Source organism: Vulpes vulpes, chromosome 5 (assembly GCF_048418805.1).
Source record: "Vulpes vulpes isolate BD-2025 chromosome 5, VulVul3, whole genome shotgun sequence".
Lineage (NCBI taxonomy): Eukaryota > Metazoa > Chordata > Mammalia > Carnivora > Canidae > Vulpes > Vulpes vulpes.
This window is the reverse complement of record NC_132784.1, coordinates 40,579,863-40,724,041: the sequence shown is the minus strand read 5'-3', so window position 1 is coordinate 40,724,041 and position 144,179 is coordinate 40,579,863. Positions and strand designations below refer to the sequence as shown.

The window sequence follows — 144,179 nt, the reverse complement described above, 5'->3', positions numbered from 1 at the left end:
TTTTTTAGAGAAGTAAGACTTTAAGAGTCGTGAAAAACAGGAGGCCCTCCTGCTCAACAGCCTAACTATATGGATAGAATTTCTCGTCAATTAAAAAAGGGTCTGACCTTTGCCCGGGGGCATGTGTGCCAGGGATTAGGCACCGCCGAAGGACACTGTGTGTAGGACGGGAGGTGACAGCTGTTCTACAGAACGTGACAAGTCCTCATCTTTCCTAACGGCTGCCTGCTTTGCTGACTTTGAGACTGCTTCTGAGGATGGTTCTGGTGGCCAAGGAGAAGGCTCTTAGCCTTTGGTGGCTCGCACTCATTTTTCCAGCTTAGCAGCGGGCAAACCTTCAGAAAAGAAAATGCTTGATTTTCAAAAAGTGGCGTGGTATTGACCAGTGTGCACGTGCGTGCCTGTGTGTGTGCGCGTGTGTGCGCGTATGGAGGCAGTGAGGGGGGGAGGACAGGAAAACAATTTATAAATCACATCTTGCAAATCCATCCACTCTGAACCGGTTGTAAACTCATTTCTTTGCTATTCTCAAGCTTTGATTTATGCGTTGGGATCACGGGGTTTGTGTCCCTTCTTCCAACTATCAGTTTGAATTTAGCAGGGTGCTCCATAAAAATGTTGGGTGATTTGCATGCTCTGGGCTGATTGAGTTGCATTCTTTATATGACCATTTTTAGATGGATTGTCTCTCTGGGCCTCTGTGCTTTTGTTTTCTGGGGTTCAGAGGTTACATCAAAAACCTCCCTGCCTGCTGCCTGATATGACCTTTGAACTCCAAAGGGCACAGGATCATGAGGCCATAAAATCAAGCGCAAACACTAAAGGTGTCATTCTGATTGTCCTCCGAGGACAGGAGTTTAGGGCTTGATCACATGACTTGGGGTAGAGGAAATACTGAGAGAGCAAAAAGCAGGGAACACGGACATCTGAACGTCAATCCATAGCCCAGAAGGATGTGAAAAAGCCTTCGGGGGGGGGGGGAGATAGACATTGTGCAAATTGCTAAAAGTGTCCACTGCGTGTTTCTCCAGGCCATTTCTGGTAGGACAGCTCCGAGAACGTCGAGCATACCACATCTGCAGACTGTTGGGATAAGATGTCATTTTCCAACTGTGTCACCATAATCTGGGTCGCTTTTCGGTCTGCCGTCCGCCCTGGCCAGCAACGAGGGCAGCAGGGAGTCACCGGGAGGGGGTCTGTGCGCCTTCAGACTCTCAGGAAGGACAGGCTGAAATCTGAGAGCCTCGGCCGGCCCGCGTGGCTTGGAAGGAAGAGCTCTAGATTAGCTGTTGGTTTTTTTTAAAAGGGGAAGAAGCACTGGCTCAGTGTCAAACCTCCAAAGAGTATGTCATTAGAAAGGGGAAAAATCTATTTGGAATAATGATAAAGGTCTCCTTGTGGCTGGCTAGCATTTCAGGGCAAACCAAAACAAACATGCAAGGGAAATGCAGCGGAGCCCTGCAGGGCGCGGGGTGAAGAGTGGAGGCTCGGGCTCGGGTTCCTTGACACCAAATAAATTATCCAGAATATTCTAAAACCATAAATGAACTTCTACTGATTTATGCAGAGGTTTCCGAGGTCTTTCAAAAATGCATGTGAGGAGCATTTTCGCTCCCCAGTGGCATGGGAAATGTTCTGCAGCAGCAGAAAGGAGCAGAGCTGAGCGCGGCTGAAAGCCTAGAGCTGCAAATAAGCTGCCATCGTGGAAAAAAGCCCATAAACAGGATCAGGAGCAGGGGGAGGGGTCGTCCTTGGAGAGAGGTCAGGGTCCGCCCTGGGTTGCACGGAGTGGGAAACCGAGCCCCATGACAAAGGTGGTCCAGAGATATCTGTCCCCAGATGTTATTCTCATGCCCAAACTGAGCAGAGGGGAGGAGGTTTTTTTAAGGGTGTGTAGAAATCTGAGCTCCCCCCCACCAAGGGCAAGGAAAGGGGACACCCCCCAATCTGAAACTCAGACGGAGGCTGTGGAGTCCTTAGAAACCCGGGCACATATTTGAGAGTTTGGGGCTAAATTATTGAGAATGGGCTGCTGCCAGGGGGGGAGGGGTCCAGGCAGGGGTGAGGCGAGGGAGGACGGAGGGCAGGGGTGCAGCGGGAGGGAAATGAGAGCCCGGGAGGGAAGATGGCTCTCACCAGGGCGGCTGGTTCTCAGGCTGCAGAGGCCTCTGCAAAGTGCCTGTGGGATGGAGTCATTTTCTTTGGCAACGCCTCGGTGTTCTACTCACTCCAGGCCCCAGCACTTGGGATTAGTTCCTGGGAAGAGCCGAGCCACTGGAATAAAAGGTCTGTCTGTTTCTGCGTCTCCCAGGAGCTAATCTGAAGGTGGGGACTCCGAGTGTCAAGTGTTTGATGCACCTGTGGTTTTGAAAGGTGGCATCTGTCCAGGGGTGAGCCCTCACTCGGTCTCCTCTCTCCTGGGGTCACCTGCCCCGTCCCGCTACACCTGCTCTCCCAGAGGTCAGGGGGCCGCACTTGGGTCCTTGGGCTTTCTTGGATCTGGGCTGGTGGCAGTTTAAATGCTGGAGGTTTTCTGGTCGGTTTGATGGGAAAGGGGAAATTCTGAGGCTGCAAGAGCTTAATGATCACCGGACAATCTGTTTGAGCCAGTTGGGGAGAAGCCAAAGAGCACTTTCTGGCAGGTCCTGCTTTCTTTCTTTCTTTCTTCCTTTTCTTTTTTTTTTTTTTTTTTTTTTTAGGATTTTATTTATTTATTCATGAGAGACACAGAGAGAGAGAGGCAGAGAACTCAAAAGCCCAGGTTAAATGCCCCCTCCTCGGGGAAGTCTTCCTGGACCAGCCGGGTCAGGGCGATCTTCCTTTGCTGATTGTGCGGAGCGTCCTCAGTGTGTATGATGCTCTGAGTCCTGCTCACACCCAGCAGGCTGTGCACGCCCTGCGTGTGCATCGACTCGGTCCCAGCCTCTCGGCAGCTCAGTCGGCGACTCCTCCAGAGCAGGGGCTTCATCTCTCCTCCCGTTCATCCCCTTCTCTAAAGACTTTTCTCGGTTAATTGCCGTATTTACTTCTTGGGTGCACCACGCACCTTCCTCCGATGGACGTTCGTTTTATTAGATGCCGTAGTGGGAGAACAGTGATGGCACAGCCGCCCGGCTTCCCGACGGCAGTGTCCCGTGAGTCCTCAGATATCCACGCAAATGTCCGCGCAGTCCTTTGTCACCCCTACCCCGAGGTGCTCTCGGAGGGCCGAGGGTGCAGCGAGTTCAGTTTTGAGGAGTGTGTGCAAGAGTCAGCCTGGGAACAGGGGCCCCGACCCTTGGGCTCACCTGCACGGATTCTGATGAGCCTGATGGGGGACTCGATCCCAGGACCCCAGGATCATGACCTGAGCCAAAGGCAGATGCTCAACCGCTGAGCCACCCAGGGGACCCAGTCAATTCCAAATTAGTGGGAGAGGACCCCGGATTGGCTAAACGTGGGACCAGTTATCTAGTTTGGTCCAATTAGCCAATGGCCAGTGGGTGCAGGGAGAGGGTGAAGTCATGAATTACAAACCTGGCTATTGCTACTCCTTTAGGTTTGGGGTGTGTTTCCTAAGAGTGGGAGGTTGTGAGATGGGCAGACAGACATCCCCGAAGGTGACCGGGACATCTCCTTGTGCCATTATGGTATCAAACTTTACTACAACTATTCGTTTTGAGGTCTGTGAGCTCTTGAAGGGCGGGGACCATCATTTTTGGAGACCCCAGGGTTTTAATCATATTTTTAATTTCCTACATTTTATGATGCTCTGACGTCTTGAGTCCTTGCAGACCCAGGAAGGGACTACCCCTCCCAGGGTTAGCTAATTCCCAGAGATAACAAATACTTTATCTGCAGGCACGTCTTTGATATGCAAACCAACCAATCCTAGGTCCACATACTCCAACCACCTCCTTCCACTAGGACACTATCCTCCTGCCCCAGATCATCCGCCCCAGGGCCAGCGACAGGACCACCAGGAGCCACCCGAGCCAAGAGCCTTCTGAAATTCTTGAAACCTTCCAACCTCAAGCTCGCTCAGCTGCTTACCCCGCCTCGCCCATTCCTTCCCACGAAAACCACAATGAAGGCTTTTGCCCATGACTTCCCAGTTGCTCCTTCTGTCTCCTGACCGGTGCCCGTGCTTCTCTGCGTGGCCCTGCGTGATGTGGCCTGCTGTGCCCCCTCCTCTTAGCAGCTATAAATAACGAACTCTCTTTTCCTTTTCCCCCCCTATGTTTGTATCACCCCATGTAAAAGGCAGGCAGACGCCTTATATAATGTATTTGGGATGCTCGAGGGGTCCCTTGTACCCCTTCTAAGTCAGTACCCACCCACCCAAGGGTAACCACTCTTCTGGAACTTCTGTGAGTTTTATTATTTATTTATTTATTTATTTATTTATTTATTTATTTGACTTCTGTGAGTTTTAGACATTCTTGAACTTTGCACAAAGCTAACTCCTTTGCATCTGGCTTCTTACACTCGTCATTGTTCTCTGAGACTCATCCCTGCTTCTGCAAGTGTTCATAGCTTGTTTTTTGCTGCTGTCATTGTTGCTGTGTGGTGCCCCCCCCCCCCCGCACCATCAGGCTGGGACCTATTGGGCTCTCGGGTGGAATCTAGCAAGCTCTCTCTTCGGTGGTGCTCGTTGCCTGGTCTGTTGGTCTCAGCAAGCCGGGGTAAAACCAAGATCCTCGGTTCATTTTAGAACACCTCGGCACCTGGCACAGGGCCTGTCACGTAGAAGGCCAATGATAAATATTTGCTGAATGGCGTAAGTGGGGTGGGTGCATGAACAGAGCCTTGAGGATTCAGTGGGGACCGGGCTGTGACATCATGTGCGGGATCCAGCCCGAGGGGATGGACGCCTGGCTTACGTCTCCCATGCTCTTGCCTCTGTCCTAGGAACCATAGGCAATTACTGCGAGATTGCAGAATGGAGGGGCCAGGTGACTCTCTGAAAAGGAGCAATCAGACTGAAGACCCAGGGCCGGAGAAGTAGGTGTGAGCCGCGCCTCCCCGACCACGCGGGAGCCCGTCACGGTGTTTGCAAGTGGCAATGACGGATGAGCATGCTGTGCGTTTACGTCCCCGTGCCAGGCCTTTCTCTCCTCTCCCCCTCACAGTCTCTCCCCAGGATGAAGGATGCTTGGCATCAAAGAACCGTTGTCCCTTCTGCTCCGAACTGGGGGAAACTGACAAACTCCATGCTAGTTCATTAGACCCCTCGATGAATTATGGGAAATGGACGGAAATCATGACTGGAGCACCCTTAATGAACCCAGGAACTCCGGTGATGGATGGATAGATGGAAATGAACATTAATCTACTCTCAGCCACTCCGATGATGTCATTTTTAACCAACCGTGAACATCACCCAGAAGCCAACCTGGAGACAGAGCAGGGATAGTGGCGGGGGTGGGGGGTGCATCCAAGGGAGGAATGTTAACCAGGTTTCAGAATCCTGACAGTGGATCCGGCTACGGGTTCATTTAAATGCTCCGCTTAGCTCTTGAATTAAAACAAGACAGGGCTAAAACTTTAATCAATCCGGTTCAGCCGCCACACTCAGGCACGAGCAGAGAATAAAATGAAGGTCACAGGAGAAGTCCGGGAGAGAGAATTTGACAGTCCGTGCAGATGAATGGGCCTATGCCAAGTGGCCTTTGAGATGAAAAGGAGGCCCAGGCGGGCAGTTCATTTAGAGCAGGAGTGGCAATCTGTCGATTGCGGGGGCCAGATCCCCAGCCCTGTTTCTCTAGAGGATGCAGGTGTGCGTGTGCGCGCGCACCCACCTGCCCCAGTGGAAAAATAGGTAACAAACTGCTAAAACACACACACACACACACCAAACGAACCCAAAAAAACCAAACCAAATGCTCTCCTTCCATGTCCATTTTGGTGTCCGTGGTGTTTCTTCACAGAGCTTGCTGTGGCCCGAATGCCTAAGGAGTTCCGGGATGGGGTGGGGATCTCGGAACCCGGTGCTTACACCTGGCCGGCCAGGCCTGCGGCAGCGTGGCCAGGAGGGCGCTCGGCATCCCGCCAGGGGCCGTGCGCAGGGCTCGGTGGCGGTGGGGACAGCTGCCTTCCACGTGCTGGCGGAGGTCTCGCGGTGGGGGGAGGCCAGGGGGCGCGGGCCCGGCAGGGAGGAGCCAGGAGGGTACCGAGGGGGCCTTGGGGACGTCGCTCACAGCCAGTGTGACTGCAGCCAAGACATGCCCTCTTGTGACACCCCACCCTCATCGCCTTGGCTCTTCATAGCCAGAAACTTAGACACCTCTACTCCGGGAGAGGAGGAGAGAGGCCGTCTGTTGAGTAAGGCTGCCTCCGTCCTGTCTATGCAGAGGGGCTGATTGCACCCTGCTTCCTGCTAGTTCTCTCTCCCACCATCCGCCCCCCTCTCCCTCCCTCTCTCTCTGTCTCTCTCTCCCCCACAGTGGTCTCCTTGCAGAACTGTCTAGGCCAAGACACGCTCCTGCCTCAGGGCCTTTGCGTTTGCCATTCTCACTTTCCACTTTCTAGAATGCTTGGTGTCCAAACACGCTCCCGTTTCCCTTTCCACCCCACTGTTTAAACATTTTCAGAGGGGCCTTCCCTGACACTCGATGTAAAATCACACCACCATCTATCACTGTCTGTCCTGTTTTGTCTTCAGAGCACTTATCACCACCGACATGACAGATGTGTGAACGCATGTGGGTACGGGGCTTATAGTTTTGTTTCTTGTCCTTCCCTCATTAGGGTGCCGGCTCCGGGAGGTTGGGGCCTTGGCCTCTCAGGACTCCCCGTGCTCGGAGCAGTGTGTGTGCCCCAACACTCGCTGAATGAAGGATCTTGGCTGTGACCTGCCCTCCTGCTGCAGCCCACACCTCTGCTTTGGGACCTGCCGTTGAAGCCCCCCCATCCCCTCTACCTCTCTGCTGCCTCAGCCCAGAGAAACTTTATCCAGCCTGGGGCAGAGCTGTCTGGCTGTCGCAGATCACATATTGTTCCAAATCTATTATTTATGCCTCAACCGTATGCCCAGAGTCCTTCGGGCCCGAGGCTTCTTACACTCAAAAGCCACGCTTTGAAACACATAAAGCTGCCCCCGCCCCTTAAAACTCCAGTCTCTGCTGTGAGTTTCCAAAAGCCTATTTTGTAATGTAGACGTGAAAGCTGGATTCCTTACTGCGTTTTGCAGTGTCATCACTTCCCTAAGGCAGGGCCCGTGAAGGTCCCTGTGGTGGCCGGTGCCAGAGGGCAGGCCAAGGGGTGAGGAACCGGGTGGCTTTGGTACAGCAAAACACTATCTGCCTCGTACGGTGTAGAGAGGAGCTCCCATGAGTGTTGCGAGTGTAAATGACCCCAGTAAAAGCTCTCGAAAAGCACTTTCAAATAGAGGCTAAGGAATTAACAAACACAGATAAAAATAATAAAACCCAGTGCAACTGAGGATGTGGGGAAACAACGGGTTGCCGACGTGGCACTCATATGCTCCAGGATTTCTAGAGAGCACCACGGGAGCTGCGAGATGGTTGATCCTGGCAGTGCATTGCTATTGCCCCCTGGTAATCCTTTCTGGGGAATACGCTCCATGAGTATAAGCCAGAAGGAGCAAACGAGAAACCAAAATGTGTTCAAAGATAATAACGTGGCATTATTTAGCAACAGTGAAAACACCCAAGACAGGACAGTGGTTAAGCAGCTAGATCTGTTAAGATAATAGCTAAGGACAGGAGCCAAGTCTGGGGTCAGGACAGAGCAACTGTTTCAACAAACACCATCAGACCTGGGTGGCTTATCACAGCAAATGTTTCTTTATTGCCCACGTCACAGTCCACCTTGGTCAGTCAAGTCTACTCCACGCAGTCACTCAGGGACCCGGTTCCTGCCACTTACTGGGGCCATCATTTTCTCCCTGTATCTGGCAGGTGCATGGGAGAAGGAAGGGACAACAGAGAACCCCAAGGGAGAGTTCACGAACCAGATTTGGAGTTCTGAGGGCAGCATTAGGACTATCCACACTCTAGTGGCCGGAGTGTAGTCATCTGGCCACACCTGCCTGCAAGAGAGTAATGGTGATAGGGTTTGGTGAACACACCACAATGACTGCACACTGACTCTGCTGACATATGGGAACTGAAATATTAATTAATATTACACAGAAAAGGCAGGGCACAGAAGCACTAATGAGGACTAGTTACTAATAACTATGTAATTACATCTATGTGTGCTCACCAACTTGGAATGATTTTAGAGTATGGTGGGCTTTGCAGTTGTGTAGGGTCTTTTCTCCTCCATGAAATGAGAAAGCGTGATGAGCAGACAGAACAGTGGACGTGGAATCATGCTACCGGAGGTTGCGCTCCATTGTGCCATTTACATTTTTGACACTTTTTCATGAAAAACGCTAAAGCTTATCTCAATTATTTTTTTTTTTCTGGCTCTACGGTAAGTGCCTTCCTTGCCAATGAAATTATTCCACAATATTAATGTCTTTACAATACGCTGTTCTGTAGACATGTCATAACTTAAACCACTCTCCTCTTGGGGGACATCGTTTCCGTATTTTCTTTTTGTAAATAACTCTCTAAAAACGTCTTTTACAGACATTTCAGCCCACATTTCTGATGACTTTTTAGGATTGAGTCCTTAAAGAGGAGTTACCAGGGCAGGGAGTTTGATTATGTTCAAGGTTCTGGATACGCGTTGCCAAACCACCTTCCAGAAAGGTCATATAATTTATATTCCTCTCTCACTTCACCCCTGCAGCATCTGGTGCTATCAATCTTTCTCTTGTTTTTGCCAATTTGATAAGCAAGAAGCTGTATCTGGTGGCTGTTTTTAATTTCTTTGATTACTTTTTTATGGCTGAATAGCTTTTCTTATGTGGATTTGGCAGACATTTGTATTTTCTCTTTTGTAAATTGTCTATTCATAACCTTTACCCATTTTTAAATTTTGGTTTCTTATTGATTTGTTCAGATGTCTTATGTAGTAAAAATATTAACCTTTTCCCTGCAATGTGTAGGGCTTATATTTTTTCAGTTTATTGTTTGCTTTTATCTTTTATATCTGGACACTTAAAATCTTTGTGTGACACAATCTGTTAATCTTTCTCCTTTTGACTCCCTGCATTGTTTTGTGCTTGGAAAATGCTTTCAATGCAGAGATCAGATAAATATTTACCTACATTTTCTTAGAGTTTTTAAAGTAATTTTGGGGTATTGTAATTTTGGCATGGCTGGAATTTATTTTATTTTGTCATGTGAAACGAGGACTTAGATGTTTCCTGCCACTGGAGAGCCAATTCTCCTAAAATCACATTTGAACAATATATCCCTTTTTCACTGACTTGTGATACCTCCTTTATTCGCTATGAGACTCTTATTAAAATGCAGATTTGAGAAGCGCAAGGTGGAAATAATAACCTGTTACTGAGCACCGAGCGTTGTCGTGAAAATCGAATGAGATAAATCTATGTGAAGGGGTTTCGCAAATTCTGAAACATTCTACAAATGCTTTGGTGGCTCACAAAAGTAAAGAAAGACAAAGCAAATGTATAGATGCCAAAGTGCCCACTGTTTCTGTACAGAAAACACACAGGAGGATGGTCAGGCAGCTATTGATTAGTGAGGGTTTGAACCACTGTGAGGATTATAAGGCCTTTTGTATTTTCCCATTTCATAGTTGTGTCTCTCTTGGCTCATATTCACATCTTGCCAAAGCCAGGAGAAGAAAAGGTGGGCTGTTTTTTACTCAAGTCTTTAAAAAAGATTTTTTTTTAATTTATTTATTTGACATAGAGAGTGAGAGAGCACAAGCAGGGGTAAGGGCAGAGGGAGAGGGAGAAGGAGACTCCCTGCTGAGCAGGGGCCCCGATGTGGGGCTTGATCCCAGGACCCTGAGATCATGACCTGAGCCAAAGGCGGACGCTTCACCAACTGAGCCACCCAGGTACCCAAGTCTTGTAAAGATGGGGAGAGACTGTTTTGGGGAGAGAAAGGGTCGGAGGTTACGGTACAAGAAAAAATGAACAGTGGAAATTAAATTCAGGCATTGTCTAGAGATTTCATTGTCCACGTGCCCCGGGTCTCCAGATGACAGCTGGCTGGATTCAACGGATGGTCAACGACGCCAGGATGGACCGAGGAGCTGCCGCCAGCACTGCTCTAGGGCTTGGTGAGAGACACCTGCTCAAGGAAGGCGGGCTAGCTCCTGGAAAAGCCAAGGGGACTAAGGGGATACACGGCCCAGGTCCAGGTGGGGTCACAGAAGAGCCGGTGGGAATTTTAAGTGCTCCTGGTGATGGGAAGTAGGAACAAACAACCAAGAAACCCCTCAAATAACCAACAAAAGAGAAGGGCATGAAGAAATGGCAGCAGATGGAATGACTGGGCTTCTTCTGAATGAGAACAGGCCTACCTGGGGGAGGGGGGATGGGGGTGGGTGTGGGTGTGGGGGTGGGGGTGGGGGAGGCAGCCACACGCCGGGGACCCAGGCTCGCGTGGACACACTGAGCCACGGGCAGATTCTCCAGTCTCCAAAAAGAAGCTGTTCCCCAGGAGCAGAAACTTAGGGACGGGAGTGGGTTTGTGGGGAGAAGTTTGGGCAGAAAAGAAGGAGTAATGGACAAATGGCTGGACATTTTTGTGTCACTTCAGCTCGTCATACAAACTCTCAGTTGAGAGGGGTTTTCCAAACATCCTGTGTTCCAGGTGCTTAATCAGCTCTGGGCTGGAGCACTCCTGATGGACCTGATCTGTGGGTTTTCTGGACTGTGTGTCTCTCTTGGGTTTGACAGTGCTCCAGGAATGGAAAATCTCCGACACCCTCACTTGCTTGTGGATTTGATCACGTCCATCCCCACAGCGCAGGTTTCAGGCTCCCTGCCCTCCTGCTGCCCTCACGTTTCCTCTTCCGTTTCAATACAAAACAGTCATGGTGCTCGGTATTCAGAAAGCTGTGAGTCTAGACAGGGTATTATTAATTTTTTTTCAAGGAGGACAATGGTGAAAGAGCTAATATCCCCTCCGCATGGCCCTGGGTAATTTTTTTTTCTGTCATTTTTAAGGATGATGCACAACGTGTGAATATGGCCCACAATTGAGGCCTAATTATGATTCTCCAGTGAGAGTGCTGCATTTTGGAGGAAGTCTTAACCGAGCACTTAAGCAGTAATGCCTCCGAGCACGCCACTGTGGATTTGGAGGAGAGCTTTGATTCCTGCACCAGGAGCAGACGACTCCCACGCTGCTCCCACAAGCACTTTTATCACCAAGTTATTAGACCATTATGGTCTACGATTGTCTTTTACCGCCTTTGATTTTTTTCTGTTGTCAGACGTGAGGAAAGTGATGTGTAATATGATCCAAAATGCTCTTGTTTGTTTTAATCTACTGTTTTAATATATTATGGCTTCCTGCCATTACCCTTCTCTGGCAGGGCCCTAGGGCCCCTTGGAGATGGTGCAAGCCTGCAATATGCTGGCCACTTTGGGGCTTTGGCCCAGAATGTGGACATGCATGCTCCTGCCAGTTGGGAACGCCGCCGAATGGACGCTGGATGTCACCAGGAAGGAGGATGGCCTGGGCCTTGGACAAGTGCAACTGGCCCCCCAAAGACATCTCTTAAAAGCACTGAGTCCCAGAAAGTGCTTGCATGGATTTGGGGTTCAAAGCCTTCTTGGGCTTGAGGTTTAGGCCAGTTTCCCCAAACCCAGCTTGGCATCATTGAAGAGAAGCAGTTGCCTCCAAGAAGTGTCTCAAAATCAGACTTTCATAGGTTAGGGTGTGGTTCTGGGTGATGTGTCATATGACAATTGTATGAGAAACTCTAGTCGTGGCTCTGTCACTAAAACTGGGCAGGTCCCATTTCCATTCAGGGCCACTGGGTCCCTCATCTCTAAAAGGAGAGTGTGAGATCTAATGTCCCTTTTATAATTCCCAGCCCTTTCCCATAGGCCCCCTGTCCTCTTGCCAGCCTTCTGGTGGCATATGAGTACTTTATACCTGGGAAGCTGTTGGCTTGTGAAGGCTGTGACCAGAGCTATCTGTGCCTCCTTTGCTTTTGTGGTGATCATCAAAGTCATTCTGGAAAGTTCTCTGGTCATTCTGGAAAGTTCCTGCTCTATTCCGCATGCCGGCCTGGATGCTGGCAGGGATGTTGGTCACTCCTCTTGGCCTTTAGCGTTCAGGCCCTTAAGATAAGACACGTGCTTTGAACCCTTCATTTAATCATCCAACAGAATTTCTTGAGGGCAGCATATGTGTCAGCACGTCAGCTTTTCTCCTCCTTGTATCAGCCCCATAAGACATGCAAGAATGATGTCTATGCCCTCTTTACAGCTGAGGCAGTGGAGACTCACAAGTGTTAGGGCCGAAAGGGACCACACAGAGACTGAGATCCATGTCCCTTCACCATGAGGCCAGTGTTCTCACACCATATCTCACACTAGATGACAAAACACAGACGAGCACTTGGTCCTCAGTTCTCCTAAAGCACTCATTGTTATAGAAGGAGGGGGGAAGAGTTGGCAGTGTCTCTACACTGCCCCGTAAAACACCCCATAACATGTTTCAACTTAAGAACTTTGGAGAGGAAATTCGAAGGCATGTGCCTGGGCTCTGTTTAAAGTTCTATTGAGTCAGATCATCATTTGTCAGTGTAAAAGCCTGTGCCTTGGCTAACAGAAGTTCCACCATGAAGATCAAATTCAAAAATCAAAAGTTCACTCATTATCTTTTGGGCAATGATGGCTTTAGAAGAGGAGGGACATTTCCCTTCAAGATAATTGGTCTTTGGATTCAAGATGGCAGATGAACACAACATCCCAGTGTAATGACAGTGAAGACACCCACAAATGAATAAATCCCGTAACAGCACCAAGAATGGAAGTGGGGAAGGCACTTGCAGCCCAGAGATTCTGATTTCTGTAAGAGATTCAATTAATAAACCAAAACAGAGATATATCAAAAATGATGTGAGAGATATCTGGAGAAGGCTAGGGCTCTTCACATGTATGCTGGGGCCTTATAATAAGACTTTCTAAAGACTTTGGCCATGTGGGGTGCCTGGGTGGCTCAGTCAGTTGAATCGTTGGGCTCTTGGTTTCAGCTCACGTCATGATCTCATGGGTTATGGGACCTGCATTGGGCTCCCTGCTCAGCGGGGAGTCTGCTTGAAGGGTTCTGTCCCACTCCCTGCACACACACTCTGTCTCTCTCTCAAACAAATAAATAAATCTTTTTAAAAACCCCAAAACTTGGGCAGTGAGTGAAGGGAGGGGTATAGGGAGACGCCAGTTCTCAAGAGTTCACCATCAACTACTAACATTGCCCTCATTCAGGTGAGACCCCGGGTCATGTGTGGAAACGTACACCTTTTTGGAGGGAACCCATCATGGCTGCCTGTGTTAGTCCCCTGACTGTTTCATGAGTAAATACGAACACGGAATCCAAGACAGTGAAGGAGACAGGCAGTATACAGAGAGAAGACTGATGTGAAAAATGAAACCCAAAGGTCAAGTAGGAACCTCAGGACTGAAAAGGTTTTTTTGTTGTTTTTTTTTTGTTTTTTTGTTTTTTTTTTTATAATGAGGTATAATTGATGAAAGAGGTTTTAACAATCTGATAAGAGTTTTCAGAGAGATCCAAGATCTCCTACCCATAAAGAAAGAACAGGCTGCTGTGAAAAAAAGCCTATAGAAAGTAAAAAGAATTATTGGAAATGAAAAATATGACCACCAGCATAAAAATCGAGCAAGATGGCTGAAGAGAAGATTCACGAACTCTCTCAGAGCAGAGTAAAATGGGGAAATGATGAAAAATATGAGAGGAAGGGGTGCCTGGGTGGCTCAGTGGTTAAGTGTTCACCTCTTGGTATCTGCATAGGTCATGATCTCAGGGTCGTGGTATTGAACCCCACATTGGGCTCCACGCTCAGCACAGAGTCTGCTTGTACTTCTCCCTCTGCCCCTCCTCACTGCCCTCTCAAATAAACAAATAAAATTTATTTTAAAAAATAGAAAAAAGGAGAAAATTATGAGAGGACAATTCAACATAAAATATCTGTACAAGAGTTCTAGCATTCGAGTAAGGAGAGGTCCAGAAAAAAAGAAGAGAAGAGAGGAAATGATGACATAGGTTATAGTGTGAGCATCTAACAATGAAAAACACAAGTTTTGAAATTTATAAGTCATACTAATTTCTGAGCAGGAAAGTGAAAAAACACTCACATCTTTAGGTGAAGCAATACAGCACAAAGATAAAGAGAAAGTTCTAGACCTGCATTGTCAAGTGGAGTAGCCAGGTACGACGTGTGGCTATCAAGCGCTTGAAATGGAGCTAGTCTAGATTGAGGTGCAGCGTGACTATAAAACATACACTAGATTTCAAAGGCTTAGTATGAGAAAAATAATGTGAAATATCTAATAAATAACGTTTAACTTTCTTAATGTGGCTGTTAGAAAAATTTAAATATATGTATGAAGGTAAAATAAACACATTTCCAGCTATGCCGGGTTCAGAACAAATCAGAATCTTTATTTACCAAGATGTCTTTGTTTAATTCATTTATTTGAGAGTGTCCTCTATCACGAGTACAGGTGAGAGAGAAGCATCTAAGTGCCCAGGAAACAGTGGTACTATTCTAGATTTGAAATGGAAAGGTATCCGCGGGATGCCACCTCCACAGTATACCAGAAAACCCAGCTCAAATTAAAACATAAAGCGAACCCTAAAAAATTACTCCAAGACTAGAATGGGGATCACTTTAATAGGTAGGATAACTAAGAAGCTGGGAGCTCTTATCCCAATGAAGAAGAATTAGGTTTCTTTCTTTCTTTCTTTCTGCTTTCTTTCTTTCTTTCTTTCTTTCTTTCTTTCTTTCTTTCTTCTTTTTTTTCTCTCAGCAAGAGAAAAGAAGCACAATTAGAAATGCCAAGAAAATTATTGAAAAACTAAAGAAGAAACTTTTTTTTTAAGAAAAGATTTTATTTATTTATTCATGAGAGACAGAGACATAGGCAGAGGGAGAAGCAGGCTCCCCACTGAGCAGGGAATCTGTCATGAGGTTAGATCCCAGGACCCTGGGATCATGATCTAGGCTGAAGGCAGATGCTTAACCGACTGAGCCACCCAGGTGCTCCATGGGAAGAAACTTTTGGTTCAAACACAAACTAGCAAAAGTGTGGCCTGATCTTGAGTGCTTGATGGAATAGAAGAGAAGCCATTTGACCATAATCCTTGGGACCTTCTCCTTTGAAAAAATCAGTAGCAGATTTCTTTTTCAATGGATCTCATCATACGGTTTCTTTCTTTTTCTTTCTTTTCCTTCCTTCCTTCCTTCCTTCCTTCCTTCCTTCCTTCCTTCCTTCCTTCCTTCCTTCCTTCCCTCCTTCCTAGAAAGAGAGTGCAAGGGTGGGATGGGGGGAGGAGGGACAGAGGGAGAGGGAGAGGGAGAGAGAAAATCCCAAGCGACTCAATGCCCAAGGAGGAGCCCGACGTGAGGCTTGATCTCACAAACCTGAGATCCTGACCCTAGCTGAAATCAAGAGTCAGATGCCAACTGACTAAGCCACCCAAGTGTCCCTAATCACACGATTTCTACAGTGACTAACAGTCATATAATCACCTTCACATAGTCATAATTAAATGGTTACTAGTTTCAGTTTTTATAATCAACACAGAACTTTAATGTTATAAAAAAGCATGTACATGCGATAATTGACATGGTAAAGGTAATGCTCCAGTTGGCAGAGTTCAAGTTGGCAGCAAGGGGGTGGGAAGGTGAGTATAGGGGTGCGGCTTTTCTCATTTTACTTTGGGATGAGGCAAGAGGTGTTGCGTAGGGAAGGTGGAACAGAGAGGATGATGTATAAAAGTGTATGTTTAAAAGTGTAAAGGCAGGGGATCCCTGGGTGGCTCAGCGGTTTGGCGCCTGCCTTTGGCCCAGGGCGTGATCCTGGAGTCCCGGGATGCAGTCCCATGTCGGGCTCCCTGCATGGAGCCTGCTTCTCCCTCTGCCTGTGTCTCTGCCTCTCTCTCTCTCTCTCTCTCTCTCTCTCTCTCTGTCTATCATGAATAAATAAAAATAAAATCTAATAAAAAAGTGTAAAGGCAACTGATCGAGAAAATAAACATACTAGCATAACTGACAAAACTCAGAAGAGGGAGAGAATGGAATTGTAAGCTAAATTCTTCCTCTCTCAAAGGGAACAGAAAAGACTTGATATTATCTCCCAGTGGGAAGTCAATACACTGAGATTTGGGCAAATTGTTTAGAATTATGGTACTAATTTGGAAGATTGAAAGACAAAAGGTTAACAGGGGTTTCTTCCAAAGTGTGGACTTGAGTAGAGGTAGGAAGGGTGAGACAGGTGGCTATACTTTTCATTTAATGCCAGCCCATGTTGTTTGAATTTTTAACTCCTACGCATGTATTATCTTAGAATATTTAAAAAATAGATATATTTATGAAAAAATTGGTGTTAACAATCGGTGTAAAGAAAGCCCTAATTAAAGAATTGTTTTTCCCTGATGGTAACATTTGCTAGCTCGAGTCCTTAGCTAATGATGTATCTCCTTGTCCTTTGGGGGGTCTCTACTCTGCGGCTGAATTCCTTTTCTTTGTGCAGATGCTCTCCATCATTCTAAATCAACGCATGCACTCAACAGCACTATTTAAGCCTTAATAAATATTGTATCAACATTCACAGGGGATGGTATGGAGAAATGAGAGTTCATGAGAGAGGGACTCTTGTCATGGCCATTGTGTGTGTCGTCGTTCAAGAGATGGGCACAGAGAGGAAACAAATTTTCACTGAGACTCTAGAAAATCTGATGGGGAAATTCACAGGCTCCTTATATATTTCCTTGGGAAATAGGAAAGGGGAGAAAAGCCAAGGGCTCTGTGGGCCGCTCAGGGCTCATGCTCCCAGCTCCAAGTAAATCTGCCTTAATCTATCTCTTTCATCAAGCTTGTAGGTTCTGAATGTTCTCAGTAGCATGGTCATCAGAGGCCATAGTATCTGGGCACTCCTCAGCCTTCCCATGGGGAGTGGAGCCCTTCCTTGCTCTGCTGCTGTACAGGTGCCAGCACTTGCCTGAGCCACAGGGTGGTATCGGTATCCCCAGAAGCTGGCTCATCATGGCTCACACCAGAGACAACGGGCCCCGCTTCTCAAAGAGCACTGTTCATGCCTGCTTTCTACTTCCACCAGTTCTCTGCTAATGCATGTGCTACTAAGACTCAGCTCTTGACCTCAAGTTTCTTGCTTTGTTGGTTGGCTCTTGGCTCCTCTCGCCCCCTGGGCCTGACTCTTCCTAACCTTATTTCCCACTTGCCTCTAGATCTCATGTCTCACTAGGCACAAGATAAGATGCTGGTGATACAAAAACGAATACAATTCAGCTCTTACTGCCAAGCACCTAAGGATAAGGGTTAGTTGCCAGAAGAACCAATCTTGAATAGAGGGTTGGAACTTTCATTTCTATTCTCAGATCTCCTGGGAGGTAAAGGGGCTGGAGATTAAGTTGAACCACCAGCGGACAGTGATTTAGTCAATCCTGCCTGTGTAATGAAGCCTCCAGAAAAACCCAAAAGGAGAGAGTTCAGAGAGTTCCCACACTGCTGGACATGGGGAGATTCAGGGAGAGTGGTATGCTCGGAGGGGGCAGGAAAGCTCCGCTCCGTTTCCTCAAACCTTGCCCTACACACCTCTTCCACCAGGCTGCTCCTGAGTCCAGTAAGTAAAAAGTTCTGTGAGCTACTCTAGCAAATGAATCAAATCTGAGAAGGGGGTTGGAGAACTTCAGTCGATGGCTGATTGGTCAGAAGCACAGGTGGTGGGACGCCTGGAAGGCTCAGTGGTTTGAGCATCTGCCTTTGGCCCAGGCCGTGATCCCAGGATCCGGGATCGAGTCCCATATCGGGCTCCTTGCATGGAGCCTGCTTCTCCCTCCACCTATGTCTCTCCCTCTTTCTCTCTCTCTCTTTCTGTGAATGAATGATAAATAAATAAATAAAATATTTAAAAAGATGATGAATGATGAATAAATAAAATCTTGAAAAAAAAAGCACAGGTGGTAAATGGCATGTGAAGGGAGGGTAGTCATATAGGACTGAACCGTTAACCTGTGGGGTCTGATGCTGTCTCTGGGAAGATAGTTTCAGAAATTAGTTGGATTGTAGGACGCCCAGCTGGCATCCAAGAATTGCTTGCTTTTGGATGTGTGGGAACCCCTCCTGCATTGGAATTTGGAGAACTCTTAGTACGTCTTAGAGTATTCGTTTAAAACACATTCACATTACTTTATAATGTTATTTAACCATATTATGTACGTACCTTGACTCTTGGTTGGATTTTGAGCTTCTGAAGGAAAGTGGATCATTTTACACATCACGTGTGCTGTGGTTGCTAACATAGATGCTGGGCCCAAATGAAGAGGGCTCATAATTCTCCGTGAAAGGAATAAGGAGACAAACATACTTGAGTGAGAATAAATAGACAGTAAATACTGTGCTGTCTGCACTTTTACCAACAGGAAATCTCCAGGAGTGGGCATTTTTTTATATTGTCTCTTGCAAATCACTGAACGCAGTCATTGAAATTCAACTACAGGGCCAGCACATTTGAAAGAAGTCTGATCAAAATGCAAAGTCTATGTATGCTGTCTCCAATGACTTCAGCTAAGTAAAAATAAGCCTAGAGGGGAAAATAAACCTTTTCCCCGAAACTTCACACAGGGAGAAAGTAGAAAGTTTCCCAAGTTTCTGAAAAATGACTGGTAGTTCCAAAGTGGAGTTTGATTAGGAATGCCAGAAGCCAAAGGTGGTTTCGAGCAATAATGGGGCAATTGGGAGGCTCGGATACCTGACCCAAGCTGGGAGAGGGAACGATAGAAATGCAAATCTGCAAATCTGATGCTGCTCCTGGATCCCCTGTGAAATCGAAACACCTGGAGGCAGAATCAATTTCTCACTGTTAAGTGGTGCCTGTATTTTCTACATGTTGAAAGCACAGAGGTGGGTAACTTTTAAAGTTCTCAAAAAAAAAAAAAAAAAAAAAAAGACAGGTAAATGGCTTAAAAATCATTGCTTTTGCCAAACCACTCTTCCTGGCCTCTCTCCTCCCCTGGAGAAGGTTTGCTCTCTCTATCCAACCTTCCTGTCCCGGCCAGAGTTTTGCAAGCCCAGTGACTAATTGGTTTGTGATGGAGTCCAGGCTTAGGAGGGAGGGGAGCACCAAGAGATCTAGGGCCAGTGGGGAGCAGGCCTGGGTGCGGCTCTCAGTAGGAGGACCCCAGGGACCTTTGCGAAGAGCCTGAAAAAGCAGAGAAAGGGCATCAAGGATAAATTGCATCTGCTTCAGAATTTTGCTGAAGGCCTGCTCTGCATACGCACTGTGTGCGCGCGCGAGAGTGTGTGCATGCGTGTGTGTGTGTGTGTGTGTGTGTGTGTTATTGATCCGATGACTGTTTTCTGTTTGCTTGTTTGTTTTTTCCTATGTTGAGGACTAAAGCATATTTAGGGCATGTTGTACGAAACCGCTAAGATTGGAACTTTGCTGGGAATTCTGGGACTGTTTCCTCCAGGAGACAATAGACACAGGTAACTACTCACCAAGGCAGGGCTGCTCCTCTCTGGCCCAAGCTTGGAAAGCCTGAGGGTGAAAGGGCAGTGGGCTGTCACTGTCACACGGCAGACGACTCGTAGCCTCAGTCTAGATTTTTGCTGAGCTGGCAATTCTGAAAAGCTGGGACACTGGGGGTAGGGAGTGGATACAAAGAAAGGCACCCCACTCCTTCAGTGTGGCTGCACACAGTGACTGCCTTCCAAGGAGGATGGCATGGGAGGGGGTAGGAAGCAGCAGGGGGAAAGTGACAACACTGTCTCAGCCAGGCGATTGAAGCCAGAAGTTGGCAGTCACGGTGGCCTGCCAGGGGGAGTCCCAGTGGCTGTATAAACCCTCAATTTGATGTGAGGAGGATGGCACTTTACTTCTGTGATTTTCCTCCCCCGAGCCCTTAATCCTAGTCTAATCATAAAGAAAAAAACAGACAAATTCCAAAAGAGAAACTGTATGAAATGTGTGGCCAGTACTCCTCAAAACTGTCAAGATCACCAAAAATAGAGGAAGTCTGAGAAACTGTCTCAGCAGAGAGGGGCTCAAGGAGACATGATGCCTAAATGTAATGGTATCCTGAGACAGAAAAAGGATATTAGGCAAGAACTAAGGAAATCTGGATAAAATATGGGCTTTAATTAAGAGTTCGTTAATTGTATGTAAATGTATTAATTAATTATTCTGTTAATTGTAGCAAATGTACCATACTAATAGTGGAAACCAGTTACGAGGTATAGGGAAACTCTAAGGACTGTGTTGGCAATTTTTCTATGAACCTAAAACTTCTAAAAAATTAAGCTTATTTAAAAAAAATTAATGTGCACATGAGAAGATGCTCAACATTCTTGGTCATTAAGGAATTGCAAATCAAAACCAGAAGGAGATGTGACTCCACACCCAGTAGGATGGCTAGGATCAAAGAGACAGACCATTACAGATGTTGATAAGGGTGTTGAGAAACTGGAACCTGCACTGTTGATGGTGAGAATGTGAGGCAAGGCAGCTGCCAAGACAGTTGATGGGGAAAGGATATTCTTTTTAACAAATGGTGCCGGAAGATTATGTAGAAGAATGAAGCTAGGGAACCCTGGGTGGCGCAGCGGTTTGGCGCCTGCCTTTGGCCCAGGGCGCGATCCTGGAGACCCGGGATCGAATCCCACGTCAGGCTCCCAGTGCATGGAGCCTGCTTCTCCCTCTGCCTGTGTCTCTGCCTCTCTCTCTCTCTCTCTCTGTGTGACTATCATAAATAAATAAAAAAAAATTAAAAAAAAAAAGAATGAAGCTAGACCCCTACCTCACTCCACATACAAAAATTAACTCAAAGTGGATCAGAGACCTACACATAAGAACTAAAATGGTAAAACTTAGAAGAAGAAAACACAGGTGTAAATCTCCACGACGTTGGTTTAGGAAATGGTTTCTTAGATATGACATCAAAACCACAATCAAAGAAGAGGATGTGTGAAGTGGGGGGAGTGAAAATAAATTGGAACCCCTGGGGTGGGCTGGAGTCCACATCTGCCCCTCACTGTCTCCACACCAACTTCCATGATGAAGGTGTGGGAAGAGCTCATGCCCTTCACCGTGGAGCTTAGTCACCAGCTGATTTAGAGCCGCTGAAGGAAGATGTGGAGCAGGAGCCACAGGATGGGCTGCTGCCCCACACAAGCGAGGAGTCAGCAGAGTGGTGACCCCATATTTGACCTACAACAGCGCTGGAGCCCTGCATCAACCTTCCTAGTGTTAGAAAAAAGGTGTGGGGTGTACCGCTTTACATCTGGCTTCTAGATCTTCTGCAAAATGTCTCTTATGGCTCAGGCTACGCCAGAATTAGGCAGGTAAGGAAACTCTGGGGAATAAAGATCTAAGTAGATGCAGTTCCAACCTGCCACAGGACCTTAGCACCCTGTCAAAGAGCAATTCTCTGCTGCTGAACTCCTGTTTCAGGAGCCCGCAATATCTTATCTCTGCATCATCTCTCCTGGCCCTCTGTTTCTGCCACTGCACTTATTGAAACTTGCTGTTATTACTCTACATGCTCATTAGCTTAGTGATTTATTAAATATCTCCAGGATATTGGTCTATCAGCTCCCTAGAAGCTAGGACTTTGTCTTATTTACTTCTGAATCTTCAGAATCTAATATTAATGATGATGAAGATGTGGATAAACAGTCATGATGGCCATCATTTACACAGCTTATGTCCTGTGCTAGGCCCGCTGGAGTGGTTTGTGTGTGTGAGTTTTTGCTAATTAGACATGGAGCCTGGCAGAGAGCCCATCCTCTGCCTCTGACCTGGACTCCTATGCAACAACGCCCATTGGGATTTCCAGGGCTCAGTTCAGTTGCCTATAGACACATGGGAGTGGATGATAAGGGGTAGCGTAGGGGTTATCCCTTATTTTGAGAGAAAAAACTCACTAGGAAGGGACTTGGAGTTTTTGCAAAATCCCTTTTCTGACCTGAAAGGGCTATTATTCTAAAGAAGACTTTGTCCCTACCCACCTCCAAGAACATTTGGCCCTCAAACGGCCCTCCCACTGCTATTGGAAGCCTAACCTAACCCTTTCCGGGGGCTCTCCACTATCTGGCCAGCCCCTTTGACATCCTAGACAGCTTTCTGGGCTGCTTAGTTCCATCTCCCTGACTGCCAGGGCCCATTGTCCAGCACTCGCTAACTCTGTGGGAATGGACTTCAGCTGCAGGACATTGGAGATGGCCATCTTCAGTGTGGAATGTTTTTGAATCTTCTTTAAAAGTTGCCCTTAAAGACTCTTTGCTTGTATATCACTGATAGGCACCTATTATTTGTGGTTATATCACTTTATTGATCCCCACGCCCCATGGGCAAGCTGAATGACTTAAGTATGAGTAATACCATAGTGGAGCACCAGCATCTCTCAGAAGAGTCAGGTCTCCAATGTGCTTCTGTTTCTCTTCTCTTGATTTATACTTGAAGCTGTTTTTGGAAAAAGGAAACACCCTTCAAGTTGAAATTATTTTAGGGACATCTGGGTGGCTCAGTTCGTTGGGGGTTTGCCTTTGGCTCCGGTCCTGATGCCAGGGTCCTGCGATAGAGCCCCGGGTCAGGCTCCCTTCTCGGTGGGGAACCTGCTTCTCCCTCTGCCCTCACTTCTGCCCTGCTCATACTCTCTTTCTCTTGTTATCTCTCTCTTTATCTGTCTCTTTCAAATAAATAAAATCTTTAAAAAATTATCTTAAAAGTTAAGAAAACAAGTTAAATAAAAGGAGATACCCCACAGTCCACCAAAATGGATGGTAGCACATTCATGAGTGAAGGAAATTCTCCTGGGGTGGAAATCTAACTTTGGGTACCCCATGTCCTCTTTTTAAGCCTTTCCTTTTATTAAAAAAATATTTATTTATTCACGAGAGACACACAGAGAGAGGCAGAGACATAGGCAGAGGGAGAAGCAGGCTTCATGCAGGGAGCCCGATGTGAGACTCGATCCCAAGACTCCAGGATCACGCCCTGAGCTGAAGGCAGATTCCCAACCACTGAGCCACCCAGGCATCCCAAAGAAAATACCTTTCAAAGGAAGGGCTCTAAGAAGACTCACATGCTGCTGGCGTGATTGTAGACTGGAGTAGTCTTTCTGGAGAGCCGTCTGCCTATACTTGCTCAAATGAACTATCCACCTATTTTATAGCCAGCAATTCCACTCCTGGTACTGACCCTACAGACATTCTCACATGGGCAGTATGGGGCCGTGCACAAGAATGTTCACTGTAGTGGTGTTTACCGTGGCTGGGAGTGGGAGGCAATTGGGGGGTGGTGGATGGGTAAAATGTGGTGATGCCCTATGTGGGTAACCATATAGCACTTAAAGCAATGGGTGAGTATACACAGCAACATAAATGGACCTAAAACTGGGTGATGAATGAAAACTATAAGAAACAGAATGAGAGCTCTAATATAATATCGTTTACATAAATTAAAAATTCATGCACCAAACAATACACATTTTATATGAACAAACACACACACACAAAACTAGGGTAGGGTTGCTATGGGAACAGAGCGAAGTGTCCACCTCTTGACATTGCTGACATCTGAGGCTGGAGGATTCTTCTCTGTGCAGGGCTGCCTCATACCTTGTAGGATGTGTAGCCACATCCCTGGCCTCCCCACTGGATGCCAATAGCACCTCCTCCCCAATCAGACATTGTGAAATGCCTCCTGGTGGGGAGAACCATCCCAGCTGAGAACCACTGGTATAGAAATGAAGGATAAAAGGGAATGAATGAAAACATGTATGCAGGAGGTTGGCTTTACGGGAGAAGTAAATAAAAAAAAATGAAGAGGCAAAGAGGGCAATATTTAACCTGAAAGATTACACAGTCCCTGGTAGGGTGTCAGAGCAATCAGCACTTCCCCTGTCACATGCCATAGGGGCCACTGTCCATTCCACTGTGCATGCAGGAGGGACAGACTTGTTCTTTGCTTCTTAGACTCCAAGCACGACTTGATCCTGAGTACGACATGGCTAAATTTATTCTGGAAGATACAGCTACTTCTCTGAAGGGAGAGCAACGGGGCACCTGGGTGGCTCTGTTGGTTGAGCATATGCCTTTGGCTCAGGTCATGATCCCGGGGTCCTGGAATTGAGCCCCACGTCTGGCTCCCAGCTCTGCAGAGAGCCTGCTTCTCTCTCTCCATCTGCCTGCCACTACCTCTGCTTGCTCTCTCTGTCTCTGTCAAATAAATAAATAAGATCTTTAAAAAAAAATGAAGGGAGAGCAGCTGTGCTTCTGGAACAGTGGGCCATGAGCTGTCCTTCCATGGAGGGCACTGCGTCTTGTCTTCTGCTCTGCTCTGCCTTGTGAGTGGAGTAGAAGCGCCACAGACCTACTCTCTTGATCTCCCTTCCCCTCTGCTGGACTCGCTGTAGGATCCTGAGCAAGCTGAGACCCAGCCGGGAGAGAAGCAGCTGAGGGGTGGTGGCCAGGCATGAGTACTTGTGGGCAGAAAATGGTTTTGGAAGCTGCCCGTGGCTCTGGAATTGGCCTTACAGCAGATCTTAGAGAACACTGATTTTTCACCTTGGGCAATTTTTCTAGGAAAGTAATGTCTCTAATTGTATATAGGCCAGTTTTGAGGGGGGAAAGAGGACTTTTATGCTCCCATCTGGACTTCCTTTGCCATAAAACCCATTGGAAGAGTACCTTAGATCTTGTGAAATTTAAGGCTTACAAACCTATGCCATAAATTTAATCTATATGGATGATCTTGACCTTGGGTATGGTAGCTGGAGTAATGTTGAAGACAGATTTGGGGACACACTACCCTTGACACACCTCTGGCAAAAGAGCTTGTAGAACCCAAGCCCTTGCTTGCCAAATCCAGGCCCTACAGCATTATACTAAGTGACACACTGTCATTCTCCTTTACTCTCTTCTCTTTTTCCTTTTCTCCTTGTCCTCCCCCACCTCCTGTTTCTCCTCTTATCTTCCTCTTTATCCTCTTTCCACAAAACGTTAAGGGCAAATTACAAGAATATCTAAAGCAAAGCCGAAAAGGTATAAGTGACCGGTTAATTAACCATAGAACCAAGAGACCTTGATCAAGGTTCAAGTGTCAAAGGACCAGGAACGCTTTCTCATACTGACTGTTACGGGTTGAATTGTATCCTCCAAAAATTCATATGTTGAAGTCATAAGTACTGGTACTTCCACATGTGAGGTATACCTGTTAGGTTCCTACCTATTAGGAAATAGGGTCATTGTAGATGCAATTAGTTAAAATCAGGTCATACAGGAATAGGAGAGGCCCCTAATGCAGTATGATTGGTGTCCTGATAAAAAGCGAAATTTTGTACCCGTATACACTGAGAGAACATCCTGTGAAGGTAGAGACTGGAGCCTTGTGTGTCTACAAACCAAGGAATGCAAAAGATTGCCAGGAAACCCCTGGAGGCTACAAGAGGAGCCTGGGACAGGTCTTTTCCTAGCACCTTCCAAGGGAGCATGGCCCTGCCAATACCTCTGTTGGCAGGGCCATGCCCTGTTGACTGTTGGCCTCTGTACCCGTGAGATTAAGAAATGATTGCTATTTTAAGCGAAGTTTGCCCTAATTCGTTATGCAGTAGTAGAATACTAACTCACATCCGAAATCTCCACTCCCAGATGACCGGCTTCATTCCAGCAGCAGGATGGGGAGGGAGCCAGGCTAAGCAGGATGGGGTGGCCTGAGCCCTTATAATTGGGAGTGCAAGTATGTAAAAAAAGAGGCCACCTCCTTTGATGGTGTTGTCTCTTGTACCACAACTTGCTTTCACACTGCTTTTAACATCTGTTCATTGTTGTCATGACCATCATGTTAATTAAAAGATTGTTGGAAAGATACTAATTTTATGAGATATGCTCAAGAGTAACAATGATTTCCCAACTTTCTCTCTACCTTCGGCCAGTTCATACTCTGTTTCCTTCCCCAACACCTGCAACAGGCTGAGGACGCTATGTTCTTCTCTTGGGGGATGGAGGTCCTGGCCTACAGTACTGTCTCCCACACACCCAGGGCCTTCAGCCTTTGTCCAATTTGGGTCCCTCTTCTTGTGTAGCTGGGTCACAGTTTTAGTTCAGCTTGTATCTTAGATATTTAAAGAGGATAGAGCCTTTTAATTTTCTATTTCTGATACTCAAGAGCCCTATCCAGTGTTTAGGGGAACAGGTTAGGAACGTGGTTTTATCATTTCATAGTATCTCTGTCTCTTACTGTTCAATCTGCTTTAGGAAATAGTTGAGTCTTTTAGATTTCCTCCCCTTTCCTCGCTCCTCCCCAAGTTAGTGTCTGTTTTTGTTTGTTTGTTTGTTTGTTTGTTTGTTTGTTTTTTAGAGGAGGGGAGAATGGAGTGCAGGAATGCATATAAGTAGGTGTGTTAGGTTAGGTTCTCTGGGAGGCAGACCCTGAGACCCCAATGTCTACCTCTAGGAGGTTTACTGGGAAGTGATTTTGGGAGCAGTCCCTGGGAGGGGGAAGGAAGGCAGGACAGAAAAGAGGGAAGTTACCTGGCAGTTTAGGGGGAAAGTTCAATTCAGGAGGATTCTATTAGGAAACCCCTTTCATTACAAATCCAATGCATGTTCTCCAATTCAGCTCTACCAATAAAACACATTTTAAAAAAGACTTTGTTTTATGTGTCTCTTTTCGCAATTAGTTCTGAATTCGGGAGAAGACAGGAAGATTTTTTTATTGGTCTGAAAATCCAGCCAGAGTGGTGAAGGTGAGATGGGGATGGTGAGGACCATTCAGAGCTCAGATGAAGTTGCTCAAAAATAGTTCTGTCAGGAGATGTATTTGTAGCCACTACTTCATACGAATACCAGCTGCTCTCTTTGTGGTTTCAATTTTGCAGCTCTATTAGTATCTTGGGACTCCTGGGTGGCTCCGTTGGTTGAACGTCCAACTCTTGGTTTCGACTCAGGTCATGATCTCAGGGTCATGAGATTGAGGCTCACTTTGGGCTCCACACTCAGCAGGCAGTCTGCTTGCGATTCTCCCTCTCCCGCTCCTCTGCCCCTCTCCCAGCTCACACATGCTTGTGCACTCTCTCCCTCTCTCTCAAATAAACAAATCCTTAAAAAAAATAAAAATTAAATTAAAATTCACTCTTGCGAGCACTTTGAGTACACAGAGCCAACAGTGAACGCTTACTCTGTATGCTCCCCAAGGTTGGGAAGTCCCAAATCATTAGTGTCAGCTCCCTGGAGTTCTAAGCATGTGTCCTGAATGGAGTTCCCCAAGGGGGAAACGAAGACTCGAAAATGGGAACAAGTTCTGAGCGGCCATACACTACGGCATCAAGCTATGAACACATTGTGGAGATGTTGAAAGGGCACTTGAACTGTTTACCTTCACTTCTCCCGGTGTTGGGTCCTTAGGAATCAGGATTTCCTACTGAAAGGACACAAGGGGGTGCCTGGGTGGCTCAGTTGGTTAAGTGTCGGCCTTTGGCTCAGGTCACAATCTCAGGGTCCTGGAATCAAGCCCTGCATCTGGCTCCCTGCTCAATGGGAAAGTGTGCTTCTCTCTTTCCACCACGTGTGCTCTCTTGAGCACTCTCTCTCTAATAAATAAATAAAATCTTAAAAAAAAGAAAGAAAGAAATGAAAACGCAGGAGTGGGAGTCACCAGCTGTGTGTACTAATCCAAGCTCCACTAGTAACTGAAGGAAACTACAGAAATGAGAGCTTAGCTCTGGAGTCAGGCTACCCAGTGGTGCCCTGCACGCAGCAAGTTACTTCATCTCTTAGCCTTGAAATCTTTCAACTCTAGCTATTGTTTTACTTTATGAGCAACAGTGATGGATTATTTAAGAGGCAGCAGATATCAGAGGTGGAAGAGGTTTTGGTGTCATCTACTTTAGACTTGGCCTAGCACTTTCATTCTCTAAGATGATCTCTGTCCAGAAGCCTGAATAAATAAGTGTATGCCATTTGGGAAAGAAAGATGCCAATAGCAGGTAAGAGGGATTCCATCTTAGAATGAAAGACCATGCTATTTCAAGATCTCCATGATTGGCTCCAAGGTCACACGAGGACCAGTCCTGCATGTGGCTGGGGTAGCCCAGAATTCCTCCAGGGTATTAGCAGGAAGAACTCATGCCTTCCCAGTGCTTCCCACCAGCTCTGCACATGGAATGGCTTGGTTATCAGGTGCCAGTGGCTGGGAGTTCATCTGCCAATAAAACAAGTGTCTGAATCATTCTGGTTCTGTGGCAGAGTTTTTCAATTATATAAATAAAGTCAACCTATCAGTGATGACACCTACACCGCAAGTTTGGAAGTCGTAGTTTTTTCATAAAATGAGCCCAAACTATACAATGATGGTATTTGAAAGAGTTGGCACTGATTAGGGTGGGAGTTGCGGGGAAAAAATGGAGAAATAGGAGGCTTTATAGTAGTGTTTTACAGATTTGGTCAGACATTGGAATCTCTAGGGGAAATTTAAAACATAAAGATGATAGTAGATTGCCAAAAAGAAGAAGAAGAAGAAGAAAAGAAGAAGAAGAAGAAGAGAAGAAGAAAAGAGAAGAAGAAGAAGAAGAAGAAGAAGAAGAAGAAGAAGAAGAAGAAGAAGAAAAGAAGAAGAAGAAGAAAGAAGAAGAAGAAGAAGAAGAAGAAGAAGAAGAAGAAGAAGAAGAAGAAAAAGATCTGCATTCTTTCTCCTCCCTTGGCAATGTGATTGTGCACCTCCTCCCATCAAGAGCTGGAGTCTCTTGGGACCCCTGGGTGGCTCAGTGGTTGAGCGTCTGCCTTTGGCTCAGGGTGTGATCCCGGAGTCCCGGGACCGAGTCCCATATCGAGCTCCCTGCATGGAGCCTGCTTCTCCCTCTGCCTGTGTCTCTGCCTCTCTCTCTCTGTTTCTCACGAATAAATAAATAAAATCTTAAAAAAAAAAAAAAAGAGCTGGAGTCTCTTTCCATTTTTCTTCCTGTGAATCTGGGCTGGACCTATTATGGTTTTCTTTGGTCAGTAGGATACAGCAGAGGCAATTATACTAACTCCATTCCCAGGCCTCAGGGGGCCCAAACAAAAGCCATCCTAGACTAGTCAGTCCCCCTGGGGAGCCGACATGCAGATGCATGAGCTAGCCAACACCAGAAGAACCACCCGATTGAGACCAGTCCAAATTGACAACCAACAAAATTGTGAGCTATAACATGGTTGTTTCTTTTGAGTGTGTGTGTGCATGTGTTTAAAGATGGCTGTTTCTTTTAAGTCACGATGTTTTAGAGTGGTTTGTTATATAACAAAAGCTACCCTCCCCCCCATACATAAATGTTTGGGGTCCACCCCTTGTCAAATCTGATTGGTCTGGGATGAACCTAAGTATCAGTATATTTTAAAAGCTCTCTAGGTGATTCTAATGTATATCCAGAATTGAAAACCACTAGCCTAGATAAAGGCACTTAGTGCTTCATGGGCTGGGTTTTAGGTGGGTCTTTTCACTTAGACCAAAGGCTTACCTAATGGAACTCCTTTACAGCTAGGGGATTTTAGATTTAAAATGAATAAAAGAACTTTAACTCATTAACTTTAAAAAAATAATAAGACACGACCTATAGCGAATATAAATATCTTTTAAAAATTTAGCAAGAGGGATCCCTGGGTGGCACAGCGGTTTGGCGCCTGCCTTCGGCCCAGGGCACGATCCTGGAGACCCGGGATCCAATCCCATGTCGGGCTCCCGGTGGATGGAGCCTGCTTCTCCCTCTGCCTGTGTCTCTGCCTCTCTCTTTCTCTATCATAAATTAAAAAAATTTAAAAAAAAAATTAAAAAAAATTTAGCAAGAGATTTAAAGGACTTCAGATATAACCTATCCTAACCTTAACTTTGTTGGAAGAATTGAAGCCCAGAGATTTTAAATGACTTGCCAAAAGCCATATAATTTATGGCAGAGCCTAAATTCCAAATGATGTTTCTGGCTCCAAATTTATTTGTTTTCATTCTTTCATATGGTGACAATACAGTGATCCCCTTTTTAACTCACCATATGACCTCATATGGTATCTGTACAAGGACAGGGTTAGGATAGGTCATCTTTAATGTTTTAGTGGGTTAAGAATAAGGCAGTCGTTATAGGGTATCCCTAACCTTTTGTGGCTGATAACATGGTTGATAGATTTGTTGATTATAAAATGTGCCTCACTTCCTGTGAGAGGTCATGAAGTTGCAATCTTACTAAGCTGAGTAACTTAATTGTTCTTTATAAAACTGCAATGGGATGCAATAGGAGAAGGACGCTTAATCCATCCCATGAAAAGGGAAAAAGAAGCCAAGTGAGCCATGGTCAATGAATGAAAGCAGTTTATTTGACATTAATTGCAGAATTTACAGCACTACCATTTAATGATAGGAATAAAAATAGAAAGAATCCAGTGTAAGCAATGTTGTGGACAAAACATCAGGGTGGGAAATGAGCAAAATTGAAAAATGCAATTAACATTCAAAGAAATCTTCCAAAGGACTGGGAACTTATCAAGGGGTGAGCAGCCCCTTGATAATGGTGTGTGATCCTCATCCCCACCAGGATTTCAGGGCAGCCACTGAACATATACCCTGTTGACCATCCCTGGAAAATCTTTCAGCATAGTCTGACTTAGCATGTCTGAGATGGGGTGAAATCTGTGTTATAATATGCTTTGGAAATATAGCTCAGAGTGTAAAGAAAAATAAGAATGTAGATTAACTAGCATGTGAGTTTACTTTTTCAAAACAGAAGGGAGCACAAATTTTATGGGTGTGTTTTCCTGATTTTAAATATAAGAGGTGATATCAAAGGGATTGACTAAAAATAAAGTTTAAAATTTTCCTCTATGATTTTCTTGGAGATAATATTTGAAAAATCAAGGAAATAGAACAAGAGGTGTGCATGTGACTCTTTGATCTCTTGTCATCTTGGAATCTGGATAAGGACCTATGAAAGGTAGGGTTTCTACTACAAGGCTGAGTTTCTGGAAGAGCTGACCTAGAAGCCATGTGGTAGAGTAGGGGCTCTGAATGGGTACAGTGGGGGTTAACCGCTCTATAGCCATTTCCCAATGGGTTAGTCTCTTCTTTACATTTTAAAACTTTAAATAGAGCTGGGGCAAATTCTTCTCTCTTTTCCTCTTCCTCCTTTCCCTCGTCCTAGTCACCCTTGAAACTATAAGGCAACCAATAGATTGCAAGAAAGGATTCAAGCCCTACAGGCCAAGATGTGAAATTAAAAGGTGTTTTTAATACCCCAAAGCAACACCTTTGAGGTCAGGGCCTAAAGTAAGAGAAAAGCCAGGATTCACTCAATAATAAGAACAAAAACCCATGAAAAAAAATTTTAGAATTTGTTCTCACTCACTTTGGTGGAAGGAATAGGTTCTCTATTAAGAATTCATTGGCCAAGAAAGAACCTACTTTACTTGTACTAATAAAATGTTAATTTGTATAGAAATATTAGGATAGGAAAGATGAAAAAAATTGGCTAGGCTCTTTTCTCTGCAGTACAGGAAAACACCTTCTTGGAGAAAAGCAAAGGATGGAGAAGAGAACTAAGTGAAACGTTGGTCAATCCTAATCATCTTTGTCCATAAAACTGTTTGGCATCCTGGACTGAGGGGGAAAGGCCTGAACTGCTCTAGGATTGAGGGGAGGAAACAAGATCTGGTGGTTGGAGATATGGATTAAAAGAATAACCAGCACCAAGGTGTTGCCCACGTCATCTCAGTCCCTGCCTGCCTAACTTAGATGTTCTTTATCATTTTTTTTAGTGTGAAGGTTGTCTTCCTGTTTCAGGAATTCCAATTTGGCAGATGTCTTACAATCTTGCATGGTTAAAAGCTTGCTGGCACCATTTAGACACAAAATGACATGGTAAGAAAGGAAATAAATTCTGCCTTCAAGGAAGTATCTGTTAATAGTATGACAACCGACTCAATAGCTAGTCTTCAAATACTTCATCTTTCTTCTTAGGTAGCAGGTTCCCTGTCATAATCTGAAAAAAACTTTCCTAGAGAGCAAATTGACTCTTACACTAAAATTCCAAATTGAGTCAAAGCAAGGAAAATGGGGTGGGGATGGGGGAATCCCAAGTTCTTCTTTTCAGTAGGACTTTCAAGAAGAGATAAAATAGGCATTACTATGCCCTGTTCTTGGTTCACTCAATAGCTGTGGTTCAGCCTGTCTCCTATGAAAGATCAATAGCACGGGCAATGCACATGGTCCCCTCAGAGATGAGCAAGGCACAGAGAGGCAGTGGGGTCTCCTTTTCCCTCTAGTATCTTTCCAGATCCAAGAACTGGGAATAGCTAAAATACAAATTAGAAACAAGACGACAAGAAGAACCTACTCATACTTCTCTTTGTTTGCCAAGTAACTGTCTACAAAGTTATAGATAAAACAGCTAAACCAGGATGCAGAGGAAGGTAAGGGGGATTCTGGTTTGAAAGAGCCCCACTGAATTGTGGGGACCTGGATGCTTTGCAGTAGACAAGATGGTAAAGCAAACCAGATGGTTCACCCATAGCCTTGGCTGGTAAAGCCCAGCTTGAGGAGAGATGAGTGCCTGGTGGGCCACTGAAGATTTGGGGTTGCTATGGTTTCTTCCTTACCTTTTCTGTAAGAATTGGGGTCTGCTTTCATGCTGGCATGTGCTCAAGGACAAGGGATCTCAGAGAAGTGCTGGGGTTGAGAGAGAGAGAGAGAGAGAGAGAGAGAGAGAGAGAGATTGAGAGAAAGGTTAGCAAGCTTGGTCCCAGCTCTCTTTAAAGTGACACTCATGGAGATCTCTTCCTAATGCCCAAATCTACCTTCTAGCCCATGACTTTAATTTCTCAGGCTAGGCCCACGTTCCCCCATGAGAGAAGTGAAATCCAGGCCAAGCTGAGGGAATTCCATAGTTCTGTGTCTCCAAGGAAAGGACATCCACTGGCACAAAGCATTGAGTAAAAACCCTTTAATAACAAAATAACATTCACGATGTAGCTACTTCAGTTGTCTGGAAAACTCAGCTTACACTTGATTCAACATATCACTTTCCACAAAGTTTTTATTTTAAAAAAAAAGGACATAAAATGGCATAACGAAATATACCTTGCGTTTCATAAGACAAGTCTTCTTGGCAAATCTTGGTGAGCCAGACCCATGCATTGCTTGTCATAAAAAGGGCTGGGCACGCTCATGTCTCAGACACTCCTCTGTTTACTTTGGATGAAAATGCATGAACTTTGTAGATATTTCAGTATCTCCATCAAGAGGAATAGTTTGTGGGTTTGTGAGTGTGAGGAGAACTTCACTGAAACAAATGATCTATTTTGTTTATTGCGGAAGAACATACAAAGCTTTCTGGAAGATTGAACACTATTACAATCATTAACTGTCTTAACAGAAGCCAACTTAAAATTCTGGTATCCAATCCCATCTTTGGCAAATTAACCAGGGGAAAAAATTAAAAAGACTATATATTACAAAGCTCTCATTATCACAATATACTTTATAAGGACAAATTAAAAAAAAAATGTTTCCATTAATGAAAGCGCATTCCCCAAAATTCTCATTGACTGGCAATAGGAACGGTCTACTGGTCGGCAGTTTCTAATAATTTGCATAGCAGATTGCTGTTTTCCCACCACTGTTTCCCAAACTGCACTCTCCTATGCAGAGTAAAGTGTGCTTGGCAATTGGTTTGGCTTTACGTCAAGCATATTGGTTTGGGAAATCGGTATGAAACTTGAGAATGAGTTTCAGACCCCAAATGTAAGAAAGAGCAAGTTTGCCCAATCCACTGCAACTGTAAAATGCCTTTTGAGATATAGAGGCCTCAGGTAATTGGGGAGTTTAAACAAAGATGGTTTTCCAAAACTGGGTTTCTCCCCTCTAGGACAGGAGAAACATTGTCGGGCGGGAAACAGGGTCACGTCTGTCCCTTGAGAGGAAGAACCACGACATGACTGCGCAGGTGATGTTTTGGGGAATGGCCATCTATTTTTGCCCAAATCACTGGAACACTTGGTGGGGTTGTCCAGGAAAATGGACAAAAAAAAGCCCAGAATAATTACCGTTATTCACACCATTTGAGTTTCTATTGAGAATTGACCTGACCACAAAATATCAGAAAAAACCAAGCACAAAGTGGGCATTCCCAAGCAGAGATCTTGGAGAAGTTAGGGCTGGATGATTTCATATCTCCATTTAACACGGCCAGTTAGGTCTGAGGTCATGAACATAAAGCCAAAGTGACTCCTTTTCGAGGAAATTAAAAATGCAGAGTTGAGTTGTTTTTTTTCAATGTTTGTTTCCAAACCCCTCTCAAATACAGTGATACTGCTGGTCAGTTATGAGGATCCCGATTTGTGGAATGCACGTTGGTAACTCAAACTTGGAATGACTTTTCTCCTAAAATTTGAATTCGATTCATTTGGACTTATTTTGAAATCTCAATAGATGTAAAGGTATTTTTTGAGGTGAGATATCTCCCAATAAAACCAATATTACCAATGTCTGAGGCTGAACTGTGTACATTTTCACAGTTTAATGTATACACAACTGTTCAACAACTGCTAACAAACGATCGGCACCCATGCATAAATAAAGTCCATTGAACCAAAGGGGAAGATCTAGTTCAAAATGAAAAATGTTGCTATTAAGACCACAATGCATCACACTGCTAAATTTTTAGCCTCATGCATAAAATTATAGCACTGATTGGCAGTTGCTAATTATAATACTACACTGTTAACACAGAACAATTAATTGTTCAGACCAAGTAGCACAAATGTAGAAAATAATTTTTTTCAACAGAGCAAATGAACACAGATTGTTTCTTCAGCAAAATATGAAACTGTAAACTTTGGGCTCATTCTGCAATTTTCCCCAATCCAGAATAAATAAAATCCAAAGGGGAAAAAAAAAAGAACATACATTTTTTTTTAAGCGCACCTTTTTGTCTATTACAAAAGCACAACCTAAAACGTATAAAGCTTTTTTTTCTTTTTTCTTTTTTTAAATCACAGTTACCAAAAGAAACAGTGAATAATTTATTACATACGCTATAATAACATTACTCTAAACACTATTATCTATGAGGTATATCTGAGAAAATTCGGTAAGGATTTGCGCGGTCTGCATTGCCAACATGCCCAGGTTCATATTAAAGCTTTGGAACCGTGAAAAACTAGAAAAGGGACAAGAATTGGGGGAGGCAGAAGGAGGAGACAGAGAGAAAGAACCTTTGGTATTAGTACAAATCTTGTTCTTTGCAGGGTTGCATTGCAAAGCACCACAGTACAATAAGCCCACCAATTTACTGTATGGAGGCCCAGTTGAAGCTGAGGTATTCACAGGAAGGATTAAAAAAAGCACAGAGAGGTCCAGACTGGCTAAATCGTTGCTTTGGTTCAAGCAAGGCACTCGTCCCGTGGTTATGTCACACTTTGCAAGTGAAGCATGAGGCTGGGAGGGGGCGGGGGGGGGGGGGGTTGCTGAGGAGGAGACTGCCAATCGGGGATGTTTTCTGTGTTCAGGCTGCAATCACTCTCTCTGGGTTCCCTCTTGTGGGGGCTTGGTAGTGGGGAGGGTGGAGTTTGTTTTGCTTCTAGGGGAGCACTCTGTTGCCCAAACAGCAGATCTTCTTTCTTATGTCTCCCAGGTATTCTGAAAATTCTGTTTTTAATAGGAATTTGGGAAGAAAACCAAAATCATTTGCTGTTTGGAAGGAAGGCCTTGCAAGTTTGCCTCGTATGGGGGTGGGGTGGGGAGATGGAGCTTGGAGCTTGTCTGAACAAGAGATAACTTTCACAGGTGTCTGTATGGGAAACTGCAAAGGGGTATGTGTCTCCTCGTCTTGTCAATCTGTCTTCTAAATTCCTCTACCAGCTAATCTTTTGATGCATGGGGTGGATGAGTTGACTGGTCTTTTCCCTTCTTAGTTTCTTTGTCGAATAGTCTCTTAAAAAGCTCAAAGATAACTACAGTATGTGAAGTAAAAAATACGAGTACTCAATAAAGAGCCATACAGACTAGAGGTGGATCTTTGTATATGTCTAAAACCCATCTGGTCAAAAGCTGAGAATGATTCATTGGCTAACATACAAATCACTCTGAGGAATGGATCTTCATAGTGATTTAATAATTTAATGGAATCAAAAGAAACTTACAGAGGACCAATTAATTTTATGAGTAAGAAGGGAAGAGAGAAGCAACTTTAATCACTTCTGAAAGTGGTCTATCTATCTATTCCTCTGAAATTCTAGGGTTATCTTTCATTTACAATGAATAATCCCTAAGGATCCAAGGATGTAAGGCTTAAACTTCTCATATATACAGAGCTGGCCTAGAAACAAAGTATAAACACCCACACGTCAAGAGGAAAAAGACAAAAGCTGAACAGCTTCACTCTCACCTGTGCAGTGATCAAACTCCCTTTCTCTGATAAATATGACCTAAAAATATCCATAATAATGAAACTCCACAGACCAAGAATGGACTTTATCTTCTCACTGAATTAAACGTTTCTATATACAACACTTTGCAATGCACAGGTTCAAAAGTGGTCACACGGATCAATGCCTACTTCCAGGGCAAAAACCCCTCTATGAGCTTATGACTGGCCACCTTTGCAAGCAACTGATCTTATGTGACTTTATGCTGAGATGCTAACCAGACGGCATTGAAATGCCTGTGGCTGCTTCTACAGAGTGAAAATGTTAAGTGACAAGCCCCAGACCCCACTCATTGCTAAAGGATTGCCCCCTTCCTCTCTGCCGACATATGGCCCATCTCATGCACAGGTAGCTCTGAGCAATGGGTACAGTGCTGGAGCAGAAGGCAGGAGGAGGCTTGTCTGGGCTTTGCCCCTAGACGGTTGGGTAACTATTTCACTCCTCTGAGCCTCTGGGGGTTGGACTAAATTTCTAAGGTCCCTTCCAGCTCTTTCGCTCAATGATTAGAATTTCTATTTCAGTTAATTAGAAATCTTTACTGTGATAGCTCCAAAGCGGGGACAGAGGTCACAGCTAAGACTGAAGGCCACTTCCAACCAGTCTTCTTCACCAATTTGGAATTGGAATTTAAGGAGTCCAATTACAGCAGCATCTGAACTTGCATCCTGAACATGTGCAGGGGACAGCGAACAAATGAGAGAAACACAGAAAATATCCCTTTCCAAATTAGCAGCCACCGTCACATAGATAATTATTTCTTTGGGGTATCTGAGCTGTGGCTGTACATACCATATGTCAGAGAGAATAGTTAAAATTATAAAAGAGCACAAGCAAAATGCAGACCGCACAGAGAAAGAAATCTTTGGTATCTTTGGTGTCATCAACACGATTAAAATTACAAATGGAAAAAGTCAGTGAGGTAGCCTTCTTTGGTTCTCACTAGAAATAGAAAGTTTTTCCTTTTTTTTTTCTTTTTTCTGCTTTTTTTCCCTTTTTGTTTTGTTGTTTTACACACATACAGAGTTCATTCTTGGAAGCAGCTAGTGTAAGGGTTTCTCTCTTTTTGCTGTTATGATCTTTGAAAATTTATTTATTTTTTCCAGTTTCTGTAAAGAAGCCCCGAAATCCAGGCTGGTGAAGCAGGGTCTCGACATGTGTTTTCTGAACGCACAGGTTCGGGTTGAATAGTCATTGCTCGTCCACAAACTTTGCTCTGTTGTTCTGACAGCAAACAAACTGCAGTGCTCTCTATTGTTTTAAATAAAAAATATAAACTATACAGTGCACCTTTTGTAGATGCTGAATAAGTTAAATAAATAAGTTACGATAGGAAGGCTCTGAGGGCCCCAATAATTAAAAGGTGACGTTTGCCTGGTACCAGGTGGGGCTGCAAACTTAAATTAAATAATTTAATAATCATTAAACTATTTTCAAAGTTAATTCGAGAAGGAAAAATACCTTGATTTTTTTTTTTTTTGGTAACGTGTACTTTTTCCCTGTCTGTAACAGATTTTCACTGCTTTATAAAGCAAACCATCTTTCAAGAGAATCCTAAAAGAAATCTTGCATCTCTGATGCACCATTGGTCTATATTTTGATAAATAAGCACAAGGAGTAAAATTAACCTAAGATGATGAACTAATTACCAAAATCCTATACATTTGTGTGCTAGAAACTAATTTAAATAAATTAATTACATTAATGGTACATAGCCTGTTGGGTCATAACCCAAAGAGACAAAGGGGGGAAAATGTTTCTTTTTGACGGTCTTCATTTTTTTTTTTTTTTGATGGACAAAATGTATAGCCTCTTTCGATAGCTAAGTGAAAATAAAGCAGGAAATCATAACCTCTAAAACTTCCTCACGTTCATAAAGACCATTTCGATGTGACAAGCACAAAGAAAAAATCCCCACTTCCCCCTCTAGCTGGTGCAGCCCCCACGACACCACATCCCATTGTCTCAACCCTGGAAACCAGAGCCCACTTTTCTCCTATGACTTTGCACTTTGCTATTTTTTTTTTTTGTTTTTGTTTTTTTCCTTTTTTTTCCTTTTTTCATTCTTGTCCTTTTCCAGGTCTTTGGATTTAGCTGTAGTTATGAGAGATCCAGAATAAAGCTATTCAACCGAAGTCATCAAGCATATGTGTCATTCTTACACAGATGATTAAACAATATCCAAGGTTTCTTGAAAGTTGAGTTTATCTTGGATGTGCCCAAATGAAAGTAATTCCAAGTGTACACCATGAAGATGCTGGGATACTTTTCTTTCCTGCACTTTAGTTTTCAATGTTATAATAAATAAAGCAATGCACATTGTAGAAGTCTCACATAGATGTTAAGTGATCATTTGAACTCATTTGTTGTAACAGATGACAGCATACATGTATGGAGATGTCTGTGCACAGTCTGGACACCCATAGGTAATGTGTGTTGCTATAAGGACAGCTATGAGAATACATGTCGAGAGATGTCTCTAAATCCATATACATCCACGCTGACAGACTGTTTAAGCTTTAGGCAAACTTATCTATCAAGGTTTATGCTCTGTGAAATGTCTGCTGCTGAAGATGGAGCAATGTGGAAGGCTTCCATGGAATGAACAGACCTGTAGCAATGTGGTTTTTTTTCCCCCTATACACATTTTCTCCACTAAAAAGGTCTTAGCAAGTTGATTCCAGTCAACCAAACTCAAAAACCTATAAGGACAGCTTGGGCTCTCACTTTAACCTGTCTCAGACTGTTAGAGTCCTTTTGGTATCTGAGAACAATGAGCATTTCAGGTCCCTGTGGGATTCATCTAATAGCCCAATAGGCCTCAATTATAGACTTTGTGTCTACCTATACATAAGGCCTTACATTAATCATTATTTTGGTATTTTATAACACATTCTGAGACTTTCTAAAACAAACCCCCCACCCCTCTCCCTCAGAAAGAAAGAAATAATGGGCAGAAAATGGGCATCGGGACAGCCATATTTAAAGCCAATATCATTAATTTATGAGACTTATACAACGAACAGCCCCCTCTTCCTTTAGTAAGGATTTGGGGGCCTTATTTGAAAACTATAATCTCCTGTTGTTTTAGAGGTGATTTGGTCTTAGCTAAATGTACAAAATTATTTAGCTATCCAGTCTTGCATGTGAATATTTGAAAGTTACAGGCACACCAGCTCTATCCCTTCTCTATCTACCATTTCTTACCCACTCTTCCTGGTTAGGCTAACAAGTCCAACTACATAGCGTCAGCAGCAACAACAACAACAAAAATCATCTCTGATCTGTTAAGAATCATGGCAGTTACTTTCATAGGACTTGTGTTTGGGCTTTAGGGTCAACCTTCACCACATGTATCATCCCTTTTCCTCTGCTTTTTAATAGAGTCCATTATTCTTCAACAACATTGGGACTCAGGCTGTTCTTTTTATATTTTTAAAAATTCCTACTATACTACCTGCTGAAAATCAGAGTTCACTGCAGAGGTATATTGTCATGACACTTGGGTAATGGTAGTCAGACACTTCAATAATTCTACCAGCATTGTTTCAAAAGTGGGAAAGTTTCCCAGCCTATACCAGGTAGTAGTGATTTAAAAAAAAAAAAGTTCAACTTTAATTTATTGGCATTAAAAGGTGGGTGACCAGCACAGGTCAGATGAAATGACCGATCGTCTAAAAGGCATTTATATTTGGCTTTCAAATATACTGTTTGAATTACAAAAATGCATATGTGTGTGTGTGTGTGTGTGTCGGATCTACCTTCCGAATTCTGGGTTCATTTTAGGCTGAAATGAAAATTAGCTTACATTTTCTAAGCCCACAGTAGCCAAGAGCCCATGGCAAAAGATGCAAAGCTGATGCTCTGACCTCTCCAGAGGAAGCGGCCTCCTGAGCACCTCATTCCTTTTCCTCCCCTTTAAGTGGTACAACCTACCATTTTACATTTTGGAAAAGCCTTTACGTATCAGGGTTGAGTTTTTATTGTTGTTGTTTTCCTTTAAAAAAGAACTAGACTGGCTCTTTTAAAAATTTTCCCAGGATGAAAGAATTATATCCCCAGCACCAAAATCACATTGCAAACAAAAGTGAAGCAAGCTTATTTCTCTACAGGAATAAAGAAAAGTTATTTTTTCCACTCAATAGCCTCTAGATTTCTGTTGCCTCAAGAATGTGAATTTTGGCTTAGACTGTCCCTTTACACTGTCCACTTTGTTGCTGATGGCTGAGGCATGCCTGGAATTTTTTTGGATTGAAGAAACAGATCCTCAAGTCTAACCAAGTCCAAATGGTTATTTTCTCTGAAATGATTAACTTAAGTTTTAAAAATGCTTGAGGAAACCCATTGGGTCAAATTTCATTACCTTTAAATTGGCAGGATCTTTTTTTTGCTTTCAGATTTTTCACAAATTGAAATTCTGTAGGGCTTAAAATTCTGATACATAAATATATGAATACACATGTGTACTCATAGATGTATGTAAATAATTTTCTAGAAGCAAGCACCTCTCTCTGGGATGACATTATCCAGTAAGAAACATTTGACAAACGTCCTTGGAGGGAAGTTCTTGCCCCTTTTGCATCATCACGTCCTCCTCGGGTCACCAGCAACACGGAGGGAGGGCGTACGTGGCTACAGGTTTTAGCACTACGGAAATCTCAGGCCACAAAGGCAGCCTCTTTGGGTTTTGACATCTTCAGAGGGTGCTGGAACCCAAATGGTGAGATTAGCATGCCAAAGGATCGCTAACCAAACCAAGCAGGCTTGTTCCCTCAATCCAATCTCCAAAACACTGGCCCCAAGTCACAAGGATTTCATTTAGAAAGGGCTGAGCTGAAACTCCTTTTTATCAACCCATATGGAGCATTCCCCGGCTGAAACATGCTCTTTTTCTCAGTTGTCTGACAAAGAAGACATGGGGTATGAGCAAGAGACAAAAGGATACCAGGAAAAGTCCTGGAAAACGTCGCGATCAGATGGAGTACAAAAGCCACGGAGAGTCATATTCCTTCAAAGCTCTGTGACTGCTGCCCCTGCCAAGGGAGAGCCCCATGGTGGGCACAAGGAGGTGGTACTTCGGACGATGGGGCACTCGGGGGCAGGATGCTGGGATTCACCCCAAACCCTGCTTTGTGTTTTCCCTCCAGGCTTGAGACAAGCCCCCGAGGAGTAAGTATCACTGCCTTACTCCAGTGCCCGCTGTGGTTGCACACAGGCCTGTCAGTACAGGTTGGTAACTGCCACCCTGAGGAAACCTGGTCAGCCCATCGCAACAGGAGTTGGGCTTCCCCTGTGAGAAGTCCCTTCGGTGGATCTGCTCACTGAGGGGATCTGGACACCCTGATAGGACGGGGTAGCTCCTGGAGAACACCTTCTGGACTGGCCTCATCTTCACAGCTAGTGGGAATGGACCACCGAGCCTCCCCAGCAGTTACAGAAGCACCCCACTGGCCCCAGCCCAGCTGGGGGCCCGGTCTCACGGATAGACCCCACTCGCTACCTTGACGGTGGCTGAGGCGTAGACTAGAGATGGCTCCAGATACAAATAAAAACTCCTTTGCACCATGGATCCATTTATCAACAGGCTAAATGTTGAAATGCTGGAGTTGGACTTTCAACCTTTTCAGGAACTTTCACAGAAATCTGAGTACTCCAAATCATCCACAGTGGAGAACGGACTCTGGGATGGCATGAGAAATGAGCAGAATTCGGAACTGAATGCTTAATAAATGAAGCACTTGACCAAAACAAGACATGGATTCGGACAGCAAGAATTTGGGGTTATCACCAATGTCAAGTTGAATCTATATATGTATTCATATATTATATATATATCTCTTTCTTTAGAAATGCAACTTTACAGCCGATTTTTAAAAAGCTAATAGAAAAGTAGAAACTGGCAATTATTTTTACATGTTTCCCCCCTCCCCCAAATGAAGCCGTTAGGATGTAGCAATCACATGAAAATGAGGCTGTTGATTCCTCTACAAACTCTTTGGTTCTGTGGTTCAGGAGAGGATGTGTCACCAAGACCTCTGACCCTGACCCTCACTCCCCTTCCCTCCCCTGATGCTGAGACTCTGAACATAGAAGGAACCAAGTCTAAGGGGTTAGCAAAGAACATTCAAGTGACATTATTCCCCAAACTCTGAGGAGTAGAGAGAACAGTTCAGTATCCCAACATCTTAAACTTGGAGTCCATGGAACCTTTTGAGAGATTCCATGTTGGGGTAGAAAGCCATAAAACAAAATTAAAGGGAAACAATAAAATCAAATCAATGACCCTTTCCTTTTGTTGCTCAGAAACAAAATTGATTACCTTCCCACAGATCAATGACGCTATTAGTATTTTAGCCAGACAAGAGGAGATAACGAATTGAAACAAAAGATGTGAGAAATCCTCATCTTTGGTATTGTAGCTGTTGAGGTTTCTGTTGCTCTGTTCCGTGTTCTTTTGAAAAACTGCATAGGCACAAATTAAAGACAATCTTCAACTTTAAGATTACCGCGTGAGTTGTCAAATGAAGCAGTAGCCGCCGAGGCTTTTCCTCATATCTATTCCTGTCTCAACCCTTTCTTTAAAATCTGCTTCCAAAAAATGTCCCAAGAGGTCTGTTTAAGCACAGTGTGTCTCGCTGTTTTTTGTGTTTTTTTTGTTGTTGTTGTTGTTTTGTTTTGTTGTTGGTTTTGATTTTGTGGGGTTTTTTGTTTTTGTTTTCTGGCGTGCTTCCTTCTTGTTGGTGGTGATTTTCACGGATTTACGTATTTATTTATTCATTTTAATGGAACAGTTTTGTTTGTTGCAGAATTAGGTGCAGAAAAAGTTTCTTTGGTTTCGATTAAGTAATTCATAAAAAAGTCAGTCTCAAGTGTCTGTAAAGAATCATTGCAGCGTTTGGCTTGCTTCGAACCCCTCCCCCGTGGTGCCCACCTGGGGCCATTCACTGGTAAATATGCACATCGTGACCTTCGCAACCTCCCAGAGTCATGTGGGCGCTCTTCTGCGTGCTGTGGGAAGGTGACAGCCAGGAGCCAGGGCTGGTGTGGCAAAGCCACTCCCTGGGGTGGCTTGGCTAGCCCGTCTGCTCAGCCTGATGGTGAGCCAAATGCAAGAGCTGAATGCCATTCGGAGTTGCAGAGGTTTTCTGATTTCTAAAAGTAATCACAGTATTTTTAGGCTAGAAAATGGCAAGTAATAAATGTCTTTGGTTTGCAGTATTCTGCTTCTTTGGTGTGCTGTGTTTTCTCCAGATTTACTCAGCTGTTTTGCAAGGATGATTCGACAATGGAAGAGATTTGGGACCAGATGACCCTCATGAGTTACACGTATGGTGGTTTGAATTACTCCTTTTTTTTTCATGCTAGAAAACACTGAAAAACGTCCCTACCGATGGGATGGATGAGGAAACAACAGAAATCTGAACGAGTGAGAATGGATCATGTGGTAGTTACAATGCACAATAGGAGGAACCAGGTGACTAATAACCGAGGAGGATACATCAATGATCTAAAAAAATCTAGATCTTTTAAAATGCTGCATTTTCTCCATGTACCGTAACAGTTAAATTGGCCTCCTGAGTGTGCGTCTGCATTATGTACAAACAGAATTTGTAGCAAACTGCAAAATGTGCTTGAAGCCATATTCCCAACGATTCCCTAATGACTTCACAATCAGTGTCTTGAAAATCCAGATGTGGTGAATCCAGAACCTTCCTTACTTCTCTGTTTATCTACGTTGTGCTTGATACGTTGAGCTCAAGAGAACTGATTTTTTTTTTTTTTTGATGGATCCAAGACCACGTGAGATTTCCAGGAGGTAAGGAAAAGAAAATTGTAAACTGGATCAACTTAAAGCTTTCCAAACCATTCAATGGAATGATGCCTGAGTTGGAAAAACAGGTCCTTGGATTTTTTTTTAAATTTCCGTATTTAAAAGTTGTGCTCAGTAATTATCATTCTGATTTTTTTTTTTAATGTTATGGCTGTGAACTTTGGTGTACTGTGGTATGATGAGGCTAAGCACTTGGAAAGCAAATGAGGTCATTCTTGTTGCTAGAAGAATCTCTTATGGTAGCATCTTGGGAGCCCAAACTCAGAATCCTTACACAGGCCAAATTCCCACTGTGACAGGTGGGAACTCTGACTGCAACAGGGCCCAGAGTGGGACTGTTGACATCTGGCGAGATCCCGAGCTTGGCTGACACCACACTGGAATCACCTCGCTCCAGGAAGGCCTCATTTGGGTTTCTGGGATGCTCAGCATGCTGAGAGGACAATGTCCGGTTCAAAAAGATTAATTTTCAGCTTGCACTTGGACTCCATAGCCATTGAAAACAAAACAAAACAGAACACCTGGCCTATGATTACAGCTAGAATAGAAGTTTCTTTTTAAGAGAATTGTGCTTTCAAATCACCAGTGAAGGGCCCCAGCTAAGAATCCGGTGTCTTTTTTCCTTTGTGTCTTCTTTTGTGTCGGTTGTCCCCATCTGGAGGTGACCTGTGCCCAACCGCGAGAGTCCTCCCATCACGCTTTGGTACAAGTGCTGGAGGTGGATGAGGAGCCTCCTGTGCCCAGATCGTCCTGCCACTTCTCCAGGCTGCGGCGCCGGGCATTCATGAAGAAGTTGCTGACGGTCGTAAGCTCCAGGCCCAGCTGCTGGGAAATGGTGATCTGCATCTCTTTGGACGGGCGCTTGTTCTCCTTGAAGATGGCAAAGAGTGTTCGGCGCTGGAGGTCGGTGAACACCAGGCGGGATTTCTTCTGGGAATTGTTCCTGTCTTTGTTTGGTTCTTGCTCTTTGCGTTTGCACGCTTGAAGGGAAAGAGAAGAAGGAGCGAGTCAGTACAAGTGTGAGAACCAGCACCCGAGAAGGTGAGCCATTGAAAACATCGACAAAATCGTACAAGAGGATGTAAACCGTTAAACTTTATTGTGCCAATTGCCCAGCTGTCAATAACCAGCCTTCCCAGTTCATCTCCGGGTGATGGAAGGGACCGGTTAGTGGAGAAGAGAGGACGGTGAGAACAGCAAGGCTGCTCTGCGCAGTCTGGTCTTGGCCAGCCGCAGCCCCCTGCCTCCAGCACACCCTGAAAATTCTTCATCTCTGAAATCAGGCACCGTGAAGGGAGTGATGGCTCCAGGTCCCCCCGGGGGAGCCTGGGTGGGCAGCTCCTCTTTCATTTTCAGCTTTCTAGAAGTGTTTACAGCTTAGCTGAAATGACTTTCTGGAGCCCCCCAAATTTTTAAGGTGCATGATCTTTTTTCAAAATCAAAGCTTCTTTCAAAAAAAATTGTTAACAGAATGAAAGGAGAAATGAGGGAATGATGGTATCATCCCAAATCCCCTTCTTCCAGACTTCTGAAAAATTAAGGAAAAACAAAACAAGGAGGGAAAGACTGGAAAAAAAAAAAAAAAGGTTGGTTTAGCCGATTCCAATTTGGATAGTTTGAAGTGAAGCCGGTACAAGAGGGCTGGGGCTGAGGGTGGGGGAAGCAGCCAAACCACGGAGGATACTAGTTTGGCATCACTCTCTCTGCCTCACCCTCCAAGTCCCCGGAAGGCAGGGTAGGTCTGTGTAACCCAATGGAATACTTGGGATGCCGACTGGTTCTGGTCTCAGAAGAGGCTCGTAAGGGTTAAGTAACACGGTGCATACAAATCAGGAGAACACATGTTGGAGTCACTGGAAAGCAAGCCCAGCTCACCCAGGGGTGTCGTGAGGCACCAGCAGAGCTATTCCGGGAAAGGCAAGGAGGGAACAGAGATGCTCTTGCCCGAGTCAAATCCTACTGGACGTCCCGGGCACAGGCTGGGAATACCTTTGAACTGGACCGACACCCCCCAAATCGAGCAGTCTGGGTGCTGCTCGGATGTGTGCCCGCACTTCTCAAAACCCTGGTTTGCCAGTTTTGCTTCTCGGCCCCGGGGCAGGGCATGACCTTCTGCAGGGAGCATCTCGGGCAGGGGAGCTGCTACAGCTGGAGTATCGGGGATGTCCTTCAAACTGATGGGCCTCACAAGTTAACCTGAGGACCAGCATGCAGAGAGAAGATATTGTGGACACTGGCTGTCCCCCCACCTAACCGGCTGTCCTCTCTGGTGGGTGCTTTCTGCCATAAAGGGATCACTCCTGAAATACATGGGAAGGGATGACACTTCGCTTTGGCAAACACTTTCTTCCTGATTTTTCCTTCTCTCTTTTTAAACATAAAAGTAATCATATTATCCTTGAAAATTAAATATACACTCACACCCACACACACACTGATGAAAGCAATTTGTTTCCACCTTAAAACCGTAAAGCCCATTCACTTGGACGGTGGGACTTTCTCAGGGGAGGCGAGCTTCCCTGGCAACGGAGCTCAGATGGAAAGGCTGAGATATTCCACGCCTTTCACTCCTTATGGGCTTGGCCCAATAAAGGCCGTGTCCTTGCTCATCCCTGCAAGGATCTTCCAACTGTGTTGGATTTTGTATATTTACTATATGCCCTTATCTTCAGATTTACTCTCTTGTGCAATCTCCAGTCTTCCTTGACCGTGCTTCTCACCCTAGAGAAGGCAAAAGGGGGAACCCCTGGGTGGCTCAGTAGTTGAGCCTCTGCCTTGGGCTCAGGGCATGGTCCCGGGGTCCCGGAATCGAGTCCTGCATTGGGCTCCCTGTGGGGAGCCTGCTTCTCCCTCTGCCTGTGTCTCTGCCTATCTCTCTGTATCTCTCATGAATAAATAAATAAAATATTAGAGAGAGAGAGAGAGAGAAGGCAAAGGATCCCTGGAGAACTCAAATGCAGACTCCGGGGCGGGCAGCCTGGGAGGGGCCTAAGAACCCACATCTCTAATGAGCTTCCAGGCCATGCCAATGCTGCTGGTCCACATGCCTCAGCTGACTCCCAAGCATATACCTGATAGCTAAAATATCAGAGAAGCACCTTGATGGAAAGGAGAGCTCTGGAACCAGGCATGCCTGGATTCGCAACAGGGCTCCTTCATCTTCAGGTCTTGGGACCTTGGCAAATTGCTTCACCTCTCAGAGCCTGTGTTCCTCATCTAATGGAAGTAACGATGCTGCTGCCCTCAGCAGAGCTTGAAGAGGGCATGGACAAGTGCTTCCTCCCCACCTTCCCTCTAATTGCATTTCCCTAAGAATCCTGAGGTGGGTAAGTCAGCAGAATTATTTTCATTTTAAAATGAAATAAATTGAGACCTAGACTGGGTAAGGCATTGACCTGAGGTCCCATTCCAAGTCTGCTGCAGACCCAGGGTAAGAATCCGCCCTTCCAACCCTCCCTCTTTCTCCTCTACAGAAAGGGTACCCACGCCATTGGTACATCAGAGGGGATCTGTCTGCAGGGCAGCCCTGGGGCTCCACTCCCAGGGATTCTGATTTTCATTGTGCGGGGCGGGGCTCAGGAACCTGTGCTTTTACAAACCTCCTTGGACCCTTCTGAGACATGGGAACCAGCCACTTCAGGTTCCAGAGTACTGTCCCCACCCCAGCCTCCTGCGACACCAGATACCAAGTCTTCATTGGAAGGATTCTGCGTAAACAGTGGTGCATGGTAATCTCTTGATAACAAAATCTGGGCAAATATCCTCTACAAACACTGGCGGAGGTCCTCTGTCAATTCTGCGCCTTTGGGTTAACCATACATCCCTCAAATTTCCTATCAATATTGATTGTTATTCAGAGAATGCTTTATTTGTACTTTTAATTGGGTATTTAGGCAATAGTGCTGGTTCATGTTGGCCAGTCAGATTATATTTGCTCTCTCTCTCTCTCTCACACACACACACACACACACACACACACACACACACACTTTAAGAGAAAAATGTTAGAGTCTCAATGTTCAGCAAACTGTAGAGAAAGAACAAATCAAGAGATCTGTGCATGCTTTTCCAGCAGCTTTCCAATCCACCAGATTCCACACCAACCAACGCGAAGATGTAGCTTGTGGTCTACAAACTTACAGCAAGTCCAAGAGCCCAAAATAATGAGACAGTAGGTACGTACCCTGTCCAGATTCCTTATACCAGCCAGTTGGCAGGCACCCCACACTTGTTTTTGGTGCTATAAGGCATTTATTTCTTCACATGTTTCAAAGAGACAGGTTTGCTCTCCACCCCCGACAGTTACAGAAATCACAAACACACCACTAACAGCATTCACCCCACGACTCTTACACGAGCAGTTGATCTGGAGCTGAAGGAAAATAAAGGCAAGAGGTTGGACACCTGCTTTGAAAGCCTATGCCCGAATGATGTCTGGAAGCTGGTATGAGGCATGAAGTGAGCCATCCCCACAGGCACAGCTACAGAGTAAATGGTTTTGGTGTGAACATATTACACTACAGTCAAATAGCCATTTCTAAGCAGCTAGGAAAAAGCCAGATAGCTCCCTCTGACCCAGGAACGTGTCAGAAACCCAACAGACAGCAGGTGTTCATCAGCGGTGAGGGTGGATCCAGTCTCTCCAGGGTTCCAGCCACACAAGGTACATCCTGCCTCTGGAAGGTAGGTTAGTCCAGGCTCCTGCAGCCCACATGGATCTGCTGCTTCTCCCTCTCTAGGAGAAAAGCAGGGGGAGGAGGGCACACCAGAGGTTAATGTGTGCATTCTGTGGTGGTGAGGTGGGGGTGTGGGCACAGAAAGCCCTCCTCCATCCTTGACTTCTCCTCATGGAGTACGTGGTTCTTGTGTTGGCCATGGGGGTTGGAGAATTTATTTTTATTTTAGAGACTAAGAGGCATCATTTGTTTATCTACAGTGAGGCTACCTACCCAGATTTTGGGGGCCTTTCCCCCTCTCGTTTTTTGGGCAGGAATAGTATCAGCTTATACTGGTAATGCTGGCTGCCTCCTGCCGGTCCCTGGCCTGTGACTGGCAGGTATACACAAAGAGAGGCATCTGGGATTAGTCACAAAGGGACTGTTCCTGCCTAAGAAATGCAGGGTCCTGGCTGGACAAATTTTTCAAATCACCGGCTTCCCAGGGTGAAATAATAAGAGGGAAGCTCTGGTCCAAGGCACAGGCCCTCCCTGAGATCTTAAGATGCCAGCCCACTTTTCCCCCAGAGGCCACCGTGGGTTTTTTTTTTTTTCCCCCCTCAGAGGGTTGGAAACAGGACAAAGCAAGCATCTGTCCAGGGATGTGCTGCTCCCTGTGGCTCATCTTTCTGAACCAGAAAAGCGAACTCTCCACAAGGGACCATTCCCTCTGCCTCCAACTGCAGCTCCCTGTGTGGTCAGGCTGCTCCTGGGGATCCTCAGGAACCCAGCTGCCCTCAGCTGCCCAGAGGAACTGGCCACGGCTCTGTCTGGCACCCACATATGGGCACCGCGACAGTATGTGGTCAGGGCAGGCGGCAGGTGCCTCACATCAGGAGGGGATTCAGAGTGAGATGAGACAGGCGGAGGGCTGATACCAGAGACCAGAGAAAAACATTAAGGAGGCCAAGGAGAAGCCCTGCACTGACTGTCCTGTGCCTTCCCTTTCCGCTCCTGGTGGGAGAGGAGCCCTGGTGCCACAAAGGTCGGTGACCACGCAGTTTCTCCAACAAAAAAAGATTTATTTTCACCCACCACTAACTTTCCGTACTGTGACAAAGGTCTTTTGGTACTCACACGCTAAGGGATAAAGGGTCGTTGGGAGCCAGGGCCGCTGTGGAGAGGGGAAGACCGGACACCAGGGGGAAGCAAAGTAGGAGCAGAGACAGGGCCACCATCTGCCTTATCTTCTCTTTTGGTCTTTCCTGAGAGGGCCCGTTGTCCCAGGTGAGTGACCTCAGCTGTGAGTGTGTGTGTGTGTGTGTGTATTGGGGGGTGGGTGATGGGCATAGAGCGTTAAGGGGAACAGGAGCTAGTTGGTTCTGTGAGGCAGATACAGGCCACAGTCATCCTGGACCCACACTTAACCTTGATGCCTGGTGCCACAGGTGCAGTGGCTTCAGCCCTTCAAGGCACCTGCACATCTGGTACCACAACTGGATCCTCATCACTGGGTCCTGGAGCGTGAGGGTGCTTGTCTGGCCCAGGGCTGTCAGTGTTCACATGGGGAAATGGAGGCCCAGTGAGGGGAGTGTGAGCTGAAGCTGGAGGCTGAAGCCCATCAGAACTTTCTTCCTACCACACCTTTGGGAGGAAGGTGGGGTGGAGATGTAGATTCTCATCTTACAGGTGGTGAAGGTTCAGGGACCTGCTCAGGGTGACACAACTGGCACTGGAGCTAGGACATAGGCCCAGAGGCCCCTTCCCAGCCTCCCTAGGGGGGGAAACCGTGAAGCAAGAGGAGCCCAACAGCAGGTCAGATTCCTCGGCACTTGCTGCTCTGGAGTGGGAACTTCTCATACTGGGGGTTTTGTCCCATGAATTCAGCCAAACAGCAGGGAATTCAGCCTCACAGTTTGCTACAATCAGTGCGGGAGGGTCCTCTGCGCTCCCGCACAAGGGCCTTAACTGTCAGGAAAGGAAAAGATCTCATGGAAATGAGTTGTACTCCTAAGATTTGAAATGAAAGACTTCGCAGTCTTATTTTTTCTTGAGCAACCGACAGAGGGAGAAGGTGGAAATGGATGAGGGCCTGGCAGTTCCCGCTGACCTAAGTGCGAAGCCCGGCCTGCTCTCCCTACCTGTGGGGTCACCGGGCTGCCCCGGGCCTTCCCCCTTGGTGGCGACTCGCCTGCGTGGGCCTCTCCCTCTATATTCTACCACTTTACGTGCTGTCCCAAACCAAAGGCAAGATGCAGTCTTAGTGACACCTGTTCATCCCTTCTCGGCAGATAGAATTAGGGACATCTTGGCTGTTCCTCGCAAGCTTAATATACACAATTGTGTTACTATGCACACCCCGCAATGCCTGGAAAACCCCATGTTGGGCAAGTGCCTCTTTTGGGGAGACTCACCCCACCTCCCTAGGTGGAGAGTGGACCCAGGAGCTTCTCTTCCCTCCCAGGCAAGACCCTCCAGGGTTTGACCTCTGAGACCACCTCGCAGACCCTAGGAGGCGCTCAGGAGCTACTCGCTGGCGGAAGGCAGCAAGGGCAGGCCCGGAGTGAGGTAGCAGGGCAAGCGGGGCCTGCTTCGGGCTCCGGGGCGTGCGAACATCGGCCTCCGCTCGCTGGTCCTCTTATCCCTGATATTTCGGGCTGGGTTTGTAAACCCTTGGCTCTTCTCAGCACAGTTTCTTTTTCACCAGCTTTCCGGCCTGTCCCTGTCCTCCAGAAATGCAGCAGCTCTTCCTACCTCCGCCCCAGCACCCACTTCCCCTCCCCCCCACCCCGCTCAGCGGGTTCCACCCCCGCCCAGATGGCCACGCCCCACTCAGCTGCTCCCATCCCCCCCTAACCTGGCCCCGCCCCTGCTCAGCTGGCCACGCGCCACTCTGCTAACCCCACCCCCGCTCAGCACAACCCTGTCCCGCTCAGCTGTCCCCGCCCCACTCAGTAGGTCCCCGCCCCGCTCAGCTGTCCCCGCCCCCACTCTGTGCATCCCACCCCGCTCTGCACATCCCCCCCCAGCACGGCCCCGCCCCACTCTGCACGGCCCCGCCCCACTCTGCACGGCCCCGCCCCGCTGTCCCCGCCCCCACTCTGTGCATCCCGCCCCGCTCTGCACATCCCCCCACCCAGCACGTCCCCGCCCCACTCTGCACGGCCCCGCCCCGCTCAGCTGTCCCCGCCCCCACTCTGTGCATCCCCGCCCCGCTCTGCACATCCTCCCCCAGCACGGCCCCGCCCCACTCTGCACGGCCCCGCCCCACTCTGCACGGCCCCGCCCCGCCCCGCCGTCCCCGCCCCCACTCTGTGCATCCCGCCCCGCTCTGCACATGCCCCCCCCCCCAGCACGTCCCCGCCCCACTCAAGGGCGCCCCGCCCCTCTGACTTCCCGAGTGGGCCGCGGTGGCCCTGGAGTCCTGCGGGAATGGACTTGTCCTTCCAGCCCTCCTCCCTGGAAACCGCAGGTCCTGCGCCCGGGAGATCCTTGCAGAGGCCGGCGAGGACGTGGGCTGCGGGGCTCCTGGAGAGGAGGGGAATCCTGGTTCCACCAGCAAAGCGCGACGCCGGGGGAGCCAGTTGCGAAGCGGGATCTGCGGGAAGCGCCAGCCTCAGGTGTAGCGAGGAGGAGCGGTCCGCGGGCTGCCGCCCCACCCCCCGGCTCCCACCCCAGGGCTCCCACCCCCGGGCTCCCCTCCGCACCGGCGCCTGCTCGGGCGCCTGCTCTCGCTTAATCAGATCCGTGGAAGACTTAACCCCTGCCAGACTGGCCGCCTTCTTTCCGCTTGGGAGGAGAATCCTTTTAAATGGAAAGAGTTTAAGTTCTCCGCAGCAGCCATCCTGCCCCCTATTTGGAGGAGGAGAGGCTCCCAGCGCAGGCTTGGGGGGGGGGGGGAGCAGGGGCTTGCAGGCAGCAGGTGCCCCCAAGGGGACAGCGCAGCCCCACCGCGGGAACCGAGGCAGCCTGGTTGCAAAGTTGGCCCCAACTCTTCCCTTCCCAACACCTGCACCCCCTGCAACGCGACTCCATAGCGGCTCCCAGCGCGACGCGGTGGAGTCCGCTGGCCCTTGCTGGCGACCTGGGCTGCTCGGATGACTTGCTTGAGCCAAATGAATGAGGGAGAAGTCACTGTGGCAGTTCTGAGCCCAGGCCTCGCGAAGCCATGTGCTTGTTCACGCTCTTGGACCGCTGCCTGGCGGCCACGGGACAAACCCCGGCCAGCCTGGGTCAGCGGCCCTGGTGGCCCCGGCAGCTGACTGCAGGTGCCTGAGTGAGTCCAGCTGAGACCACCCAAGCGTGGCCCCGGAGCAGCAGAACCGCCCAGCTGACCCACAGGCTCTGGAGCAAAGAGAAATGTGTATGGCTTTACGCCGTTGGTTTTGTGGTTCTGTGTTACGTTGCCTTACTGTGGTGATAGATGTAGCAGCCAAGGAAAGCCTGTGCCTTCCTGCCCAGGGAAAGTCAGATGCAGGATAAAAGGCCTCCGCTTGACAACTGAGCCCTGGTTATCAGCTGCGTGACCTTGGGTCTCCTTTCCCTCATCTATAAAATGGGGATACTATGCTCCCCACTCCAGACATCAAGGCCAGCTGTAACCCTTGGCACACAGGAGGCGCTTAGTACATGTAAATATTTTCTCCCTTCATAGAGAAAGAAGGAAAAAGGTGTATAAGAAGGTAAGGTTAGGGGCACCTGGGTGGCTCAGTCAGTTAAGTGTCCAACTTTTTTTTTTTTTAAAGACTCCATTTATCTATTCATTCATGAATGACACAGAGAAAGAGGCAGAGACACAGGCAGAGGGAGAAGTAGGCTCCCCGCAGGGAGCCCGACCTGGGACTCGATCCCGGGACCCTGGGACCACAACCCGAGCCAAAGGCAGACGCCCAACCACTGAGCCACCCAGGCGCCCAAGTGTCCTACTCTTGATTTCTGCTCAGGTCATGACCTAAGGGTCATGAGATCGAGCCCAGGGTCGGGCTCTGCACTCAGCTTGGAGTCTCCTTAAAACTCTCTCTCTCCCACTGCCTCTCTCCACCCCACATGCTCTCTCTCTCCTTTTCTCTCAAAAATGAATAAATAAGTCTTTAAAAAATAAGGTCAGATTAGGAATTCATAATCTGAAATGGTTTTCCAAGATTTACTCAATGGTAGATGAACTGCCTAGAGGGCTAATGGCAAATAAAAGGTTAAGGAGATTTGTTTTCAGTGTGAAGTTGTCTCATAGCCAATTCCCAGCCTTGTAGAAAAGGTAAGACCATGATGTGTTTTCATATATGTGTCAGAGATCCTAATAGGCTTGGGACCCCTGGTGTTTCCTAACATCACTAATTTATGTCCAAATACATTCTACATGTGATGGGTATTGTAGCCCCTCATAAATAATGCAGAAGGACCATATTCTCCTTGCATCCAGTAAATACTTCCCCTGAATAGTTCAATGGGATATTGCCAGGGCATAGGGGGGAGATAGGGGGGAAGCATGGGGGTGTGCACTCGTCAGCAGTCACTTGACCTCCAAGTATACGGGTTTGGAAAATATGCTAAGGAGAATCACTGCCATCTTGCAGTTGGAGAGCTTGAAGCTGTCCTCTTACAAGGGCTTGTGCCTGGGATGCCTGGATGGCTCAGCGGTTGAGCTCTGCTTTCATCTCAGGGCGTGATCCTGGAGCTCAGGGATCGAGTCCCACATCAGGCTTCCTGAGGGGAGACTGCTTCTCCCTCTGCCTATGTCTCTGCCTCTCTCTCTCTCTCTCTATCTCTGTGTCTCTAATGTATTAATAAATAAAATCTTTAAAAAACAACAACAACAAGGGCTTCTGCAAAGTGGGAGACTCTCTCCAGCAAAGAGGGCACACGTACCAGGGCTGGAGCTGTGCTGGAAAGACAAGCTGGGTTGTACTGGAAAAACCAATTACAAGTAAGTTCATATTTGTAGCTCCAACCTTGTTCCAAGAAACCAATGGGGTTTTTTTTGTTTTGTTTTTTTGTTTTTTATGTTTTTATTTGAATTCCTAGAGTTACTTAACATACAGTGTACTATTAATTTCAGGTATACAGTATAATGAGTGATTCAGCACTTTCATACATCACTCAGTGCTCCTCACAACTAGTGCCCTCCTTCATCCCCATCACCTGTTCCTCCCATCCACCACCCCTCCGGTGACCATCAGTTCATTCCCCAGTGTTAAGAGCCTGTTTCTTGGTTTTCCTCTTTCTCTTTTTTTGTCCCCTTGCTCCTTTGTTTTGTTTCTTAAATTCCACATATGAGTGAAATCAGACACATGAAAAAGATACTCAACATCACTGACCATCAGGGAAATGCAAATCAAAACTACAATGAGATATCACCTCACAAGAGTCAGAATGGCTAAAATCAACAACACAGGAAACAACAGGTGTTGGCGAGGATGCAGAGAAAGGGGAATCCTCGTGTACCATTGGTGGGAATGCAAGCTGGTACAGCCACTTCGGAAAACAGTATGGAGGCTCCTCCAAAATAAAACTACCCTAAAGCTACTAGTTGCACTACCAGGTATTTACCTAAAGGACACAAAAACACTCAATTCCAAAGGTACATGCGTCTCTGTGTTTATACCAGCATTATCTACCATAGCCAAATTATAAAAACAGCCCAAGTGTCCACTGACTGGTGAATGGATAAAGATGATGTGTGAGGTGTGTGTGTGTGTATGTATACGTATATATATTCCATTATATATATAAAATGGAATATTACTCAGCCATAAAAATAATGAAATCTTGCATTTGCAATGACATTGATGGTGCTAGAGAGTACATGCTAAGTGAAATAAGTCCATCACAGAAACCTACGGGGTGCAGGTAAGAAGGGAAATAAACTTTTCCTTCCCTGCTCCAAAGAAGTGGTCCTTTGGTACTGACAAAAGAACAAGGCCACAGAAGAGGTGACAGTGCCTAGGAGGGCACCCTGTCTCTGGAACTAATCTGCATATCCAAGAGCCTTTAAAACAGTAACAGGATCCCCTGCATTCAAATAGGGAAGCAAGACTAGAAGAGTTACATACTCTGACAGTACACAATGTCCCGAAAGCCATCAATGCTGGTAAGTCTTAGCAATGCAGGCTTCTCAGGCAGCAAAAGAGTATGTGCTGGCGTATTGCTATGGGGACAGGGAGAGGAGGGGTCTGACACACAGACTTAGGGCTCCCGCTCTAAGCATTGGCCCCTGAGGGTCAGGGGTGGCTGGGCACTGATCATCCACCTGGAAGGTGGGAGGGCTTGATGAAGGGGGAGTGGCTGCAAGGGCCAGGATCTTATCAAATCCTTTCATTATCTTCTGCTAAAATTTGGAAACTATAAATAGTCTGCAGTTAAATGCTTGCAGTTTTCCCTGACCTTGGTCCAGATTACTGTGGAGCCACTATGGTGAACTTAGCCCCCGAGAGCTAAACTCTAACTTCACTCTGGTTTCTGCAAATGTCCCTGGCCTGAATCAGATGGGAAACTTAATGGCTTTGTCTCCAGGTTGGGAGCTGGCTTTCCTCACGGATCAGATGCCAATCCACTTAGGCAGTGGAGCCAGTGACATCCAGACCCACATCCATTTGAGAGGCCAAGAGCAGAGACAGGGAGGATACACCACGCAAATGGACTTGGAATCATTCTGGGTTGTTGGGTTTTATCTTTCCTCCATTCCCTTTGAACTGCGAGTGCAGACGAAACTCTGGCGTGAAAATCCTCTAAACCATTTGGCAAATTATCCTGAAAAGCCAAGGCACTCCGGGTTGAACGGCTTCGTGGAAGCAAGAGAGCCACTGCCTGGCTTCTTAGATCAAAGATGAGCTGGGGGTGGGGAAGTAGGTGGGAAAGGGAGAGAGAGAGAGAGAAAGGAGAGAGGAGGGAGAAGAATCAAGAAAGTATGGGGGCCAGGCACACATGAGCACACGCACACGCCCCTCATTCTGGAGACTCTGGAAGGGGCCGTGTCTAAAGTGCAGAGATGTCAGCAGCCCCAGGAGGCTGGTGGTTGCCCCTGAGTGCTCGAGCCACACCTCGGGCTTCGCTCCTGATGTGGGGCAATTCCTGCCCATCTGGGTATCCTGCAGTCCCCTCTTCTCATCTGGAAATGTGGATAATAAATGATAAACTCTGCTCCTCCTCTATATCCTGCCCCTGCCTTTGCTCGGGCGTTGGGAGGATTGTGAGCAGGTTGGTCAGGACAAATGTTAGAGCTACTCCCCGATGTCCACTTATTGTTAAATGAAAGGCAGCCAGCAAGCCACCATTCTCAGTTCCCTGCACCTCAAAGACATTCTCTGAAGAAAACAAGTTTTATTTCCTGTCTTTATTTTTATCTTTAATACAAAGGCACTGGAGGGAACTCAGGAAATGGGAGCCCTTGGATGCCTGACAACTTTTATAGGCAGAGGTAGAGCCAGAAAAAGGCCCAGGTGGCCCCAGAAGGTGAATCTTCCAAAGGAGGGCACTGGCCCTCGGCACCTTATGCCGCCCCACACCCCCTCAGCAGGCTCTGCCCCTGGCCGGAGCTTGCACACCCAGTGTGGATGTGCCTCCACCCTTTACTTTCCTTTCAGCAAAAACTCTGAGTGCAAAAGGGACAAGTTTCTAATAGCAGGTGTTCAGGACAGCTGGTAAAGCCATTGAGTCCCAGAATGGCTGAACTTGAGAGACCATTTGGTCCAATCTTTTATCCTGGATACAGGACTCTTGAGGCTCTTAGGGGTGCCATGAGTAATCTCAGACTGACCACAGCTAGTCCATGACCGAGCTCTGAGAACCCAGATACTCTTACTTCTACTCCGGTAGGGCTTTTATTTCCTATCTGGTGATTAGAATAAGTCTTTTGGGGTATTCAGTCTTTGAAATGACAATTTCTTGTTATTAATTCTGCCTATAATGAAGTCTGGCAAAGAAAGATCTTTAATTCTGTGGCATAGCTGCATTCCTTGCAAGCTATCCAGGAAGTTGTGAGTTGCTAAAACAAATACTTAATTCTGGATAGAAATGTCTGCCTTAAAATGGTGAAGGGAGCCAATGTAGCCTCTCCTAACATCCCACTAAAATCATCTCAAAAACCTAGAATAGGAGAGAAAACTCACCATACTGAAAGCGAGGACTGCGGTCAACATGTATAGAGGGCACTCCTGAGGAATTTTCACCTAAACACAAGGCCAATGGAACTAGGCTGAAAAGTAAGATCTGAATTGAAAAAAAAAAAAAAAAAAAAAAAAAACTTGACTCCTCCAAATTCAAATTAAGGGGCCAGCACTTGTCTTGGCAGATATCTTCCGAAACAGCCAGAGTGCCTTCCACTCCCTTCAACCTACTAATTGAGAACTGCAACTCTCAGAAAACAATTAGGAAACAGAAATTGGGGATGGGAAGTGGAAGAGAGACACCAGCAGGGGTAGATCACAGCGTGGAAGGCTGCGTTACTGAAGAGTGCTCTCCGCAGACACAGGACAAGAGGAGGCTGTGGTGTGCAGGATATGGGGACGGATGCACATACCCCACTTGACTGGCTTGTCAGCAACCTGGGAGCAGATGCAGGAGCTGACTCCCTGTCAGTCCAGCAGGGCCAAATTAAAAGAAAGCTCGTTAGAGGTTAGGAGCTGGGTTAGGTGTATCGGCTGGCAATTTAGTGCAGGTCTCAGAAGGTGAGTGCATAGACATCCAGAAAGGAAGTTGTAAGGAAAACACACACTGTTTCTGTTGACCACATCAGGCCTCACTGGGTTTCTCTCATTTGAGAATCAATCAGAGGAAATTCTTCTGAAAATATGTTATAGAAACTTGAAGAATATTTTAGAGAATCATGTGGTATCTCAATACGATGCCAAAGGAGATGGTTTCTATGAAACAGGAACAGAAAATGATTAAGAAAACAGAACTCTAGGGGTGCCTGGGTGGCTCATCATTGAGCATCTGCCTTCAGCTCAGGTCATGATCCTGGGGTCCTGGGATAGAATCTCACATCAGGCTCCCCACAGGAACCCTGCTTCTCCCTCTGGACAATGTCTCTGCCTCTCTCTCTCTGCTGCTCAGGAATGAATAAATAAAATCTTTAAAAAACAAAAACAGAAAAGAAAACAGAACTTTGTAAGTAACAGTAGGTACGAAAAAACAGTAAGGCGAGATGAGAAAGATAAAAACTTGAAGGAGAATGACAAATACACAGCATTGGAGGAAACCCAGAGCAATACTGACAGTGCAAGTTGTTAGAATTTCTGTCATTCAAGTGGGTCTTTCCTATAGGGAGTTATTCTCAGTTACACAATGGCTTAGAAAAGTATGGGTATAGATTCTTGATGAAGAGAAAAATAACTGAAGACATACTCTCACTTGGGATATAATGAGAATTAAAAGCTCAAGAAAGTTATATTGTCCTAAAAAAGAACCAGCCAGCAGCCCCATGTGGCTATGAATCCCCCTAAACTCATCCCAAACATCCAAAGGAGTATCACTACATTACAAACATTAACAAACATAGCCTCCTTGGAAAGGCTACTGCAACAAATCTATGTAGAATGGTAAGTAGGTGGGTATGTAAATGGTTGATGCCTCCTTTTGCAACAGGATCTCAGTAATGTTTACAAACAAATAATTTCATTATTCATGTTTTTCACCATTATGTGAAGTACATAGTTTGATTTAAAAAAATCCCTCTGGAAAAGCATCTCCCTTTCTCAGAGTGAAACACCAGATTCATAAGTCTAGCTAGAGATGATTTTGTATATGTGAAACAGATGAAAAAGAAAACAACTAGAAACAACTAGCCCTACAAGAACAAGAAAAAAACGAGGAGTGTTCAGTGAGGCCTGAAAGCACCACTACTATTCAATATTATGCTGAGAAAGTGGTCAATGAAATAAAAATAAGAAAAAAAAATAAGTGAAAATTTAGAAAGGAATGAAACTAATTGGTAAGATGACAAAAGTCTACATAACTTGAGCGCTCATTATTTGATAGGCATTATCTGATAGGTATTAACTCATTTAATTTTTTACAATCAACCTCTGAGGTAGTTTGCAATTAATGATACTGAGTCATAGAAGATTAAGCAAATTACTTAAGGTTACAGAGTGAGTAATGGAGCTGGGATGCAAAGTCAGGTGGTCTGATTCCAGACTCCTTGCACCTAACAGCTACCCTATACTGCTTTTCCAGGCAGAAACAGAACTCTCCTAATTTTAAGTTAATATGAATTTTTTAACCTAGAAAACCCAGGAGCCTTATTACTCAAATTACTAGAACCAATAAGATAATTCAGGAAGGTGGTCAGTTACAAAATGAACATACAAAAACCAATGTTGATTGTGTATGCATAAAAAATCCAAATTAACAAACAGATAAACTATTGGAATTAATATGAGAACTTAGCAAGGTTCCTGGACTCAGTATCAGTAGACAAAAATCCTCTAACACAACAAACAGAAAATGAAAAAGGATCAAAACATCAAGTATATAGAAATAAATCTAACAATAGGTATGTACTATTTTGACAGAGAAAACTAAACTTTCTTGGAGAAATTAAAGAATATCTAAATAAAGGGATTGGAAGACTCAATATTATAAAGAGTTTAATTCTCTCCATGTTGATCTATAGATCTGATCAAATCTTTAATGAAAGTCCCAGCAGATTTCTCTTCATTGCTCTTTTTCTTCTTTCTTGCTGTTCAGATTTTGGGATTTGACAAGCTGCTTCTAAAATCTTTATGAGAATGCAAAAAATCAAAGAATAGTCTAACTATTCTTGATAAAAAAAAAAAAGGAAGACTTGCTATATCAACCATCAAGACCTTTAATAATATTGTCATGGTGTAGTACTGGGATAAGGACAAATAACTAGACCAGTGGAACAGAAAACAAAGTCCACACACAGATCCACACACATATGGATACTGGATCTAACAATAAGATTTAATGACACTTGATTTAATGACAAGTGCCATTTAATGACAACGGGCCCATAGAACATGAAGAAAGTGTGTTCTTTCCAATAATGCAGTTGGGGTAACTAGATAGGTATTGGGGCAGGGCTTAATTCTTAACCCTTACCTTCATGTTGTACACAAAAAATAAGTTCTGGTGGGTCACAGACCTTCATGTTAATGGCTAAGCAACAAAGCTTACAGAAGATAATATAGGGTCATATCTTTATAATCATGGGAAAGATTTCTCAAGACTCAAAAAGTACTAATCCATAGGAAAAAGATTCACAGATTAGTGCATATTAAAATGAAGAATTCTGCATATCAATAGACACTAATAAAGGAGTAAAAAGAAAGAGAGGGAGTGTAAAAGGAGAGCCATGGGTATTTTTGCAACACATAAGACAGACATGGGCCTGAATCCATAAAATCTCTTGGAAAGCAATAAGAAAAAGTCAGGCATGAAAGTAGGCAAAGACCTGAACAGGCACTCACAGAAGAAGAAATCCACATTTCCAGTAACTATACGAAAAGACACAGTTATTAGTAATCCAGAAATTACAAATTAAAAACATTACACATCCACCAAAGTGGCTTAAATGGAAAAGTCTCTCAATACTAAATGCTGGCAAGGATATAAGAACTCTCCTATGCTGCTGATGGGAGTGTAAATTGGTACAATGGTTTAGGAAACTACTGCGCAGTATCTGATAAAGTTGAATATATGCACGCCCTATGACCCAGAAATTCTGCTCCTACGTAGACTGTCTTGTTGTAGATGCTATCATTACTGGCACACCCCCTTGGCTGTCACCATTGTAGTGCATGCCAACCCAACTTCCAATTCCAATTGCCAGCACCTTTATCTCTTTGCCTAGTGGCTTTCTTTAGTTACTAAACCCCTTCTGTCCACATGCAGGTCATGTCAGAAGGGTTGAGGAATCAATGCCCCCCTCCCAGGAGCTTCTCCCAATCAGTGAATGAAATGATGAGTGCTGCTAGATAAATATCCTAACATAACCCAGGTGCAAGAACTCTGAGGTATGTTTTCTATGAACACAGAGAGTTATCCAGTAGGATTAAGCTCCAGTTGCCCACTCTGGGAATGTACTTGATAAAACAATGCTTACTATGTTTCTATCTGTCTTGGTCTTACTTCTCTTATCCTCTACCAGTGCTTTTTGGGATTATCTTTCAAATAAATGAACTACTAGAATCCTTGTCTCAGAGTCTGCTTCCGGGGAAACCGAAATGAAGGAAACCCTACAGAAATATATGCCATGTACATTAGGATACATGTCCGTGAATGTTCAGAGCAGCTATCTGTAATAAAACTAGAAACAATCCAAGTGTCCATCAACAGAAGAATGGACAAATTATGGCATGCTAATTTAACAGAATACTATACTGCTATGAAAAAGAAAGAACTACTACCATATGCAACAACATGTAACAACATAAAAAGAGTGTTGAAAAAAGAAGCCAGGCACAAAAAAAAAATGCACACCAAGTGAATTTATTTCTATCAAGTTTAAAAACCTGGCAAAATGAACTGTTAGGGATATATACTTGAGTGCTAAGAACTATAAAACAAAGCCAAGAGACGATTATCATAAAAGGCAGGTTACTACTTAAATTTTAGACTGAGGGATGGGTTTTTGATAAGGAAAGGGAATATGGAAGACTTCTGGAGATCTGGCAATATTCTATTTGCTTTACAATAATTCACTAAGTAATTCATTTATGTTTCATGCACTCCCTGAATACAAGTTTTGTTTCATAATAATACATTCTTTTCCATACAGCAGAAATAACCTATTAGAAAATGCAACAGAAAAAAATATTCATAATAACACAAGCAGCTAGGAATAACTATTAGCAAAAAGAAAAAAAAATGGAAAGACCAAAGCTAAAACTTTTTTTTTCTTAATGAAAATATAAACAAAAATTTTGGATAAGTGAGCTCCATGCCCTATATATAATTGAGAAGGTCAAAATAATATATAAATTGATGCTGATTCTATAATTTCCATGGAAGAATGGAAGTGCAAGAAAGGCTAAGAAAATGCAGAAACAAAAGATGAAGAGGTAAAACATGCTTTACGAGACCTCAAGACACTATAAAGCAAAAATAATTTAAACAGTGTGATGTTGACATGGGAATTAATAGATCAATAGAACAGAATGGAGTTCAGAAACAGACCCAAGTATAAAAGTGAACTTAATACACGGTAAGGAGAATACTGTATTTCAAATGCTAAGAACAGGATGAATTGTTCAGAAACTAGTGATGGATTAAGTGGTTATCCATGTGAGGAAAAAATAGATTCCAACCTCACATCATTTACAAAAAGAAACTCCTGACAAATGAAAGGGTAGACTAAAGCGAACAGCATACTTAGTGTAAGGAATTTGAAGCTTTCACACTAAGATCAGATATGAAGGAGGAGACAAGGCAAGTGGGCCCCTCCCACCACTCCTTTTCAACTCTGTACTGGAAGTCCTTGCTAACTAATGTAATAAGGCAAGAAAGGAAGTAAAAAGTATACAGATTGAGAAGGAAGACATAAAACTTTGTTTACAGATAACATGTTCATCTACATAGAAAATCCAAAATAATTAAAACAAAAATCCAAAACAAACAAAAAAACCCCAAAAAGCAAAAGCTCCTGGAGCTAACAGCAATTAGAACAAGGCTGCAGGATACATATTAACATACAAAAATCAATTGCTTTCCCATATATCAATAATGAGTAAGTGAAATTTGTTTTTTTTTAAAGATTTTATTTATTTATTCATGAGAGACACACAACAGAGAGAGGCAGAGACACAGGCAGAGGGAGAAGCAGGCTCCATGCAGGGAGCCCGATGTGGGACTTGATCCCAGGACTCCAGGATCACGCCCTGGGCCGAAGGCAGGCGCTAAACTGCTGAGCCACCCAGGGATCTCCGAGTAAGTGAAATTTGAAATTAAGAATACCATTTATATTAGCATCCAAAAAAGTTGAAACACTTAGGTATCTATTTATCTAATCTATGAGAAAAAGCACAAACTCTGATGAGTAAAATCAAAGAACTAAATAAATGGATAGGTATTTCATGCTCATGAAAAGGAGGACTCAATATTGAAAAGAGGTCAGTTCTTTCCAACTTGATTTATAGATTCAGTGCAATTCCGATTAATTGAAGCAACTTATCTTGTGGATATTGTCAAACTTTTTCTAAAGTTTATACAGAGAGGTAAAAGACCCAGAATAGCCAACAGCATTTTGAAGAAGAACAAAGTTGGAGGGCTGGCACTATAAGATCTCAAGACTTACTATAAAGCTACAATAGTCCAGGCAGTGTGGTATTGGTGAAAGAATGACAAACAGATCAGCAGAACAGAATACGGAGCCCAGAAATGGGCCCCTATAATTATAGTCAACTGATAAAATGAGCAAAGATAGTCTCTTCAACAAATAGGCTGCAACATCTGGACATCCATATGCAAAAAAAAATGAATCCAGACATAGATCTAACACACTCCACAAAGACTCAAAACAGATCAGAGACCTATATGTAAACCACAAAGCTATAAAACTAGAAGATAACAAAGGAGAAAACCTAGATGACTTTGGATGTGTGATGCCTTTTTAGAGATGACAGCAAAGATATGATCCATGAAAGAAATTTTGCTAGCTGGACTTCATAAAAATTAAAAATTTCTGCTCTGCAAAAGAGAATAATCAAGAGAATTAGAAGACAAGACACAAATTTGGAGAAAATATTTGCAAAAGACACATCTCATAAAGAACTGTTATCCAAACTATACAAAGAACTCTTAAAACTCCACAAAAAGACAAAAAATAAAACCCTTCAACAATAAGAAAACAAACATCCCAATTAAAAAATGGGCCAATGACCTTAGCAGATACCTCACCAAAGAAGATACACAGATGGCAAGTAGCAAATAAGCATATGAAAAGATGCCCTATATGTCATCAGGGAAATATGCAAAATAAAACAATAATCTGATACCACTACACACCCATTAGAATAAGCAAAATTTTATTTTATTTTAATTTTTTAAAGATTTATTTATTTATCCATGAGAGACACAGAGAGAGAGGCAGAGACACAGGCAGAGGGAGAAGCAGGCTCCATGCAGGGAACCCGATGTGGGACTTGATCCCGGGACTCCAGGATCACACCCTGTGCCGAAGGCAGGTGCCAAACTGCTGAGCCACCCAGGGATCCCCAATAACCCAAATTTTAATGTCAGTCCAGAACACTGACATCAAATGCTGGAAAGGTTGTGGAGTAACAGCAACTCTCATACATTACTGGTAGGAATGCAAAATAGTAATTACTTTGGAAGAAACTTTGGCAGTTTCTCACAAAACTAAACATACTCTTACTATATGATCCAGAAATTGTGCTCCTTGGTATTTACCCAAAACAGCTGACAATGACATCCACACAAACACTTGTACACAGATGTTTAGGGTGGTTTTATTCATAACTGCCAAAACTGGGAAGCAACCAAGATGTCCTTCAGCAGGTGAATGGATAAATAAATTGTGGTCCATCCAGACAACAGAATAGTTATTAGTCAGCACTAAAAATAAATAAACTATCAATCTATGAAAAGACATGGAAAAATCTTAAATGCTTATGACTAAGTGAAAAAAGCCAATCTGAAAGGGCTACATACTGTATGATTCCAACTATATGACATTCTAGAAAAGGCAAAACTATGGAGACAATACAAAGATCAGCGATTGCCTGGTAGGGGAGAAAGGGGGAAAGATACATAGGCATTGCACAGATTTTTAGGGCAGTGAAACTACTCTGTATGATAATGGATACGTGTCATTATACATTTGTCCAAACCCATAGAATGTACAACACCAAGAGTGAACACTAAAATTATGAACTTGGGTGATTGATATGTCAGTATATATTCTTTCTTAGTAAAAAAAAAAAAAAAAGTACCATTCTGGTGGGGGTATGTTAATAGAGGGGGAGGCTGTGCATGTGTGGGGCAGGAGGTATCTGGGACATCCCTGTAGCTTCCTTTTCATTATGTTGTAAACCTAAAACTATTGTAGAAAAAAATAAAGTCTTAAAAAAATAAAGAGGCAAATGTTTAAAAATTACCCAGGAAGCTAAACACATAAAGTAAAACAACACTAAAAGATTAATTTGATTGCATGAAAGTTAAAAGAAACCCCTTTAAACTTCAAAACAAAAAAAGCATGGGAGAAAATGTTTGCAGCATATAAAACAAAGGATTATTAGCATCCAGGATCAAAGAAGTGAAAAAAAAAAAAAAAGAAAAATCAGAAAAAAAAAGGGCCAAGGATATGAACAGAACATTTTCAGAAAAAGAAATACATATAACCAGCAGGTCTGTGAATATATTCAGGCTCACTAGGAATCATGAAAATATAAGTTAAAACAACACAAAATGCCATTTTTTATCCATTAACTATGCAAAAAAAAAAAAGATGGATAATACATTAACTGTTGGCTAGTGTTGGGGAAATAGGTGCTTTCCCCACATTGCTCAGTTTGTTAATATCTATCAAAATTCAAATGTGTGCTTCTCCACGACCCAGCAGTCCACTTCAGCTATCTTCTCCAGGGAGTACTCAATCCGTGTGTACAAGGCTGATCATTCAACATTGCCCAGCAAATACAGCAAATAGCAAAATGCAACGAGTAGTCCAACTGCCCATCTGCACAGGAATGGCCAAGGAAATGAAAACAGTCATGCCACGGGATACAATGCAGCAGATCTGGGTTGGGTGAATCTCAGTTATATATAGAAACTAGGTAGACTGACCACTGAAAGCACCAAGCTGCAGAATGATGTGTTTAATGCAATGGGACTTGTGTTAAAGCAGGATGGGCAAGCCTCTGAGATAAACACTTCTGTGAGTACACACACTGGTAAATAAATGCATTGTAAGCACTTGGGTTGGCAGACAGCACTGCAGCTGTAAGAGTGTCACTACTGGGAAGTGAGAAAGAGACAGGGAAGGGCCCCTGGGTGGATCAGTCCTGAGGTCTGACTCTTGGTTTCAATCTCAGTGTTATGAGCTCTGAGTCAGGCTCCACGTTGGGCATGGAGTCTGCTTGAGGTTCTCTCTCTCCTTCTCCCTCTGCCACTCCTCTACTTGTGCTCTCTCTCACTCTCTCAAATAAATTAATTAATTTAGGGGTGCCTGGATGTCTCAGATGGTTAAGCATCTGCCTTTGGCTCAGGTCATGATCCCAGGGTCCTGGGATTGAGCCCCATGTTGCCTCCCAGCTCACTGGGGAGTCTGCTTCTCTCTCCCCCTTCCTGTGCTCTGTCTGTCTCTCTCTCAAATGAATAGATAAAATTTAAAAAATTAATTTAAAAAAGGCATGGAGTGTGCTTAAGGTTCTCTCTCTCTCCCTCTGACCCTCCCCCTGCACAAGGGTGCACACATTCTCTCTAAAATAAATAAATAAATTTTAAAAAAAGAGACTTGGATTACAGGAGGTGAGCAAAGGAGACTTCATTCTCATCATTAAGGTTCTGAGTTTCTACATGGAAAATGTTTTAATGCATTATCTAAGTAATTAAAAAATAAGTTCAACTAAAACAAAATATTAAGATGGCTACCTCTGAGCAGTGGAACATTTTTGTTTTACTATTTTTTCTATTTTCTAATTTTTAAGATTAAGCAAGTATTACAATATAAATGACCTTCTATTTTTAAAAATTGTGCTAGAATACACATAACAATATTTACCACCCCAACCACTTTTAAGTATACCGTTTGTTAGTGTCCAATATATTCACACTATTGTGCAAGCAATTGCCAGAACTTTTTCAGATGGGAAGCTCTGTATCTATTAAAAAACAAACTCCCATCCTTCTTCTCCCCAGCTGGTGGCAACTGCCATTTCTCTTACTGTTTTCATGAATTGGAGGACTTTGGATACTTCATATAAATGAAATCACACCGTCTCCGTCTTTTCGTGACTGACTTATTTCAGTTACCATAATGTCCTAAGGTTCATCCATGTTGTAGCATGTGTCAGAATTTCCCTCCTTTTTAAGGCTGAATAACGTCCCATTTTATGCATATACCACGTCTCGTTTATCTATTCATCCGTTGATGGACCTTTGGTTGTATCCACTTTTGGCTATTCTGAATAATGCCGTTATGAACATGGGTGTACAAATATCTCTTAGAGACCCTGATTTCAACTCTTTCAGGTATGTAGCAAGAAGTGGTATTGCTGGATCGTATGGTGATTTTATTTTTAATTTTTAAAGGAACTGCCATATTGTTTTCATAGAGGCCACATCATTTTGCATTCCCACTAACAGTGCACAAGGTTTCCAATTTCTCCACATCTAATGCTTGCTATTTTCTGGGTTTTTTGATAGCTGCCATCCTAATGGGTATGTGGTCAAATAAACTTTTAATGAAAAGAACTCGCATCAGGACTCTGAGTGGGAAGCAGGCTTCCAGAGTGTAGTCAGTGATGGCCACACATTTGCAAGAACCGAAGAGAATTTGCTTGCCTTATTCTCTTCCAAGTACAGCTTCTCAAGGCAGATTTCTCTGGGCACTATCCTGTCCTTACCTCAGGTTCCAGAAGAGGTTCAAGTGATGGCTCACCTCCCAGCCAGAAGCTCTGCCCCCACTTCATCCTCCTTAAACCCGTCCCTCCCCTCTAGAAGAGCAGTCCTCACTGCAGGCTACCCTCCTTCCCTGCATCCAAGGGCAGGTACAGGGTGCATCTGTAACTAGACCCCATCAGAGCCATGCAAGATGTGCCTGTGGATCAGAACTAATGGCATTAGGCAATCACTCAGGGAATAGAGCTGCAATTACCCCTTGGATGCGTTCTTCAAGATGACCACATGCAGAACACCAAGAGGGAGAGAAAATGAATCACCAAGTGAATTAACTGGAAGCTGCTCTAATTAGTGTTATAATTTTTCATGAAAACACTAATGAATATGAAATAATGTGGCCATGAAACCACTAGGACAATTAATGCTTGGGAGTAATCTGGGGTCAGGAAAGGATTCTAGAGACTGTTTAAATAGACTTGCGTGTTGAGAATTCAGAGGCCCATGGCTTCAAAGTCCTATTAGCAAAAAAGTTGCTACTTCAGAAAAAGCAGCAGCGGGGTGTCTGTGAGGTTTCTTTCTTTTCTTTAAGGCTCCTGGCTTTGGGAATAAAGATGATGATGGTGTGAACCGAAACAGGAGCTCTTCAGGGAGTTAGATGAGAACTCAAGTGAATGCACAAAGAATGATTTGGGAAACTTGATAAAGAGGCAGGATCCGGACGTACTGAAAGCAGAAAAGATGTTAAGGAGAAACCCTTCTCAGCACTCTTACCCTCATAACCACGTGGTGTCTGAGAAAATGTGATATGACCCCCAACCTGAGATCATGATGAGGATATAAGACAGCTGAGCCTCGTTGGCTGGGCTGCAATTTTCACATGTAAGACTGTAAAATTCTATTGAATGTAGAGCTTGTGCCCAACACACATCATGCCAAAATGGATTTTATCCCAACCTAAGTTAGTAAGGATTCAGTGAGGACCTACTACATGCATAGTAGACTTCTGTGTTCTAAGCACGAGCTCAGCAAAAATGTCCATAATTGTTGAGTCTTACAAGGACACAAGGGTGAGGGGGTGGGGTGGGGGAGGGAGTAAATAGTACTGCTATATGTCTGATCAGTTTGAAAGGATTGTATCCTGAGACCAATGTGCTGTCTGGCAATCCCTCTCATCACAGATGCCACCAGTGAAAATGATGTGTATGTTATGCTGAAGGACAGATGTGTCTGTGTGAAATAAAGTGTCATCTGTGGTATGGAGCAAATAAGAGTTAAGTGTGTGAAGTGCATCGCTTAGCATTTGTGGTATCTCATTTAGCCTGCACACCAACTAGGTGATGTCTGACAGCAATCTTACCCCCATGATGCAGAGAAAGTAACTGAATCTCCCTAAAGTTAATTACTTACCTGAGGTCACATAGCTAACTAGTAAGTGGTATAGCTGGGACACAAATTAGACCTGTCTAGCCCCAAAGTTCATGCTCTTGATGACAAAACCAAGCAACAATTATGGGAGAGTACAAAAATTATGGGAGGGTTTTTGACTCAAGCCAAGCCTCCTACTGATACACAGAGAATTCACAGAAGGTAATAGTAACCAACAGTCATACTAATAGCAGCTATGTTAGCAAGCTTCATGACGTACCAGTTGTTCTAAGCATCTATATGCATTAACTCATTGAAGGCTCACAGTACCTTGATGATGTACTTATAATCTGAGGCACAGAGATTGCTGCAGACTGAATATTTGGCCCCCAAATTCATATGTTGAAATCCTAATCCCCCACAGGTGATGGTATGAGTAAGTAGGGTCTTTGGGAGGTGTTTAAATCATGAAGATGGAGCCCTCCCCAGGGGGTTAGTGCCTTTATGAAAGAGGCTCCAGAGAGATCCCCAGTCCCTTCCCTCACGTGAGGACACATGAGATGTCTGTGACCCAGGAAAGGGTCCTCACCCAACCAGGCTGGCATTCTGATCTCAGATTTCCAGCCTCTGGACCTGTGAGCAGTACATTTCTGTTGTTTGTAAACTACCCAGTTGGTGGTATTTTGTTATAGCAGGCTGAATGGACTAAGATGAGATAAGGATAAACCTGAAGACCTTGAAAGATTCTAATGAATTCTGAAATGTTTAAAGGCTAATTAACAGTGCAATGAAAAGTAGTTCTTTGGGACTATTTTTAAAAATATTAAAGCAGTGCCTATGGAGTGCCAGCTCTCCAATTACAGCTTTATCTCCACAGGTTCCCTTGCCATAGAATTGAATGGAAGGGCTGTCTCAAGGAGAGCTAGGATAAAATATGAGGAGGGGCAGTTTTTCTGTCTTCAACAGCAGAGTGGGTGGAGCTGAGAGATAAGGCCTTTCTCCTGTTTCTTGCTTCCAAAGATACAAAACATTGAGAATCACACCTCTTTCCACTGGGGATGAACCTTCAGACAACTCACCCTATTTGCTTTCAAACCCACTCTGGAATTCTCCACTTTCAGCTATGCAAATAAGACTGTGTGCCCCCAAGGAAGCCAGCTGCCTTGAGCTGGACTGTGAGTTTATACATGGGAATCCCTGGACTCCAGCTAATCTATGAAAGAAGCTATGAATTTTGTTCACAACACTCAGGATCTGAATAAATCAGCCTGCCAAACTGCAGGCACAAAAATGTGAGGGTTTTTTGGAATTCTAAGGTAAACAAGTTCAGTAGCCAGGGACAGCTTGTTATAATAACAGGAGAGACTACATCTGCTTAATAAGGGTGGCATTTTTTCACATCTATGAGAAGTCTACATACTGGGTATTGATTCATAGGATGCCATTTCATATGTACGCAGAACAACTCTAGCCAAACAAAGTTATCTGCCCAATGGAACTCAAAAATATTTCTCAATTTAATTTTAAACAGACCTTGATGTGAAGGAAATTTAATTAGGTAAGTAATATAGAACACAATGAAATGTCCGTCAAAATTGCTTCCAAAGGTTTAAAATGTTTTCCTTTTCAGACAATGTAGTTAGAGCAGCTGAGATATCTCTGTAAGTACAATGTCTTGAAAGTGGGGCTCAGAAATCAATGGGATCACCTCTCTGAATTAAGTATGCACAAATGAGAGCAACCGAGATCCATATAAATCAGCTCAAGTAGCCCTCTGTGTACCAGACCATTAGGGGACAAGCAGAGAAGAGGGAAGATGCAAAGAAACACATTATCTGGGGCATACTCACTAATGGAAGGCATCTCTTAACACCCGCATTAAGAATCAAGACAAAACTGTCCAGTATTTTTAACATTACTTAGGTCTTAATAATAGCTCAGATTAGAACCTAAGGTTAAGAAAAAACAAATAAACAAAAACAAACCTTAGACATTGTCAGAGTCACAAATGAGTAAATCTTTTGATCTTTGGGATATCATCTCTAAATTGGTTCTATATTCATTGGCAAACCCTAAGCAAACTGTATTGTTTGGATTTTGTTGGCACAGAATAACAGAAATCTGAATGGAATGGCTTAACTCCTGTAGGCATCAGATATTTGGTGATTATTTCAGTGGAAAACAAAAAGAAAAGTGAAAATTGAAGCCTTATTTAAAAAAAAATATACACAGAGGGGCACCTGGGTGGCTCAGTGGTTGAGCATCTGCCTTCATTCAGGGCGTGATCCTGGAGTCCTGGGATTGAATCCTACATCGAGCTCCCCGCAGGGAGCCTGCTCCTCCCTCTGCTTATGTTTCTGCCTCTCTCTCTGTGTCTCTCATGAATGAATGAATGAATGAATGAATGAATAAAATCTTTAAAAAAATACATGTAGAGCCACATGAGGTCAGCTGGAGGGGACCTCACACTAGAGCTGTGTGACCCTGGGGATCACGTAGCATTCTCTATTCACTGAGTGCCAACTATACAGTTAGGCCCCACACTAGTGCTAAAGGGAAGATGAAGGAAAGCAAAGTTTAGGAGTCCTGCCTGCTATGATCTAGAAGATCAGATCACGCATGTCCACAAATAGACATAGTACAAAGAAATGTGGCTCCCATCAAGTTAGCCGTAGGTTTATTACTTCTTTCTTTATTTTTTAAAAAAATATTTTATTTATTCATGAGAGACACAGAGAGAGAGAGAGAGAGAGAGAGAGAGAGAGAGAGAGAGAGAGGCAGAGACACAGGCAGAGGGAGAAGCAGGCTCCATGCAGGGACTCGATCCCGGAACTCCAGGATCAGGCCCTGGGCTGAAGGCAGGCACTAAACCGCTGAGCCACCTGGGCTGCACTTATTACTTCTTTAAAATACAAAACAAAGTATATTGAAATATTTCCACATGTATTTTCTATTTATTGCCAAATTTCTTATCCTATCCTATTCCTACCATAGGAATGGCTTCCTGCAAAATTAAATGTGAGCTAAACTATATGGTGTTAAGTACAGAATAAAAACTTCCAATTCACCCTTCCCTGTACCCATGCTCCTTGCCTTGTAACCTTTCCACTCTGTCTCTGTGCTCAACCATGTGACTTGCTTTCACAAACGCTATGTTGCAGAGTATCTCACTGCTTGCACTTTCCCCTTTGCCACTGCATGCAAGAGACATGCTGAGGCCACTAGAGTGGGCCCAGAAGAGGACAGGAAACACGTGGAGCAGGACGACCCACAGACACAAGATCAAGCCAGTTGAACCAAAGATGCATGAGCAAGCCTAGCAAGGACCAGTCTAGATCAAAAGAATCCTGCAAATTTGTGAGGGAAAAAAAAAAAAAAAGTTTATTGTTGAATGCTGAGTTTGGGGGATGGTTTGTTACTTGGCATTGTTATGGAAATAGATAACTGATACATAGTATATAATAGATTCAGTAAAATCTGTACTTTATTTCCTTTCTTTCCCCCTCTCAACATCCAAAGTCACCTCTCCCTCGGATCACCACTCAAAGTAAGTGATTCTGTGGGGAAGTTCTGAAGACAGCCCATCAGCCTGTTACCTGACAACTACTTTATAAGGATCATCTCTAATACTTACATCTGTTCTTCAATGTGGACATATTATTCCCATTTTATAAAGGAGGAAACAGACTCAGAGCAGTTAGGTTAGAGATAGTAAATGTCAGAGTTAGAATTAATACTCAAGGCTGTCTGGCTCCAAAGCAAAGATCACTCATTCTACTGTACTAACCTGCTGCTACCCCTGTAAGATCAGCTGGGTGAAGGGGTGATGAGAAAGGAATTTTTAGTGCCTCCAACCCCTTCCCAACAGCCCAGGAGGGAGATACTTGGTCCGTGTAGATACTGTTCCCAGGACTTGCCACAGACTTCCACTCTTCTTTGCTTGGGGCTCCTCCACAACCTCAGAGTTAGGTCTATTCCATGGAATTTCAGAGGTCTAAGGAGGCAGGACAGTTGGCTCCTGAGTTGGTCTCGCTTATAGCAGAAGCCCACCTTTTTCTCTTGTTGATTTTCCTCCCTTTCCCCCCTAATCCAATCACCTACCTACTCTACTCCCCACTCTGTTATTATTATTTTTTTTTTTATAAATTTTTTTTAAAATCTTATTTATTTATGATAGTCACACAGAGAGAGAGAGAGGCAGAGACACAGGCAGAGGGAGAAGCAGGCTCCATGCACCGGGAGCCCGATGTGGGATTCGATCCCGGGTCTCCAGGATCGCGCCCTGGGCCAAAGACAGGCGCTAAACCACTGCGCCACCCAGGGATCCCCACTCTGTTATTATTAACTGAATTTCCAGAATCTGCCTATGGAAGCCTGAGTCCAAAGCTCTAAGGTGGGGAAAACTGGTCGGGGTAAACCCAGCAGTTCTGATTCTGCTGGGTCCAGCTTGATTGATTCCTTTAGGCGGATGGCAGAAGAGGAGGTAGAGGTTCCAGGCATAAGAGAAAAAAAAGGGAATGTGTGGTCTTTGATGCCAGCCCATGGTGTCCCAGCCAGAGAAGAGAGTGGCCCCAACTGGGGGGTCTGAGGCTCTTCAGACAGGCCCTAGAGCTGCCTCCTACTCTGCTCAATCTGCCTATCTCTGCCTCCACGTCAATAGAAACTTGGTTGGGCACTGAGGAGAGCACTTGATGGGATGAGCACTGGGTGCTATACTATATGTTGGCAAATCGAACTTCAATAAAAACAAATGAAAAGAAAAATCACAAAATACAAAAAAAAAAAAAAAAAGAAACTTGGTTGGATTATGCAAGGTACATGAATGACAGTCACTTAAGTCAATTAATTGCTTACTGAGAATATCTAATCATCATGCAGCACAAAACGCATGCAATTAAAGGCATGGGGAAAGAAAAAGTCTGGAATGTTTTAATTTAACACTAAATTCTGTTTATATATGCTTGTCTTCTTAGTTCATTACTTATGTAATATGAACACCAAATATAACTATAAAAAAGATAAAACATCTCAGGGCGATAAATAAATTCCACCTAAGATATATAGCAAATTCTCTTAGTTTTAGTCTCTCACTAAAGTTGAAATAATAGTAAAATCTCTTTTCATTCAATTCTATATGAATATTGTGAAGGTGAGGATTTATCCACTTAAATCTTAAAAATCCAGTAAAATGAGAGATAAAAAACTAGTTTATTTTTCCCATTCTTAACTACTTAGTTCAGTACTGTGTAGGCAAAGCTGGTATATCTGAAAATTTTTGAACTACTGGATTGCAAAGATCTCAGGTAATTTTGTTTATGTATGTACACATTTGCCAGAGGATAAGGAAATGAGAATGGAAAAGAATAAACTTATGAATATAAAAATGTTGACCTCTGGCTTTTTTCTTTATAGGTAAATTTAAGTCAATAACCTAAGCATTTGCAGAATATGGAGTAATGGCTATTTAAATGCAAATTTAGTTTACTGGTAGCTAGAATGACTTAAAAGAGGACACGAGTCCCTCTCATTTGCTGATGTGTTTACAGGCATCAATGTTCTAAAATGTTCAGCTTTGTGTGGAAGTAGAACAATCTTTGAGCACTGTTTTCTCCATATTAAACTATCATCTCAGGGTGACATAGGAATCTATTTTTGGTTATGTAAACAAGAATTTCTGTCAACGATCGAAACATTTATAGAAAAGAATATTTATTCCTTTTTGAAGAGCAGAGGCTAGCAAAGAATGCCAGATATAAGTCAATATATGCAACCTATTCCCTGGAAGAGTGATGGAAATTAGGGGAATCCATAAAGACAAGCAGGAGCCTATCAAATGTCTCACTTGAAAAAAAAATCCTACTATGGGGTCAGCTGTGGACCAGTAGCTGTGGGATATAATACATAATATTATAATGTCTCCTCTTGAGAATCATAGGGGAGACATAGGAGAGAGGTCTAGAGAGTGGCATAAGACCATAGCTAAGAAGCTGTTATGTATTTGGGAAAGGATGATGACAGCCAGAGCTCAGGAAAGAAAGAGAAAAGAATGGGCTAGAGTAGAATGGGAACACCCAAATAAGGAATAACTGAGGTGGCCAGCAAGGGACCTGAAGAGAGACAGGAAATAAGACATTTCAGGTAGGGGAAAGGAGTGTGCAAAAAGACATGGTCATGGCAAAGAAGACAATGTATGAGCAGAATAGCAAGAAAAACTACCTGATTAGAGCAGGTTGCCTTGGGGACTAGTGTTAACTGGTAAAATAGGTCCCTATTCTGATTGTCATTTTACATCCCTCACCTCAATGATGATAATCTGAAACTTGGATGAGATTTAACCCCACCTTAAGATTCTCTTTAAAACTAATACCCATAGTATCCTCACTTAGGGGGGAAATGACATTGATGAGAAATTGATATTGTGAAATATGAAATACTGTTCCAAAATGATGGATCAGTAGTGTTCAACACTGGTGACACTTTTTCAAATGCCATCTACTAACTTGGGGGGTATAAGGGAGGGAAGAAACAGTGTCATACAGAAGAAAAATATTTTATTAATTTATTCACAGATACTTATTGGCTGCCTATTGTATGATATCTCCAAACTTTGCTCTAGTGGAACTTAGAATCTTTGGCAGGAAGACAATGACAAATCAGTAGGTGATACTTGTTTGTGTTCTATGTGCAATGGAAGGGATTGTCCAAGGGCATCCCAATTTAGGAGACTAGAGAAGACTTTGTAGAGGCCGGAACATCGAAGCCAAGATTTGAAATTGAGTTCAAGTTAGTTGAGTGTGTGAAAAAGTGTTTTAGGCCAAGAATGGCCTGATGTGTTTGAGGAGCTGGCAATAGTACAGCATGGGAAGCGATGTGAGGTGAGGTTGGACACGAGCATGGGTCAACCTATATACGGACTGGTACACACTGCTTAGGGTTCTGGACCTTCATCCAATGGTCACAGGGAGCTAACAATGAGTTTTAAATAATGGTGTAATGTGATCATATTTGGGTTCCAGGAAAGTCACTCTGGCTTAAGCTTGGGAAATGGATGGGAGAAGTCAAGACTGGAGATAGGGAGACCAGTCAGGAGGCTATTGAAGTTGGGATGGCTCCAACAGGGCAGCAGCACAAGGAAGGGAGAGATACAGACAGATATTTAGGAGATAAAAATCCATATGGCTATTCTGGTTGACTCAAGGGGAAAGAGGAAAAGGAGAGAGTCCAAATTGATTTCCCAGTTTATGGTGTGTACAAGGTGATATGACTGAAAGAGAGAGAGAGAATAAATGAAGAGTCTCATATTTGGTGGTAGTGGTAAGGGGGTCAGAGTGAGGCAAGAACATGAGTTCACTTTGAGGTAAACCGAATTTGAGGGCATTCAGGCAAAGATGTTCAGATGCAGAAGGAAATAAGGACCTGGAGCTAGGAGAGACATCAGGGCTGGAGAGAGACTGAGAAGTCCTCAGCACAGACAGATGGTAACTAAATGGATGAGATCTTCCAGGGTGAGTATGTTGAGCGTAAAAATTAAATAGCCTAGGCCAGAATGCTGAGCTAGGTGGACAGAGCAAGAGGAGCCCAGACAGGAGACTGACAAGGAGTGGCCAGATCTTAACAAGCTGAGAGTATATTTTTATGTCAGAAGTCAAGAGAAAGGCACGGGTGGTCAGCAGTGTGTCAAATGCTGAGGACAGGCCACATTAAAGTAAGAACTGAGAAGCATCCATTGGGTTTGGCTTCAAAAACCTCAACAGTGACAACCGTAGGAGCTGGTGTAGTAAACAAGAGTGGCTAGAACCAGCCTGCAGAGGGCTGGGCCTGAAGGGGGATGTAGGAAACAGACACAGAGTTAAAGCAACTCCAGAAGTGAAGAGAGGGAAGAGATGAAGCTAGAACAGGTGTTGGGGGTAGGCGGGGGAAGGGCGGTACTCTTTTTTTTTTTTTTAAAAGAGAAACTTGAGGACAAAAATGCAGACAGGAAAAAGGTAATGGAGAGGAAGGGGTTGAAAACACAGGTAGGGCTGGGGTGCTGAGAAGGCAAGTAGAGGCAAGAGCCCAGAACCAGGTTGAGGAACTGGCCTTCATCAGAAAAGTGGTCTCTTCCTTTTCAGAAGAATGAAAGAGAAAGAAAGAGAGACTGCATGTTGAGATGAATAAAGAATCCACCCTTGTGCCTTGAACATGAACTGAACTCTGGTATACATTAGGAGACACATGAACCCAAGATTTGAAAAAATACCTTTTAGATTTGGGAGTCTGTCATATTGTTTCAGAAAAGCAGAAAGTTCCTTACTCCACCCAATTTTTTTTTAGTATTTGGAATCAAAGAAGTCTAGGAAAGATCCTGTTCACATTGCAGTCTTGTTGAAATATCTTTTGAAAAGCACACTGAGTTCACCAGAAAGGAAATGCATTTGGTACAAGTCCTTGCAGAGTGCACTGCTTATTTTAATAAGATGCAGTGATACACATAAAATAGACTTAAAAGAAAAAAAAAGGCTTTGCTTACTGTCAAATCCATGTTTTACCAGAAAAGGTTTTGACGGTGTAACCCAACTACTAAGAAATGCGTGCCTGCAAATTCAAAGATTATACAGCTTGAAGAAACTGCTTTAAACAGTGTTTATCAAATAGATTTAAAACCAGTTCTTAGTTCTTTTTTTTTAAATTTATTTATTTATTTATGATAGTCACAGAGAGAGAGAGAGAGAGAGAGAGAGAGAGAGAGAGAGAGAGAGAGGCAGAGAGGCAGAGACACAGGCAGAGGGAGAAGCAGACTCCATGCACCGGGAGCCCGATGTGGGACTCGATCCCGGGTCTCCAGGATCACGCCCTGGGCCAAAGGCAGGCGCCAAACCACTGCGCCACCCAGGGATCCCCCAGTTCTTAGTTCTGATTAAAATATGTTCCTGCTCTTTTTTAGGGCAAAATTTTAGTTATTAGACAAAAAAAATTATTTTCTTTTTAATATTGGGAGTGAATGCTCTCTCACATTTGTTTTATTTTGGGCTGTATTTTCCTTCTTTTTATCTAAGAGCCACTTGGAATTTAAAGATGAATTGTCACAGGGAAGACAATCCATCTATCATATTCTTGACTTTCTTTTAAAGTGACTTTTCTTTTTTTTTTTTAATCCTTTTATTACTCTTTTTTAACAAACAGCCCCAGGGATAGGGGACCAGGGGAGGAGGGTAGAGGGGAAGCAAGGTCCCAGCCCCACAACCCCTCCCCACCCACCCCATTCCCCCTTATATATTTATAATCTATATACAAGCCCCGGGGAGTGCAGGGCAAGGGGAACTCCCTCAGCGGGATGGGGGCAATCCAACTTGTCTGTTCCTGTGCCCTACCTCCCTGAGAACCACTTCAGCAATAAATCAGGCTTGAACTAAAATTCCTTGAAATAAAGCAGAAGTTTTACATTCTAATTAGCTTTGGGAGTGAATGGTTCTTGGGTGGCTCAGTTGAGTGTCTGGCTCTTGATTTTGGCTCAAGTCATGATCTCAGGATTGTGGGATTGAGCCCTGCATCAGCCTCCATGCTCAGCATGGAGTCTACTTGAGATTCTCTGTCTCTCTCCTCCCCTGACCCCTTCCCCCTTTCCTAAATAAATAAATAAATAAATAAATAAAATCTCTAATCAGCTTTGGGAAGTCAAGGGCCATTTTACTAGAAACCCAAAGAGATGCGAGTTGTGTCCTACTGAAGACCAAAAGGACCCATCTGTCTCTTTTCTCTGGAATAGAAACACAGATAAAGCAGACCAACTGACCAAATATGGCCAGAGTCAGGGGTCTGTGCCTAATGTTAGCTCTTACCTTACCTAGGCCCACCTGACTCCATTGTGTGACCTGGAGGAAGTGACTCAACCCTTAGCCCACAGAGGTTCTTAAAGAGAGCCCATCAAAGACGACTAAAGATATTAAACCCAGCTTCAAGGGATCCCTGGGTGGCGCAGCGGTTTGGCACCTGCCTTTGGCCCAGGGCACGACCCTGGAGACCCGGGATCAAATCCCACGTTGGGCTCCCGGTGCGTGGAGCCTGCTTCTCCCTCTGCCTGTGTCTCTGCCTCTCTCTCTCTCCGTGACTGTCATAAATAAATAAAAATTAGAAAAAAATTTTTAAAAACCCAGCTTCAATATTTAGTGGAGGTAATGTCTCTTAGTTGGCTCTCCCTGCAATATCACTGCTGAAACAATGTAAGGATATTGTTCAATTTAATGAGAACCATGTTTTCAAAAATCAGCATGGAGATGGGGAGAAAAAAGCATCCATTTGTATACACCTGTGTGCGGGGCAACCACACTGTAAACCTTGAAAGGCAATCCGAATCTAACATACTGTGTTGAGAGTGGCAATCAGCGTCTGCAAGAGGCAGTAACATGGAGTAAAACAGTTCAATCCCTCAGCCCCCCAACAGAGGTAATGCTCTTCCTTTTCCGAAGGAAAAGGGTCGTTTAGCATCTTTTGTCCTCTCACTGGGCATCCCCTCCTCTCCCTCTATTACTGGTGACCTCACACAGAGAACTGAAGCCATGGGGCGCCAGAGGAAAATCTGAGGCCCTGTTATGTCTGGGGCGCTGAGATCTAGAGAGCTGGAGCTACTGATCAGGGTCCTGCCCAGACTTAACCCGAGTAGTAGAGGGTCCATCTTCCTTTTTCTGGGTTGAAATGGAAACTGGCTCCGCGCCCTGCAAGCGCGCAGGCTCTGGGGCGCCCCGTGGCGCTGTTCGTGGTGCTGAAGCCCGTGCGGGGCGCGGAGGCCGCCACCCCCACCCACAGGCGCTAAGCAGCCAGGGGCTCTGGGCCGAGATCGATGGGAGGCCAGCCTGGAAACAGCTGCCGCCCACAGAGCTACAGCCAGCTCCAGTTTGGCTCCAAATCTAGCTCGTTGGCTCACTTCTTTGCAATTGCAAAATGGCTGGTCGGTTCACTTTCCCTCATCCCAGGGGATTTCACAGGGCCCACCTCTGGCTCTCTGACTTGGCGTATCTCTTTCCTGACATCCTCCCTGCCAATACTAATTCTCCCCTACCCCGTCTTCTCGTACAATATATTACCTTTGTAGAGCACCTTACAGCTGGCACAGCTCTCACTGGCACCATCAACTGAACCGTTTCACCTACACACACCACCATTCCTCTTCTCCCCCATAGATACTTTTTCGTTTTCTCCACGCCTCCTCTCTCAAGCAGGAGGACACTATTACTTCAATGTGCATGCAGGATGGGCAAATCACCTCACCCATCACAGCAGAACCACTGATTTCTCTTTGACAATGAATTAGGAGAAGCAGTGGCTAGAGTCCCAATGGACAAGGAAAAAGTCCCTCAAGAATATATGAGTGGGGGATGGGGATGCATACTAGGAGCAAAGTAAGGGAAGGGGCTTGGGCCTTGTGGGAGGTGCAGGGCTTATTGCAGTTAGAAGACTCCCGGCAGATGGCACTCTAGCTCAAGGTGCTCTCCACGGAAGCCCTGACTAGGTTGGGGCTCCACCTCAAACCTTCTTTCTGCCAAATTAACTCCCCAACCGTGCCCCAGCCATGTTTGCAGGTCTGTCTTCCTCTGGATCCAAGCACTTATCCAGACTACACTCCTGCTAATAAATTAGCACCGTTTGCACAATTCTACTTACTGTAATGCACAATGAACAAAACATAAATAGAAAAGAGAGGGTTAGTAGGAGGATTTTTTTTTTTCTGGTGTGATTGATGGCACTCAGATCAGAACTGTTTAATCATCAATAACATGATTCAGCAATTGGGAAATGTAAACAAATTGTGCAACTGCTTGCTGCGGTCAAAGCCCTGAAGGGGCCTACAGGACTGGCCCAGCTTAGGGAGGGCAATGCCAGCAGAATGTCCCCTCCCTCCCACCAGGGTAGAGCTGGCTATGCCTACAGACTGACTGGTGTGACCTTTGGCTTTTGCAGCACACACACGATTGGACTGGGGTTAATGGCACTTTGCAGGGAGCTCCAATTGAGTAAACAAAAAATGCCTTGCCCTGTTCTAATGGAGCACATTATTATGAGGCCTAAGCCTTCATGCAGGCCCCTGCAGCTGCTCTGCAGGTCAGTGCTACCAATAAAGCAATTAGCCAATGAGAAAACTCTTCTTCCCCGAGGGGGACTGTGAGGGTTTTGTTGCAGTTGCTGTGCTTTGCTTTGGGTTTTTAAACAGGCAATCCAAGTTGATCTGAGCCTCTTACATCAGACTCCAGGATGAGGACAGTGAAATTGTGTGTTTGCTGAGTGTGATATTTTAAGGGACTGGTCCCTTGCTCAACATAGCCTGGAGAGCTCACTGCTTCCTGTTCAATTAACCTGAACCATAGCTGAACTCTGGCCTTTGAACTCACTCAGCAGATAAATACATTAGCTCACCTAAGGAATCATTAATATTTTTCAATCACAGAAAACAAACATGAATGTCTGAACACAACCCAAGAGATAGCCAATTAGGAATAATGCATGTACTATGCTGAAAAAAAATCACAAATGGATGTTATTTACAGAACAAAAAAGGGTCAAGGAAGAAATGAAATGGATCATGCCAACAGTTCTGGAAACAAAGGGGACTTTCATTTTCATATCTGCAAACATGAGGGATACTGAGGAACATTTAGCAATTCCTATTCTATCTCTACTGCTCAAAAAAAAAAAAAAAAAAAAAAAAAAGGTTGTCCCTTCTGTTGGCCTGGTTTCTACCTACTTTCATCAGAACACAAAACTCCAAGCCCTCTGTCTTCTGAAGTGACTTTGATGTCCATGCTCAAATACGTGGTCCAAAATATGGCGTTTCTGGGACAGTTCTATTCTACTCCTGATTTGCTACAATAATTTTTATGGAAGTATTAACTGCTTTGAAGTACCAGCTTGAATCAACCAAGCTAGTGGCTGGATTGAAATAAATTTATAGTAGAAAATGATGCTCCTGAGACATTGCTACTCTAGCATATAAACAGATTTTCTTTTGTGGAAAAAAGGAGAGAGAGAGAGAGAGAGAGAGAGAGACACGCTAAATGCACCTATTTTGTTCTTAACCCTGCATGTCATCTCAGAAGAACAAGAAAAACATCTCCAACAGAGTCATTACACATTTCAGTTTGATTCAATTTCACTTCCCACAACTCTGCCTCCTGACCCCTCCCCTCCTACCCCCCTCCTTTTCATTTTTGTTTGGTTTGGAGTGTGGGCTTAATGCCCAGCTATCCTAGATGAGAACACTTAAAGGAATATCACAAGCACGAAGGGTAAATCTATTGAACGAGGGTCTTTAACTATGTGGTTTCCTTAAAGGGAAAGGTTGGATCAATAGGATCAATATGAAAGGTTTCCCTGGCCCTGCATAAAAGGGTAAGGGCTTCTCTTTTCACTGGTTTAACTTTACTCTCTGACAAATGCAAATCAATGGATCTGTGTTTACAACAGATTCCCTAACAGACTCAACTTGGGTAAAGCCCAGAGCCTCGCCCTGGGGGTGGGGAGTCCGGGCTTGCTCGGGGAGGATGCTCTAGGGTAGAGCTTCACGCTTAAGGCCCCGAGGGTAGAGTAGGGAGTGAGCTGCCAATAGCTACCAATCACCATTAAAGAAGGGCTCATGGCCCACTGAGATTTTGCTGCTGCTGCCTGTGGAACACCAAATAGGTTCCTCCAAGGATGTCTCAACCCAAATATAAAGCCCAAATTCCTAGGATCTGGTGGGCCAGTCAATGTCGTTTCCTACCTGTATAGATTTGTGGGGTTAATTGTACAAAAGCAGCTGGAATGAAATATCTAAAATTGAAGCAGCCCTTTCTTAGGTGGTAACTGGCTCTCTTAGCGATAGTAAAGCACACCACCAAACCTGTGGGTTCTTTCCCCCTTAATTTTACCTTTCCCTTTAAAAATGTGATGCTTTCCAGAGATTACATGATTTCAAGTCAATACCAGTTACAGAGAAATTATTTTTCTTCCTGCAGGAGAAAGTATATGTATATTTGATTACACGAGCCAAAGTCCGATGCTGATTAAATTACGTTGGAGGTGTGCTTCCAACCCAAACAAAGTCTGCTTTCTACAGGAGAGTAATGGATCTTCGAATGGCAATGGAGGCACCAAAGTGGAATGCAGAGCCTCCCTTCCCTCTGGGGCAATTTGCGTGGGGATGGTTTTTCATAAAAAAATGTCCACAACTTCTAGGAATCCTGCTCCCTAAATAAGACTAACTCCATATGCATGTCCACAGCCTGCCCTTGTGCTTTGCCCATCCTGCACCTTGTCAGGTATCAGATGGGCTGAATTATCCAGTTTCCCATCCTCCCCTCTCCCTGTGCTTACAAGAACCTATGCACATTTTCCAGAGTTGTTGCCTTGAGTGAGACTTGGATAACAAAAAGCCTTTCCCAAAGGCAATGAAGTGGGGTGGAGGGACAGAGTGGGTGAAGAGGGGTGCTGGTGGGCCTCCAGCCCATCTTGAGCAGGCTCTGTACAGGATAACCATAATGATCCCATTAGGCTTCTTCATAATGTTCTCTCTCCACCAAGAAAAGTATCACCTGGAGAAAGTGACTTTCCCCAGATCAGGAGAAAAAAAAAAAAGTGTCTCTAAGATGGTCAGGGGTGAGGATAATCCAGAGAGTCTGTAGATAAAGTTTAAGGCCCAGGGCCTTACTCCATACACACCCTTCTCCCCAGGGCCCTTTATCCAGGGAATTATTTTTATTTATTCCCCTCTCATTTCCCTTCCTTTGGCAAGAACCCAGAAATTAAATCTCTCTCCTCCTTTGAGGTTTTCATTCCTCCAGGGATCCCCCTACATGATACCACTCTTCCCGAAGACAGTTTCTGCCAACATCAGCCACCAGCTGTGGTGTGGTGAGGCTCAGTATTGTCTTTCCTCAACCTCTTTCCTCTGATATTCCTTTAGAAACAGATACTAATGGACAGAAAACCAAGAGTGACCTGACAATAAAGTCTTGTGTCCAAGACAGAAGGAGAGGCAAGCTCTCCTTCCCTAAGGTTCAGGTTTGGAGCTTGAGAAGGTAAACCTGCCCAGAGCCCCATTACCTCCAGACAGACCTGACTCTGGAGGGAAGTAAAGCATTTCTCCTCTTGGAGACAATATCTGGGGAATCATTTTCCCCTCTGCCCTCCCCTCACCATTCACTAGAACCCCTGCTCTATTTTGAGGTTCTAGGATGGATATAAAGGACAGTCTAAATGCACTCATCCCTCCTAGAACCTAGGAGCTTTTCAAGTGGGGTCAATGGGGAGGGGGACAGTTGTCTTCCAGTTCTGAAGGACACCACTCATCCTCTGTATCTGATCACCTGATCCAGGTAACTGTAGTTTTCAGGAAGGGGGTAGGGCAAAGAAATCAAGATGTCTCAAAGCTCCCGTCATTAAGAAGTCCACTGGTGGGGAAGCTGAGCCCCATCTCTGGGAATGACAGAAAGAAATACCAGTTCACCCTTTGGCACATCTCAAGGCAGAACCATGAAAGGTTTTTCTCCTTCTCTCCTCTCTCTTCCTCCTTTTTCTCATTTTATTCTAGAAGAAGGAAGGAAAACACTCCTTTTCTTCCAGATTGAGACCACCTATTGAAGGAAAAGCTTAGTTCTCACCAACTGGAGGATTTAGGATTTTGAAAAGCCAGAACAATTTAATTCCCATCCCATCCCCACGACCACCCCAGTTCTTTCATTCTTTTCAGTAAAAATTCATCTTAGTGTTCCTGTCTGGAAGAATAAGCCACCATTTGGCAAGGGGAGCCACTGGGACACGGGGTGCCCATCTCCCCCAGGGGAAGGAAGGAAGAGCTCAAAAGTCACTCAATGCAGGCGCCTAAGGGAAAAAAAAAAAAACACCTCCCACTCGGGTCTCAGAGCCTAAGTTCTCTCCAGCTAGCGGGAAGGGGTGGGGTGGCGTTCCCCAGTCTGATTTTCTTAACTTCCTGCCACAGCCGGTACAGGAAACAAGATTCTTCCCGGGTTGACCCAATTAACCTAGAGCAGACCCTTCTGAGGGATGAAGCCCAAGCCTTTGTCACTGGGGTGGCATTTAATTTCCCACCTAATGCGAACACTTTAGGCTGAATGATTCCTTTTAATGAAGACCCAGGAAAGCCGCGAGGGGATCTGAGGATCCAGAAGCTGCGCGGCTACTGGGCAGCTTGAGAGACATTTCCAAGTTGGGTTTGGTCGTTCCCGAAAGTCGAGAGGTAGGTCAAACGTCCTGGATGGCTTCGGAGGAGGGAAGAAGTTGCCCCGGGCCCAGTTTGACGGGAGTCATGCGGACCCGGGAGTGACAGTACCCCAGGACAGAGGAGAGAGGGAGAGAGAGAGAGAGAGAGAGAGAGAGAGAGAGAGAGAGAGGAAGGGAGAGACACGAGCCGGGAGGACTCCGGCACCGTCCCCTGCAGCCCCTTCATGGACTCCACCAGCCGCAGAGCCCTAGGCCGGGAGCGCAGGCCGCGGGGCGCGCTCGGGCTACAGAGATGGCTAGCAGCTCTGCGACCCAGAAAATCTCGGGAAGGGGCCATGCCGGGGAGAAGCCGTGGCCCGACACCGAGGCCCACCGGGAGCAGGGACGCTGGCGAGCGGGGGCGCTGGCGAGCGCTCTGCTGGGAAGAACCCGCCGTCGGGCTTACTGGAAACGCGCCGGATCAGGTTCCAGATCAATGAGATCTGGGTCCACACGTTTACGTTATTGTTGCCAGCATTAATGCTCTTTTAATCTTCTAAACATTATCAGCATCGATCTCCCTCCATATACACATTTGTTTGAGAAAGTGACATAACCACACGGTGGAAAGCCTGGAATAAAAATAAATGCACAGCCACCCGCGTCCAGGGCGCCTGGTGCCTAGGCTGCCTCTCGCGCTCGGCTTCACCACCCTCTCCAGCGCCCTGTCCTCTCGGCCCGCGCCGCTCACTCTAATGCGGGTTAGGAAGGTGTTCTCCAGGCACCCGGGGCTTGACCAAGCAAGGACAGTAACGAGCTTTCCCATCATTAATCCGACCGGCCAGCTGGCAAAAGTATTTTGTGTTGGACACGGATGTGGATGCGTTGGGTCTCTCACTGCCGGGAGACTTGGGCCGAGCTGGGCCGGAGGCGGACCAGCAGAAGGGGTGCGATGGGGTGTGAGGTTCCGACAATGAGGTCCCTGCCTCTCGGCTTAGAAGGTGCCTTTTCCTTGGCACCGAAGGGGACACGCAGGCCTGTGGCGCCTCTGGCCGGAGCCGCTGCGCCCTGTGCCGGCCAGGCTCCGCCGCTGCGGGCGTCCTGTGACCCAGGCCACACCTTGGTAGGTGGGTGGAAGCCCCTCAGGTGCCTCCAGCCTGGCCGCCGGGAGTTGCTGTCTGAACTGGGCCGTGTGTCTATCTACCGCCGGATGTGTGGCAAGTTCCAAGCAGGCCGCCCTGGAGCCCGGGTCTCGGGAGGCGCAAACCTTGGCAGGTTATTGTCAGAGGCTTTGCTCTGTCTTCTGTGCGTTGGAGGAAACCACTCCTGCCACGGAAGCCTTGATTTTCCTCCCTGACGCTCCTGTCCAGGGTTTACCCGGTTTTTTTTTCACTCCCTCCTTTTTTCGTGTTTGTGCTTGGTTCAGAGATGGGCTCAAAGTCTGGGAGTGTTTGTGTTCAGACCTGCGGGAGTTTGTCCTTGCTGCCTCTCGCCGGGGTATACAAACTGCCCTGCAGGAGCATGCCTCCAGAACCAGGACTGGGCCCAACTGGGTACACCTACAACCACCTGCTGCCCTGGCCACCTTTTCCTAACGAAATAGTGCTCTTGGAGTCCACCTCTCTGAAAACTAGTGCTGGGGTGATTTGAGTTTACTGTGTCTTGTCCCTTACCCTTAGAAATGCCACCCTGAGCTGCAGTTGGGGGGGGGGGGAGACCTGCGGGAGGCAGGTGGGAGCGCAAAGGAAAAACCTGTAGTGCTGGGGTCTACTTCACCTGAGGGTGAGGTCTATAGGAAGTGATCCAAATCAGACCTGGATTCTGAGGTCCCTCAACCCCTGTCTGGTTGGGCCTCTGGCAAGATCCAGAGAGATCCAAAAGGAGAAAGGGAAAGTAAAAGGAGACTAGGGGAGGAAAAAGAGGCCTGATGGGGGTGAGCTAGGGGTGCCCAGCGGGCTCTCCGAGGCTTGGGCCTGGCAGTCAGGTCCAGCTACCCCATGGAGCCAACAGGGCTGGCTTCTCCCCGGGAGCCCTACCGTGTGGGCAGTCAGCAGCGTCCCCGTGGGGATTCCGATCGATACTCCTGGCGGGGAAGGCCTCTGCTTTTCTTCTCCATTTGCTCCTGTCCCCTAGCGCTCCTGAGCACATAATACCTACTTACCAGTTCTGGCTTCTGCGTCAGTGTCTGAAGAGACTGATCTACTGACCCCAAACTGAAAAGCCTCCTATGTAATAATAACCACTCAGCACACTTGTAGTTGCAGATAAAATGGCCAGATAAAAAGGCTAAAGCTCTTGTCCCCTTTCATCGAGGGGTAATAAAACAGACACACATTTGAATGCTTGAGCAAAGTGGGGTCCTCAGCAGGAATTTCCCACTCGCTGAAGGAGGCTTCCAGTCTCCTGTGGAGGTGGCTTCAGCAAACTCCTCCCTGGAAAAGCCTGCATGCTTCCCCAAGCCAGCCCCTAAAGAGTGCCCCCCTACCCCGACTTTCCTGGGGTGCGTGGTGGGACTGGGGACCCCCATGTATGCCACATGTGCCCTTGTCCCAGCAATGCTTGGGGCTGAGGTCGGCTAACTGGTAAAGCATACTTGGCATATCACTCTCAGACACATATAGGCACAAGGCTTTTTCTTTTCTTTTCTTTTCTTTCTTTCTTTCTCTCTTTTTTCTTTCTCTCTCTTTCTTTCTTTCTTTCTTTCTTTCTTTCTTTCTTTCTTTCTTTCTTTCTTTCTTTCTTTCTCTTTCTTTGCTTTGTCCTTTGCAGGACAGGCGTGAGGGGGCGGCAGCGCTCTGACATGCTCTGGAATAGAATAGCTGTCATCCTGCCTTTACTGTACCCTCCACTGCAGCTGCCAAGTTCTTTCTGGTCCCTTGTGCCCAAAAAGCCAGCAGGTGCTCAAGCTCACCTGAGAGGGACTCGAGGTGTTCCCCCAGCCCCGCCTAATACAAAGGGGGGTACGCCACTGATCAGAAGTGTCAGTAGCCTCCAGTTTATTTCTCACCACTGCCCTCTATTCACTGCTTAATATTTCCTAGGAGCAAATCAGAGGAAATTGTAGGAGACAATTAAACTAGAGCTAAAGGAGAAAGATAGATGACTACACCTACGCAAAAGTATTAAGAGTCCACAGATTTGGGGAAGCTTTTTTTGGGGGGGTGGGGGGGCAGTTTTCTGTATCTTTTCAGATCGACACTGAGGGATGATTACTGCCTGGAGACCTGAATCCTCCCAACAGCCGGTATAGGCAGAGGCGGGCAGAGTGGAAACGCCCCCTCCCCAAGGCCGGGCGAACACGCCCCCAGCCCTGCCGGGCGTCGGGAGAGCGCACCCCGCCAGCCCGGCTCAGCGGGGCGAGGAAAGCCCCAGGGAGCCGGGGAGGAAGCCCGAGCTCGCCGCTCCGGAAGCGCGTTGTGCACCGCGGGCTCCCAACCGTGCCGGCCGCACACAAGGCGCATCCCACTTTCCGCACCAACGTCGATCCCCGCCACCGCGAACGGTGCCCTCGGTGGCCCCGCGGCTCCGGAGAGACGGCCCCGGCCCGAGGGCAACTGCCCACCCGGACGTGCAGCAGGGTGCTGTGTGGGGCGCCCGGCCACCCTGCCCCTCGGGGCCGGCGGCAGCTCGGCCGCCCCGCGCACCAAGCTGGGGCTGCGCGCACAAAAGCGCACGGCTGTGTGCCCGTCGCAGCCACCGCTGCGTCTTTCTCTCCGGCTCCCGCCGCCCACACAGGAGGTATCTGTGCTCCTAGAACAATAGAGGGCTGTACCTCGCGGCTCGGCCGCTAGAGGAGGCACAAAGAGCCAAGCCCGCTCCAGAACAATGTAACCAGCGCGTCGACCCGTCCCCTCCCGCCGGCCGCCGGCCCTCCCCGCCGCCGCGCTGCGCGCACAATCGGCGTCCGCTTCATGCAAAGGCGGAGCCTGCAGCCCGCGGCCGAGATGCGTTAACTAACCTGCATCTTAATTTTTTCATTCAGCACCGCTTCTAAAGAGCGCCTCGCCTCCCTCCGAGCTCAGCCAAGCCTCGGCAAATGCCAGCAAGAGCTGGGAGCCGGGCCAGGGTGGCCGGCGAGTGTTGGGGAGCTCTCCCGTTCTTAGTTTTTCCTCCTCCATTCTCCTGGAGGTGAATGTGATAGTCCCAGCCTCCGTCTTTCCACGCTCCCCTCCGTGGGCAGTGACGCGGGGACTGGCCCGAGCCCGGCTCTCTCGGTGCCACGCTCCCCCACGCCAACGCCGAGGCCGGGGGTGAGCCCGGGGGTGAGCCCGGGAAGCGCTGCTGTGTCCTGGCCACCCGCTCCCCGCGCGGTCGCGATTGTAACTCCTGCTAGTAACTAAAGAAGTTTGCCTGATACGGTGGTGGGAGAAGAACGGAGAATTCTTTTTTCCCTTTCTGAAGAGCAACTGCCTCCACGGAGGGGGGACCAGGCAGCCGGGAAAACCGAAATGTATTGTCTAAGCAAGAGTTCAAGTGCACAGGGCTTTGAAAAAGGCCAATCCCCGGCCTCTGTGAGTCCTGTAAAGAGAAGGCTCCTAGTGCACACTGCGCACCCCGGGTCCCTTGTCCCACAAGTAGGGAAGGTCAGAAAGAGGGGGTTACACGGGCACACGGGGGAGGGGGGCAGGTGAATGAAATGTGGTGGTGGAGGGGGGGGTCGGTTAATGGGAGCTTGGAGTCCAAGAGGGAGGAAGAGAAATATGAAAATGCAGGAGAAAAAGAGAAAGCAGACAAGGAAGAAGGGAGGAGGAGGAGGAGGAGGAGGAAATGACAGAAGAAGAAATAAAGTGGAGAGAAAATAGGAAGAGCCGAGCGGGGAGGAGGAAGGAGCGGAGGCGAGGCGAGGCGAGGCGAGGCGAGGCGAGGCGAGGCGAGGCGCGCGGGCCTGGGGCCACGAGCGGCCCGGAGCCCTCCCCGCGGCAGCCGGGCGCCGGGGGGCCCTCCAGGGCTTACCTGCCAGGCGTAAGGCGGACATGCGCTGGAACTCGGGCTCCTGAAGCCACTTCCACATCCTGCGAAAGGTCTCCCTGCCAGATTTGAGTTTACTCCACGGTTTTGGGTTCCGCAGCAGGTCGGAGAGCGTCCCCTGAGAGCGGCACAGCACCCTCTGCGCGAAGATGGCCTGCGGGATGCTGTAGCGCTTCAGCTCGGCCGTGATGCGCTGGGCCACCTCCTTGGTGTTGATCTCCTCCAGCTGGCCCGAGGTGGCCACCTGCGAGCCGGACGAGGACGAGGGCGGCCGCTCGCGGCTGGGCGCCAGCACCGGCCCGTGGGACTGCGCGTGGCCCGGGTGGTGCAGGCCGTTGAGGTGCGACATCATGGCCGCGGGCGGGGTGCCCAGGCCGCGGGACAGGTGCTGCTCCCCGCGGCCCAGCATGGCAGTGTGGTGCGCGTCGAAGTTGGGGCTGAGCATCTTGTCGTGGCCCGGCGGCCCGTAGCTGGGCAGGCTCTGCTGCGCGTTGTGCAGGCCGCCCAGCCCGTTGCCCAGCGGCGCGGCGGCCAGCGGGGACAGGCTCTGGCTCATGCCGGGCATCTCCTTGTAGGGCCCGTACAGGTTGTTCATGGCCGGGAGCCCGCGCTCGTCGCGCATGAGGGTGAAGCTGCCGCTGACGTTGCCCGACAGGCGCTGGTGGTGGTGGTGGTGGTGGTGGTGCGGGTGGTGGTGCGGGTGCGGGTGGTGGAACTTGTCGGACACGGTGGAGATGGGCGGCAGCGGCTGGAGCGGCGTCAGCGTGGTGTAGGTGTTGCTCATGCCCATGCCGGGCGGGGACGAGTCGCAGGACATGCTCATGGCGTGGTGCAGCGGGATGGAGAGCTCGGGCCGGTAGTCGCCGCCGTCCAGGATCGAGGCCATGCTGGTGACCATGGCCGAGCGCGACGCCGCCGCCGCCGCCGCCGCCGCCGTGCCCAGCTCCTGGTGTGCGGCCGGCGGGGGCGGCGGCGGCGGCGGCGGCGGGCCCCGCAGCGAGCCGGCGGCGCCGCGGCCCGCGTGGTGGGGGCTGGGGCTGGCCAGCAGCTCCTGCTCAGGGCCCGGGCCCCCGCCGCCGCCCCCGCCGCCCCCGCCCCCGCCCCCGCCGCTGCCGCCGCCGGCCGGCCCGTGCAAAGTGCCCAGACTTTCCATTGTCAGCTCCGGGTTCATGGCGCAGCCTTCTAGGTCTTTGGTGAGGCATCGATAGGCGGTGTAGGCAGCCTTCATTCAGTCCATCGGGGCCCGGGGGCGGCGGGGGCGGCGGGGGCGGCCGGCGGGCGGGCGAGGCGCGCGTGGCGGGGCCGGGCGCGGGCGCGGGCGCGGGCGCGGGGAGGGCGGCGAGTGCGGGAGTGTGCGCGCGGGCGTGCGCCCCGGGCTGCGGGCTGCGGGCTGCGGGCGCGGGTGCGGGTGCGGGCGCGGGCGCGCCCGGGGTGGGGTGGGGGCGGGGAGGGGCGGCCGGGCGTGCGTGCGGGGGGGCGGGGAGGGGGATCACCGGGCCCCGCCGCTCGGGCCGGCGCGCTGCCTCGCCATGTCCGAGCCCGCTCCGGCGCCGACGTCTTCTGTTTGGGTGAGCGGGAGCTGTCCAGAAGGGCTCTGCCGCTCGCCGGGGCAGCCAACCTAGCCTCCCGGGCGCGGGGCGGGGCAGCGCCCGATGGGCGTCGCGCGCGGCCACTCCGAGCGCGCCGCTGCCCCGGGGGGCGGGCCTCCCGGGCGCGCCTGCCAATGGCGGCGGAGGGGGCGGGGCCGGCCGTTTCAGGTTTGGCTGACGGCTCTGTGCCTTTTTTTTTTTTTTTTTCCTCCTCTGCCACTAGAATCAAACGTCAAGGAGAGGGAGGGAGGGAGGAGAAGAAGAAGAGAGGGTCGCGGGGAGAGAGAGGCGAGAGTGCGAGCCCGGGGGAGAAATGTTAAAGATGCCGCCCTGGGTCCCTCTCGAGCAGCTGCGATCTGTAGAAAAGGGCATTGCTTTAGTTCCCTTTGCTTCACCCCACAGCCTTTTTTTTTTTTTTTTTCTTTTTTTCTTTTTCTGGAGGCTAGCAAGCCAGTCTGTACTGCTGGAAAAAAAAAAAAAAAAAAAGAAAAAAAAAAACCAAACCCAAGTCTCCTAGCGAGCCACTTCCCAAGCGTCTCTATCTCAGAGCCTGTAGTTGACCCTTTTAAAAATGCAGGCGCTTCTGTATTTCTAATGCATGCAGGGCAAATTCCCCAGACCGAGGCGTGCGCGGTCTGCCCGGGCGGAAGGAACCCCAAGCCCCGCGCCGCCTCCGAGCTGCGCCCGGCGACGCCAGCCCCTCGGCGGTGCGGGCCACCGTAATCCAAAGCAAAGTTAACACAATAACATCATTTAATTACCCGGCGAGCCCATAAATCTCCCAGTTATGAGGCTCCAGAAGGGCCCTGTGAGGTTGCAAAACAAAACTAGAACTCTAGGAGCTGCGGCTTCGAGGAGACCAAATGCCTCCCCTGTTGGGGACTTGGAAAGAAGTGGAGGGTGGGTGGGAGGGGGGAGGGTGCCCGCAAGATTGTTACCGATTGTTGCCCCTCGGGTGCAAACTTCTCCTCCTGGGAGCAGGGAGTGCGGAGACCGTCCGGGACGACCCCCGCGGGTTTTCCCTGTACCGCGCACACACACGCGCGCACACACACACGCGCGCGCGCGCACCCCGAGAAAGGAACGCCCCAGGTTGCCTCCGGGGGGCAGAGGACACGGACCCTTGGCCGACATCTGTAATATCCAAAACTTGTCTCTGGAAACACCAAAACCCTGGCGAGTTTTAGGACGCAGCATTAAAAAAAAAAAAAAAAAGGTGCACCTTCGTCTCCCCAGAACGTCCGCTGTTCCGTAACCCTGGGTCGGGGGCCGCGAGGGGAGCGGGCGGAGGGAGGAGGTGGAGATTTCTGAGGCCTGGGTGGGGGGTGGGGGGTGGTGGCTGAAGACCTGCAACTGCCCGGCATTGAAACCCTTAAAAGTAACAGATTCTTCCAAAGCAGGTTGCGCTCTGTTTGCCTCCGAAGATTCAAGCTGGCTGAGGTTGCGCAGATGTTGCCTTTGTTTAAAGAGACAGTAATTAAGGACAGGGTGGACATAAGTTTGAGAAGCGTGACCTATTTTCTTTTGATCAGCTGTCAAAAGAAGAGCAGGGGGTCTCCTTAAGACAGCCCCCTCCAACCACTTCCAGCTGTTAGAGAAAACTTGATAAGAAAACAAGGACACAGCCTGGAATACTGTATGTGCCTTCCTGGTGCTAGAGAAAGGTTTGATTCATTTGGAAAATAGTTCTTAGTCTTGATGACCTTTTGCGGCTGCCCTGCTTTCCCTTCTAGCTACAGAACAAACACACAAACAAACAAACAAACAAAATCCACCCCCTCCCACACCATCCTGTTACATGAATGTACAGTGACGTTATTCATAGATCAACTTTATTGAGCTCTGGCGAATACCTTGCCAATTACTCTTTCAAGGAGCTGCCTTTTTTTTTTTTTTTTTTAAAATCAAAGCCTGGGTAAGAAAGTGGACGGTCCTCTACTTCACTAGACACGCTTTCCTAGCTGTCACATTTTTTAATGTCACCAAATCAGACAGGTAAAATAACTGAGTTTTTTGTTTCTCTGTCTTTCCTCGCCCCCTCCACCCTCTCCTGCTGTCTCTCTTTCCACTCCCCACCTTATATATGGCAGCTGGATACTTGGGATAATTTGAAACAGTTAATGTTTGAAAAACTTAGGGAGTTGGACAAAAGTTCACAAAAGCGCAACCTCCTGTTGGTCTAGGAGTGCTCCCAGACTGAAATAGGGCAGGAGAGCAGCAAGGCTGGGCAAATAGTCTGATATGCCCCAATGCCTGAACACAGCCTTCCCTGCCCTGGCTTCAGGCTCCAGGAGTGGCCAGTGACCCCAGGCTGGGACACTGAGTAGGCACTGCCTCCATACAGAAGCCCGAGTATATAGATGGCCATTAAAAGAATTTTTCAAAATGATAAACTCATTTACCAGGCTACCAAGATAAATCTGCTCCTGGGAATTGCATTTTGGTGTGCCTGGGAGCAGTCACGTGCTGGAGAGTTGAAAGGTGAGTTGCATATTCTTGCTGCCTTGCTCCCTCCCTCTCTCCCTCCTCCCTCTCTTCCACCCTCCCTCCCCCTTCCCTCGATCAATATTGGCGATCTCAGGGAAATCATGAAATCGTATTGGCTTCTTTGTGTATAATTTCATTGGGCTAGATTAAAGCAGATTTTTCACGTTGTTTTTCTTAATGATGGTTTGAGGTTTTGTATGTCAACCTAAAACCCATTTAAAAGGGAAATTAATGTGCGTTTTTAGTCAGCATCCTGATTTTTGCTAAATTAGTCTTGCATGCCCTTTCCTTTTCTTTCTAAAAAGAAAAACATATTTTCTACTTGAGGATAATTTTAAGAATATCAATAAGATTTTCAAATATGTTTCAAAATATCTTTGATGTTTCTTTCTCTGAGAAAATAAAAGGAAGAATTGCTTTCTAACTGCCCCTTGTTTACACATGTACTCTAACCTTCAGAAGTTGTGTAACTCAGAATTAAAAAAAAAAAAAATTGAAGCTACACTCCGGTCCCCCTTCTCCTCAGCATTTGATTCACAATTAGACTGTACAGAAATGTGGTAGCAGGAGTGCTAGTTCACGACTATTAGAATCTGGACAGTTGCACCAGCCATTACACCGGGATCAGGATATCCATTTCTTAGCATACCACTTCCGCAGGTCTGATTTTCTTCAAAATCAGATACTTAAATGAGTCAAAAGAAGTCTGTAAATAAAATGCAGCTTTGACAACAAATGTAAGCTATTGCACTATAAAAGAAAAAAAACTTGAGTTAGTAATTGTAGAGATAGACTGGAAATTTTTACCAGAGCTTTTCATATGCGTTTTCACATTCAATATATATATATATATATATATATATATTTATTTATTTAGTTTAGGCTCTGAGATGGAGAGAAAGGTGAGCATTCAATTAAAAACAGAGACCCTATAAATTATTCACACACACACAAAAATACGTAGACCTCAAGTAAACCCAGACTGGATAAGGGGCCCATCAGCTTTGTTTCTACCAAACAACAGTAACCACAGCCCAAATCCCAGGAAGGGGGGGGGGCTGCTTATTTCTACCCAAATGTTAAAAATCCTGAGGAAGGTTTTGTGTTGGGAGAACACATTTGTGCTACAACTAGGTTTATCAGAGCAATACAAAAAGACATAATGGTGGGTTGATTTGGACTATTTTATTTTTGTCCTTCCCCAAACCATCTGGCGTGTGAGTGTAGGGGTATTGATCAGGATCTGTGAGCTGCAGACCCCATGCCAATCCATAGCGTTTCTGGCAATCAGTGTCGCCCATGAATTGCAGCTGTCTGTGTAGCTGCCGAAAAGAAATCTTCAGAAAAGTCCCCCCCTTATCAAACACTTCATCCGTTCAGGGGTAAGTCAATATCATTTCTTTGTCATTCGGTGGGCGAGGATTATGAGGAGAAAGTTTTTGTTGTTGGTTGTAGCTGCTGCTGTGCCTTTTTTTTTTTTTTTTTTAAAGGAAGGAGAGCAATTTTCTAGCCATTGAATGGTAATGGTTTTCCAGAAAGGCCTCAAGCGTTTGTATGAATCGGACAACAAATGCTGTTTCAATATTGTGGGGGAATTTTAAGAGGCGGGGGGGAATTCTTATGTTGCTATACACAAATAATAATAGTGATAATACAGGGTTCCTTTTAACGACGGAGAAATTTCTCCCCTCTTTTCGGAGGCTCCAGTGATGAAGACACCGCAAGTCTCTGTGATTACACTTGCAGATGGACGGTGGGTGCTCGTGGCGGAAAAGGAGCCTTCGGAATTGTGGCTCTGTTTGATATCTCCATTAGCTTCAATTTTATTCTGTTTGCAAGCTCAGGCTGGTTGAGCACAGGGACAAGAAAACTAAAACCCAAGCCCAGCACCACTAACCCGCTTCTGCCTCTCAGCTCAGAAATTCGCTGACGCTTTGCAGATTCCAGTCGAATCTAGGAAAGTTTGCTTGTTTGTTTTTAAAAAGTGTGTTAGGTGGTGGAGCCCAACGGGTCCTCTTTCCCGTGAACGCTCTTCTGCTCCGTGTGAGTCTGGTTAAAATCCGAAAGGCCAGTTTAGTTATTGCGAGCTGTTAGGGACAGCCCTTAACTTTTCGGTTGACACTGTGCGCCGCGGTGGAGGAACACTTGGAGCGTGTTAGTGTTTTCCCACCCTCAGCTGGCCTCTTAGGAAAAGAAAAATGAAGCTGCAGGCAGAACCCTGCGGGCTGGGGGAGCGAGCTCTCGCAGCCCCAAGCCCCGCGCCTGGCTGGCTTCGCAGGTGGGGAGCAGGGCTGCGGGGCGAATCCCGCAGGGACGCTGCGCCGGGGCAAAACCTGGTGGCAGCCTCAGTAGTCCGGGCGCGGGCAGTGGGCGGGCTGGGGGGCGGGGAGAAGGAGGAGGAGACCCCCAGCGGGACGCGCCTCTGCACCTGCTCCTGGGGCGACACGTCTGGAGTGGCAGCCGCGGAACCCCCAGCTCCGCAGAGCTAAGTTGCAAGCGCGTCCACCTGCCCAGTTTTAAAGACAGCCAGGGACTAGGTAGGCGAACCTCGATCGTTCTCCCTCCATTCCCATAGAGAGGAAATTGTTGGAGTCTTGATGCTCTCAGGGCTGCACACACACACACACACACACACACACACACACACACACACACACTTCTGTCCTCCTTTCCAGTCCTGGCTAGGTTCCCCGACCCCCTCGCGGGAGGAGTTTGGGCAGAAGTAAGAGCCTGGGCCTCTGGTACGGACTGGAGGGGACGGTCGCCGAGGCTGAGTGCTGGGACTGCAGACCTTGCCCAGGACATTTCCCTATCCCCGAATTCGGGACCCACCACAGAACCTTCCCTGGGGCCACCCTCCGCCTGTGTTTTCGCGGCTGCTACCGCTGTGGAAGCTGGTGGGAGAAATATAATTTGACTGTTGGGGCAAATGAAATTTTAAAAAAAGTGAAGGGGAATGTGAGGATTTGCAACTGCAGAGATCAGAGGGCTTCTTTTTGGGGGCGAGGGGGACGGTGGGGAGTGGGGGGAGGCCTGGAGCTCGGCTCTCCCAGGAATACAGCTTTTTCTCTAAAAGAACGTTTGTTTCACTTTTAGAAAGCAACTTGTTATCCTGAGCCTGAAGATGAGTTTTATCCGGGCTGCCCCTAAGTACCTGTCCTACGATTTCTCTCCACCAAAGCCCTGTGAGGTTGATCTGGAGCCACAAATCTGCAGTCGCATTTTCTTTTAACCGTGGGTTTCCAAAAGTACAATTCATGCGTGCTTAAAATAAAGTTTTCCTCTCTGCCAGTTGTCACCCCACAAAAGAAAAACTGGCGTGAGGTCCTTTTGTTCAGGTCAAGTTGTGCGTGAAATCTTTTTGTTGTCCTTTCAAAGGGAAGGCAAAAGTTGCAGTTGATTGCAAAAAGGACAAATTTAACTCTCTGAAAGTGGAGCTGTTTTCAAGTTGCCCTGAGACACTAAGCACGGGCGTTGCTTTTTAAAAAAATTATTATTTATTACCTTCTTAAAACGATCATTTATTTGCTCTGGACGTAACCACTTCTGATTGAGGATTCAGTATTGTTTAGGCATTAATACAAACACCGAGCACTTCTTCTCTCTATGAAAATGGGAGAGTTTAAAAATCCTTTTCTGTAATTTCAACGGTCTCGCTACCGTGTAATTAAAACATAAGAGCACAACAGAGTCCTGAAAAATAGTGTGCCAGCTTTGAAACTAAGAAACACCATTTCCGATTCCTAAAGGTAATACTTGTATTCGAAAACCAGCAGGAACAATCGAGGGTTTTAAAACATTTTTGTGCGCCGGACCATTTATTTATGTAAAAAAAAAAAAAAAAATCACATGGTACATATTTTTTAGATTCCGTGTATCTTATTTAGCTCCTAAAGTAATTCAATAACTACGAAGGGAGTCTGAGCCAATGTTTGAAGATAACACGACCGACAGCAAAATAGCACATTCAGATGATTTTAGGGGCTTTTTTTTATATGCAGAATCCTTCGATGCCACTTTATTTTTTTCACTTATTTTTATTTTTTGGAATTTTGGATTGTTTCGCTTCCCAGCGTGCGCGGCCAGGCAGGTCCGGCCGCGCGCTGGGATCCCGGGCGGCCGCGTGGAGCGGCGCGGGCCGCGGTCGCTCGGGGCGCAGGACGCGGTGCCGCGGGCCACGGGGACCGGCGCCCGGGCCGGCCGGACACAGGTGGCTGGGCCGCGTCTGCGGGGCCCGGGCTGCGAGGCGGCGGCGGCGGCGGCGGCGCTCGGGGCTCGGGAGCGGCTCCCGAGACCTGTTGGCGGCGGCGGGGCGCTGCTCGCGGCGGCCGGGCCCGGGGCGCAGGGGCGCAGGGGCGCAGGGGCGCAGGGGCGCGCGTCGAGGCCGGGGCGCTCCGGGCCTCCACCCTCGCCGGCCCCGCAGAGCCGCGCGGCCCGGCCAGGCAGCCGCTTCCCGGGGAGGGGGCTGCGGGCCCCAGGGCGCGGGGGCGGAGGGAGCCGGCCGGGATTGATGTCTAAATCAATGCGGTTTCCAGGCGCTTCTCCCCGCGCCTCTCCATCTTCCTCCGAGCCAGGCCGCCTCCCGAGGGGGTTGCCTCTCCCTCCGCGAAGTCAGCGCCGGGAGCGCGGAAAGCGCAGCCCCACGCGAGGCAGCGCGGGCCGGGAGCCCCCGGAGCGACCCCCGAGCCCCCAGCCCCCCGCGCCCCCGCCCCCCGCCTCCCCGCGGCGCGCCCTGCTCCACCCCCGGCTCCCGGCGGGGCCCCCGATCGGACGGGACCTGGCCGGGGAGACCCCAGGGCTCCGCCGCCGCCCCGGCCCTGCTCGGGCGGGCCCGGCTGCTTCGGATTTAATTATTCACCGATGAATTAGACAGCTGCAATTGTCGTGAAAAATCAGCGGCCACTATCGATCCCCGGAGCGGGTGGGGGCGGGGAGCTGGGCCGCGGGGCGCGGGGGAGGGAGGGGAGCTGGGCCCGGGCCTGGGGCTCCCCTCTTCGGGCTGGGCCCGGGATGGGGGGACGGGGTGGGGGCCCGGGCGTGCACGCCTCCTCGGGCCTGCCCTCGGGGGGTGCAGAGAGGCCCCCGGCGGCGGAAGGGCGTGCCCCGCGGTGCCCCGCTGACCCCCGCGCCCCGGCACCTGCGGGCCCCTCGCGGGCAGGCGGGCGCGTGCCGTCCCTCGCCGGGAGTTCGCGCCGCCGAGCAACAAGTCTCGGCGTCCTCGAGGCTCGACCCGGAGCCCCGGAGCGCGGGCGGCCTGCTCCCCTTTGCTCGGGAACTGGGTCAGGAGTGTGGTGCCGAGGAGCAGTACGTGTGTTCTCGGGGCTGGGAGCCCACCCAAGGGCGCGGAGAGAACGTGCCAAAGAGGCCAGTGCGGTCCTCCGGGCCCAGATCTGCTGGCTTCGGATGGGGTAGGAAAAGCTCCCCTCCCCTATCCGCATCACAAAAGCGCTGGCAGCCAGGGGTGGGGGGTGGGGTGGGGAGTCTCTTCGCGTAGGCGCGCTCTGTTCTCCTCTTGGGTCGTCCTGAAGCCCCGTGTGGCTGCACGTTACAATTTGAAATGGCTTTTTATAGGAACCACAAATTACACAGGAAATTTATAGGCTACGTGAAGCAAAAAAGATAATAAAAGGTTGAACACTCCTCATCCCCCAGGTTTCCTTTTCCCCCTTTCTCTCTTCTTAAAACTACTTTCGAGTGTTTGCTATCTACTTTTGTTGGGGAAATGTGTTCTTCAGACTTTATCCGGGAAAGAGTTGAGCTCTGGCTCCCTGGAGATCAGATATAGAGTCAAAAAGGCACTACATTGCCTGCTTCGTAATCCATGGGGCTGAGTATAGGTCACTGAACACAAAATGGCCTTTCCTCTCTTGCTTACTGAGATGGTTTAATGGATTTTGTAATGGTTTCCAACTATCAGACAGGGGAAATCTGGTTTGGGGGCTTTTTGTTCACATAACCCAAGTACAAAGCACATGTTAATACGCACTTTGCCTTATCAATGGAAATTGGTAGCACGGCAGTGGAATTTCTTAGGGCAATTCTGAAACATCATGTTTCAGTACACCATGTTTCAAGCATGGCCTCTTGCTTAATAAATGTGAAAAGTCTTCAGAATTTTCCGTTTAGGTTGAAAGATTTCTGAGAATCCTTTGACTAATATCTCATATATATCTGCTACAAAACTACGATATTGAATTTGAATGCAGTTTTCAGTATTAGTTCACCCCCCTCCACTCTTTTAAATCAGGGGGTTGGGGAGGGTATGAATAATGGTTGATTTTAGCTTTCAGTGGAGTAGAGGTGGGGTAAATGGATGCCTTTTTAAGAATTTGCAAACCAAATGAGGTTAAATAGAGTCATCTGATTAAGGCAAAGATTTTTGTGTTGTGAGAGGGCACAGTTTTTGCTTTTGCAGATGCTGTTCCTTTCAAGTCCCTGAACCGTTTCCACACATGGCAATGTCAGCTCATATCTGAAGTTTCAGTTGCATTTTTAAAGACTTCTTTTTTTCATGCTATTTGCAAATCTAATTTCTTTTGAATAAAATTATTTCACTTTTTTCATTTTTCATGCTCATTCTTGGTTTTTCTCCCTAGCTCTTATTTTAAACTTCTCTTTTGAGAGCTTTTACTTCATCAGATTACTTACTACTTCAGTGGTATTATGTATAGTGGTAACTGGCACCAGGAGATATCACGGCAGGTTTTGAGAAAGGAAGTCTAACCCTAGTTTAGTTCAAAAAAAATTTTTGTACTTGACTTTCTTGTATTAAGAACTTGCTTTTGTTAAATACCATAACTTAAATACTGGAGCATAAATGGGGTAGCAACCAGAGGCAGCATATTGGAGAATGCTGGAGAACTCTAAGTGTTTTACAGAAAATTATGATGGTGGTTAATTGATTCATTAATTTATTTGTTCATTTAAGAGATATTTACTGAATGCCTACTGTGTGCCTATTAGAGTTTTTAGTTATAAACAAAAGACGCTGCCTTAAACCAACTTAAGGAGAAAAGAATTTTCATGGAAGAAACCAGGTAGCTCACAGAAGCAATAGAAATGCAGGAGATTCAAGCTTGGAAAATAGGCAACGGCCAGGGGAGAAGAGGAGCTGGAGCAGAGTCAGGGTTACTCCATGCAACAGCCTGGCTAGGAAGCCTCTGTGGGCACTGCTGTCTCTGTCACTGTGTGTCACTCTGTCACTCTGTCCCTGTGTTTTTATGTTGCCTCCACAAGAGCCAGTTTGGGGCTGTCCTAACTACCAGAAGCTGAGAAGAGGGTCACTGCATCCTACCTGCACTGCATACCGTAGGGAGTTACTTTAAAATAAGAAGGATGCTTGGATCGTGGGTAGCAAAAACCAGAAAACAAACAAAAAGCACCCAGAAGTATGTTACCACATAGATGCTGGGGATAGAACAATGAACATGTTAGATGTGACTCTGCTCTCATGAATCCTATATTTTAGTGGAATACTTATTTTATAGTTTAAAATATTTATATTTAAAAATTTAATATTCAATAATATAATATTTAAAATATTTATACTTTAAGATGTTTTACATTTGCATGAATCTTTATACTTTTTGGATAAAGGAGGAAAAAAAAACCCAGTTATTTAGATCCCATCTCAAAATAATGGATTAGATTTCCTTCTTTTTTTTTTCTTTTTTTTTTTTCTTGTTGTCTTTTGGATATGGTTGGATGTTGGTCAGGGCAAGTCAGAAAATACTGATGTAGGAAATGCTGTGTCTACTGCACTACCCTCAGTCTCAAGGTGAAGGATGTGGTGGAAACAAACTCTAGCTCTCGAGAAAGAGCCCTGGATTTCAGTCCCAATCCTATTATTGTCTCCTGTGTGACTTTGAACTCCCTTCTGTAGATGCTCCAAGGTCCTTACGTGCTTCAAGTCTGATTTGATATGGATCCCCTTTTATCAAAATGGAGTCTTTATAATGATTGAGTTAATTTTCTGAAGGCTTTCTTTTAGATATTCTAAATCTGAATCCAAGTAGTTATGGTGTTTATAGCCTTAAAAAGCTATTTTTTAGAAAAGATTTTATTTATTTATCTGAGAGAGAGAAGAGAGAGCAAGCAGGAGCAGGGATGGGCAGAGGGAGAGGGAGAAGCAGACTCCCACTGAGCTCAGAGTCCAACCTGGGACTCAATCCTAGGACTCTCAGAAATCCTGACCTGAGCCAAAGGCTGAAGTTTTACAGACTGAGCCACTCAGGTACACCTTTAAAAGCTATTTCTGTTGGGATAAGTTTGTAATAATTAACTTTATATTCCAAAAAGCTTTCAGGATCTTCATTTTCAAAAATGAATTTTCTTTTATTTCCAATTCCAAGTGATCTAGTTCAGTGTTGCTTTCAGTTTCATATTACATTCTGGGCTTTTGGTTCGTGTCTGTAACTAATTTTCAGACCAAGAAAGACAGAAGGAATAGAGGACAGAGATGAGAGAACAGATACTGTCATGATTTAAAGTCATTGGGGAGTCTAGAATTGCTTCAGAGTTGTGTTTTGTTTTTTTTTAATATATTTACTACAAATTTTTGACAGGTATTGCTTTTGAAGAGAATTTTTGAATTTTATGTGAAAAAAAACTACTTGATGGGACAAAATCCTTACTTAAACCTTATTTCTTCAAGATGGAACCATTGTGATATTTACTATATCATCAAAGTGTCCTGACTGGAAAGATGTGGGAACAGTTTTAAGGTCATGTTTGACATTAGGTTTGTTACACAATATAACCAAACAGTGGCAACTCTGAATATTTTGTATTCTTGGAATTCTGAAAAAAACTAGGTGTCAATCAAATGAACCCATATAAAACCAGGGTCACTTGCCTTTTACATGAGACCTATGTATGACCCATTTTATGTTATTTAATATTTTAATTTTTAGTTAAAAGATTTTAAAGATTTATTTATTTTAGAAAGAGAGAGTGAGTGAGAGCAAGCACTTGGATGGGAAGAAGTGCAGAGGGAGAGAATCTTCAAGCAGACTCCCCGCTGAGCACAGAGCCCCACCTAGACTCAATCTCAGGACCCTGAGGTTGTGACCTGAGCCCAAATCAAGAGTTAATTGCTTAGCAGACTGGGCCACCCAGGTGCCCTTTTAATTTTTATTTTATTTTTTTAAGTAAGCTCTACACTCACCATGGGGCTGGATCTACAACCTCAAGATCAGAGTTGCCTGTATGCTCTACCAACTGAGGTAGGCAGGTGCACCTGTATGATCCATTTTCAAGTGAATAATTCCTTGGGAAACCAATAATTTAAAGACACATATACTTAAAATATTGATTTCTGCATGTTGGGGTTGGGTGGGTGGAGTCAAGTTGGCAGTGAGAGGAGTTACATTTATAGGAGTTTATTGATCCGTAATGGAGTAAGAATTTTTCGTTTGCAAATTCCCTTCTTATTTATGACATTTCAGGTCCTACTACTCATCCTTTAATACTCTGTTTGTAAACTTTCTGGGTGAGAGCCATAGTAGGAAATGGATTTTATGTTGCAACCCTAGTACATATGTATGCACATTTCAGGAATGAAACACATCTTTTTTTAAAAAAAAGATTTTATTTATTTGAGAGACAGGGAACATGTGTACATGAGAGGAGGAGAAGCAGACGGGGAAGGAGAGGCAGATTCTCCACTGAGCACAGAGCCTAACTTAGGGTTTGATCCCGGGACCCTGAGATCATGATCTGAGCCAAAAGCAGTCACTTAACCAACTGAGCCACCCAGCCATTCCTGAGATACATCTTTTTAAATGCCCTATTGTAGCCAAACCTGTATTTGAAATTAATTACTAAAATATAGAGCCTGGTCTGATCATTCTGAGATGTGTTATTTTCTTCTCTGTATAGCATTTGTTTTTCTTACTGTTCATTCAGTATCTGTCAACTAAAAGTTGGTATTATTATTTGTGTATGAAGTTCATTGGCTATTTTAGATGATAAGCACTTGAGGATGCCATCCAGGAGGGAAGTCTTCAGTGGCATGCCTTAGGGCTCTGATCCTATCTTGTTCAATATTTTTATTCAAGCCTTTACTGAAGGTTAAGGACTGCTTGTCAATGGGATACCTGGGTGGCTCAGTGGTTAAGTGTTTGCCTTTGGCTCAGGTCCTGATCCCAGGGTCCTGGGATCGAGTCCTGCATCAGGCTCCACAGGGAGCCTGATTTTCCCTCTGCCTATGTCTCTGCCTCTCTCTATGTGTCTCTCATGAATAAGTAAATAAAATCTTTTCTTTTTTAAAAAGGACTGCTTGTCAAATTTGTAGGTGACGTAGGGCTAGCAGCCATAGCTAATATATTGGAAGGTGAGGTCAAGATTCAAAGTGAAATATGAATGTTGGAATGAAAACTAACATGATATAATTTAACAAAGACCAGTAGAAAAGCCCTTTACTGAGACTGAAAAATATTAATCAAGGGAGATTCCTGGATTGTGACAACAATGCAGATGCAGAGATTAATATACTATAAATGCAGAAATGATCCAAAACTATTATGCTGCACACAAAAACTAATGTAATTTTAGGCTGCATTAATAAGACCATGATATATAGCTTACAAGGAAGGTAACATGTTCCATGCATTCTGGGCTGGAGATTTATCTAGGTCTGGCTACCTCATTTTATTATACACATTGATAAGTTAGAGATTGGTATGGGCTCTCAGGGTGTAAGGGAAGAAGAAACTATACTTTATGTGGAAGAGTTAGAGCAAATGTTTAGCCTAGAGAAGAGGCAAGTGATGTGGTATGTGATTCCCATTTCAAATATTTGCCTAGCTGTCACATGGCGGGAGGGGGTGGGGGTAGAGTAGTTCTTCCTGGACCCCAGAGCACAGTTAGGACTACAGGGTAAAAGTGACAGCAGATCTGACTTTGATCCTCATACTTATGGTTTTCCAAGAGTGCAGCGGGTTGCCACATGAAGGAGTGAATTCTTCACCCATAGGAATATTTTGCAAAGGCTGAGTGACTGTCTGGATAGGATGCTATTAGTAGGGATCAAATGAATTAGGTGGCTACCTGAAAGAGATTATCTCTCTGGTTGAATTCCAGAATTTGATGAGTTGAATATTAAGAAATATTTTGAAAGTGATTTTATATAGAGAATTTAAAAAGATAGAGTAATATTAATATTTAAATTTGTAAGAACTTCATATGTACAGGGTGTAGCATTTTCTATCTCAAAGCACTATAAACCCATTCCCCTTTTTATGAAAAATGCAACTTTATTTTTATTTAAATTTTTAAAATCCAGAAAGAGCTCTGAAAACCAGAAGTTTGGAATAAGCTTAACCCAACTGATGTAAGACTATTTCAGTGTTCATTCCGCTTAGATTGAACATTCATACATTCATTCCACTTAGAATGAATTATTTCCTCTGCAGAAATAATTATTGTGTTTGATTATAGGGTGCCATCCCAGACCCTGCTGGGGGTTATGTAATATACAGTTTTTGCCACTAACACCTTTTCAAATATCTGAAAAAATTTCAATTTTAAATCTATCTCCAAAGGATTTGGTTAAGGGATTGTTATTATTAGCTATCCTATAGTCATATAGTGCTTATTTTTTCAGAGTAACTTGAATCCATTGGCCAGAAATCGACATAAGCTACATTACTTCGCCAAGCTAGAATGATTCTCATGAACTATTATCTGGTCCCTAAAAGTTGTCACAGAAGGAATTTGCTCTATGAGCCAAATTCATACTATATAATGAAACAATTAACTTACTTTGCCATTTCCATATTTATTTTATGAAGAGGTCAGTGGCAGAAATTTTCAGTGTCAAGGGTTTCCTCTCAAAGCATATTTGATATTACTTTAGGCTGGCTCTGGGTGACAATATCACACTTTTCTGTCTAGGTGGAGAATATAGTCGGATCAGTTAATTAATGGCTTTCATTTTGCAAATCTTTTCTCTAACTATTACTCATTCTGTAGACATTTATGGGACACCCACTCCAGTCTCACCCTAAGCTAGTCAACAGTGTTACAAAGATGAATGAGATGAAGATAATAGCCTGAATATGCTCACACGCTCATTTGATCCTCAAAACCAATCTGTAGGACAAGCAGGGCAGATATTATTCTTCTCATCTTAAAGATGAGAAAATGGGAAAGTCTCAGGGAAGTTGAGGGACTTGCTTAGGGTCACAAATTCAGCAAGTGGTAGAATAGGACTCAAATCAAAGGCTTTAATTTAGTCTACTTATATATATATAATTATACTATATTATATATATAGTCTACTTAGTATATATTATATATTATATATAGTCTACTTAGTATATATTATATATACTACTTAGTGTATATGTATATATATATATATATATAGAGAGAGAGAGAGAGAGAGAACTGTTGTCTGTGATGCAAAATGTATATTTTCGCTCAACCGCTTATCATAGACATTTACTTTCACTTGGCTGCTCAGAATTCATAGCCACTTCCTGTTTGGAAAATGCTTTGTGAAATGAGTTTTTATGGAAGGTGAGTCTGCACTTCTTCCTATGGAAACCAAAATGCCAACTCTCCCTTTTGTCGTCCCATGGTAATTGGGACCCAGGAACATCAACTAAGCTCAGCCAACTAAACACACATTTCTGGAGGGAAGACTCCAAAGAACCAAAGGATGGGGACAGCCCAGAATTCATGCTGATGAAGATGGTGCAGAAGCGACAGTTTATCAGCCAGGCTGCTTCTTTGGCCCTGACTCCTTACACTTAGACTTCATTGATTGCAAACCATTTTCTGAATTCAGTTCTCCTCCCCTTTATTCTATTCCATGAGCCATCTGATTTCTTTTCACTAAATTTGTCTGGGAATTTAGCCCAAGTCAGTTTCTGTTGTTTGCAACCAGGGATTTTGACTAGAGGAGATCCATCTTCTGATTAGGTGATGAAAATTGGTCATATTTTGGACATATTTTGAAAAGACACTTGATATAAGTTGCCGAGGGATTGGATATGGAATGTGAGGGAAAGGAATCAAGGATGGCTTCGTAATTTTTGATCTGAGTAATTGAAGGAATAAGCCTACCATCAATTCTGTTTTTCTTTTTTTTAATTAACTATAAGCCACCCCTAAAATAGCAGACTCAAACAACAACCATTTTTGTTGTCTTTTAAAAGAGTTCTCCGCTTGGGCTTTTGACAGAATAATGGTTGAGGGTTTTGAAAGGCAGAGCTTCCTCGGGAGAACCAGAAGAAACTGCATGGCTTTTCATGGCTGAGCCTCAGAACTCACATAGTGTCACTTCCATTATATTCCGTGGCTAGAATTGTGCACAAGCTCATCCAGATTCCAAGAGGTGGGGACATTGAGGTATCAAGGAACTCGGAGGCTTGATTTAAAACTACTATGCCATTTATTAGGGAGTTCTAAGAAAGCTTTCTTTCTTTTTCTTAAAAGCTCTGGGGGAAAGACAGGAAGAGAACCAGGTTGAGGTGGGAGATCAAGTGTTCGAATATGTTAAGTGTAGACATCTATTAGATGTTCAGGAGGAGGTACTGGCTAGGCATTTGGAACTGAGTCAGGAGTTCAGGTAGGAAATTGAGGCTAAAGTTATAAATTTTAAGAGTCATATGTGTATAAATGGTTTGTAAAGCCATGAGACTGGTTGGGACAGATCATCTAGGGATGTGGCTTTATAATGTTTTGCAGTTAGGGAGTGTGATACCCCCAGCTTTGTTGTTCTTGCTCAGAACTGCTTTGGCCATTCGGGGTCTTTTGTGGTTCTAAATGAAATTTAGGATTCTTTTTTGTATTTTTGTAAAAAAATGCCATTGAAATTTTGATGCAAACTGTTGAATCTATAGATCACTTTGGCAAGTACAGATATTTTAACAATATCAATTCTTCCATTGCCTGAACATGCAATGTCTTATTTATCTGACTTTGAAAATCTATTTTGTCATTGTTTTGCAGTTTTTAGTGTACAAGTCTTTCATCTCTTCTACTAAACTTATTCCTAAATATTTTATTTTTTGATGGTATTGTAAATGGAATTAAAAAAATATTTTATTTCTTTGAGAGACAGAGCATGAGCAGGGTGAGGGGCAGAGGGAAAAGCAGACTCCCCGCTGAGCAGGGAGCCCCATGCAGGGCTTGATCCTAAGACTCCAGGATCGTGACCTGAGCTGAAGGCAGATGATTAACCAACTGAGCCACTCGGGTACCCTGGAGTTGTGGAGTTTTTTTTTTTTTTAAGAATTTTTAATTTATTCATTTGAGAGACAGAGACAGCACAAGCAGGGGAGAGAGGCAGAGGCAGAGGGAGAGGGGAAGCAGATTCCCTGATGAGCGGGAGTCCAACATGGGGCTTGATCCCAGGACCTAGAGATCATGACCTGAGCCAAAGGGCAATGCTTGACTATCTAAGCCACCCATGTGCCTCTGGAATTGTTTTCTTATTTCCTTTTTGGACAGGTTGTTAGTGTGTAGAAACATTACTAATTTTTGTATGTTGAGTTTTTATTTTGTTACTTTACTGAATTTGCTTAATCTAACAGCTTTTGTAGAGTCTTTAGGGTTTTCTATGTACAAGATCATGTCATCTGCAAGCAGAGAGTGTTTTACTTCTTCCCTTATGATTTGGATGGCTTTTGTTTCTTTTTCTTGCCTGATTGCTCTGGCTAAGACATCTGGTGCTGTATTGAATAGGAGAAATTAGAGCAGGCATCCTTGCCTTGTTCTGGATCTGAGAGGGAAAGCTTTCAACTTTTCATGGTCAAGTATGATGTTGGCTATGAGCTTTTCATAAGTGGACTTTATTGTATTGAGGTAAGCTATATCTATACCCAATTTGTTGAGAGTATTTTTTTGTCATGAAAGGGTGTTGCATATTGTCAAATGCTTTTTCTGCATATATTGCAATGATTGTGTGATTTTTTTTGCCTTCATTCTATTGGTGTAGTGTATCACATTGATTTGCATATGTTGAACCATCCTTGAATCCCAGGGATAAACTCTACTTGATCATGATGTATGATTCTTTTTTTTTTTTTTTAAAGATTTTATGTATTTATTAATGAGAGACACAAAGAGAGAGAGAGAGAGAGGGGCATAGACACAGGCAGAGGGAGATGGAGGCTCCATGCAGGGAGCCCAATGTGGGAGTCGATCCTGGAACTCCAGGATCATGCCTTGAGCCTAAGGCAAGCACTCAACTGCTGAGCCACCCAGGTCCCCCAATGATGTATGATTCTGTTAGTATGCTATTGAATTCAGTTTGCCAGTATTTTGTTGAGAATTTTTCATTGTGTTTATCAGGAATGATGGCTTATAGTTTTTTCTTTTTTCTTGTGCTATCTTTTTTTTTTTTTTTTTGGTGTCACTTTGAAGCTATTCTCAGAATAAATTTGGAAGTATTTCTTCTAATTCTGGAAGACTTTAAGAAGGGTTGGTATTAATTCTTTTTTTTAAAGGTTTTATTTATTTATTCATGAGAGACAGAGAGAGAGAGAGAGAGAGAGAGAGGCAGAGACACAGGCAGAAGGAGAAGCAGGCTCCATGCAGGGAGCCTGACGTGAGACTTGATCCCGGGTCTCCAGAAACAGGCCCTGGGCTGAAGGCGGTGCTAAATCGCTGAGCCACCGGGCTGCCCGTATTAATTCTTCTTTAAGTATTTCATGGAATTCACCCATATGACCATCTGGTCCTGGGCTTTTCTGTGTTGGAAAGTTATTTATTTATTTATTTATTATTTAGTATGTTATTTATTTATTCATGAGAGACACAGAGAGAGAGGCAGAGACACAGGCAGAGGGAGAAGCAGGCTCCCTGCAGAAAGCCCATTGCGGGACTTGATCCCAGGAGTCCAGGATCACGCCCTGAGCCAAAGGCAGATGCCCAACTGCTGAGCCACCCAGGCGCCCCTTGATTACTTTTTAAATCTCTTCATGTGTTTTTGCTATGTTAAGATTTACTATTTTTTTCTTGATTCAGTCTTATAGGTTTTATGTATCTAGGAATTTCTCCATTTCCTCTAGATTGTTCAATTTGTTCGCATATACTTGTTCATCATGGTCCCTTATGACTTTTTTATTTCCGTGGGATTAGTTAGAATTTCTCCTTTTTCATTTCTGATTTTATTTGAGTCTTCCATCTCTCTCTTTAGTCTAGATAAGGTTTTGTTGATTTTGTTTTTCTCTTCAAAAAAACAACTCTTAGTTTTATCAGTTTTTAAAAATGTTTTTCTATTCTCCATTTCCTTTATTTCTCCTCTACTATTTATTGTTTCTTTCTGTCTGCTAGTTTGGGGCTTTGTTTGTTCTTCTTTTTCTAGTTACTTGAGATGTAAAGGTAGGTTGTTTATTCGAAATCTTTCTTCTTTTTCTGTATAGGTGTTTATTGATATGAATTTTCCTTTCAGTACTGCTTTTGTTGCATCTTACAAGTTTTGGTATGTTGTGTTTTCATTTTCATTTTCACTGAGATATTTTGAGATGTTTTCTAATTTCCTCTTTTATTTCTTCTTAGATTCAGTAGTTATTTAGTATTTTTTTAAAAGTTATTTAGTATCTTGTTTAATTTTCATGTATTTGTGTATTTTCCTATTTTCTTTCTATTGTTGACATCTAGTTTCAATCCATCGTAATTGGAAAAAATACTTTGAATTTCCTCTATTTTCTTAAATTTGTTAAGACTTATTTTGTGACCTAACATGTGATCTATCCCAGAAAATGTTCCATATGCACATGAATGAATATTCTTCTGCTGTGGAGTGGAATGTTCTTTATATGTCTGTTAGGACATTTGATCTGTAGTGTTGCTTAGTTCTGTTCTTTCTTCATTGATTTTCTGTCTTGATGATCTATCTACTTTAGAGAAGGTATAGAAGTCTCCTATTATTGTAATGCCAGGCATTTCTCAGTCCAGATCTGCCAGTGTTTGCTTCACATATTTATATTTAGGTGGTTTGATGTATATATATTTATCATTGTTATATCTTACTATTGAATCGATCCTTTAATCATTATTTAATTGCTTTTATATTATTATATAATAGCCTTCTTGTTGTGTTCACCCTTTTATCTTACATATGGTTTTTGTCTCTTGTGACAGTTTTTGAGTTAAAGTCTATTTTGTCTGATATAAGTATAATCACCCTGCTTTCTTTTCATTTCAATTTGCATGGAATATCTTTCTCTACTCTTTCATTTTCAGCCAATGTATGCCCTTAAGTCTAAAGTGAGTCTCCTGTAGACAACATATAGTTGGGTTGTAAATTTTATTTTATTCATTCAGCCACTTTGTGTCTTTTGATTAAGGAGTTTAGTCCATTTACATTTAAGGTAGTTATTGATAGGTAAGGACTTACTATTGCTCTTTTGTTAGTTGTTTTGTAGTTCTCCTGTTCTTCTCTTCTCTTCTTATCTTTCTTTTTGGTTTGAGAACTCTTCTGGTTATATGCCTTGATTCCTTTTTCTTTTGTATATCTAATGTACTTTTCTTTGTTATTCATTACCATGGGGTTCATATTGACCATTTTATAGTTAAAGCAGTCTGTTTTAAGCTGATAACAATTTCAATTGTGTACAAAAACTCTACACTTTACTCCTCCTTAGAGTTTATGTAATTGATATCAATTACTTGTTTCTGTATTGTGCTGAATTGACAAATTTCTGTGGTTATAGTTATTTTTACTACATTTACCTTTTAATTTATATAACCAGTGTTAAAAATTGATTTACATGCCACCATTGCAGTATTAGAATATTCTATTTGTCTTTATATTTACTGTTTGCAGTCAGATTATTACTTTCATATGCTGTCATTTCATTGTTTAGATCTTTTTATTCAACTTGAAAAACTCTTTTTTAGCCCTTCTTGTAAGGCACATCTAGTGGAGATGAACCTCCTTCATTTTTGTTTGTTTCCTACATTCTTTTTTTAAGATTAAAAAAATTATTTGAGAGAGAAAATGAGAGAGAGAGAGCACAAGCAGGGGGCAGGGAGAGAGGGAGAGGGAGAATCAGATTCCCTGCTAAGCAGGGAGCCCATTGTCGGGCTTGGTTCCAGGGCCCTGAGATCATGACCTGAACTGAAGGCACATGCTAAACTGACTGAGCCACTCACACACCCTATCTCCTACATTCCTAAAAGACAATTTTTCTGAGTACAGTATTCTTGGTGGACAGATTTTTTTCTTGAGTATATCATCCCATTCTCTCCTGGTTTGCAAAGTTTCTGCTGAGCAATCTGCCTTATGGGGTGGGGAGAGTTTCCCTTGTATGTGACAAGTGGTTTTCTTCTTGTGGCTTTCAAAAATTTTTTTTTAAAAAGATTTTATTTATTCATTTGAGGGGGAACATGATTGTATGTGAGGAAGGGCAGAAGGCGAGGGAGAAGCAGACTCCCCACTGAGCAAGGACCCCTAATTAAGGCTTAACCCTAAGACCCTGAGATCATGACCTGAGCCAAAGGCAGATGCTTAACTGACTGAGCCACCCAGATGGCCCTATTTTTCTTTGGCTTTTGACAATTTACAGTGTGTCTTAGTGTTGCTGTTTTAGGTTCAACCTATTTAGGAACTTTTAGGCTTCGTCAATCTGGGTGCCCTTTCCCTTCTCTAGATTTAGAAGACTTTTAACCATTACCTCTTTAAATAATCATTCTGCCTTTTTCTCTACCTCTTCTGGGAATCCCATAATGCATATACTGATTCTTTTGATGACTTACTCTAAGTACCATAGGCCTTCTTCTTTCTTTTTTTGCTCCTCTTACTAGATAATTTCAAATAACCAGTCTCTGAGTTCACTGATATTTCTTCTGCTTGATTGACTCTGCTGTTGAAGTTCTGTGTTGGATTTTTTCAGTTCAGTCATTGTGTACTTTAGCTCCAGGATTCTGTTGGTTTCTTTTTCATGGTTTCTGTCTCTTTATTGAACTTCTCATTTTGTTCATATATTATTTTCCTGGTTTGTTCAGTTGTCTTTCTGTGTCTTCTTATAGCTCACTGACCTTTTAAAAGGTGATTATTTTGAATTTTTCAAGCAGTTTATGGGAATCTATTTCTTTAGGGTCAGTTACTGAGGCTTTATTAGTGTCTTTTGATGGTTTCATGTTTACCTGATTCTTCATGACTCTTGTAGCCTTGCATTGGTGTCTGTGCATTTAGAGGAGTAGTTACCTCGTTTCATCTTTACTGGTTTCTGCAGGTAAAGACCTTCTCTGGACAGGACCATGGATGGATGGGACTGTCTCCAGGATCATAGTCTAGTAGCACTGCAGACAAGCCATGGGGCTGCTTCTGAGTGTGTAGTTGGGTCGCTGGCTGGTGGGCATGTTACTGGGGGTATGGGGTGGGAGGGTTGGTGGCAGGACCTCACAAAAAAGGACTGAAGGTAAACCTGTAGGGAAATAGGACTACTTCCAGTCTGCAATTGGGTCTTGGTAAGCCTGCAACCAAGGCATAGTTCTGCCTTCTCAAAGTGACGTTCCTCAGTCTTGTGCTCCACTGGGATGTCAGTCTTCTATCTAGATTATGAAGCTCCCACAAAGGCACTTTTTGTCTATGGATAGTTGCCAAGTAAGTGTTTCTGTGGAAGGATGAGGGCTCGGGATATCTTATTCTGCCATTTTGCTGACTTCTATTTATTTTTTAAGTCCTAGTAGTCTTCTTGACCAGTAATTTGTTTTTTATTTCTATAGTTTTTTCATCTTAAGAATGTTATGTAAGTAGACTCATATGGTATGCAACCTTTTGAGAATGGCTTTTCATTCAACTTAATTCCCACAGATACATCTAGATTGTATTATCAATAATTTGTTCCTTTTTATTTATTTTATTTTATTTTTTAAAAATTTGTTCCTTTTTATTGCTGAATACTATTCTATGGTGTGGTTGTACCACAATTCATCTAACTATGCAACTATTGAAGGTTGCTTCCAGTTTTTGGCTATTTCATGAATAAAACTGCTGTGAACATTCACGTACAGGATTTTTTTTTCATGTACAGGTTTTTGTGTGGACATATGTCTTCACTTTTCTGGGATAAATGTCCAATAGTGCAGTTGCTGGGTTATCTGGTAATTATATGTTTCACTTTTTAAGAAACTACAAATTTTTTCCCAGAGTAATTGTATTATTTTATCTTTTCACCAGCATTATACAAGTAATTTAGTTTCTCTACATCTTCACCAGCTTAGGTATTGTTAATATTTGTGTGGTGATGTCTCCTTGTAGTTTTAGTTTACATTTTCTTAGTGGCTAATAATGTAAACCATCCTTTTATGTCCTTATTTGCCATCTGTATATATGCTTCAATGAAATGTTTATTAATGTCTTTTACCCATTTTCTAATTGGATTGTTTGTGTTTTATTATTGAGTTTTGAGAGTTCTTTTTATATTCTAGATATTAGTCCTTTACTGGATAGGTGGTTTGCATATATGTTCTTTTAGTCTGTAGCTTGTATTTTCACTCTCTTAGATAGGACCTTTCATAGAACAAACAGTAATTTTGATAAATCCAATGTATTAATTTTTCCTTTTATGGAACATGCTTTTGGTCTTAAGGCTAAGACCACCTTGCCTAGCCCTACATCTACTTTCTCACATTAAAAAAAAAAGTTTTATACTTTTGTATTTAAGACTTAAATTCATGATCCTTTTTGAGTCAATTTCTGTATAAAGTGTGAAGTGTAGAGCAAGATTCTTTTTATTTTTATAAAAACTGCTGAGTGATGCAGGTGTCCCTGTAGATGCTTTTTAAAAAGTTGAGGAAATTCTCCTAAATTCCTATTTTTATAAGAGTTTTATCATGAATGGGCGTTGAATTTTATCAAATAATTTTAGGACTTGATTGATGTGATCATGTAATTTTTCTTCTTTTGTTTGTTAATAAGGTGGGTTACATTGTTTGATTTTCTAATATTGAATTAGGCTTTATCTCTGGAATAAACATCACTTAGTCATTGTGATGATTAGTTATATGTGTCATTATACATGTCAGCTTTACTAGACTAAAGGATATCCAGATAGCTGACAATACACTATTTCTGAGTGTATTTGTGAGAACTTCTAGAAGAGATTGGAATTTGAATTGGTGAACTGAGTAAAGTAGATAGTCTTCCCCAGTATATGTAGGCATCATCCAATCCATTAAGGGCCCAAATTAAAAAAAAAAAAAAGGCAGAATAAGAGCAAATACTTGTTTAAAATGAAACAAAGAGGGCCACCTGGGTGGCCCAATGGTTGAGCATCCGCCTTCGGCTCAGGTTGTGATCTCAGGGTCCTGGGATCGAGTTCTGCATCAGGCTCCTCATGGGAAGTCTGCTTCTTCTTCTGCCTATGTCTCTGCCTCTCTCTGTGTGCCTCTAATGAATAAATAAATAAGTAAAATCTTTTAAAAAATTAAAAAATAAAAAATAAAACAAAGAGGGAAAAGAAACATAAAAGAGGTGGAACAAATAGTAAGCAGATAATAAGACAGATGATGCAAGTAACATCAGTATTTGCTTTACATATAAATGGACTTAATGCTTCAGCTAAAAGACAGCCATTATAAGACTGTATAAAAACATAACCCTATTAAATGCTGTTCATAAGAGATATACCTTAAACATAGGAAGATTGAAAGAAAAAGGTTGGAAAAATATATAACTAGTATTCAAGAAACTAGACTTTAGGGAAGAAATATTCTAATATTTCACATAAGCAAGATTTTATGAGGACAAAAGGGTCAATCCAGTAGAAATGTAAAACAATATTGGGAAACTTTAACATGTCTCTGTCAACAGTTGATAGTACAAAAAAAAAAAAACAGTTGATAGTACAGACAGATATAAAAAAATCAGAAAGCATATAGAAGACCTAAACAACATGATAAACACACTCGACTTAATTGACATATATAGAACCCTGAATTCAATAATAACAAGAATGCATCTTAGTTTCAAGTACACATAGAACATTTACCAAAATTAACTATCCTGGGACCTAAATAAAATCTCAACAGATTTCAAAATTTTAATCATCCAGAGTATCCTCTCTGACTCAGAGGATTTAAGACTGAAATCAAGTATAAAGATAACTAGAAAATTCTTTAAGATTTTGGAATTAGATGGTGTGCTTTTAAATTACCTTGAGTCAAAGAAGAAATCAAATATTTTTAATCAAATGTTAATGGAAATATGATCTAGCAAAACTTGGCAGATGCAACTTAAACTATGCTTGGAGATAAATTTATAGCATTAAATGCAAATCTTAGAGAAAAAAGAATGAAAATAAGTAATCTAAATATCCATCTCAAGATAGTAGAACATAATAGGAAATTAAGGTCAAATAAAGGAGAAGGATTCAAGTGATAAAAGAAGAAGCCAACAAAATAGTATTCAGATTGGGCCTTCTAGGACATTTGCTACATCTAAATATACCTACTTGGGGGAAAGTTTATATTCGTATTTTCAAAAAGAAAAAAAGAGGTCAAATTAGAGGACTTTGGCTTGGTATAATGGAAGGACTCTGGTTTAGACATTAGCATGCCTGGGTTCTACTCAAAGTTCTGTCATGATTGAACCACCTGACTTCCTCACACCTCACCCTTACCTTTTTTTTTTTTTTAAAGGATTTTTTTTTTAAAATGAGAAAGAGAGAGAGAGAGAGAGAGAGAGAGAGAGAGAGGCAGAGATACAGGCAGAGGGACAAGCAGGCTCCATGCTGGCAGCCTGACGTGGGACTCGATCCCGGGACTCCAGGATCGCGCCCTGGGCCAAAGGAAGGCACTAAACCGCTGAGCCACCCAGGGATCTCCTCACCCTTACCTTTTTGTCAAATAGAATGATAATACCCAACCTATTTCCTAGGGTTTAAGATCTTGTTATACTGGAATAAATTAGAAGACTAGGTGGAGATTTGAACTTAGAATCCTAGGTTTTGTCCTGCCTCTTTTACTGACTCTCTGACATTAAGTCACCTATCCTAAGTGTCTATTTTCATCTACAAAATAAGAGGGTTATACTCCTTTCTAGTTTTCTGTATTAGGAAGAAAGATGTGAATTGTTCTCATTTCACCAGTGATGTATGCAAGATACAGAGGCTAAGTCACTTATCCAAGGGCACATAGCTTATTGGTCAGGGACAGGACTAGGAATAGGTTTCCTGTTTCCTGGGCATCTCTCTCTCTCTCTTCGTTCTCTCTTTCTCTCTCTCTCCCACTCCTCTTCAGTTTATTAATTTGACCTACCTATAAACGTTTTTAATTAGTGCAGAATATGCTTGGCAGAAAAGTAACCATCTACATGATATGATCTGAAGGACTGATGGTTTCTGAACTGTTTGCTGAAAAATGACTCTTTCCTTGGTTTGCCAATGGCATTTGAAATTTCCATCTCTTTTCATTTCTTTAAGTTCAACCACCGAAGATGTCGTGAAGATAGCAGTATGCTGGAAAGGCATGTAAAATCTACCATGGAGACTTCAGCATTAATGCTTCCATCGTATTGTCCTGGCACAGAACAGCAGGTATGACGTAGGCAGGTATGAGGGAATCTTACAGGTCTTTCAGTGTGATGTCAATGTAGGTCATTAGTGTGAAGAAACATCTGACAATAGAAATGAATTTTTAAAATTCTGCAGTCTGTTCTTTTGTGAAATGGAAACCTGTGATTCAAACACCCAGTGCAACTCACTGTCCTTGGTAATTGGTACAAACGTTTACATGATAGCAAATGACTACTCATACCTTGTTCTTAGTCTCGCGGAGAAGAGCGGATGCTGAGCAGTTCCTGGCCTGGCCTCTGGAGCGGTCATTTACATGGGGGAGATTCCAACTTTCACAAAGGAGGCTAGGTTCTAGAAAGTAATGTGTACTTGGAAGGCCGAGGGAGGGAGGGAGGGAGACCTGGAAAAGAAAGCTGTTTGGCTTAAGACGCTGGGGGTGCTGACATAGATAAAGAAAATGAGATGAAGGGTAAGGAAAAAAGTTAACCTTACTCACAGGAAGGGAATACAGGGTTTAGGGCCATTTAAAGATGAGATTAAATGGGATGGATTGGATTGATGGTGTTTTTCCAAATCATTTTGATCTGGCATTTGTTTGAGTGTTTTTTGAATTTTGGTCATTTGTTTCCTCATAATATATATGCCAACATTCAAGTGGTTCAGTGACCCAGGGAGCCAAATTCATGGAATCACTTTAAGAAGACAGATAGGTTTCTCACCGTGCAGCTATTTGGCTACATTCAGGTCCCACTTAAGAATATTACCCGGATTTAAGATAATCCTTAGAGGATTTTGGTTCCATTAAAAATTTTGAGCACAGGATAGATGTAATCCTTGGTTCCTCATTTAATAAAATATAAAGATAAATTGGTGCACACACAGCCAGCATCCTGAAATAAGAGATGATTAGAAATACCTCGATTGGAATACATTCAGAAAGATAGAAATACATTTAAAATCATTGGGTGGCATTTTGGGTGGGTTGGGGGGGTTGGGGAAACGTAGGTCCCCCTCTTTTTTACAATCCAATGCAAAAACCAAACCAAAACAAAAATCTCTCTTCAATAGAGTACTGTAGAAGTATCTGCACTTGCCAAGCATGGTATTACTTACCGATTCCTGTCTTGCAAGTTGGGGGAAAGACCTTAAGTACCAATTGACAAACACTGTGCTGGTAGTTTTGAAGATAAATGAAATGAAAAGCAGGACCCTATTTTTGTTAAGAAGATAGAATCCCTGAGAAGATGCAAAAATTACATATTAGCTAATTATTGTAATCATAACTGCTAGTGTTTTTGTAGCATGTTACAGGTTCAAAATACTTTCGCAAGCATCGTAGCATTTGGTACTTGGTTTATTCTTTTTATTTTTAGATTTTTATTTATTCATGAGAGACACACACAGAGAGAGGCAGAGACAGAGGCAGAGGGAGAAGCAGGCTCCATGCAAGAAGCATGATGTCAGACTTAATCCCGGGACTCCAGGATCACGCCCTGGGCCAAAGGCAGATGCTCAACCTCTGAGCCACGGGGCGTCCCTGGTACTTGCTTTATATGGAGTGTTTACTGTGTTCCAGATATAATAAAATATTCAATTAAATTATTTGACCTAATGACCTAGTCTTCTAATCCTTTCTCATGTGAACTTTCTGACATTAAATGTCTTTAATGTAGTCTTTGTAATCTTTTAACTAACTCTATTTTGATCTTTATATCTGTAATCCAATGTTTTGTGTTGGAAGAAGCAACAGGTTTGTTTCTTTAATAAAGGTCTTATTTTTATGGAATCTCAACACCCAGTGTGGGGCTCAGACTCACAACCCCAAGATCAAGAGTTGCATGTTCCACCAACTGAACCAACCAGGTTACCCCTGCAACAGGTTTTTTAAATAACTTGTGCAGCCTCACAGATTCATATTAAGACCTAGAGGGACTATTGCTCACCCAGATATTGAGAGGGCAGGTTGATTCGCCTTTTTTTTTTGGTTATTTTTAGATTTTATTTATTTATTTAACAGAGAAAGAGAGAGCATGGGGGGGGGGGCTGGGTAGGGGCAGAGTGAGAGGGAGAGGTGGAATTCCCACTGAGCACGGGTGCTTAGCAGGGCTTGATCCCAGGGCCCAGGATCTCAACCTGAGCTGAAGGCCCCTAGGCACCCCAGGCAGGTCGATTTGACTAAATGAACTTAAGGAGATAACAGCCAAAATAAGCAACTTCTTCTGCTAAAGGTTCCAGTGCGGTCTGTCTAGGCCATGTGGTGATGTGTGTGAGCAGGGCTATCTTAGGTTGAGAGCTTAGAAGTCAACTTTGAGACAGAGTTAATTGCAGATAGTTTATTGAGAATGTATTCAGGAGGGGCGTTTATATGGTAGGGAGGGGAAGGCAGGATGGGGCAGAGGGAGACACTGACCTGTAGTTGGGTGGCAACAGAGCCCTCAGGTGATTCTACAGGGAGCTCTGGAGCTGGGATGGCCCTTCCGAGCCTTCTTGATGCACTGGGACCAAACCTTTGTATCCCTTCATAAGCCTGTCATTGGCCATATATAGCTTCTAGCTGGGACCATCATCCTGGCGGAGACAGATCCCTGCAGCTGGGATTCCCAGTGAGGAACTCAGCGGTGAGTTGCCATGATGCGGTATTCTTAGCAGCTGGGACACGAGTGTGTCAGTCCCGAAGTGGGGCTCTGGGTAGAGCACCTTATGTACACTACAGTTCATCTACCACCCTACTCACACCCATTCCCTTTTTATAAATAAACTTACCCTGTCTGGGAACATCTTCTATTGACATTTGGTTGGTCTTATTTCCTTAGAACTTAAAAATGAAGTTTTGGTAGGGGATGTTTCAGCCTTTGTTGATTTCAGGGTGGTAACTGATGCTTCTTACTATTCATTCTAGATTCCTCTCAGCCCTGGCTAGCTCCTCTGCTGGTCTAGGTGGCTGGTCTCCCAGAGAAGCCCGAGCCTCTGGTTACTATGTCCCTGGTTCCTGTGTTCCTTTCAAGTTATGGCTTTGTTCTTATCCATTTGCTATTCAATGGTAGGCATGGGGGCAAACTTGCCCTGATCACCAAACACATTCTTCCCTACTTCCACTATGGAGGTTAAGAGGAGCCCCTCACATGGGTGAGGGGCGATTTCCCTAGCCAGTATGGTTGAGTCCTTTGCTTGCCTTCTGGCATGGAAATCCCAAAGTAATTGAGTGGCAGCTATAGCTTGAAGCTCAAAGGTACTCTTACTGTGTCCCCAGGTAGCGGTATTCCTTCTTTGAGAATTAGGACCTTTAGGCACACAAAGCCTAAACTTGCATGGGTAGCAAGCCTAAATGCCCCCAGTGGGTTACTGGTAGCAGAGGTGATAAATAGTTGTACCTTTTGGTCCTTTTGGTCCTTGGACCTATGTGTTCTACCTAATGGGAACATGGAACCATGTACTGGTCATACAGAGTATATGTAGAGTTCTGGAGGATAGTGAGCCTTCCCAATAGGGTATTATCTCCAAGGTGGCCACCCAGCTATGTGATTAGAAAGCCATTCCACTACTCATTCAGGCTAGAGCTTCTCAGTCCTACAGTAGGACCGTAGGACTTTTCACTGGTGAAAGACCGGTGGTTTTTAGGGTCATATGCCCCCTGCCACAGTACCTTTGCTGCAAAGTGGGTCACTTGGTCTGCAGTAGTGTTTTGGGGCATCCCATGTTGGTGGATCAGACACTCTTATGTCTTTGGATAGTGCTACTCTTAGGGCTGTGGGCAGGAAAGACAAAGGCAAACACCTAGCTAGAATAGATATCTTTCCTAGCCAAGACGAATTATAGCCTTTTCCAGGGTAGAAGAATTCCAATGTAATTGACTTACCACCAACTGACTGGTTGATGTCTTTGAGGGATGGTGCCATATGTTGGATATTTGGTAATACTTGGTGCTGGCACTTGGTAATTGAGAGCCTGTGCCATTGCACTCATTTGTAAACTTCGTCTCTGCAATCATGGCTGCTATGTTCACTCATGCATTCAGCACTGGGGTGACTGGTAACAAAGACAGGCCAACTCACTGTCAACTTGGTTGTTTAATCTCTTCTATCAGAGATGCTGTCTGATGGGAATTAACATGTAATACAAAGATCTTCTGTATTCATGCCCACTCTTATGAGGGTCATCCAAATGCTTCTTCTCAACTCTCCTTCTCCTCAAGCTTCCAAATTATCTCCTACCAGGCACCTGACTAACCAGCTTAATGTATATTTTAACTTTCAACCATTTACTTTCAGTATAAAGTGGAAGACTGGTGCATCACTTGCAGCTTTGCCTTCTGGGAAGAGGGCTGTCTTCTGGGCTACTGCTGAGTGGGTGGCAGTGCAGCAGCAGCTAAGCCTCTTCCCCCCTATGTGCCCAGGGCCTGAGAGGCTCCATGCTGGTGGCTCCACAGGAGAGGTGCTGGTGCAACAGTCTTGGAGGACACGTGGGTGTCCTTGCTGACACAGCCTCCCACGTGCTCTCTGAACCTGCTTATGCCTGTTCCCTGTTGGAGCACTTTCATTTAACTAGTTCTTCTTTTTTTATTTTTATTTTTATTTTTTATTTTTTATTTATTTATTTTTTTTTTTAGTTCTTCTTTTTTTAAATCTCAAAAATATGATGGTACCATGCCATCGGGGGGGGGGGGGGGGTTCAAAGGCCTAATAAATTCTGTATTTTTCTGGATTAAGGTTTAAGTAATAGCTTGCAAGAATATATGCTGGTATCAATTGCCCATAATTGAGCTGCATCTAGGAAATTTGGCCAAGGACTAAAAAGAATTTCAGAGAGAGCAAAAATACCTCCAGTGTCCAAACAGCTAGGGCTGGCTGAAGCTAACTTGTGAAGGAGGCAGAGTTTCTTTTTTCATTTTATACAGTTTTGTACTCAAATGTTTTTGTACTAAAAATTAGGAAGTACTTGGGTTTTTTGGTGTTTAAACAACCCAGATTAAAATCTTAGCTCCACTATCTTCCAGCTGTTGATCTCAGACAAATTACTATTATTTTTCAAAAATATATTTATTTTTAAAAAATTATTTATTTCTGTGATCTCTACACCCAACATGGGACTAGAACTCATGACCTCAAGATCAAAAGTCACATGCTCTACTGATTGAGCCAGCCAGGAACCCCTCTGAGGCAAATTATTTAACCTTTCTGAAACTCAGTTTGCTAGCTAAATATTATAATTATCCCATGACACCCAAGTTGACCTCATAGGGTTGTTGTGAGGAATAAATGCGATCTTCTTTGCCTAGCATGTAGGAGCTGCCCGTTAAATGCCAAGTGAATGATTGTATAGATGATGGTTGCTTTGAGCTGGTGTGTGCACAGTGCCCTGCACAGAACCTGTTGTGAAGGACAGGTGAAGGGGAAAAGGTAAAAGGATCAGGAGGAGCTGGGTTTGCCTCAGATGTCAGTTTTTGCAAGCTGGGAGATGGCAGATACTTCGAATGTTTAGTTTCTCTGACCATCTAGAACTGGCACCCTAAATTCACTGAGAAATTACAGGGAGGCTTGGGGTTTTATGCAGAATGATGGGCAAGGCCATTGTAAGGGATGATCCTGGTGACATATTTATATTCCTTGAGACTCCTCCTCTTCTAAATCATCTGTCTTGCTTCAGAGGTTCCACCCCTCTTCAACGTATTCCCTAGTTTGCTTAAGCTCTTCTCCTCCCCATCCTCTTTTTAAAAAGATTTTATTTATTTATTTGAGAGAGAGCGCGCGAGCATGGGTAGGGAGAAGGGGCAGAAGGCGAGGGAGAAGCAGACTCCCTGCTGAGCAGAGAGCCACATGTGGGGCTTGATCCCAGGACCCCAAGATCATGACCTGAGTGGAAGGCAGAGGCTTACCTGACTAAGCCACCTGGGTGCCTCTCCCCATCCTATTTCTTCCTGCACCTTGTCCAGTGTCTTTCCCCTGTTTGGATTGTCTTCCACTTCTTACTTCATCTCTTCCACCCAACCTTCTGGGGTGAATCCTTGCTCCTCATTATTTTGAACCAAATGGGCAGATTCCCAGTGAGCACAGGATGGATCTCTGCTTACCTCATTTGTGTATTTCTCATTTGTCTGTGGAGAGTTACATTTCTGGAGAGTAGCCATCACAGTGCTCAAACAACAACAACAACAACAACAACAACACTTGCTCACTACATATATTTTGGGTGATTATCATGTTCTCTTTAGACCTTCCAACAAATATCAGGGAAGTGCCTATGTGGAGAGCTGTGATTCATTTTTAGTGTGTGTTTGGAGACATCATGTTACTTCCCAGAGACTAAGTTTCATAAATTGAGAGTATTGGGTTTGATCACTAGAGTCTTTTCCAGTAAGACAAGTATGTGATTCTAGGAAGTATGTGGGTAATAACTTATATGCTAGGCCGTCTTTGCATGGCTGGCTCCTTGTAATTCAGGGCCCCTAGTCACTCTAATGTATGGCCCCAGCTTTTAATTTCGGATGGTGATGAGTTCAAGGAAGAGACTGTCTGCCTTCCTCCCTCCCTTCCTTCCCTTTTTCTCTCCTTCCTTGTTTGTTTGTTTATTGTCTGTCTCTCCTCACTAAAATGTGAGCGGCCAAGAGTTCAGGGCCCATGTTTTATTCACAGTTGCTTCCCTAGCATCAATAATGGTGCCTATTGTACAGTGGGTGCTCTGTAAATATTTGTTCAATGAATGAACGAGGTCCATTAAACTGGATAAATCCACTTGTTCTTGGACTGTGAATAGCCACATCCTTGCCACTAGACGAGTTCTAGTAGTTCATCCCGTATTCCATCTAGAACTACACATTAGTTGGGCTGGCTAGATGGGTTTCCTCATTGCCTGCAAGTCTCAGGGCAGGAAATGCCACCACAACTTCAGCTGTTTAGGCTTCAATGTTTGTCATGCTGTTCCTTTTGTCTTTTATATCATGTAGTGGTTTCTTACAGCCTGGGCTTTAGGAACCATGCATTTTAGTGGCCCCAGCCTTGTGACTATGATTTGAAGATTTGTTTTAATTTATGAGTTCTTTGGACCAGTCCTTTCTCCCTTATGAAGCAAGTCTGGAACCATCATTTGGTAAATCCTGTTGATACTTTTTCATCTCCCACTGGCTGGTTCATTACACTGTCTGGTTTATATGGTTTCCCTGTAGATTGTCAGCTCATTTGTATAGTGGTTTGTTCTATCTACAATGCTTCATTGTTTTCAAAGAAAAATATTGTTCACCAGCAAGCATGGCCTCCGATCTTGCTCTGTTGAGATTCTGCAGATAAAACAGCTCTGTAGATGAATGCTTGCTTGAGGCCCAGGGCTAGTGGAATTTAGTGCCTTCCTGAAACTAAGTGTTTTGGGCAGGGTGGTGATCTGGAACAGCTAGGACCTCTAGGATGGAAAAGGAGTCAATCTTAGTCAAACTGTAGAGCAAGGGCAAGGGGAGGGTGGGAAGAATGATGAATATGTACCAGGGACTATGTTGTGCATGATTATCTCAGTTAATCCCCTGGCAAAGCTGGAGAAAACCAGTGCTTGTTGATTTAGGTACCTACGGTGAGTAGGCTAAGCTATCGCCTCAACACAGACCCGGCAAACATTAAAGGTCATGACTTTTTTCACTATACTGTGCAGAGCCTAGAATAGTGCCTGATACATCAGGGAATCTTCACTGAATGAATGAATAAATGAATGAATGAATATTGGCCAATCTTGGTTTTACTTCTTTGCAATTTCCATTTTGATGCCCTCTTTTCCATCCGACTCTAGAACTGTTGGCCAGTTAGCTCCCCTCCCTAACTTTGGTACTCCCCATAGGTCTCCTATTCTCTCAAGTCTCTGATCCATTCCTAACCCTGAAAACTGAGCTCTCCATCCATCCAGACCTTCCAATCTCAATCCTACTCCTTTCAGGACCTTTGCTAGGAGTTCAGTAAGAAAACAGGTGCCGTGTGTTTATGGTGCTCATTATACCCTTTTCAGGGTCCTTCTTGAAGAATTACTTTAGCGCAAAGATAGATCTCTAATAGCAGCTGCTTTGCCACAGTTGCAGTTGGGTAGAGGGGTAGATTTGGGGTGGGAGGGAATTTGAATGTCTTTTAAGTTGTCCTAGACCTTCTGCTGCTTCTACATATGCTGAGGAAGCAGAATTGAGAGAGGAACAGTAGGTAGGTTCGAGGAGAGTGTGTGTTTGGGAGATAGAACAGGGGATTGAAGGATATTCCCGCTATGAGGAAGTCCCCATCAGCTGCAGATCAAGACTTCTAAGTTTCTAATGCTGGAGAATGAAAACAAAATCTCTTCTCCAGACTTCTTCCCTAGATGTTAATGAAAAGAATGGGGCTTTTGTTTTCCTACCTTTTTAGAAAATGTAACTCTGTATATAACAACCTATCTTACTATAAGAACCTATCCATCATAAATAGGGAGGTTTGGGAACAGAGCTTTGAAACCTAAAAGACCCTCAAACCACTGTATCAGTGCAATTCCTGTCATTCCTCTGCCCAACCCTCCAGGGGTGCCTGCTTACAGAAACCCAGCCCCGGCATCTGAGAAGTGTAGAAGCTTAGAGGGCAGCCCCTCCAATTGTTTTCAGGTAGTAGGGTTAGGAAATTCTCTTCTTACTTGTGACTTCCATCTTTTAGCCTATGTGTGGCCTTCCGAAGGGGAACAGATTCAGTCCTCTATCAAGCACAACTCCAACTATCTCAGCCCATTTCAGCCCTCAGAGGGTTAATTATGCATGCAGCTCTGCTCTGCAGAGGGAAAGCACAAAAGGCAGTGTGAAATTAAAGTCACAGAAGCGGTACTTTCTAGCTGATTGTCCTCTGCCCCACACCCCCAAACATAAATGTGGGTAAAAACTACAGACGTGGGTCACCGTGTTTATGTTGACTGTATGACAGATTCTCTGCCACTGGGCCTCTGCATCTTCATTTGGAATTTCTGGCTCTGTGTCGCACCTTAGAAATAATCCCTGCTTTTTCAATCTCTCTCTCTCTCTCTCTCTCTCTCTCTCTCTCTCTCTCTTTCTCTCTTCCTGTCTGTGTGTGTATGTGTGTGTGTATGTGTGTTGAGGAGTAGGGCGGGGTAAGATATCAGGAGGGAAGAATCCCAGAGATCTAGATGATTCTATAATTAATAAAGAAGGAAGACCCTTCTGAAATTTTTGCATCATTCTCAAGTAAAGTCACTGCACATGCCATAGCCATAATCACTGAATTTGATTAATCACTGAAGAGAGAGTTGAGCTTTTAAATGCTCTCCCTTTGGACATGGAGTCATTCATATGTTTAGTGGGTATTTACTGAGTGTCTACTGAGTGGATAATCCCATTGCTGCTTCTACATGGACTGCCTTATTTAAGCTACCTGTGGGTTTGAGATTGGCCAGGAAAGAAAAGTCGGTGATATTAGTCAAATCATCCTAATTGCAGTCACCATTTATTGAATTCTTACTCATTAGATAGATGCTGTGTGATTTAGGTAACCCTTGCTCGGCCACCGCTTGCTGTGACTTCCTTGCCAAATGGCTATTACCAGAAGTTCTGCAACCAGGATCTGCCCGATGGGGCTGCAGTCCAGGCTCTTCTGACTACGTAGCCTTGGATGGCTCCTGGAAGTCATGTTACCTTCTCATAGGGACAGGGGCAACAACAGCGACTTTGTGCTGAAAACACCGTGAGTTCAGTGCAGTCCACACAGCCTCACGGAGCACGAAAACATCTTGTAGGGTTAAGTTTAGTCTAGGCAGACATCATGGAGGAGGTGTCTCCTTGGAAAATCATACAATGAAGGGAGAATTCAGATTCCTGGGGAAATCCACTTGGGCTTGCCTTGGTTTTGGTTTGCTTAGGAATCAGATATAACTGACAAATGGAAAAGCTACTCTCCTTTCTCTCCCTCCCTTTTTCCTTCAGTAAAGGAGACAGTCTAACTTAAAGGAAGAGATCTTCTCCCTCTGACTCTCTCTTTTGGCCTGTGCTGAGGTAGGAAAACCCATCTCCCTATTCATCTTCTTCTTCCCTCTCCCCTCAGACTGGAGTTCCCATCCTGTACTTTGTGGTTTTCACTTAACGAATGTTAATGAGACAGCATTGTAATCACCGGATTTTATAAATATCTCATCCACAAATTGGACCACAAAACCCAAATGAGCCAGCTGAGCATCTATATTCCATGAGCCTGTGTTTTCCCCACAGTCTTAACCAAAGGATGTAAAACGTGTTCTTGCTTTGAAGCTCTTCGGGCCCATGGGTGTTAGATGCTGAGGACAACTGCTGTTTGCCTGGCCCTAACTCAAGTGGCTTGTTGGGTATGAGCCTTCCACAGAGTCCTGGGTGATGTAAGGGATTTAGGCTTGATCAATTATACCCTTTTCAAGTTAACGCTAGAAAAATGAGAAATTGATTTTTTTGACGAAACAATATTTTAGAAATTCAGGATATAAAAATGGGATTTGACCTCTCTTATCAAGTCAGCTATCATCATGATGATTACAGTCTACAATTATGCCATATTTTGTATGTCACGGCCTAACGCGATCAGCTTGTCAGATTTGTTCGGGGAGAGGGTAGAGCAATGATAAAGCATCCAGCTGTGACTGCTTTGTGGTGTGAAGGGGAGAACCTGGAAGATCCATCTTGTTCAGCAAATTTGCTGGAGTGAGCATCCTCAGACATGGGCGTCAGAATCTAACAATCCTGCTTAATCTCTCTGCAGAGGTCTAATAAGCAAAAACTCTTTTGACTAATTTTTCTGGTGTTTCATATTTGTACCTGGTATTTCTTATTTTAATGCTCCTATTGTTAAATCTAAATCATAACCCAACAATAAAGAAGAAATAATGCACGTTACAATCTATTTATTCACAGATATGTTAAACAGCATTTTGAAGATAGGATTGAACTTTATGCATTTTCATATCTTCAGTATCTAGCTGCTGCTTGGCCCACAGGAAGGCTTTAATTCATCTTTATTAAATATTTGTAAATAATAGTCCAGCCTTGGGGCTATCTGAAAAATAGTCCCCCAGCTTCTCCACTGCAGTAATATAAAATAAATCCCAATTCTTTAAAATTTGCCTGTAAAAAATGATGCTTGCTTTGGGTAAGTGATTGCAAGGTGGTTAGTTAATGCAAACATTTGAGCGGCCTGGTGAGTGAAACAAAAAATAAATATAATGGAAGGAGAACATGAAAGATTTTTGTTAAAAACAATAATCATGATCACCTCCATTCACATATGGGAACCGGAATGACTATAACTTTCTTACTGTTCATTTCCAAGTACTGCCATGTTTTTCAATACCATTTATTTAATTACTAATTAAAAATGTCATTATAATCATATACTGAATTCTTGAATCTGCTTTCAGAATTTCTGTTCTAGAAAAGAATATATTGACTATTTTGTCTACTCATTCACTAATAATAACAATTTTATTTTTATTTATATTTTTAAAGATTTTATTTATTTATTCATGAAAGACACACACACACACACAGAGAGAGAGAGAGAGAGAGAGGCAGAGACATAGGTAGAGAGAGAAGCAGGCTTCATACAGGGATCCCGATGTGGGACTTGATCCTGGGACTCCAGGATCACGCCCTGGGCTGAAGGCAGACGCTTAACCACTGAGCCACCCAGGTGTCCCCTAATAAAACACTTTTAATTATAGTAACGCTTTTATTTGTTTTAACATATGCCAAGGCTAGTCATTTGTTATTAATTGTTTTTCAAGAATTTTTTTGGTTATTTTTATATAGCTATTTTTTAGGCTGAACTTAATATTTTGTCAAGTTAATTTGTTTTTTGTTTGCTGTGTACCTTTTGTTCCCAAAATCTCGTTGGAATTTTTATTGGAATATGTTAAATTTATTTATTAATTTGTGGAAAAATTGACCAATTTGTGATGTTTCATCTCTTGATTTGATGTTATTATCTCCCAGGATAGAGGTAACACTGTGTAGCACGGAAACAATCAAGGCATATAGATTCCAGTATCTGCCCAGCCATAATTGTGTGCCTGTTTGTGTTGTTTTCTTATCTCAGATGTTGAAAAACAAATACATTTACATATCTGCAACTCTAATATTTATGGTTATTAAAATGATTTATTATACTTTGATAGAATATGGATATCCTTTCCTTAATTCTAGGATTTTTGTGTCAGATAAAAGAATGAGATTATAACTTAATATATAGATGACTTCTAGTTCTGGCTAGGAAATAGGAAGTTACAAGAGACTGTTGTTTCCACCCTAAAAATGGAAATAAGCCAGGTAAGCTACAAAAATCATAATTTTAAAAACTCGCTGGACACAATAGCAAACCAAACATCCATGGAGGGGTGAATAGATAAAATGTGGTATCTACATACGATGAAATATTCAGCCTTAATAAAGGAAATTTTGACACATGACAACCTGGATGAACCTTGAGAACATTATTCCAAGTGAAATAAGCTAGTTATAGGACATATATCAATGACACTGGTTATATGAGATGTTCAGAGTAGTCCAATTCATAGAGTCAGAAAGCAGAATAGTTGTTGTCAGCGGCTAGGGAGAGACAGAATGGGGAACCATTGTTTAGTGGAGATGGATGGTGGTGCTGGTGCCATAACAATGTGAATGTACTTAATGCCACTGAAATATACACTTAAAAATGAATAAAATGGTAAATTTTATGTTATGTATATTTTATCACAATCAAAAAGAAACCCTGAGAACTGAGGACAGAAAAAGTTGAAGGAAATATAATCCAGAAGTATTAAGCTAATGAAGTAAATAAGCTATTTCTGGGCGGGAAGAGCAGGGCAGTGGAAAGAAGAACATGCCAGAGGCAGGGATAAGAAGCCAACTGAGCTTCAGCTAACTGAAAAAAATTTAAGTCTTTTATGGAAATATAATCGACATAGAATACATTTCAAATACTTAAAGTGTAAAATTGGATGCATTTTGGCATCATTATACAGCCATAGAACTATCATCACCACAATCAAAATAATGAACATACCACCTCCAAAATTTTCTTTGTGTCCCCTCTGTAATCATTCCTTCTCAACCCTCACCTGCCCCCTACCCTTCTCTTCAGGCAACCAATAATCTGTTTTTTGTCACTATAGATTAATTTATATTTTCAAGAATTTCATATAAATGGAATCATGTGGTATGAACTCTTTGAGACTTGGCTTCTTTCTCTCAGCATAATTATGTTAAGATTCATTTATATTCTTGAATGAATAGTTCAATAGTTCATTTCTTTTTACTATGGAGTAGTAGTTCATTATGTGGCTGCTCCACAATTTTTTATCCTTTCATCTACTAATGAACATTTTGTTGTTTCCAGGTTTTGGCTGCTACAGATAGAGCTACTGTAGGTATTTGTGAACAAGTCTTTACATGGACATATGTTTTCTTTTCTTGGGTAAATGCCAAGGAATAGAATAACTAGATAATAGAGCAGATATGTGTTTAACCTTTAAAGAAACCACCAGCTCATTTTCCAAAGTGATTGTACCATTTTAGATTTCCACCAGCAGGGTACAAGAGCTCCAGTTTCTCTGTGTCCTCATCAACACTTGATAGAGTCAGTCTTTTTCATTTTTGCCATTTAAATGAGTATGTAATGGTATTTCATATTTAATTTGCATTTTGCTCATGACTGGTGATAGTGAGCATCTTTTCCTATGCATATCTGCCATCTGTTCAAATCTTTTGATGAACTTTTAGTGGCCACATGTAGGTCGGCATGACCAGTTAGTATCTTGAAGAACTCCAGCCATAGATCAGATTTGCACCAACCCGTAAATGCTTTCTAGTGGACTTCACTGAAGCCCATGGGATTAGTGTACCCTGTTAGTTTTCTAGGGCTCTTATAACAAAGTACCACAAGCTGAACAACTTAAGCAACAGAATGCAAAATAGAAAAGATCTTAGATTAGTGCAAAAATGCCCCATTATGTGTGTAACTGGAATAATAGAAAGAGAAGGGAGAGAGAATGGGACAGATGAAATATTTGAAGAAATAAAAGCAAGAATTTTTTTAAAATTGTTTTTTTCTTATTTTTTTTTAGATTTTATTTATTTATTTGAGAGAGAGATTGAACAATTGGGGAAGGAAAAAGGGGGAAGGAGGGAGAGAGAGAGAGAGGGAGAGAAGCAGACTCCCTGCTGAGCAGGAAACCTGATGCTGGGCTGGATCCCAGGACCTGGAGATCATGACCTGAGTCAAAGACTAACATTTAACTGACTGAGCCACCCAGGTGCCCCTAAAAATTGTTAAAAGACATTAATTTACAGATCAGAGAATCTCCAAGAACTCCAATTCAAAGGAAACCATTTCTAGGCACACGTTAGTCAAGCTGCTAGATAACCAAAATTGAAAATTAATAATAATCTTAAAAGCAGAGAAAAAGAGTATTTTCACATGTAGGTGAGAAACTGTAAGAAAATGGGCTGACTTCTTGTCTGAAATAGCAGGCTACAGAAAACAATGAAAGAATAACTTTAAAATACTGAAAGATAAAACAAGAGCTTTCCGTGTAAAAACCTATTATCTCATGACAATAAACTCCAAAAATTAAGGTAAAATAAAGACATTTTTAGACAGACTAAGACTGAGAATTAAGCAGAATTTAGCAGATCTGCACTATAAGAAATGCCAGAAGTCCTTTAGGCTTAAGGGACATGATACCAAATGGAATCCTGGATCTGGATCTTCAAGAAGATTGAAGACCACCAGAAAAGATAATTATCTGGATAAATATCAAATACCTTTGAAAAATTATTTTATGTGTATCTTTCTGTGTGTATTTGCATTTCTTTAAAAGAATATGGACTGCTTAAAGTAAAATAATAACACTATATTCTGGGATAATTAAACATATGTTGAAGTAAAATATCTGAGAATAGGAGCACAAAAGTTAGGTAAAGGAACAACTAGGTTATCTTGTTTTAATTTTACAATGTTAACAAAACTATATTGATATTATTTGAGATTAGATCTTGATGCATATTACAATTTTTTAAAAATATTTTATTTATTTATTCATGAGAGACAGAGAGAGAGAGAGGCAGAGACACAGGCAGAGGGAGAAGCAGGCTCCATGCAGGGAGCCCGATGTGGGACTCGATCCTGGGACTCAATCTCGGGACTCCAGGATTATGCCCTGGGCTGAAGGCAGGCACTATACCACTAAGCCACCCAGGGATCCCCCTGCATATTACAATTTTTAGCACATAGCTAGAAAGATAGTACTTAGAAATATAGCTAAACAGACGGTAGGGGATTTAAAATGAATTACTAAAAATACTTGATTAACTTGAGGCCTGGAGAGGAGGAACAGAAAACAAACAACAGAAGAAACAAAGAGATAATAAATACCTATGTGGAGAACTGAAGTAGATGCATATATATGCATTAAATGTAAATTATCTGAATAACCCATGTAAAAGGCAGTGTCAGGTTGTCAGGCTGAATCAAACACACACTCTCTCTCTCTCTCTTTCTCTCTATCTCCCCCCTCACTATGAATATATATAAAATAGACGGTGTAAAAACATACCATCCACATTCTAAGCATAGGAAAGTTGATGTGCTTAATATCATAAAAAGTGACTTTAAAGCAAGAGTCTTACCAGAAATAAGGAAGTATATATTATGATGATAAAGGAATCAATTCATCAAGATTTAATATTCCTAAATGTGCACATATCTAATAAGAGATGTTCAATATTATGACACTAAATTGATCCCCTTAAAGGGAGAAATAGATGAAACTACACTCATAGTTAGTGATTTTTTTATACCCTCTCAACTGACAGAAAAAGTAGACCAAAAATTAGTGACCCTGAGCCTCTGGGTCTGGCTTGATGTAATTAATTTTGGAAAGTTCTTGGCCATTATTACTTCAAATATTTCTTCTTTCTTTCTTGTTCTTCTAATTCTCCTGGTATTCCAATTATGCATATGTTGCACCTTTTGATACTGTGCCACAGTTTTGGATGTTCTGGTTTGTTTGTTTGTCTTCCCACTCATTTTTTTCTCTTTGCATTTCAGTTTTGGAAGTTTCCATTGATGTATCTTCAAGATCACTGATTCTTCTCTTGCTGTGTCCAGTTCACTGATGAACCCATCACAGCATTCTTTATTAGTGTTACAATGTTTTTGATTTCTGGCATATCCTTTTGATTCTTTCTTTTGCTTCCATCTCTACTCATTACCCATTTGTTCTTGAATGTTGTCTTCTTTTCCATTAGAGCTCTTAACATGATCATCATTATTATTTAAAAATCCCTGTCTGTTGCTTTGACATCTCCATCACCTCTGAGTCTGGTTCTGATGATGGTTTATTCAGATTTTGTTTCTTTTTTCATTTTGGTTTGTTTTGTGATTTTTTTTTCTTGAAAGCCACACATATTGTTTTGGGTACTAGAAACTGAGATAAATAGGCCCTTAGTGTAAGATTTTATGTTAACCTGACTAAGATTTGGGCTGTGTTTTTATATTTGCCATAGTTCAGGGGCCAGAAGGTTCAGCTTCTTCTATTGTTTTTGTTTTTGTGTCCTTTTGACTTTGAGCTTCTCTAAGTACTTCTCTTCTGGGAGAGTGTATGGCTTGCAGCTCTTTCATTACACTGTCATTACACTAGTATTCTCTTGGTGTGGTGGTAAGGTAGGGGAAGGAGGGAAATTCTCTAGTCTATATCTCCGTCTTTTAGTGGGCCTGTGTCTCAGGGCTGTGACCTTCAAATTGTTTCTTCAGTGATATTCCTTTATTCTCTGGCTCCTTACTCCCCTACCTGGATGCAGCACTTCTAATCTATTTTTTTTTTTTTTGAAGCTCTGACCCCTGTTGATTGCATTTCCCCCGTTAGGTGAGACAGGAAGTCTATAGGGGGCTGGAGTGAGAGGAATTCCCTTCCTTTGGCTGGTATAAGGCTCTGGAAAAATATTTTCCCTGCAAGGTGGACCTTTGTTAGAAATAAAGCTCCGGCTGTGTATTTAAAATGATTACTCTTCCTTTCCCCCTTCTAGAGCTATAAGCTATAAGATGCCTTTTGTATGAAGTCCAAGAGCAGGGAAAATAATCTATGGGGATAGAAATCAGGAATTGTTTGCCTCTGGGGTAAGAGAATTGATGGAAAAGAGATAAATGGAAATTTCAAGATTGATCGAAATATTTAATACGTTGTTTCGGGTATCAAAAGCCATGGGACTGAACACTTACAATTTGTGTACTTTGTCATCTGTAAATTATTTCAATAATGAAAAAAGAAAACTCTAGCTGATAGATATGGAAGTGCACAGTCATGTTAGCAAAGTGTGTGTAGTAACTGTGAAGAAGGGTACTGATGAATGGAGATCCTAGCACAAGCCCAGGTGAATAGTTTGGGAGAGGCAAGTTGGTGTCGACACTTTACTTTGTGAGCTTGCATTAGTCCCTTCACTTACCCAGGTCTGAGTTTTCTCCTCTGTAAAAAGAAATAGCTAGACCAGATGATCAATAAGTAGGGTGGTCTTATTATATATATATATATTGTCTAATCATGACATTCTTGAGAAGGAGATGCAGCTCTCTTAATAATGGTGCCAGGAGAAGAATCATAAAACCACTCCTATCCTGGGCTATGGAGATGAACAGTCATCTTCTCAAAAAGGTTCTCTAAAATGTCTTAGATGATGGGAGGCAGCTGCCTGCGTATCAGTAGGAGTGGAGATCTAGGAGCTGGATCTTGTGAACTCTTATGGGTTCTGTTTGATCTGATGACATGTCAGGACCTGTCAGCACAGCTGCTTGTAGGGCAGGAGAGGGGTTTCAGAAAGGCCTCCAGCTCTTCTGGTTAGTGGACTGCTGTCTTCCATGCCTGTGGAATGACTTTCTAGTAGTAAGACATTGACATTTCTAGGCTAAAAACTATTGTTGAAATGAAGCTAATTTCTCAGTAGGGTGACAAATGGATCCTGCTTTCACCTGCTCGGATGATATGAAAATAATGGATCTCCTTTATAGATTACTTCCTGTTTTTCAGTCTTCAGAGGCAGCTGATTAACATTTATTTATTTATTTATTTATTTATTGATTTATTGATTTATTTATTATTTTTTAAAGATTTACTTGTTTATTTGAGAGAGATGGAGAGGGAGCGGATGAGGGGCAGAGGGAGAGAGATATTCCCAAGCAGGCACCCTGCTGAGTGTGGAGCCTGAGGTGGGAATTGATCCCAGGACTTTGAGACCATGTACCTGAGCCAAAATTGAGTCAGACGCTCAACTAACTAACTGAGCCACCCAGGCATCCTGATTAACCTCTATTTATAAAACTCATAGAGATTTCAAGCTATTCGTGTCATCCTGTGCTGCCAAAGCTTTGAGGAGACTAAAAAGGTTCTAAGTGACTAGGATTCTAGCCATTTAGCAATATGATAATGTCATGTTGATGGGATTCACTTACTAAGAGACATCTGACTGGAACCCATTTCTAGAAAGAATCTAGTGGGTAATACAGACTCTAATTCAGAGATTAGAAGATACCTAGGAGGTGGCTGGGAAATGTGCCAGAAATTAGTGAACTTCCCTAGGATACTTGGAAGGGAGTGGGATTTAGACAAAATAAAGTACTATGCTCGGTTAGGTGGGTCCAAGACCCTTATAAATATATGTTTATTTATAAATGAACCCCATCTCCAAGATAGTGAGAGCGGCAGGCAGCCTTCCAGTTTGTATGCTACTAAATAAGAACTCTTCCTCTTGACACCTGCCCCCTGTGGATATGTCCTGTGCTGGGTATCAGAAGGGGAGATTCTAGTCCCAGGCTTGGCCTGGGAAGGTCAGACTGCCTGATGGCTAAGTGTATGGACTTCATTAACATGATCTCGGGAATTAGTAACCACCTTAGAGGATGGTGAAGAGGAAGATGAGATAATGTTTTATTTTTTTTATTTTTATTTATTTATTTTTTGAGATAATGTTTTAAAGTCCTTTAGTGTATCGTCTGATACATAATTCCATAAATTCCACTACTAGAAAGCTACTCTCAGATTCTACATGGTGCCTCTACAGTTCTTAGCCATGTTTGTGCTGCTGGATGTCTCTGGCAGTCTAGTGAAGCCTATCGACCTTGTCTCATAATTTTAGAAATGCAATTATATTGCATACAACTATCAAAGTAGCAAAAACAAAATTTTTGATATAGTAGTATGTAGTTCTTAGATTAATGCATTAAATAAGACTTAGTGGTGATTCTAATACCTATTTGTTTCCAAGTAGTGATGAACATATGATATTTTAAGATATCTACTGAAAGTTGATATGAAAATATCTGGAATTTCTGTTCGTGACCTGGGCACAGATATTGCTAATATCACTATGATTTGTTGCCTACTTTTATAATTGAATGAAATTTGTTTATTTTAGTTGCAGGTTAATCAAAATAGAGATGTAATTTGTTTCCCATCCAGATTCAGGTACCTCTCTTGAAGTCTATGTAGAGTGTCTGTTTCCCAGGACTTAGGAGTTCCAGTGCTAAAATTTGGACAGTCCCATGCAAACTGGGATAGTTGGTCACTCAGTGGACCCCAGTTTAAGTAGCCTTGTTCTGGAAGCTCCGTGGTGAGATGTAAATTTCTTTCTTAAAGGCAACATATTACCCCACTATTACCTTTTCATCTCTCAGGAGGAATTAGAATTAGCTTCAGTGACCTGACTTACCAAGTGATATAGTTCCTTTAAGTCTACTTTGCTTTAATTTTTAAAACACTTCCTTGATTTTAATTTTCAGTGGACTCCACTGTGTTTTTATTGTTGCTGTTGGAAGCTGGCAATTTAATTACTAATTACAGCCTGACAGTGGTTGTTTGAAATCTAAGCCAGTGCCTTTTGATTAGAGAAGTCAGAAAGCCATGTACAACACAGGTATGCACAGAGAAAAGCCACATAGGGTAAAACCAGTTCACTCCTTTGAATGAACTGGAAATTCTTTCCAATGTTAATATCCTCTGGTTGTCAATCTGAGAAGCCATACTTTTAGTGCCCATTCACCTGGAAGTATTCAGTGTCATGTTTCTAGATGGAGGAAAGAAAATCGTAGAAGGGGTACATTTCCCTCCTCATTCCCTGCTTTGGGCCAAGTCTCAAAGTGCCGTTAGTCATGGTTCATGAAGTTGTTGGCTTCTGGTCTGTAGGCTCCCCACAAGGAATACCGTGGAGTATTAATGGAGCACCATTGGTATCCAGCCCAAGTGGGTTATTTGGACAGCTCTGTGGAGATTGGTATTCCTTGGTATGGTTGTAAAAGTGAGAGTGAGCCTACTGGGTTTTTCCTGTTTAGCTTCTATTGTTTGGTTGAACATTTTAGCTGATGAATAAAGACATCCCATTCTGGGTGTCAGTGCTTTATTTAGTCATGGCAGTCACTTGTGGATAGCGCTGAGCCACAGGGTAGGCTTTAATATTCCATGAGGGATGTTTTCAATTGTATTCTGAATGGAATCTTTGTGTTTCCTGGTGGGAAGGGGGAAGAAACAAGATAATTAAACATTTTTTTTCAGATCACAAAAATAAACATTTATTGGAGAAAATTTAGACAATTATAAAAAGGCACCAAAATATCACCATGCAATGATAACCACTGTTAAGTAACATGCTAATATCTATCCTTCCAGGTGTAGATGTGAGAGAAAGCCATAATAGAATATCCAAAAGGATTTCTGAATGTATCTACTCATGAAAACTATCTCTACTATCTAGTGAGCTTCCTTCTGAAATTAAGTCATATGTGTTGACTCCTCAGAGCTAATTACTTTAGAAGGAAAGAATAGGGTGAGAAATGCAAGCCTTTTGGAGGAGTTAGGATCTGTAACTGGATACCAAGAAGTTCAATTGTGTGAAGTGTAAGAGTGCCTGGACGATTCAATTGTTTTAGTGTCTGACTTTGGCTCAGGTCATGATCCAAGGGTCTTGGGATTGAACACAGCATTGGACTCCCTGCTCAGGGGGGAGTCTGATTGTTCTTCTCCCTCTGCCCCTCCCCACTGTCTTGTGTTCTCTCTCTCTCTCAAATAAATAAATAAAATCTTTAAAATAAAATAAGAGTGTAAAGTCTGAGGTATTGTATTAATTTGAGTAAGGTAGGTTATATTGTAGTGAGAAATTCACCCCCAAATCTCAGTGATTTAACAACAGAAGTTGACTTGCTTCACCTGAACACTTTTGGGAATCATGAATAGGTTTTTGAAGATGTCATTGTCACGAGGGTGTTGGGAGTTTAACTGACCACTCCAGCTTTCTGCCTCCCTTTCTGTGGCCACTTTCTCCCTCCCCAGAGAGACTAAGTCTATTTGTCCTTCTTTACCCAGTGCTGCTGCGTATACTATCCTTTGAACTTCTCTGTGCCCCCAGATTGGCAGCAGAGGAGGTGCTAGTTCCCAGCACCTAGGCTGATTTTCATAATTCTTTCATACATGGTCTGGGTCTTGGAGGTGCTGTGGGCTTGCTTAGTTATATCATAAATGCCTGACTTGGGGAGCCCCATCACAAGTCAGAGGTTATTACGGTATGTGCATCTCAAGGCCAATCCCTGGTTCAAAAAGAAGGTAAAATCTTGGAGTTGGAATGAGGACACCAAGCTGGAGTTAAGTAGGAGGGGGACTATGGGAAGTTAACGTATGAGGAAGGTCAGTGTGGGTCAGAAGGAAAGCAAATGGATGGGATTTCCTGGAAGCAGCATGTTGAGACCATTTAAAGGGACTGCCAGAGAGTCAACTCTACCCACAATGGGGAAATAGTCTAGGCATGCAGTGAAGGGAGTGTAGGGAATTATAAAGGTTAAAGAGAATGACAAAGTTCTCTGGGCCCTTGTCCCTGGTTGGTAGTTCATGATTCTCTTCTTTAGAGAGTATCCAGATCAACCCAACCCTCTGCCTTTTATACCAAGAACTTACTGAGCTTACCTCTTCCATCATTACTTCCTGCTCTAATGTTTGCTCTATTACAAGGAAAATACCCTCCCTTAGTTAGGGCTGGATCAGAGAGCAAGAACAGACTGACCCTGTGTGTTCCCTGGTACTGGTAGAGCATTTCCTGATCAAGGACATCCAAGTTTGGGGGTATGTGGGGGGGATGTCTCCCATCTGGGAATGCTTGGCTTCCTACAGGAAAAACCATTTGGGCCATTTTCTTTTAGAAGCCTTCACATTCATGTAATTTTTCCTCTTAAGAATGTGGGCTCCAAGTAGTCATTCTGGTCTTGACATACTTTAAGGCAGAAAACTTTCTTGTACTGTAAATGTTCCATTCTGAAGGATGTAATGCTTCCAAAAGGACAAAACAAATCTATGTGTTCAATTTCTGATTTTCTATTTAACTCTGACTTTTCTCTCCTTTAAGTCACTCGATCACTCTCCTTTATATCTTCTGTACTTCGTGAACGATAGTTTCCATTTCTGAGAAAAATGTCTCCAACTAAATTTCCACCTTAGTTCCCAACAGGCTTTGCTTGCTGATTAGGTCACAAAGGTTTCTGGAGGCAAAATCAGACATATTAGTGTTTGTGACTAAAGTTGTTTAGTTCTATATCTATATATCTATGATATCTACTGCAAGATGAGAATGAGTTAAATTGATCTTCAAGTGTTGAACAACTGTGTCTACTGAAACATTTCAGACACTTCTTCTGAACTTATTACTTCATGTCATAGGTTGGTCAACTTTTGTATTTTCACTGTACACATTTTTTACTTTCAATGTGGTTGCATGCACCCCAGCCAGAAAACTCACTTAACACTAGATCAGTATCCCTGGCACTGAGCATCTCTTGGGTGTGGGAATGAGTTCTTGTAACATCTTTAGAATCTGTTGGTTTTGGAGGTGATGTTTGATTTGTTTCTGAATCTGTTGTTGGAAGAATATCCATTTACTGTCTATGAACTGGAGAGCTTTATAAATGTAATTTGAGAACATAGCTTCCACCACCCAATAATGCTGTTAGGCTTTTACAGTATGGGTTTGTTACCTTCAAAGTGGAAAAATAGCACCATACACACATCCTAGTCTGCATTGCCACATTGTCTTCCATGGCCTCTTCTCTATGGGTCCTTGAACTACTTGGTGGTCAGAGTTATGTTGTAAATGGATGTAGTGTGTTGAGCTGTGGCCTCTAAAAGATGTGTCCACCTGGAATGTGACCTTATTTGTAAAACAGGTCCTTGCAAATGTCATTAAGGTAAAGATCTTGAAATGAGATCACTCCGGATTATGGTAGGCCCTGAGCCCAATGGCGAGTCCTCAGGAGAGATGGGGAACAGATATAGACATACAGAGAAGGCCATGTGAAGAAGGAGGCAGATTGGAGTTATGCACCTGCAAGCCGAGGAACACCAGGATTGGCTGCAGCCACCAGCAACAAGGAGAGAGACCAAATGATTCTCCTTCAGAACTTCAAAAGGGAATCAACCTTGTTCATACCTTGATTTCAGATTTCTGGTCTTAAGAACTGTGAAAGAATACTTTTCTGTTGCTTTAAACCATCGAGACTGTGGCAATTTATTATGACAGCCCTAGGAAACAAATATAATGGAGGCTGTCAAATGAAATATTTTGCATAAAGAACATGTTACTCAAAGGAAGGCTTGGCAAACTATAGCCCCATGGACCAAATCTGGTTGGTGCCTATTTTATAAGTAAAGTTTTATTGGAACACAACCATACTCATTGATTTATGTATCATTTCTGGCTGCTTTTGTGTTACGATAGCAGAATTGAGTAGTTTGTAACAGAGACTGTAATACTCATAGTGATTTTTTTTTAAATTTATGATAGTCACAGAGAGAGAGAGAGAGGCAGAGACACAGGCAGAGGGAGAAGCAGGCTCCATGCACCGGGAGCCTGACGTGGGATTCGATCCCGGGTCTCCAGGATCGCGCCCCGGGCCAAAGGCAGGCACCGAACCGCTGTGCCACCCAGGGATCCCCCTCATAGTGATTAATATATTTACTAGTATATGTTTTGTGCAAAAGCAGAGTTACTTAAGAGAAGGACAGTGATAGGGAATAGGGAATTCTGTAGTGATTTCTTCAGCCACCCTTAATATATCTGCTTTGAATATCTATATATTCATATTTGAATTTGCTTAAAGTCACATATCTCCTATAGAAGTGGAAATATTGATTAAAAGAAGGTTCAGGGCAGCCCGGGTGGCTCAGTGGTTTAGCGCCACCTTTGGCCTAGGGCGTGATCCTGGAGACCTGAGTTCAAGTCCCACGTCAGGCTCCCTGCATGGAGCCTGTTTCTCCCTGTGCCTGTGTCTCTGCCTCTCTCTCTCTCTGTGTGTGTCTCTCATGAATAAATAAATAAAATATTAAAGAAAAAAAAGAAAGTTCAACAGAAACAGCTGGTCTATAGGATTTGTGTAGCTTCGAGGTAGATTGTTAGTTCATTGTCCTCATTTCGGGTTCTCGGACTTAATGTGAATTGGAAGCATTATTAGGTTGGTAGGCTTGAGTAAGCAATAAACATCCTCTTGGAATAAGGAAAAGAGCTATCTATCATTGTATTGAAGGTTTGTCTTTGCCAGATAGTCCTGGGTGCTTTTTATTTGATTAGCAATGAGGAGCAATGGGATGGGCTTTCTCTTTAAATGTGTGAAGTTCTCCTGCCTCCTAAACAAGAGATACAGTAACTGAATTTAAGTAGCACACAATAGTAGCTTATTAATTTATGTTAATATAGTACATAAAAACACATTACCTCTCTGTGGAGGACGTCATCCTCAATGATGATACATACTTTTCTCCTAAACTTTTTGCCTTTTTAAAGCCTTATAAAGTTTTCTAGGGAAATAAAGATTTAGAAAGTTGGTCATCGACCTCCTACTGAAAATTTTTGACTGCCTTTGAAAAGACTCCTCTTGCAGAATTTTCTCATGTCTCTTGAAAATTTACTTCAAGGGATTATTCAGGGAAATAATCATGGATGTTCAAACATTGTTACAAAGATGTTCATCAAAGCACAATTTATAGCAATGAATGAATGGCAAAGAGCCTAAACTTAAATTTGAAATAACAATAGAAAATGAATTAAATAAGTGCTTCTGTACTGTGAGCTTATCAAAGAATATTTAATGGCATGAAAAGATGCTCTTGGTATATTTTTAAATGGGGAGAAAGAAAACACATAGCATGTATGGTGTAGAACAAGCACATACTCAGGTGAAACAGGTTAAAATTTTAGGTGTTTTAATACTCTTTCACTTGTCTCTATTTCCTAATGGTTTTTCAAAGAATATTTTAATAATAATAAGAAATAGGGGTTAACTTAAGATGAGGATCATGTCCTTTTAAATATTTCATTTAGAGTTAAGAATGTTGGTTGATATAAAAATAACTTTCTTTCCCCAAAAAAACTGATAAAGTACTTAAATTGTTGCTAGCTAGGAGAGTACATTTGGACAAGTAACTTCCTCCTCTGAGCCTCAGTTTCTTGATCTGGGAATGAGAGCTTTGAATTCATTGAATCCCTAAGTTCCTGGTCACCTATGATATTCTGAGTGGTGTGACACACTGGTCTGAC

The 144,179-nt window shown here is 44.0% G+C and overlaps 1 protein-coding gene and 1 long non-coding RNA gene across 2 annotated transcripts; one reads left to right on the top strand and one right to left on the bottom strand.

Annotated features, from left to right (window-relative positions):
* Window positions 1-30,410: 30,410 nt before the first annotated feature.
* Window positions 30,411-92,287, bottom strand: ONECUT2 (one cut homeobox 2). Its single transcript, XM_025997547.2, has 2 exons — window positions 91,045-92,287; window positions 30,411-45,342 (listed from the first exon to the last, which is right to left on the bottom strand). The coding sequence occupies exons 1-2, from the start codon at window positions 92,285-92,287 to the stop codon at window positions 45,056-45,058; spliced, it is 1,530 nt and encodes a 509-aa protein (XP_025853332.2). The 3' UTR covers window positions 30,411-45,055.
* Window positions 92,288-94,813: 2,526 nt separating this feature from the next.
* On the top strand, window positions 94,814-120,175 carry LOC140598997 (uncharacterized). Its single transcript, XR_012001551.1, has 3 exons — window positions 94,814-95,129; window positions 118,520-118,633; window positions 119,986-120,175. It is a non-coding gene; the product is annotated as an uncharacterized lncRNA (long non-coding RNA).
* The last annotated feature ends 24,004 nt before the right edge of the window (window positions 120,176-144,179 follow it).

What these genes read in the sequence shown, in the direction of transcription:
- ONECUT2 (XM_025997547.2), bottom strand. Translation starts at nt 92,287, where the DNA reads ATGAAGGCTGCCTACACCGCCTATCGATGCCTCACCAAAGACCTAGAA. An exon ending in GTCCGCCTTACGCCTGGCAG is followed by an intron (nt 45,343 to 91,044) that starts GTAAGCCCTGGA and finishes TTTCCCTTCAAG; the next exon opens with CGTGCAAACGCAAAGAGCAA.